Source organism: Acomys minous, assembly GCF_964271855.1.
Source record: "Acomys minous genome assembly, chromosome: 2".
NCBI lineage: Eukaryota > Metazoa > Chordata > Mammalia > Rodentia > Muridae > Acomys > Acomys minous.
This window is the reverse complement of record NC_140484.1, coordinates 84603895-84727894: the sequence shown is the minus strand read 5'-3', so window position 1 is coordinate 84727894 and position 124000 is coordinate 84603895. Positions and strand designations below refer to the sequence as shown.

At 54.2% G+C, this 124000-nt stretch overlaps 6 protein-coding genes across 14 annotated transcripts; 2 read left to right on the top strand and 4 right to left on the bottom strand.

The window, feature by feature from the left end:
• Positions 1-5: 5 nt before the first annotated feature.
• Positions 6-21141, top strand: MYBPC2 (myosin binding protein C2; the record flags this gene model as incomplete). Its single annotated transcript, XM_084747811.1, has 22 exons — positions 6-28; positions 3236-3432; positions 3751-3883; positions 4001-4125; positions 4223-4328; positions 5121-5293; positions 6352-6517; positions 7601-7707; positions 8049-8078; positions 8215-8354; positions 11927-12086; positions 12177-12281; positions 13313-13501; positions 14154-14288; positions 15474-15641; positions 15765-15853; positions 16266-16461; positions 17191-17330; positions 17512-17671; positions 17760-17896; positions 19316-19502; positions 20987-21141. Coding segments are annotated over 22 exons (2877 nt in total), but the record flags the coding sequence as incomplete, so codon positions are not given.
• A 1555-nt stretch (positions 21142-22696) lies between these two features.
• Positions 22697-27407, bottom strand: GARIN5A (golgi associated RAB2 interactor 5A). Of its 2 annotated transcripts, XM_084771109.1 has the most exons (5): positions 27164-27407; positions 26882-27000; positions 26234-26364; positions 23330-23609; positions 22697-22860 (listed from the first exon to the last, which is right to left on the bottom strand). In XM_084771109.1, exons 1-5 carry the CDS (start codon positions 27204-27206, stop codon positions 22804-22806), a joined length of 630 nt encoding a protein of 209 aa, XP_084627235.1. In that variant the 5' UTR covers positions 27207-27407; the 3' UTR covers positions 22697-22803. The 2 variants fall into 2 exon arrangements, with proteins under 2 accessions (XP_084627235.1, XP_084627234.1); XM_084771108.1 differs by lacking the exon at positions 27164-27407 and having other exon boundaries at positions 26882-27157.
• A 69-nt stretch (positions 27408-27476) lies between these two features.
• EMC10 (ER membrane protein complex subunit 10) lies at positions 27477-34363 on the top strand. 2 transcript variants are annotated; one of them, XM_084771087.1, is made up of 8 exons: positions 27477-27656; positions 29272-29344; positions 31097-31206; positions 31794-31898; positions 32102-32283; positions 32378-32471; positions 33169-33255; positions 33439-34363. In XM_084771087.1, exons 1-7 carry the CDS (start codon positions 27543-27545, stop codon positions 33253-33255), a joined length of 765 nt encoding a protein of 254 aa, XP_084627213.1. In that variant the 5' UTR covers positions 27477-27542; the 3' UTR covers positions 33439-34363. The 2 variants fall into 2 exon arrangements, with proteins under 2 accessions (XP_084627213.1, XP_084627212.1); XM_084771086.1 differs by lacking the exon at positions 33169-33255 and having other exon boundaries at positions 27478-27656.
• Positions 34364-54569: 20206 nt separating this feature from the next.
• Positions 54570-57958, bottom strand: JOSD2 (Josephin domain containing 2). Of its 4 annotated transcripts, none has more exons than XM_084773581.1 (5): positions 57736-57958; positions 56977-57136; positions 55606-55731; positions 54901-55095; positions 54570-54825 (listed from the first exon to the last, which is right to left on the bottom strand). In XM_084773581.1, the coding sequence occupies exons 2-5, from the start codon at positions 57120-57122 to the stop codon at positions 54726-54728; spliced, it is 567 nt and encodes a 188-aa protein (XP_084629707.1). In that variant the 5' UTR covers positions 57123-57136; positions 57736-57958; the 3' UTR covers positions 54570-54725. The 4 variants fall into 4 exon arrangements, with proteins under 4 accessions (XP_084629707.1, XP_084629706.1, XP_084629708.1 ...); XM_084773580.1 differs by having other exon boundaries at positions 56977-57139; positions 57736-57952; XM_084773582.1 differs by lacking the exon at positions 57736-57958 and adding an exon at positions 57516-57700 and having other exon boundaries at positions 56977-57139.
• A 232-nt stretch (positions 57959-58190) lies between these two features.
• On the bottom strand, positions 58191-60492 carry ASPDH (aspartate dehydrogenase domain containing). 3 transcript variants are annotated; one of them, XM_084773573.1, is made up of 7 exons: positions 60349-60491; positions 59666-59828; positions 59368-59452; positions 59110-59259; positions 58815-59035; positions 58592-58746; positions 58191-58309 (listed from the first exon to the last, which is right to left on the bottom strand). In XM_084773573.1, the coding sequence occupies exons 1-7, from the start codon at positions 60410-60412 to the stop codon at positions 58266-58268; spliced, it is 882 nt and encodes a 293-aa protein (XP_084629699.1). In that variant the 5' UTR covers positions 60413-60491; the 3' UTR covers positions 58191-58265. The 3 variants fall into 3 exon arrangements, with proteins under 3 accessions (XP_084629699.1, XP_084629700.1, XP_084629701.1); XM_084773574.1 differs by having other exon boundaries at positions 59666-59810; positions 60349-60490; XM_084773575.1 differs by lacking the exon at positions 59110-59259 and having other exon boundaries at positions 60349-60492.
• A 2128-nt stretch (positions 60493-62620) lies between these two features.
• LRRC4B (leucine rich repeat containing 4B) lies at positions 62621-103361 on the bottom strand. Of its 2 annotated transcripts, none has more exons than XM_084770937.1 (3): positions 103234-103361; positions 81794-82131; positions 62621-64943 (listed from the first exon to the last, which is right to left on the bottom strand). In XM_084770937.1, exons 2-3 carry the CDS (start codon positions 82094-82096, stop codon positions 63117-63119), a joined length of 2130 nt encoding a protein of 709 aa, XP_084627063.1. In that variant the 5' UTR covers positions 82097-82131; positions 103234-103361; the 3' UTR covers positions 62621-63116. The 2 variants fall into 2 exon arrangements, with proteins under 2 accessions (XP_084627063.1, XP_084627062.1); XM_084770936.1 differs by lacking the exon at positions 103234-103361 and adding an exon at positions 84354-84928.
• Between the last annotated feature and the right edge of the window lie 20639 nt (positions 103362-124000).

Sequence of the window (124000 nt, the reverse complement as noted above, 5' to 3'; positions counted from 1 at the left end):
TGGATTTCAGTGGCTTGCTGAAGAAGAGGTGAGTTGCCCCAGCTGGCAGAGGGGATGGGGGTGGGGATGGGGGTCACTGGGGAGGGACAGTATCCAAATGGCCAATACCTCTTTTCATTTCTTTTTATCAACCTCCCTGAATCTTCCCCTTTTCTTCCTCCCTTCCCTCCCTTCCCTCCCTCCCTTCCTTCCCTTCCTTTTTCTTTCCTTTCGTGTGTGGTGTGTGAGTGTGCATGTATGTGCAGGGGCAGATTTTTGGTGTTTTCTATCACTCCTCACTGTATGTATGTATGTATGTATGTATGTATGTATGTATGTATGTATATGTGTATGTGTGTATGTAATGTAATGTATATGTGAATGTATTATTTTTGAGACAATGTCTCACTGTATAGCTTTGGCTGGACTTGCCTGGAGCTTGCTATGTAGACAAGCCTGGCCTCAGACGCACAGAGCTCTGCCTGCCTTGGACGTTCAGGCGCTGGGATTACAGGCGTGTGCCACACCGTGCCGAGCCTTCCACTTTATTTTTTGATTTTTTTTTCCACTTTATTTTTTGAACTAGGGTCTCTTCCTGAGCTTGGAATTCAATAGGCTGGCTGAAGCAAGCTAACAAGGGCCCACTCCTCTTCACCCTCCCTCCCAGTATTTTATTTTTATTATGGCTGTGGGTTTGTGCACATGAGTGCCATGCCTGTGGAGGCCGGGAGAGGGTGTTGGATCCCCTAGAGCCAGAGTCACAGGAAGTTCGCGACTTACCTGACGTGGGTGCTGGGAACTGAGTCTGGGTCCTCTGGAAAAGCGGTGTGTGTACACGGCTGCCGACGCCCCTCCACGCACACCCGGCCTTTACATGTGCAGCAGCACTGCCCACCCACCGTCCCTCCTGCCTCCACCCAGTACCATCTCCTCCGTATCTCCGTTCCTTCCCACCAGCCACCCACCCCACCCCTGCCCATAACACCATCCAGTCAGCCATCTGCCCAGCAAGTCCTCCACCTATTTACCCTTAAAGCCACCAGCCACGCCCCGACCCTGCTCACCCTGCAGCACCTGCTTATTGGTCCAGCCATGTATTGCTCTAACCCACCACCTACCCATCCCCGGTCCCTGGCCACCAGTCCACCCACATAGCTGTCCACCTCTCATCTTCAAATCCATCCAACTGCTTTCCATGGCCGCTCTTCTCCCCACCAGCTTCCCAGAGCTCTATCCACCACTGCCGTTACGCTCAGATGTCTGTTAATCCACCCACCCACCCTCCACCAATGAACGAGGCACTGACCTGTCCGTAGATCCATCCACCTCCATGCCTGCTTATTAACCTGCACCTCTCCATGTCCCCCAACAGCACCCAACATCCTATCCAGGCACCCGTTCCCCCCACGCCCACCCACACAGCATTTTCCTGCCATTTCTTTACCCACTCACGGACACACCCCAACCCCTTAGAGCTTTCTGTTAAATTTATCAATGGAAGGTTGGTTTTCTGTCGGTAAAAGATAATTGGATTGGGGCCATGAAGACGGTTCAATCAGTAAAGAGCTCGGTGTGCAAGTGTGAGGATCTGAGTTCAAATCCCCAGAGCCCATGTACAGGGCCAGGTACGGAGCCGTGCTTCTGTCACCGCAGCCCTAGTGCAGTGGGGTAGATAGATCCCCATGGGCTTTGCCGGCAACTCAGTGTGCTCCAGGTTCAGTGAGAGACCAATGGTGACTCACAAAATAAGGTGGCTTCATGTCACCAAACCTAATGACCTGACTCAGTCCTTGACAGCCACGGGACAGGGAGAGAACTGACTTCTGAAAGTTGTTCTCTGACTTCTACACACACGCTCTAGCGTGAGAGTGCACATGCACGCGGATGCTCTCTCTCTCTCGCGCGCGCACACACAGAAACAGTTCAAGTAGAGAAGTGATTGAGGAAAGGCAGTTGATACCAATTCTGACTACACACACAGACACACATGTGCACTTGCACACACATGCATGCACATGCACACACACACAGAGCAGAGTGGACAGACTGTGACTACTTCCTTCAGGACACTGATTCTCTCTCATGTATCCAGCATATTATTGGCTGTGTCCTCCCTTCATGGCTCCGTTTCTCCCAGCGACAGCTCTGCTTACTGATTCATTCCTCTGGGGTAGCCAGCCACTGGCTTGGCCATCTTTCCTCAAGCATTTCTGACCCTCCTAGCCATGTGTGCATGAACTCTGCTGTTCTCCACCCACCCGTCCTCCTCTGCTTTCCAACCAATATGATATTTGTGTCCTACTCTCTGTCCCTTCTGTCTCCCTTCCTGAAGATCCCTGCGCCACTGAACAGCCTGTGAGTCCTTCTGCCCACTAGGCACTGGACTGAGATAGAGGCCCAGAGAAGCCCCGCCTGATCCTGGCCTGACTCCGTCAATGCATTGGGGGCCAAGACAGGTCCAAAGACAGGGACACACAGGAGGCAATTTGGTGCAGTTGGAGGAAGTGTCTGCAAGGATGTTCGACCTCAGGGCAAGAGCGGGTCAAGTGGCCTTGGAGGGCCATAGATACCTCAAAGAGAAGGAAGCATGGCACTAGGGTTTGTGGGATAGAAAAGAACACAAGAGGCTAGAGCCCGGGGAGGCAGAAAAGAGCTGGAGTGTTAAGGACGGGGCGTGGAGCTGGTTTGTGTGGCTCCGGTGGTGGTGGAAGGGTGGGTAGGTTGGTGATTGCCAGGGTGCAGAGAGGAGCTGGGGTTCCCTCCTGAAGGCAGTGGGGAGCCACATCAATGTTTAGAGCCGGGAAGAGGTGGTTTCTGATGTAGATGTGGAGAGATGGCTCAGAGCTTAAGAGCATTGACTGCTCTTCCGGAGGTCCTGAGTTCAATTGGCAGCATCCACATGGTGGCTCACAGCCATCTGTAATGAGATCTGCTGCCCTCTTCTGGCCTGCAGGTGTACATGCAGGCAGAGCACTGTATTCATAATAATAAATAACATCTTTAAAGAAAAGAAAAGAAAATGTTCTGTGGGGACCTTAGTTGGAAAACCTAGAAAGGAAGGTGGCTGAAAACATTTGCTGAATACATGGATGGATGGATGAGTGGAAAGGCGAAGGGATAAATGGATGGATGGATGCATGCATGCATGGGCAGTTGGGCAGAAAATGAAAAAGTACATGGCTGGACAGTCACACAGCCAAGTGCACTGTGGGGGCCCCCTGACCTCCTCACTCCTGGTGCCCCTGCCCCCCCCCAGGGAAGTAGTTGAGGAGGAGAAGAAGAAGAAGAAGGATGATGACGATCTGGGCATACCCCCCGAGATCTGGGAGCTCCTGAAAGGGGCCACCAAGAAGAGCGAGTATGAGAAGATTGCCTTCCAGTACGGCATCACCGACCTCCGCGGCATGCTCAAGCGGCTCAAGAAGGCCAAGGTGGAGGTCAAGAAGAGCGCAGGTCAGCATCGCCCCGAACGAGGTGGGGTTACCCGGAGTCCTCCGGCAGCGGGGACACGTACCCTGGACCCAGCTTGGCAGGTCCCAACCTGACCGATGATTGACCTCATCCTCAAGGGACTTTAAGCCCACAGGAGGCCTCCAGGCTTGACCTTAGAGGGAGTGAGGTCTGGAGGGAGGACCTGCCTCCTCTAGCGATGCTCAGAGCAATGAGGAAGTCGCCCCCCCACCCCCACCCCTTGGTCCCCTATCCTTGATGCTGGTCATCTCCGTATCCCTTGGTTCGCTTTCTATCCCATGGTCCTCTTTTCATCCCTAGCCTTCACTAAGAAGTTGGACCCAGCCTACCAAGTAGACAGGGGCAACAAGATCAAGCTGGTGGTGGAGATTAGCGACCCAGACCTCCCTCTCAAGTGGTTCAAGAACGGCCAGGAGATCAAGCCAAGCAGCAAGTACGTGCGGTGCAGCGGGCCGCACAGTGGGCGATGTGGAGCGAGTGGCCAGAGATAGGGACGGGTTCAAACTTTCCCTGGGCTTTGTGTCCTCTATAATGGGCGTTCTCGCGCTAGGTACGTGTTTGAGAACGTGGGGAAGAAACGGATTCTCACCATCAACAAGTGCACACTGGCGGACGATGCCGCATACGAGGTGGCAGTCCAGGATGAGAAATGTTTCACTGAACTCTTTGTCAAAGGTGGGGCTCACTGCAGCCTGGGGCCCTGGGGATGGAGGGAGGGGGCTGAGGAGGCGGGGGTCCTGAACCTGCTGCCTTCCTCCCTACCACCACGCAGAGCCCCCAGTCCTGATTGTCACCCCGCTGGAGGACCAGCAGGTGTTTGTGGGTGACCGGGTGGAAATGTCGGTGGAGGTGTCTGAAGAGGGTGCACAAGTTATGTGGTGAGTGGAGCTTCGGGTTTGGAGCTAAGCACGGGCGCCTTTAGGTTCCTCACTTTAGCCCTGGTCTGTGGCAGACCCGGGAGGCTCCGGTCCCCCCTCAGGAGGCTCCTGAGACCTCAGTTCACTTTTTTTTTAAATTCCCCCTTTGTTCTTGACCTCATTATTCTAGAACTGACCTCTGCTGTCCCATTCTCTTCAGGGTATTTTTTAAATAACCTGCTGTGTTGAATATTAACTCATCTGTCAGCCAGTCATTTGTCCTTGGATCCATCCATCCATCCATCCATCCCCCATCACATATCTGCCATCATCCTCACATCCTCCAGCCATCATCCCTCTATTCCTCCCCCCTTATTTCCATCCATCATCAATCTATTTATCTATTCATATTAAAAAAATTTTTTTTTCAAGACAGGGTTTCTCTGTGTAGCCCTGACTATCCTAGATTCACTTTGTGGACCAGGTTGGCCTCGAACTCACAGCGATCCGCCCGCCTCTGCCTCCTGAGTGCTGGGATTAAAGGCGTGCGCCACCACTGCCCGGCAACCTATTCATATCTTACTCTATTCATTTCTTCACCCACCTCCCTACCCAGCCTCCTTTCCATTGATTTACCCAGCCATTCACCGCTCACCTTCAATCCATCCTTATCCTTCTGTCATCCATCCGCCCACCCCTGACCCCTCCTCCGGTCAGATCCTAGCTAAGCCAACCGTGTGCTCACCAGTCTCTGGTCTATGCATGACCTACCCTTCCACCTTGAGGCCACTGGCACGCCTTGCCTCCACCCAGGATGAAAGATGGCGTGGAGCTGACACGGGAGGACTCCTATAAGGCGCGCTACCGCTTTAAGAAGGACGGGAAGCGGCACATCCTCATCTACTCTGATGTGGCCCAGGAGGATGGGGGCCGCTTTCAGGTCATAACCAATGGTGGCCAGTGCGAGGCTGAACTCATCGTGGAAGGTATGGCTTCCTCTCGGAGGGCTGGGGGAAAGTGCTGAGGCGCCTGCTCAGAGTATGCCCTCTCCTGCCCCGACATGGCCAGACCCTCCAGCTTGTGCTCAGCCTGGTCAGTCAGTCACATTCCCCACCCCCCACCCCCCACCACACGCAACACGGAATGAGGTCTGTATTCTGGTTGACGTGACGTAGACCCCGTGAAAGTCCCAAATGTCACCCCTGGGAGAATGTGGGCCAGAGGATTTTTTATGTCCTGTGAGTCTGCATTTCTACAAAAAAAAAAAGAAAATTAAACAAAACAAAAGTCTATGTTATTTATGGTCAAATAAGCAAGTTTTCCCGTATGTGGCTATTAAACAAAAGAAAGTGCACTGTGCACTGACTCCTAGGAACAGGCTCCCAAGGTCAGTTCTCAGAGGGGCCTGTTGTGCAGGGGAGAGCAGGGAGGGGGTGACAGACATAAAAACACATACACACATATACTATATATACTTACATAAATACATATCACATATATTCATCCAGCTCTCCTTACCCTGGTGTCAACACCTTCTGAGTAAGATATTGGGAAACTGCATTGCATCCTATCAGGGTGTGCTGCCACTGAGCTGTACCCCAGCTTTTCACTGAAGATCCCTAGGCGGTGGCTCTGAGCCTGCCCCCAGCCCACCTCAGAGCCTTTGCGTACACTCTTTTTTTTTGGTTTTTCAAGACAGGGCTTCTCTGTGTAGTCTTGGCTGTCCTGGACTCACTTTGTAGACCAGGTTGGCCTTGAACCCACAGAGATCCACCAGCTTCTGCCTCCCGAGTGCTGGGATTAAAGGCGTGCGCTGCCACGCCCGGCACATACACTCTTCCTAGGAGGTGCTCAGCACTCTCTGCGGCACTTCCCTGCCCTTCTCACTCCGGTTCGTGGAGTTTCCTCGCTTACTCTCTCCCTCTAGAAGGTGACCCTCCGTCATTAGACCCCCAGGACAGCAGTCGGCACACTGCGGGGCGCTCGCTAGTACTTGTGGCCTGATTGGAGCGGCCGGGGTCCCACCGTTCTCCTCCTTCTCCAGAAAAGCAGCTGGAGGTCCTGCAGGACATTGCCGACCTGACGGTGAAGGCCTCGGAACAGGCCGTGTTCAAGTGCGAAGTGTCGGACGAGAAGGTGACCGGCAAGTGGTACAAGAACGGGGTGGAGGTGCGACCCAGCAAGAGGATCACCATCTCCCATGTGGGCAGGTGAGGTGCGGGCGGCGGGGGCGGGGGGGGGGGAGGGCGGGCGCACTGTGTGGCCTGCGCGAGGGGGGGCATATGGTGAGGCGCAGGCGGCAGGGGGGTGCACTGTGTGGCCTGCCCGAGGGGGGGCATATGGTGAGGCGCGGGCGGCAGGGGGGGTGCACTGTGTGGCCTGCTCGAGGGGGGGCATATGGTGAGGCGCGGGCGGCAGGGGGGGTGCACTGTGTGGCCTGCTCGAGGGGGGGCATATGGTGAGGCACGGGCGGCAGGGGGGGTGCACTGTGTGGCCTGCTCGAGGGGGGGCATATGGTGAGGCGCGGGCGGCAGGGGGGGTGCACTGTGTGGCCTGCCCGAGGGGGGCATATGGTGAGGCGCACGCATGCTGGGAATTGAACCTCGGTCCTCTGCAGCTAGTGTTCTTAGTCATTATGACATCTCTCCAGCGTTTCTCCTCCATTTTGAGACAGGGCCTCTTACTGAGACCTGGGTCCTATCGATTAAGCTGTGCTGTCTGGCCAGCAAACTCCAGCCATCTTCTTGTCTCTGTCTCCTCAGTACTGGAGTAAGGGGCACACGCCACCACGTCCAGCTTTGTATATGGGTTCTGGGAATTGAACTCAAATCCTCACATTTGCACAGCCACTATCTTTATTATTTTGTGACATTCTGGCCTGAGCTTAAATCCCACTTCAGGCTGTGTGGGTTTGGGCACGCTACCAAGCCTCTCTGTGGTCCGGTTTCTTCACCCATAAACAGAGGCAATGACACTATCTCAGAGTTGCGGGACGTCTAGGCTGGGGCTGGTACTCACTCACACACACACACACACACACACACACACTGGCTCACAACCACTTGCAACTCCAGTTCGAGGAAACCCAGCGCCCTCTTCTGTCATGTATAGGTACTGCACACATGTGGTGCACATACAAGCATGAAGGCAAACATGCATACACATAAATCTTAAGGAAAAAATGTAGATAGTGCTTGAGGCATGACATGAGGCTGCACATGTTTCTCATGCTGGCATTCACAGAAGCACATGAGGTGATCTGGCCTGCACCCACCCACTTTTCTGCCTCCTAGATTCCACAAGCTGGTGATTGATGATGTCCGACCCGAGGATGAGGGAGACTACACGTTTGTGCCTGATGGCTATGCCCTGTCCCTCTCAGCCAAGCTCAACTTCCTGGGTAAAGGCTGCCTTCCTTTTCTATTAGGGATGGAGAACCCACCCTACCAGACCTCCAGGGTCCCAGAATGTTTCCCGCCAGGATTAAGATCCCTAGTTGTACAATGGAGGACATAGCAAGTGTCTGTGGGGCCCGTGGGTAGGGTCAGTTGAGATGCTCAGAGCACGGTACGTGCAGATGAGTGTCCATGGGGAGTGGGCGTGGCTTGGGCATCCTGCCCTCCCCTAGGACTCCAGACGTAGGTTTTCTTCCAGAGGTTTCTCCGTGTCTGGGTTATAAAGGAAAGATGAAGGAGGGACCTGAGAGTTCGCTCTAACCATCCTTTCTCCTTGTCTTTCCAGAAATCAAAGTGGAGTATGTACCCAAGCAAGGTAAGGGCCAGAGTGGCACCAGCGTAACTCATACCTGAGGGAGGAGGCTGGGGTCTGGTCTTGTAAAGTTGCTCCTCTGGAAACCCCGTGGCTGTATTGGGAATCCAGGTCTCCAGCGCCTTTTTTGTGCCTCCAGAGCCCCCAAAGATCCACCTGGACTGCTCAGGGAAGACCTCGGATAACTCGATTGTCGTGGTGGCTGGAAACAAGCTGCGACTGGATGTGGCTATCACGGGGGAGCCCCCTCCCACTGCCACCTGGCTGAAGGGTGAAGAGGTAGGCGTCTGCCCCTGGTCCCCCTCTCCCTCTCGCTCTGGTAAGTGGCTTCAGGCAGGGGCTTTCTCTCTCTCTGAGCTTCAGTGTCATCGTCTATGAAATGAGGGAAAGTCTTCCTTCTGTGAGGGGCTGTTCTGAAGATGGCGGGTTGGGTTGGTCTACACAAGCCATGGGCCCAGCATAGGGTGCATTCTCCCTCCTTTGATCTTTTCATCAAACAGCAGATTAGTCAAGATTGGCCAGTTCATCCACCTCCTCACTAACCCTTCCATCCACTACTTACCCACCTGTCAGCCCACTCAGCCCATCCACCACTCACCCATCCACACATCCACCCATCCATACACACATCCACCTGTCCATCCACATATTCATCCATCCATTCACTCATCTACAACTCACCCATTAATCTATTCATTTATATGCCCATCCCCCCACCTGTCTAGCTGCTCCTCCATCCACCACCACCCATCCGTTACCTGTAATCCATTTATCTCTACCCACTACCTCTTCACCCATCCATCCACCCGTCCACCACCTGCCAACCCATGTCATCCATCACCCATCCATTCCTCGGCAATCGATCCACTCATCCATCCATCACCCACTCAGCTATCTATCCGTGCTTCCATGCATCCACCCTCCAATCCCCCTAAAAGTCCAACTATCCATCCACCATCTATTTATTCACCCTTCCATCAAAACCTGCTTTGCTTTGACTATTCTGGCTCCCAGGAAAGTCAGATATTCACCTCTCCTTGTATTGGACAGTTTTCAATCAATGTAACCAATACCAGAGCTAGATTCTCTCTCCCTCTCCCTCCTTCCTTCCCTCCCTCCCCCTCTGTCATCTATTTATCTACCTACCTATCATCCATCCATCCATCCATCCATCCATCCTTCTGTTGGTTCTTGGTTTCAGCCCCTGGCCACTGCTCCTCTGCTTGCCTCTGTGTTCAGGCTGAACACTGTGGTGAGGAGCACATCGTGGATAAGATGCTCACCTCACAATGGCTGGGACACACTGAGAGGAAGGGGCTGGGTCCCAATAGGCTCTCCAGTAGCATCCCCCTACCAATGACCAGATGTCCTCTTGCTAGGCCCCATCATTTGTTTCTTGGTTTCCTGAGACAGGGGTTCTCAGTGTAGTCCCAGCTGCCCTGGGACTCTCTCTCTCTCTCTCTCTCTCTCTCTCTCTCTCTGTAGACCAGGCTGGCCCCAAACTCACAGAGATTCCCTCTGTCTCTGCTTCCTGCGTGCTAGGATTAAAGGCCTGGGCCCCGGCACCCTGCTTTAGATCCTATCACTTAAAGGCTCCACCTCCTCCTAGTGATGTGATGGAGTGGGACAGGCCTCCAGAACACGGTCTTTCATAACATTTGTCTGAACTGTAGCAGCACCGACTCTTCTCTGCTGAAACAGCACGGCTCCGTGTTTAGTCACTCTTACCCTCAGCTAGCCACCAAAGGTGCCACCTTCCTCAGATGCGGCTCTGGATACAAGCCCCCACAGCTGCTTGCCCAGACAGCTGAGACTGAGATATGGGGGGCAGGGGCGGGCAGAGAGCAGGAGCTATGGGAATGTGAGGTCACTTTTAGCTAGGAGCATCCAAACTTCTTCTGGAAGATGTATGTATGGCTTCCAGGTGGTCTTAAGGAAGAGCAAGGAAGCATGGGGCAGAGTGGTTGTGATTCTAGGCAAGGGCTCTACAGAGTCACGCCCTCTGCCCCTCACTGGGGGATTCTAGGCAGGGGCTCTACAGAGTCACGCCCTCTGCCCCTCACTGGGGGGGGGATTCTAGGCAGGGGCTCTACAGAGTCATGCCCTCTGCCCCTCACTGGAGGATTCTAGGCAGGGGCTCTACAGAGTCATGCCCTCTGCCCCTCACTGGGGGATTCTAGGCAGGGGCTCTACAGAGTCACGCCCTCTGCCCCTCACTGGGGGATTCTAGGCAGGGGCTCTACAGAGTCACGCCCTCTGCCTCTCACTGGGGGATTCTAGGCAGGGGCTCTACAGAGTCACGCCCTCTGCCCCTCACTGGGGGATTCTAGGCAGGGGCTCTACAGAGTCACGCCCTCTGCCCCTCACTGGGGGATTCTAGGCAGGGGCTCTACAGAGTCACGCCCTCTGCCCCTCACTGGGGGATTCTAGGCAGGGGCTCTACAGAGTCACGCCCTCTGCCCCTCACTGGGGGATTCTAGGCAAGGGCTCTACAGAGTCACGCCCTCTGCCCCTCACTGGGGGATTCTAGGCAGGGGCTCTACAGAGTCACGCCCTCTGCCCCTCACTGGGGGATTCTAGGCAGGGGCTCTACAGAGTCACGCCCTCTGCCCCTCACTGGGGGATTCTAGGCAGGGGCTCTACAGAGTCACGCCCTCTGCCCCTCACTGGAGGATTCTAGGCAGGGGCTCTACAGAGTCACGCCCTCTGCCCCTCACTGGGGGATTCTAGGCAGGGGCTCTACAGAGTCACGCCCTCTGCCTCTCACTGAGGGATTCTAGCCAAGGGCTCTACAGAGTCACGCCCTCTGCCTCTCACTGGGGGATTCTAGGCAGGGGCTCTACAGAGTCACGCCCTCTGCCCCTCACTGGGGGATTCTAGGCAGGGGCTCTACAGAGTCACGCCCTCTGCCCCTCACTGGGGGATTCTAGGCAGGGGCTCTACAGAGTCACGCCCTCTGCCCCTCACTGGGGGATTCTAGGCAGGGGCTCTACAGAGTCACGCCCTCTGCCCCTCACTGGGGGATTCTAGGCAGGGGCTCTACAGAGTCACGCCCTCTGCCCCTCACTGGGGGATTCTAGCCAAGGGCTCTACAGAGTCACGCCCTCTGCCCCTCACTGGGGGATTCTAGGCAGGGGCTCTACAGAGTCACGCCCTCTGCCCCTCACTGGGGGATTCTAGCCAAGAGCTCTACAGAGTCACGCCCTCTGCCCCTCACTGAGGGATTCTAGCCAAGGGCTCTACAGAGTCACGCCCTCTGCCTCTCACTGGGGGATTCTAGGCAGGGGCTCTACAGAGTCACGCCCTCTGCCCCTCACTGAGGGATTCTAGGCAGGGGCTCTACCACTAGATTTTATCCTCAGTACTGCACAGATCAAACATGGTGGTTCACACCTATCATCTCTGCAAATGGGAGGTGGAGGCAGAAGGAATCAAGATCATCTTTGACAACATAGGAAATTCAATACCAGTCTCAATGACGAGACCACGTCTTAGAAAGGAAAGAAACAAAGAAAGAAGAAAGAAAGAAAGAAAGAAAGAAAGAAAGAAAGAAAGAAAGAAAATAAGGAGTGCCAGGCCGTGTGTATATAAATAAATTGTGACTCTTGGAAACTTCACATATTTAGTGAAGGTGCATGTGTGGTGGACAGGAAGGACGGAGGGGAACATCAGGGTAAGAACTCTGAGTCCAGAACTCACGTCCATGGGGCCGTAGAGAAGTCATGCCCTCTGCCCCTCACTGGGGGATTCTAGGCAGGGGCTCTACAGAGTCACTGCGAGATTCTGAGGTGCTGAGGCAGGTGTGGTCTGGGCAAGTGATGCCAGCCTGGCTGTGGGGCGGCTGTGTCCAGGTGTTCACGCTCACAGAGGGCAGGACGCACATTGAGCAGAGGCCGGACTGCAGCAGCTTTGTGATCGAGAGTGCGGAGCGGGCAGACGAGGGCCGGTACACCATCAAGGTCACCAATCCTGTGGGCGAGGATGTGGCCTCTATTTTCCTGCGGGTTGTCGGTAAGCAGGGGACGAGGTGGACAATGCATGGGGTGGCTCACTGAGGCCTCCGAGGGTGCCCCTGACTCACTGTCCCTCTCCCCCACCCAGATGTTCCTGACCCTCCAGAGGCCGTCCGTGTCACCTCGGTTGGAGAAGATTGGGCCATTCTTGTCTGGGAACCACCCAAGTATGACGGAGGACAGCCAGTGACTGGTTAGCACTCTTGTTCCCGAGCCCCTCGCTTCCTTGTGGGTCCCGAGTTTCCCTGGGACTTTTCTTGATTTGTGTGTGCACGTGCATGTGGAGGCCAAGTCTGCACTGAGAGTGTCCTCCATCTCCCCCCCTTACTGAGATAGGGTCTCTCACTGAACTTTGACCTCACCTATTAGGCTAGACTGGCGAGTCTTTTCTGTCTCCAGTACTGAGATTCAAATGCATACTACTACACCCAGCTTTTATGTGGGCGCTGAGGGTCCAAAGTCAGGTGCTCATGCTGTGCAGCAAGCACTAATGACTGAGCCAAACCTGCAGAACTGTCCCCGCTCACCTCCGCTTTTTTTCCCCCTCTGAGGCAGGGTTTCTCTGTGTAGCTCTGGCTGTCCTGGAAATCACTCTGTAGACAAGGGATGGTCTTGAACTCACAGAGATCCGACTGCCTCTACCTCCCTAGTGCTGGGATTAAAGGCATGGGCCACCGCTGTCCAGCATCCCCCATGCCTTTTTGAGACAAGAGTCTTAACTGTGTAGTCCTGTCTGGCTGGGAATTTACTCTGTAGACCAGACTGACTCTGCATCACCGCTGCCATGCCCTGTCAGGTTTCCAACTTCATTTTTGTTTGTTTTATTTTTCAAGACAGGGTTTCTCTGTTGGCCCTGGCTGTCCTGGACTCACTATGTAGACCAGGCTGGTCTTGAACCTGGAGATGTGCCTGCCTCTGCCTCCCGAGTGCTGGGACTAAAAGCGCGTGCCACCACCACCCTGCCCTTTGTTACTTATTGATCCAATTAACCTTTCCCAGGATTCATTGTTCCCCAGTGGCCTGGAAATAAGTCTCATTTTGGCTCATAGCCTGGGGGTTTCTGTGACCCCCGGCTTCTTGATTCCCAGGTTACCATGAGTGGTATCCCTGGAAGGCACTGTGGTGCAGAATCAATCCGATAGGAGCTGTGTGATGCTATCTATGTGATGCTGCCCCAACTGTGACTCCAGACCTCACCACATCCTTCTGCTTGGGGAACCTCAGGGTACTTGATGGAGCGGAAGAAGAAAGGCTCCCAGCGCTGGATGAAGATCAACTTCGAGGTCTTCACTGAAACGACCTACGAGTCCACAAAGATGATCGAGGGCGTCCTCTACGAGATGCGGGTCTTTGCTGTCAACGCCATCGGGGTCTCACAGCCCAGCATGAACACCAAGCCCTTCATGCCCATTGGTAATAATGGCCTCTCGGTCCCCATCTGCTCCTCCCACCCACCCAGCCCCACATTCATCTCCAATCCCATGCCTGGCCTTTGACCCCCAGAGCTTGAAACTCGTGTGTGTGTGTGTGTGTGTGTGTGTGTGTGTGTGTGTGTGTTGCTGTAGATGGAACCCAGGACCTTGCACAGAACCCCAGCTCCTCACTGGTGGATTCTAGCAGTGCCCCCCAGGCCCCCCCAATTGAAACAGGGTTTCTCTGTGTAGCCCTGGCTGTCCTGGACTCAGTCTGTAGACCAGGCTGGCCTGGAACTCACAGAGATCTGCCTTCCTCTGCCTCCCGAGGCTTTTTTTTTCTTTCTTTCTTTCTTTCGGTCTTTTTGAAACAGGTCCTCTCTGTGTAGCCCTATCTGGTCTGGAATTTGATAAGTAGACCAGGCTAGCCTTGAACTCAGAGATCCATTTGCTTCTGCCTTTCCAGAACAAAGGTGTGCGCCACCAGACAGTTTGTTTGTTTGTTTTTTGGCTGTTATTTTAATGTCTTCATGCTTTTTCTTGCTCACTGACCTTTGGCCCACCACAGCGACACCATTTCAGCCTCTGACTCCTGCCCTCTCTTACGGACCTCTGGTCCTTCACTGGCCCCCTCTCTCTCTGGATCCCTGCAGCCCCCACGAGTGCACCCCAGCACCTCACAGTGGAGGATGTGACAGACACCACCACCACACTTAAATGGAGGCCTCCAGATCGGATTGGCGCCGGCGGCATTGACGGCTACCTGGTGGAGTACTGCCTGGAAGGCTGTAAGTGCCAGGCAGCCCTAGGGTGAGCCAGGGAGTGGACGGCACAGTGCCTGGGATAGGCTGGACCCCGCCCCCGGCCAGCGTGTCCTCCCTCCCGCTGTCCACCTCTAAGCAGCGATGGCTCCTTGTCTCTCTGTTCCTCCTTCTCTTGCATCTTCCTCTCCCTCCCTCCCTCCCTCCCTCCCTCCCTCCCTCCCTCCCTTACCCCCTCTTCTCTCTGGCTTTAACTTTCTTCCTTCCCCACTGCCTGTCTGCACACTTGTCACCCCCCATTGCCCCCCCCCCCCGTCTCTGCCTCTGCTGCACCACACACACAGTTGTAATCACACTCAAGGTGCTTGCATATTCGTGTGCATTATTCACACACGCATTCATGAAGCACATTGGCATGCACGCTCACACTAGTGCACACGGCTGCTTGAAGCCATGTACTCACACTCAATTATTCATTTGCCCACTCATGTACATGCATATGCACACTGGCGCGTGTGCGCGCGCACGCGCGCGCGCACATGCACACACACACACACACACACACACACACACACACACACACACAGAGCCTGCCATGGGGTTCACAGCCCTGGCTGTAGTGTCTTCCATGCACCAATTACCTGACAGTCAGGACATCACACTGACACTGTCTGTCCAGCCTTACTGATCAGTAATCAAGCAGCCCCAACTTGTCCTGCCTATGGCTGTGTGGTCTTGGCCTCTGCAATTCAGAACCCTAACTTTGACCTGTGTCTGTGACCCCCCACATCAGGTCACACAGGGAAGTGACAACGTTGTCCCCATTAGCATCTTGTCCCCATCTCTTCCCAGCATTCCGTTCTTCACTCCCCAGCTGGGCTACACCGCATCCTCCTACCCCTGCCTTTCTTGCACCATTTCATGCTTGAGCTGTATGGCTTCAATAGCTTCCTAACCTACCTGAGCCCCCAGTTCCCCATCCTTGCACTGGGGTCACAGTGTTGAGGCAGGCGTGCTGTCTTCGTGATGAGATGGGGGTGGCCCTCCATGCCACCCTCAGGAATGCTTGGCCAGTGCTGCTGCCACATAAGCTGGTGTTCACTGAGTCTTCACTGCGGTGGGGCTGTTAGCGAGGGGGGGGGGGGCACGGTCAGGAGAGCAGTGCAGAGGCCCCAAGGGAGGCCCAGGTCCACACGTGCCTTCTCTCTCCAGCTGAGGAATGGGTCCCGGCTAACAAGGAACCCGTGGAACGGTGTGGCTTCACTGTCAAGGATCTCCCAACTGGAGCCAGGATCCTCTTCCGGGTGGTTGGGGTCAACATTGCAGGGCGCAGTGAACCAGCCACCCTTCTGCAGCCGGTCACTATCAGAGAGATTGTAGGTGAGTGACACCAGTTCCTGACTCAGCCCTGCTGAGGCTCTGACTCAGTGTCCCTTCAATGAGTGTCCCTCAGATGATGTCACCCCCTCTAGTGGTCTCCATCCCTTCTGTTCACACCCTCAGAGCAACCTAAGATCCGCCTTCCCCGCCATCTGCGTCAGACCTATATTCGCAAAGTGGGCGAGGCCCTGAACCTTGTCATCCCCTTCCAGGTACAGTGTTGCGCTGGGGTTGGGGTCTGGACAGGGCCATGGTCAGAAATGGGGTTAGGGTTGGGGTTGGAGCTGGGATCAGGGTCAAGGCCAGGGTTGGGGCTATGGACAGGGTTGGAGTTGGGGTCAGGCTTAGGGGTAGGGGTGCGGCTGGGGTCAGGGTCAGTGCTGGAGCTGGGGGCGGGGCTGTGGACAGGTTCAGGGCCAGTAGTATTGTTTGTGCTAACATCAGAGCCAGGGTCAGGGTGGAGGTCAGAGATATGATTGGGGTCAAACAGAGCCTTGGCCAGAGTCTGGTGGGGATCAGAGCCTGAGTTAGGGTCAAGTACAAGTCCATAATGATATCAGGCTCAGGGACAGCTGGGTCCTCAGCCTGAAGAGTCCACTCACCTGACATCACCCCCTCCCCCAGGGCAAGCCCCGGCCTCAGGTGGTGTGGACAAAGGGCGGGGCTCCCCTGGACACCTCCCGTGTGAACGTGCGGACCAGCGACTTCGACACGGTGTTCTTCGTGCGCCAGGCGGCGCGCTCTGACTCTGGAGAGTATGAGCTCAGTGTGCAGATTGAAAATATGAAGGACACGGCCACCATTCGCATCCGGGTCGTGGGTGCGAGGCTGGGTCCTGCGGCTGGGGGAGGATGGACCAGGGTCAGGAGTGGGTGGAGGAGGCTAAGAGGAAGTAGGAGGGGAGGGATGTCAGGATAGGGTAGAGGCTGGGACGGGAGGATTGGAGGAACATGGCCAAAGGGGAGGAGGGGAGATTAGAAACAGGAAAGATGAAAGTGGGGCAGGGTTGGCACTGTGCTTGCCTAACATACATGAGACTAGCCGGGCCTGGTGGTGCACGCCTTTAATCCCAGCACTCGGGAGGCAGAGGCAGGTGGATCGATGTGAGTTCGAGGCCAGCCTGGTCTACAGAGTGAGTCCAGGACAGCCAAGGCTACACAGAGAAACCCTGTCTCAAAAAAACCAAAAAAAAAAAAAAAAAAAACCAAAAAAAAAAAAAAAAACCAAAAAAAAAACCCAACCCAAACCCAAAACCAAAAACAAACAAACAAACAAAGCAAAAAAATATACATGAGACCCTAGGACCCATGCCCACCCCTGGATAAACAAAGTGTGGTGTTGTACACCTATAATCTCAGGGGGTAGCAGGAGGAAGATCAGGCATTTAATGTAATCCTGGGATAATAATTAATAATAATTAAATCCTGGGTTTGTGATTGGCCTGGGCTACATGAGACTGTCAAAAAGAAAAAAAAAATCAGGTGAGAAAGGGAGGGACAGAGGTAGGCACATGGGCCTGTTGGTTGGTAACCCCCAGACCTCCTTCCAGAAAAGGCAGGACCGGCCGAGAACGTGATGGTGAAGGAGGTGTGGGGCACCAATGCGCTGGTGGAGTGGCAGCCGCCCAAGGATGACGGGAACAGTGAGATCACAGGCTACTTCGTCCAGAAGGCTGACAAAAAGACCATGGTGAGGGCACAGAGGGGCCTTGGGGGCCAGGGGCCATGCTAGTGGCCTTGACAGGCCAGAGCTGGGCTTTCTGTTTCACAGCCTAGGCTAGGAGACTGGGTGACTGAGAGTGAGTGCGAGCAGGCTCAGTGTGCAGGACGTGCTGTTTCTCCGACACTGCCCCTCATGTCCCCTGTCCCAGGAGTGGTTCAATGTCTACGAGCACAGTCGCCACACCAGCTGTACTGTGTCCGACCTCATCGTGGGGAATGAATACTACTTCCGGGTCTTCAGCGAGAACATCTGTGGCCTCAGTGACTCCCCTGGCGTCTCCAAGAACACAGCTCGCATCCTCAAGACAGGTGCAGGGCCCAGCTGTAACTCCTGGCTGTTGGCCCCTGTGTGGTGTTGGGGTGGGACTCACCTCATGGGTGTTTTTTCCTTCTCCAGGAATCACCTTAAAACCCCTGGAATACAAGGAGCACGATTTCCGAACGGCCCCCAAGTTCCTGACTCCGCTGATGGACCGCGTGGTGGTGGCAGGGTATACCGCAGCTCTCAACTGTGCCGTCAGAGGCCACCCCAAGGTGCCAGGCTGGAGTTCTGGGAAGCCTTCATCAGACCATGGTCCCCATGGACCCACACACCAGCAGCTCCTCCCTGTGGTCTCCTCAGGCAGAGGCCAAGGCTCAGACAATTCTGAACTTCCTGCCCTCTCTCTGCCTCATGACTGCCAGGCACAGCTCACCCACGAGCCCATTTTTCCTGTCCTGTTGAGGACCGTGTCACTTCCTAGAAAACCTTGGGAGGGCATCTACACCTGTATAGCTCTCTTGAGTTTTCCTGAGCCACCCAGTCATGAGTTCATTTTTTTTTCTTTAAAAATAGCTTAAAATTTTGTTTGTTCCTGCACCTTGTATGTGCAGTACTCCTGTAGGCCAGAAGAGGGCGTGAGAATCCCTGGAACTGGAATTCTAGGCAGTTGTGACTCTTCCTGACGTGGTACTGAGCACTGAACCCATACCCTGGGGGAAAGCAGCAGGCACTTTTAACCACTGAGCCGTTTCTCCAGGCCCCACCATTTCCGTTTTTTAGACAAGGGTTCATGTAGCCTAGGACAGCCTTGAACTCAGGAGCCTTCTGTGTCCACTTCTTTTTTTCTTTTTTGAGACAGGGTTTCTCTGTGTAGCCTTGGCTGTTCTGGACTCACTTTGTAGACCAGGCTGGCCTTGAACTCAGAGATCTGACTGCCTGTGCCTCCCGAGTGCTGGGATTAAAGGAAGGTGTGGGCCACTCACCCGGCTTCTTGAGTGCTGGGATTGTAGGTGTGCACCACCAGACCGGGGTTCGTTTGTTCATTCATTCATTCACATTCATTCATTCATCCATTCATAAATCTATCCGCCATCTTATTTAACCATGTGCTGCTGGTCTATTCATTTTTTTTCTCAGCTCATTCTTTCATTCCATTTGCTGAATTTTCCCGGACTTCTGTCTGTGCCTCACCAATGGGACAAGGAAGTCCCTTTGGGTTGCGGGGGTGGGGGCGGGGGAAATGACAGTGATCTAAAGTCTCAGCGATAATATAAAACTGTACGTGGCGATAAGGATGACAGAGAAATACAGGCAGTTCTGAGACAGTAGAAGAGGCGTTCTTGTTGGAGGCGACTGGCAAGCGAAGGGTCGGAGAAGGGCGTTCTAGAGCCTTGGGTGGGAAGCTCGTCTTCTGGTCTATCCCAGGAAGAGCAGTGCCTGGAGCGAGGGGAAAGGACCGTGGAGAGCGATGCATGAGGAGCTCTGGTGGCCACACTGGGGTCCCTGTGGTGTAATCCTTACTCTGAGAACAAGGAAGTCCTCTGTCCCCCTGTGCACGAGGCGGAGCTGTGTGCTTGTTTATCCAGAAGAAACTGGGGGTTAGGGAAGAGAGTGACTGGTTCGAGGCCATCCAGCCGGGTAGCGCCATGACTTCGGGACATCCCTCTAACTCAGCTGGCTTCCTTCCCCAGCCCAAGGTGGTGTGGATGAAGAACAAGATGGAAATCCACGAAGACCCCAAGTTCCTCATAACCAACTACCAGGGCATCCTGACGCTGAACATCCGCCGACCTTCGCCCTTTGACGCAGGGACCTATTCCTGCCGTGCCTTCAACGAGCTGGGGGAGGCCCTGGCTGAGTGCAAGCTGGATGTCAGAGGTGAGGAGGGAGCGTTCCCCCTGTGGCTGGCCCTTGGTTGACCTAGCCGGGTGCCGCAGGCAGGCAGGGGACCCAGGCCATGCAAAGACACTGGGCTAAGAGAGCAGCCGAGCTTGTGATTCTCCTTCTGCCTCTCAGATCCTCTGCGGAGCTTACCCCTGGGGTCAGAGTTGAGGTGACCTGCCACCTGTCTCTCCAGCCTGCAAGTCACTGTTCTGGACCCTCCTACTGTCATCCACATTGTGTTCCGGCCAGTCTGTGGCACTGGTGGAGCCACAGTGGGCACACTTCATCCTATGCTGAGCTGATCCACCCTCTGGGAAAACTTCCTAGTCTCCTCCGCTGGCTGCAGGCCACAGGCCACTGCTGAAGGAGGCAGATCAGGGCTCCAGGGGACACATTAGCATAGTCTGGCCCTGCTCAGCCTGGAGACAACTCTGGCCCTATGACAGCTTAGCAGACAGGGACTTCTGCCCCTCAAGGAGGGTTCCGGGGACCCGTCCTCCAGCCCAATGGCTGCATTCTGAATTCAGGCTGATACACCGTCATTCTGCAGTCTTCTTTGTGGGTATCTAAGTCAACTCAGAGGGATCCCCTCTGCAGACCCCCACAGGCTTCTGACAGCTGGTAGCTTCTTGGGACTCCCCCATTTGGGATTTAAAATGACATTAAACTGCCATGCCAGCACTTGAGAAGCCGGGGTGGGAGAGCTGTGAGTTTGAAGTCAACCTGTGCTGCCGAGTGACGTCTGAGTCAGCCTGAGTTACACAGTATGACCTTGTCAAAATATTATGAGGTAAAAAAAGAATGGCTGGAGAGATGGCTCAGGGTTAAGAGCACTGGCTACACTTCCGGAGGTCCTGAGTTCAGTTCCCAGCACTCACACGGCGGCTCACAACCATTGGTGGCGCCCTCTTCCAGCCGCTATAGTCTCCTGAATGCACAGGGTGCATATAAACTCATGTAGGCAAATGCGCATAAAATAAATGAATATATTTAAAAACAAAAGTACAAAATAAAAGGGCCAGGCATGGCAAAGGACAACCGCAGCCCTAGTTCTTAGGCGTGGAGGCAGGAGCATCCAGAGGTCGAGGCCAAACTCAACTACGTGGAAAGCTGGATGTCATGAGACCCTTTCTCAGAACAAAAAAAATAAAAAAGGATGTGGGGCTGGAAAAGTGGCTTATGGGTAGATTGTTTATCTAGCAAAAAGCCTGGCTTCTGTCCCCAGCACACTGTAAACCTGGCATAGTGGTGCGTGCCGGTCACCCCAGCACATGGGAGGTGGAACAGGAGAACTGGGAGTTCAAGGACATCCTCGGCCACTTACTTGAGTTCAAGCCCAGCTGGGGCTACATGCATGCCTGCTGAGGGGGAGAGACATGACCATGATGGCTGCACTGGTGTTCAGGGAACTCTCTTGCCCCCTCTGCGGGGGGCAGCCTGCCTCACTCTGCCTCACCCATCTCTCCTTTCTCCTGCAGTACCTCAGTGATGGCCCATCATGTTAGAAAAGTCAACAGAGCCCGGACACCAGTCCTGTAACCCATGGGATGAAGGTCCTCTTTCCAGAATGATCGCTGAGATAAAATACTGTTGCTCAAGTTATCATGTGTTTGTCCTTCCAGAATCTGTACTTCTTGTCCCCTTGTGGATGGGATTGGTCACTTTGGGGTTGGGGACGGCCAGCAGCGGTACTTGGGAGGCAGATGCAGGTGGATCACTGTGAATCGAGGCCAGTCTGGACTACAAAGCAAGTCCAGGACAGACAAGGCTACACAGAGAAACCCTATCTTGAAAAACCAAAGGGGGAAAAAAAGGATCAGATTCCATTAAGGTTGCCATCTTAGAAGATGGCGTCTGCTGAGGGACCAGCTTCGCCATGGCACTTACAAGAGTCAGAGGTGAAGCTCATGCCCTGGTGGCCTGAAGGCTCTTGAACATTCATTACCTACAGAGAGGAGGAGCCAGGCTCCTCACCAACCCACAAAGGATGGCACATCCAAGTTGACCACGGCGGGCCTGGGTACACCTGTCATTTTAGCTATGTAGAAGGCTGAGGCACCCTTACTAGATAAAAATGACACCGACATTAAAATAAAAGAATGCAGAGGATGAGGGGTGTGACTCAGTGGTAGGGCCCCTGCCTAGAACCCCATAGTGAGGGGATGGGGTGTGGCTCAGTGGTAGAGCCCCTGCCTAGAACCCCATAGTGAGGGGATGGGGTGTGACTCAGTGGTAGAGCCCCTGCCCAGAACCCCATAGTGAGGGGATGGGGTGTGACTCAGTGGTAGAGCCCCTGCCCAGAACCCCATAGTGAAGGGATGGGGTGTGACTCAGTGGTAGGGCCCCTGCCTAGAACCCCATAGTGAGGGGATGGGGTGTGGCTCAGTGGTAGAGCCCCTGCCCAGAACCCCATAGTGAGGGGATGGGGTGTGACTCAGTGGTAGAGCCCCTGCCCAGAACCCCATAGTGAAGGGATGGGGTGTGACTCAGTGGTAGAGCCCCTGCCCAGAACCCCATAGTGAGGGGATGGGGCGTGGCTCAGTGGTAGAGCCCCTGCCCAGAACCCCATAGTGAGGGGATGGGGTGTGACTCAGTGGTAGGGCCCCTGCCTAGAACCCCATAGTGAGGGGATGGGGTGGGACTCGGTGGTAGAGCCCCTGCCTAGAACCCCATAGTGAGGGGATGGGGTGTGGCTCAGTGGTAGAGCCCCTGCCTAGAACCCCATAGTGAGGGGATGGGGTGTGACTCAGTGGTAGAGCCCCTGCCTAGAACACAATAGTGAGGGGATGGGGTGTGGCTCAGTGGTAGAGCCCCTGCCTAGAACCCCATAGTGAGGGGATGGGGTGTGACTCAGTGGTAGAGCCCCTGCCTAGAACCCCATAGTGAAGGGATGGGGTGTGGCTCAGTGGTAGAGCCCCTGCCTAGAACCCCATAGTGAGGGGATGGGGTGTGGCTCAGTGGTAGAGCCCCTGCCCAGAACCCCATAGTGAGGGGATGGGGTGGGACTCGGTGGTAGAGGGCTTCCTTAGAATGTGGGAGGCTCTGAGTTTCATCTCCAGCAGAGGGAAAAGACGAGAAGGCAACTGGAAAGGCCGTGGGAAGAGTGGGAAGCAGGGCACAGAGGCACAGTCACCCAGGGGAGACCTGTTGCCTTGGCGATTGTGGCATAGAGAGGCTGGACTTGGGACTTGTTCTTAAGAGCAGATCTTTATTAACTTTAAAATTCCACCTCTGTCTCTGAGATGAGCTGGCTTGATCTTTGGTCCTTTGGCGATCTGGAAGGATCTTGTCTGAATCAGAGGCCCCAGAGCTCTGAGACCTGCGGGTCCAGTCTGGCCTCTGTGGCTTGAGGCTAAGGAGGAGAGCATAGGATAGGTGGGCCTGTGGATGTCTTGGGAAGAGCCCCCATCTTTCACAACTGTCCTCTCCAGTTCCGCTTTCAGGGAACTGGGCATGCATGGGCAGGTGTAGCCCATCCCTTCAGTGAGTAAGTTAGAACCCATGTAGTGGCAAGGGGAGGTCGGGGAGGGCTGTGTGCTCTCTCTTCAGAACCTACAGGCACGTGGGCTGGAATACCAGCCACACAGTCCTCACTCTGCAGCAGACCCTATAGCCTTCTCCTTAGAACCCCGAAGAAGCAGAAGGAATGGATCAGTTACCTCTCTCCAGGGATCCTGCCCTGGTCCTCCTCCCTCAGACCCAGGTGTCCGGGATCCAGCCCTCCCTCCCTCAGACCCACAAGTCCAGGCCCCAGCAGGCCTACCTGGTCCCTTTCCATCCTTCCTGGCCCAACATCCCTGGGCTCGCGGCCCCGCCCTCACCTCCTGGGGCCGAAATTGCCCTTCCTTGACCTCTTCCTCCTCCTCGTCCTCCTCCTCCTCGTCAGGGGAGGTGTCCTCATGAGTGAAGGGCACAGCACTGGCGGGTGAATGGAAGCGCAGCCGGTAGAGCAGCCGGACCCAGCGGCCGAACTCGCAGTCGCGGGTCTCAGGTGGGGCTCGCAGCTGCAGGTAGAAGGCACGGCCAGTGGGGAACTTGACCTTGAGCTGTTGCCGGCTTTCGCTGTGCACAAACAGCTGAACGAATTGCAATGGGAACAGCCTGACAGGGAAAGGGGACAGTTCAGTCAGGGCCTCTCTGTGTTTCTAGTCCTGTCGCGATCTCTTTGCGGACTCCCATTTCTGGTTGGGTTGTGGGAGGCCTCAGGGGGCCAGCCACCAGACCCCTACCTCGACCTCCTTCCTCTCTCGCATCCTGGTCCTGTCCTGCTGCCAACTCCTCACAGCTACACCTTCCAGCTATACCTGTAGCCCCACCTGAGCCCCACCAGGCCATGCTTATCATCTTAGCTTGGCCCAAGAAAGTCAAGGCTGGGTCCAAAGTGAGGGCTGTGGACCAGAGCATCTCACGCTACTGACTTCACTAGCGCCTACCATGTGAGCTCCTTGGGCTCTGACCTCTGGGCAGATTTTGCCGAGTCCTGTTTTCCCTGCTATGCTGAACTCCTAGAAAGATGCTTGTCGAAGATTTAAATGGCTCATGCTTTCAGCTAGATTCAAGGTCCAACAAAGGGAAGGGAGAGACAGTCCAGAGAGAGTAACCTGGCCCAGGCCACAGAGCAAGGAGTAGAAGCCAGGCCTGTGTTCCTAACTCTGGGGTCAGCTACAGCAGTGGCCTCCGCACCCCCGTCTGGCCTGGTCCCGTCGCCTGTAGGACCTGATGTGTTCAATCTCTTCACTCATGCACACAAACACATGCAACACACGCTCCCTGCTACGCGGTGACCTCAAGTCACCGGACAAAACCTGTGTACACTTAGATGTCCCCTAAGTGTGGTATTTACACACTGCTCATGCTGTGCGAGGTGCTTCATGAAACACAAATGGGAAGCACCCTCTTGTCCCCTGTTCCAGATGCTCTTATCTGACGCACAGGAAAGAGACAGCGAAGGCAGGGCTCGGTCCGAAGCTCTGAGGCGGCTGACCTGTACGCTGGCTCAGCCTGGACGCGGGAGCCTCCTGGAGCGGGGGTGGGCCTGGTCGGCAACAGAGCTTGTTTCGTTGACAAGGTCTCATTAGCCGAGGCTGGCCAGACCTGGTTGTGTCACTGAGCCTGGCCCTGAATTTCTGATCCTCCTGAGCGCTGGGATTCCAGTTTTGTATCACTTTGTTGGCTGCAGGCAGGTGAGGACAGGGTGAGAGGGACCCCAAGCTTGTATTGAGTATTTAATGCTGGTTGGAAACAGTGTAATTTACCAGGGCAGGGAACTGAGTAGTGTTCTCCACTTAGGTAAGAAGATACTTAAGTGAATTTAGGCATGTTTTTTTTTCTTGCTCCTTTCATTTTTTTTGAGACAGTCTCATATAGCCTGGCTGACTGGAACTTGTAGACCAGGCTGGCCCTAAACTCAGAGATTTGCCTGCCTCGGCCTCTCAAGTGCTGTGATTAAAGATGTGAATCATCATGCCCAGCTGAAAATGTACTCTTTCCTTCTTCCCTCCCTTCCTTGTGCATGGTAGGCAAATGAACTATACATCACACCCTCTTTAAAAATGCCTTATGTGGGGCTGGAGAGATGGCTCAGAGGTTAAGAGCACTGGCTGATCTTCCAAAGGTCTTGAGTTCAATTCCCAGCAACCGCATGGTGGCTCACAACCATCTACAGTGAGATCTGGCGCCCTCTTCTGGCCAGCATGCCTACATGCAGGCAGAGCACTGTATACATAATAAATAAATGTTTTTTAAAAATGCCTTATGTGTATATATGTTCTTGCATGTGGCGTTTTCTCTTGCAGGTAAATGTTAAGTGTTTTCCTTTATCATCCTCCCAGCTTATTTTTTGAGACAGACTTTCTCACTTGACCTGCAGCCAAATGATTAGAAAGACTGGCCGCCAGCAAGCTCCAAGCATTGGCCTGACTTTGTCTCTCCCAACACCGGGATTACTGTGGTCCCTGGTTTTTTGTTTTTTTCATGGGTGCCGGGAATTCTGACTCTAATCCTTGTCCTGCAAACACTTTTGAGTCACACTCTCCCAGTAGCTCCTTTTTACTTTTATCTTAAAGACTAAGCTGTCCAGGCTGCCCTGGAAGTCACTTTTACAGCTCAACTTGGCCTCAAACTTGTAATCCTCCTGCCTCAGCCTCCCAAGTTGCTGGGATGACAGGACTTTATTATTAGGCTTGGCCTTTTTCTATTTTTCTCCCTGTCTTTCATAACTGAGATAGGATGGGTAAGGATTCAGGACCCCAAAGAAATACGTGCACAGGCACATGTACTGTACAGTATGTACATGTTTCCTGCTTGTAGCTGAACTGGGTCAGGCACCGGGCTGGGAGAAGGGATGCTTTGGGACTGTGAGGTTTGTACTGATGGTATTGTTTCCACAGCAGAGGGGAGGAGGGGCCTTGAACCTGGGGAACTGTGCGATCTGGGTTGTGAGGCGTCTCGGGTTCTAGACCCACCTGTTGACCCACTCTCTGTGGGACCCTGGGCCAGGGGCCTGGTCTCTGAGCTTTATCTTTCTGGGACAGAGGTACACCTGGAAAGCCTTGTGTAAAACCAGTCACCGACCTGACCCTGACTTCTGCCCTCTGGGAACTGCCCTGTCATCTTTCTGAGTGGGGTGGCCTGGGAAGCACTGGTGGTGTTCTTGGTCCTGGAGCCTGGGTCGCAGAATGGTGGCGGGAATGGTTGGAGGGGTTGGGACCAGGAGGGGCAGTCACCCGAGGAGCTGCAGGCGTCCATTCTCCTTGTCCGGGCCGGCCAGCAGCAGCAGGTCTGGCAGTTCCAGGGCTGGACTAGAGGCTGCCACCCCCATGGTGACCTTGTTGGCGACTTCTCCAAATCGGGTCACCTGGGGCCAGAGGTTAAGGCGGGGTAGATGGAGAACAGGATTGAACAGGGATCTGATGGATGTCGATAATCTTGACAGGGTGAAAGGTCTGAACTAGGGGAGCTGAACAGCAGGTAAGGTGCTGGCAATGTGGCTAGGTATATAGCGCTTGCCTAGAGTCCCCCACTGCAAGGCTGGAAGTGTAGCTAAGGGGTAGAGCCCCTGCCTAACATGAGTGAGGCCCTGGGTACCAGTCCACAGCACCACTAAAAATGTTTTAGGATTAAAGGACAAGAACCATTAAGTGTGTGCAGTCAAGGAAACTGAGACAAAGGTTTCTGAAGTCACAAACAAGCCAAAGGATAGGTGATATGAGGTGACAGGGCTTGGAGGTCATGTGGAACACGGAGTTCAACAGGGCGATGCTGGATCTTGGGGGTGGGGGTGGGGGTGGTCAGCCACAGTTCCCGGAGCAGGGGCTCCATACATTAAAGGGCGGAGGTCCGGGGGGTGGGGGGTGGGGGCTCCACTTCCACACCTGCACGAAGTTGCTCTCAAAGATGGGGAAGTCGCGCAGCTGGTCGAACTCGCCGCTCAGGAGGTGGCGCTGGAGGCGCCCAGGGCGGCACGGGGCGTAGGCTGGGACCAGGCGGTGGTCTGCAGGAGTGAAGGGCTGGCATCCACCCCAGGAGGCCAGGTACAAGTCCCCGGACACGGGGCGCACGCGAGGCACCGGCCTTCGCATGGCCAGCCCCATGCCTTCCTGGTTTCCTCACCGGCCAACCGCTCTCACCTCCCATCCCATCAGAACCGGTCTCACCTGCACCGTCGTGGGCCCGGTTCGGATCACGCCTGCCCTTCATCGCCACGCCCCGGCCCTGGGTGGGAACGTAGGTAGGGTGGAGCCAAGACCAGAGTGCTAAGGGACGGGAGGGTGGGGAGGGGCTAACGTATGTGACGTCACAACAGGCGCCCGGCGTTAGGTGACGTCAAGACCGTCATGTCTCTCCTAGGCAGTGTCACCCGGAGGGTGAGCCCTAGAGATCCGGAGGGAGAAATGGCCGCCCTGCGGGAGGGAGCCGGCGGACGGGCGCTAGTGCGCAGGCGCGGTGTTCGGCGCATGCGCACGACGAGCCTTAGGATGCGCTCTGTGACTCCCGGCGTGCTTTACGGCGCCCGGCTCTTCTCAGCGCCTCGCTATGGTCGCTGCAGGTGCCGGGGTGACCCGGCTGCTAGTGCTTTTGCTGATGGCAGCCGCGGCTCCTAGCAGAGCCCGAGGCAGCGGCTGCCGGGTCGGGGCCGCGGCGCGCGGGGTGAGTGCTCGCGGGCGGGGCGGGGCGGCCTCCTCCTGCCGGCGCTAGATGGGCCGCGTCCTGAATATTCATGAGAGGATGTGGTTTGCTTGGAGCCTCAGCTGACGGAGGTCGAGGCTTGGGGTGGTGGTGCACGCCATCCATGGGACAGGATGAGGCCGGAGGACCAAGGAGTTTGAGGCCAGCTTAAGGCTGCATCAGATTGTCTCAAAACCACAAACGAGCCGAGCGCGGTGGCGCACGCCTGTAGTCCCAGCACTTGGGAGGCAGAAGCAGGCGGATCTCTGTGAGTTCGAGGCCAGCCTGGTCTATAAAAGCGAGTTCAGGACAGCCAGGGCTACACAGAGAAACCCTGTCTCGAAAAAAACAAAACAAAACAAAACTAAAACCCAAAAAAACCAAAAGAGTGGGTGTGGTGCTGCACGCTTTCAGTACCAGTGTTTGGGAGGCAGAGACGGGTGGATTTCTGAATTCGAGGCCAGCCTAGTATATACGGAGTTCTAGGGCCAGCCGGGGCTACGTTGTGAGACCCCCGAGTCAATAAATAAATAATAAAAAATATGGCAGAAAAGCAGTGCGGGAGCTGTAGGGGTGGAGTCGATCTCCTGAGTGTGCGTGAAGAAAGCAGGCCCTGCAGGATCCAGAGTGCTGTAGGATCCTCGTTAGGAGAAGCTTGAAACTAAGAGAAGAAAAGGCCTAGGCCTGGCTGTGGGGGTGCAGTCCTGAGGTCCTAGGAGTGCCAGGTTATCCAAGGCAAGATTGCCTGGGCTACCTAAAGCCCTGTTTCAGAAAACTCAAAAAACAGTGCTAGGGAAATGGGCGTTAAGAGCACTGGTTGCTCTTCTGCAGTACCTACCTGCATCTGAGTCCCAGCACCCACTTGGCAGCTCACAACTGTCTGGAAACTCCAGTTCCTAGGGGATTGGACACCCTCTTCTGGCCTACCAGGAACACACACGGGACACAGATGTACATGCAGCAAACACCCGTACACAAAATTTAAAAAGAAAAGAAAAGAAAAACCACAAAAAATTAAACTGGTGGTGATGGTACTTATCTGTAATTCCAGCACTCAGCAGGTTGAGGCAGGAGGATGGTCTTGAGTCGAGGGAAGCCTGGGCGTGCTTTAGTGAGACTCTTTGAGAACGTGGAGCAGAGGCGGAGGATGCAGGACACACTGGAGAGAGGTGGAATTCCTCACGGTGTGAATGGCCAGGTGTTCACAGATGTGCAGAGGAAGCCGGTGTCTTGTGAACTCACCGGTGGCGAGCTTGACAGGGACTTGGGGAGCAGAGTGGGGTGCTGCTTGCCTGTAAAACCAGCACCGGGAGGTGGAGGCAGAAGGATCCTGACCCAGAGAGGCTGCAGTGAGACTCGCAAAAAACAAAGGAAAGATAATGGTCTGGGTCTTGGACATGAGAGTAACGGTTAGGTTAAGCATATTTGTAGGGTTTTCTTCTGGGCTATGGAAATCTACCACGTGAATATTCATGAGGGCGCAGTCCTGGGGAAGCCAATGAGACTTGTTCAGTCTGCCGTTCTGTCCTGGGACCAGTGGGTTCTGCCTTGCCCAGGGCTTGAGTGGTCCTTACGCGGGGCCTTGTCTCTCCTGCAGGCTGGAGCTGATGGCCGTGACGGGGAGAGCTGTGGCACTGTGGCATTGCTGCTGGAGCATTCATTTGAGATTGGTGAGCTCATTTTGTCTTCAGCCTTACAGGTCTCCTGTGGGGGAGAGGGCCAAAAGGACAGACAGGTGAAGACAAGCTGCTTTTAGATGCCCCACACCTGACTTCAGGGGTTCAAGGTTGAATGCTTGCTGGGCATGCCCAGGGGCCTGGGGTGCATTTCTGTTAGTGGATATTATATATGTACACACATACCGCACACATAAACATACGTGTGTATGTGCGTGTGTGTGTACACGTGTGTGAGCTTACATGTACATGTGTATATGTACATGTCCATATAATAAATGTTCATGTATGATGGTAAAGGAAACTATTTTATGCCAGGATCCATGTAGGTACCTACTAGCCATTTGTCCTTGACTCTAGTGCCTGGAGGGTAAATTCCCAGGAACCTTGACTCAGTGACCCTACCCAAATATGTACAGCCGTGACCATCTGCGTATTATGATACGGCTAGTTGGGTTTTGTTTTTTGTTTGTTTGTTTGTTTTTGTTTTTTGGGCTTCTGTAACTTGCTTAAACAGATACCCAAAGGTTGTTTTGAGTTGCCTTAACCACTTAACTTGCCAGAAAACAGACCAGTTTTTGCTTGTTTGTGTAGATATTGCAGGTCTTTTTGTGGTTTTCACCTTTGAAGTTTTATTTTCTTTCACAGTTCCAGTTACTGTCCATCATAATGGGGTTGTCACATCAGGAGCTTCAAACGCTGGTTAGATCACATCCTTAGTCCAGAGCAGAGAGATGAATGCACACGCGCTCACCTGTGCTCAGCCCCTCTTTTCACTTAATGTAGTTCAAGGCCCAAGCCCAGGGAATGGCCCCACCCACAGTGGGTGGGCCTTCCTACCTCAGTGACTGATCAAGGCATTCACCCATACGCCAGCCTCACCTAGACAGGCTCTCACTGAGACCCTCTTCCCTGGTGGCTCTAGACTGTGTCAATTAAAACTAGCCATCAGTGCCCCTGATGCTGTTACTCATGTGGCTAGCTGTCGGTCTGGACAGGTTTTACCTCTGTCACCTGTCACCTGTACTATTGCTTTGTTCCAGTAAAGTTTCCTTTCACAGAAACTAAATACAACAGGCTAGCAGTACATATACACATCTGTGTACACACATATGCATGTCTAAGTATCCACGTGTGTGTATTTACCTGCATACGCACACGGAGGATACACACGCATCACTGTGTGTATATAACTACTTCCTTCTTGCCTCCAGACCTGTGGCAGCCACCCCACTCCCAGTCAGCTGAAGAAGGAAAGTAGGAGCAGACACCTCTGACCTCTGACCTGTGTTCTGCCTTTGCTCCCTCAGATGGCCCTAGTTAGTTTCGTGAGGCAGTCTGTGGGGGCACTGGCCCTTTTTGCTGCAGAGCAAAGAGGTCTGGGCTGCAGAGCAAAGAGGTCTGGGCAGCGGCACAGGGCCCCCTCTTTCAGGGAAGGCAGAGCTGGGCCAGCCCCAACATCTGCCTGACTAAAGGGGCTGTGAGCTTTGCTATGGGAGCTAGCTGTTAGCTTTGCCCACAGCTCCTTAAGTGGAGCCAGGCAGGCACTTGTGACAGCCAGGCCCTTGTTGGCCCACAGAGTTCCTCTAACCATCCCAGAGCCGTCTTGTAAGGCAGTGCAGGCCTTGGGAGACTCAGCCCGGGCTGCCCTCTGGGGCAGCAAACAGGTAGGTGAACAGGCCTCCTGTTGCTGAGATGGGGCAGGTCACTCTGTAGGCGATTGTAACTAAGCCCGGTTCCCCACAGGCGATGGAGCCAACTTCCAGAAGCGTGGCTCACTGCTCTGGAACCAGCAGGATGGCACCTTGTCAGCGACACAGCGGCAGCTCAGCGAGGAGGAGCGGGGTCGGCTCCGGGTGAGGCTCCTGGCAGCTGAATGGGCTTGGCGCCTAGCTCAGCCACCCCTCCCCATGGGGCACTTAACTGCCTTCCCAAGGGAAAGCCCAAAACAGCTGTCATTAGACAGGAGGTCTCGCCTTGTCCCGGGTGGGCTCTGTCCTTGCTCCCTCCAGAAGCTACCATGTTGCAATTTTACTTCTGCCCAGTGTGAGGGTGACGGGAAAACTTGCTGTGCTGCAGTGGCTGTCTGCCTTGGTGCCTGCGGTGCCGTGTCTCTCTCTCCTGGTCTCCTTGGGATTCTCTGTCTTCGCTTCCTCTGTGGGCAACCATTTGAAGCACCTGCCTTTAGGTGCCTTTGGGGTGGGGACCAGCTGTGCTGGGTCAGTCTCAGTGCTTGGTTGCACAGTTGCTAATGTGGCTTTTCCACCAGGGGTAGGGCAGCCCTGCTGTTGTAGCCTCACTTGGTAGCCAGGCCACCCGTGTGGGCAGACTCTTTGTGAGCCAAGGGTTGTGGGAGATGCTGTGAGGACCAGGTTCAGGGAGCATTCTCCCGATCAGCCTGGTGGGCTGGCACTCCAGGTCACCCGGCTTCGCATACCTGCAGGATGTGGCTGCTCTCAATGGCCTCTACAGGGTCCGGGTCCCAAGGAGGCCGGGAACACTTGATGGCTCAGAAGCTGGCGGCTACGTGTCTTCTTTTGTCCCAGCGGTAAGTCACTGATGAGGGCTGTCTACATTCCTGCCTGCCTCAGTGTCCCCCTAGCCTTTATGGAGCCCCTCACTGTGGGGCCCTGAGGAACAGTTCAGGTTGAACTCCTGCAGTTGGGACCTGGAGGTGGGGTGCAGGCTCATCTGTGGGGGAGTGTGGCAGAGCTGAGCGGCTCCCTGACCACCCCACCCCACCTCCCACAGTGCTCCCTGGTAGAGTCGCACCTCTCGGACCAGCTGACCTTGCATGTGGATGTGGCTGGCAACGTGGTGGGCCTGTCAGTGGTGGTGTACCCCGGGGGCTGCCGGGGCTCCGAGGTGGAGGATGAGGACCTGGAGCTGTTCAACACATCTGTGCAGCTGCGGCCTCCAGGCACCGCCCCAGGGTGAGAGCTGGAGGGGAGGCCAGGGCCGCTGGCTGCCTCAGGTGCCCAGGTACTGGGGCTCTACCCCTCACCTTGTCCCTTCCCTCGTGTTTAGCCCTGAGACTGCAGCCTTCATTGAGCGCTTAGAGATGGAACAAGCTCAGAAGGCCAAGAACCCTCAGGAGCAGAAGTCCTTCTTTGCCAAATACGTGAGTGTGGCTCCTTGACCCCGCCTGCAGGGGGCCTGTGTTTGTTCCTCTACTTGGGAGGCTGAGGGCTGTGGACCCCACCTGAGTTGTACCCGGCTGAAGTGGCTCCAAAAGCTCAACAGCCCTGGGCTAGGCTGGCGGTCTGCAGGCACAGGCATCCCAGGATGGGAACAGCAGTGTGTAAGGCATGGACAGGAAAGCTGTGGGCACACATGCAGGAGGGCCAGGTGGGAAGGGGCAGCCCAGTGTCCGGAGAAGTGAGGGAGCTTGAGGGGGTTGCAGCCATGGGAGGCCCAGGGCCTGGAGGCAGGTTGCCCTGGAGTAGATGCAGGCGGAGGTGCGGAGGGCAGCCTGCCAGCCTGAGGTGTCTGTAACGCCCGGGCTCCTGAATGGGCCTGGGGTGTGGAGGGGTTAGACCCTCCCGAGGAGCAGACTGCACGTAGTCAGCCACCCCTTGAGGCTGGAGACTTGTGCCAGCCCCAACAAGGTAAGCGCCCAGCAAGGCCAGTGTGGCTCCAGGGAGAGGTGGGAGGGTGCTGAGGCCAGTGACACTGAGCCAAGCTCCTTCCCCTGGGGCCTCAGAAGCCCCTGTTACAGGAACTGAGGCCTGGCAACCCTCAGCCCCGTGTCTCTGCATTTACTTGAGGGCTGGCCCTAACCATGGCCAGGCTGCTGACCTGCCTCCCTCCCTCCTCAGTGGCACCTCATCCTGGGGGGGGCCGTGTTGCTCACAGCCCTTCGTCCTGCTGCCCCAGGGCCTGCGCCAGCGCCAACGGAGGCCTGAGTGAGGACCCAGATCCCTGCCCACCTTACCTTCTGCCCACGCCCTCCTGTCCCTGCCCCTGCCTTGGCCCTGCCTGTAGTGTCTAGGGGACCCAGCCCCTCCCCTCTGTGGCCCCTGCCCTGGGCCAGCCTCATCACTTACCTCCCTTCCTCTCGTGTCTTTGTCCGTCTGTCTCACCTGCAGTGGATGTACATCATTCCGGTTGTGCTGTTCCTCATGATGTCGGGAGCACCAGACGCCGGGGGCCAGGGCGGCGGCGGGGGCGGGGGCAGCGGCCGGTGAGCAGCGGCATCTCCTAGAGCCCCCCCAGAGCCTCTTGTCCGTGGCCACCCTAGAGGACTGACTCCCTGCCCCTTCCGTCTCCCTATTGCATGAAAATGGAAGGCTGTCCCTTCCCACGAGCCCTCTGGCCTTCTCGTAGGTCCCTCATTCTGTCCCCGAGACTCTCTCTGTTCCTGTTGACTGAGAGCTGTCATGTACCTCCCTGTAGCCACCTCAGGCCCCCTGGCTTCCCTGGGCACCGTGCAACTGTCCCACCATGTGGTACTGTGTCCCTCTCTCCACTAAGCACCCACTGGCCCTGCCCGGCCCCACCCCACCATACAGTTTGGGAACATGCCAAGCTCTCTCCAGCCTCTGTGCCTTTGCCCCCCCAGGCTCCCATGCACCCCTCACGATCACACTCAGGCTCTCTGCCAAGGAGCAAAGTGGCCAGGAGGCCTCTGCCGCTAGTGGCTGGGTCTGCCTCCAGCCCACTCTCCATGCAGCGTGCTGTGCTCTTTGTGACCCCTCTGGTGCCCCAGAACACTGTTGGTGACTTCCACCACTATTTTTTCCGTGTCTGGATGTCCCACCTTGGATATATCACTAGGAGAGGGTTGTGGGCCTCCCTGCTAGTCTCTCTCTTTTGCGAGTGCACACTCTAGGGATTTGTGTGCACATTTTGAAAGCCAGTTTTGAACTGGCTGCTTGGCAGCTGCTGGCGTGGCCATGCTCTCACACATGCATGGCTGTGGGCCGTGGTGCCGTGGGCCGTGGCCGTGGGGTATGTCCGTGCGGCCCCAGCTGCGTTGTGTGGCTGTTGATTAAACCATTCCCCAAACAGCCACCATTCAGTTTGCTTCCTGCCTTCTGTGGTTATAAACAATCCCGGTGGCTGTTGTCACTTATCTGGTGTATATCTGAGTGGCTTTCTTAAGGACACGTCACAGAGGGGTGCCTGGGCAGATTAAAGTTTGTGTGAGCAAGGACACGTTCCAGAGTGGAGAAGGAGGCTGGCTCCCGACCCTCCGCGCTCATTTGCTCATTCCTACGCTTGCTGGCACAGCAGCTGCGCAGGCTCACGTGTGTGTCGTCGCCCCCCCCTCCCGTGCTCACACAAAGATCACTGTGGGACCTGGCCCTCACTGAGTGGCCTCCAGTGGCGGTGTATTCAGTGTCGGTTAGAATCCCAACATTCCAAGTGCTGCCTGAGCCACATAGTGACTTTAAGGCCAGCCTGAGCTACTTAGCAAGACCCTGTCTTAAAGACCCAATGGGCTTTCGTTGGTAGAGTGCTTGCCTCACATGCATGAAGTGGGACTACCACCCCCTGTCCCCACGCCAGTGCATAAGCTGGCTCTGTGTGGCGGCCCAAGCTCATTATCAACACTCTAGGGAGTGGAGGCAGGAGGACCACAAGTTCAAGGTATTTATTGCTTGACCGTTTAGCAAGTTTGAGGCCAACCTGGGCTATGTGAGACTCTTGCCTCAAAATAACAAAACCAAAACCAAGGCCGTTTGTTCTGCGCACTGTACGGCCAGTTTCCCCAGTCTGTCACTGCAAGTGAGACCTGGACTCTCAGGCCATCTGTGTTGTGGTGATGCTGTGCCTGAGAAGCAGCCAAGGGGCAAGGGCTGGTCAGGCTTCTCCGTGTGGAGTTGGCCTCACACAAGACAGACTGTGATGGAGGCCGCTCATGTCATGATAGTCAGGGGGCTGAGCCTTTAAAGGCCCACCCCTCCAGGTCTGCTCTCCCAGCTGAGACACAACACTTGGGGGATGTTTCACCTTGGCACCATGCTCTAGTCCCACGGATACCTCCCGCAGCCTCCCCATCAGGCCATCCCCACGTGTGGGCCCTGGCAATTTGGTGTCCAGGGAGAAGGCACAACGTTCAGCATCCAGGAACCTCAGGCGCGCCTGCCATCTGAGCATCAGCTCACATGACATGTGATGCCCTCAGCCTCTCCCTAGTGTCTCCATAGTGTGACAGTGGCCTTGGTCCCAGGGGTTTGGCTATTCATGAAAGTTGACCGTTCCTACATGGAATGGTGGCTGAACGCCTCGCCGACTTCTGCTGTGACAAGGAGGATGACAGCTCACCGATTTCCTGGTTGCTACTGAGGCCAGACTTGAGTTTTCTGGAAGGTTTGCTATGCACGTCTCAACCCTTTTCTAGTTTCAGGTGCTACCTTCTGGGTTGGGGTGTGGCTTGGTGGTTACATGCTTGCCTGGTGTGTGTCAGGAAGGTTCTGGGCTCTTTCCAGCACTGCCAAACAATCCAGAATATATAAAGAACTTAAAAAAAAAATCTAAGGAAAAACAGCTTAGTAGGTAAATGATCTCATGAAATGAACAGACGAACCTCAAGGCTTGAGACAGTGAAGATGAATGTCCGCAGGTTTTCAGGCAAGTGGCTGGGGTGTGGCTTAGGTGGGATACTTGCTCATTACCCAGGATGCCCTGGGTTCAAACAGCAAAAGCCTATGTTGAGATTCTGCCTCACCTCAGCCAGTTAGGACAAGTGCTGTCGAGGGTGTGTATGACATCGGACATTCAACGCACTGCTGGTGAGAATGCAAACTACCCCAGCCTCTGTGGAAGAGGTCCAGAAGATTCTCAAGAAGTTGGTGATAGGTCTTCCACAGCAGCTTGGTCTCACTGGCCTCTGCCACACTTGAGCATCTCCTGAAGTTCTGGCGGTTGGCATTCCATAGAGGAGCCCCCGCACCGAAGAACAGGCAGCCACCCTCTGTGTCCAATGACAGAAGTGGGTGAGGAAAACAAATATACACAATAGAGTTGCTTTCAGCCATAAACAAAACTGTTTACAGGAAAATGGATGCCCTGGAGGTAATCAAGGATGTGAATTAAGCCTGGCTGAGAAACATGGGACAAAGAATAACATGGTGGCGCACGCCTGTAATCCCAGCCCTCAGGGAGGCAGAGGCAGGGGGATAGCTGTGAGTTTGAGCCCAGCCCTGATCTACAAAGGGAGATGTGCATGTAATAGTTTAAAAATGTGTACATGTAGCAGCTGGGCACCGTGGTGCACACCTGTAATCCCAGCACCTAGGGAGGCAGAGGCAGGCAGATCTCTTGAGTTCAAAGCCAGCCTGGTCCACAAAGCGAGTCCAGAACAGCCAACGCGGTCAAGAGAAACCCTGTCTCAAAAAACAACAGAAACAAAAACCCAAGGCAGGAGGAAATGTGTACATGTACCAACACTTGGGAAACTCCCACGGATGCATCTTACTGCAGAGCCATCTCCACATTTTAATGGTGGAGCTGTTGTGTCTCTGTACCTGGGGGCTTTCCCTTCACTTCAGGTTGGTTCCAGCCGGTGCTTTTGTGTTCTAGCTGCTGAATCCAGGAGGCTCCCTGGGGCTTCTCCATCCCAGCTAAACTAGTTCTTGTTGGTACCCTGAGAGCTCACTGTCCGGGGATTTGGACACAGTGGCTCCACACGAAGCTTTCCACTCTTTCCCCGATCTCTCTGCTCCCCTGTGGGAGGTAACTGCAGTTTGCATGAACAGCAGCAGCAGCAGCCCCTGCAGGGTGGTCTCGCACAAGCCCAGAGCTTATTTTCTTTGCAGCCAGTTGTAGATCTGCTTGGCCCGTGCTGCAGGAGCCCTGCACATGTTCTCTTACCACATGTACCTGCAGGACATTTGGCCAGACAACTTGTTGGGTGAGATCCGAACTTGCGGCTGCACACACACTTGTGGCTGCTGCTGCCCCACTGCTACACTCCCACCAGCGGTCCTAACAGCCCCGAGGTCCCCTAGACTGCATCCTTATCTGCCACCCAGCTCTTTGCACCTCTGCTCTTGCACAGTGGTTCCTGGATTGTTCTAGAAATGCTGTCACTGGTCCAGCCTCAGGTCAGAGCCCCACCCTTCCTGCCCTTCCAGGCTGCCCAGTGGTAAGACCCCCCCACCCCCCACCTAGAGTGAACTCCATCCCTTCCTGGCCCTTCCATCCAGCCTTGTCCCTGGCCTTCCCGTCCATGGCATTCTCCAGCCACTGTCCACCCCATCCTGGGCTTCTAACACCAGAGCTGACCCCATTGCTGCCCTCTCAAGGCTTCTAGCACCCATAAGACAAAACTCCCAGCCCACCTGGTCTGGCATTTGATGCCCATAATTAGAGCATCAGACTAGGCTTCCGTGTGTGTGTGTGTGTGTGTGTGTGTGTGTGTGTGTGTGTGTGTGTGTCTGTGTGTGTGTGTCTGTGTGTCTGTGTGTGTCCCTGTGTAGTCCTGGTTGGCCTCCAACTCACAGAGATCCATCTGCCTCTGCCTCCCCAGTGTGGGATTACAGGCACGTGCCACCACACCCAGTTCAGGCCAGGCTTCTTAAAAGCTGCACCCTCCATCCCTCTGCCCCCTCCTGCCCAGCCCCTTTGTCCACTTACTTGGTCCCAGCTCAGTCCTTGTTCCTCTCCTGACCCCCCCCCCCCCAGCTCACTGGTCGAGGTCATAAGATGAAGGTGGCTCAGGGGGTGAGTTACTCCTCATCCTTTGCTCCATCCATGGATGCTCCTCTCTGGTCCCCAGGAAGGTTCCCCTCACTGGCTTCTAGCCTCAGGCTGGCACTTAACCTGTCCTTGGCTACTTTAAAATTGCTAGGTGAAACGGGTGAGGTGGTGCATGACTCAATCCCAACACTCAGGCAGAGGCAGGTGGATCTCTGTGAGTTCGAGGCCAGCCTGGTCTACAAAGTGAGTCCAGGACAGCCAGGGCTGCACAGAGAAACCTTGTCTGGGCAGGGTGTGGGGGGCAGGGGGAGACCCAGACCCCAAAAGTATAGCATGTGTCTCTGCTGCCCACTGTAGCTGTTGGAATTCTGGAGGCACTCTGACAAAAACAGGGGGCCATTCTTGGGCTTGTAGCTGCCCACCCCCTGCCCCCAGTCCTGGCTAGTTTTATGCCAACTTGAAACTAGTGAGAGTCATCTGAAAGTAGGGACCCTTGATTGAGAAAATGCCTCTGGCTTCCTTCCTTCCTTCCTTCCTTCCTTCCTTCCTTCCTTCCTTCCTTCCTTCCTTCCTTCCTCCTCCTCCTTTGAGACAGGGTTTCTCTGTGTATTCCTGGCTGTCCTGGACCTCTGTACACCAGCTGGCCTTGAACACAGAGATCCTCCTCCCTCTGCTTCAGGGATTAAAGGCATCACCACGGCCCAGCTGCATTTTCTTAATTAGTGATTGATGCTGGAGGGCCCAGCCCACTGTGGGTGTTGCTATTTCTAGGCTGGTGGTTCTGGGTTCTATAAGAAAGCAAGCAATGATGAGCAAGCCAGTGGGCAGCACCCTGCACGGCCTCTGCCTCAGCTCCTGCCTCCAGGTTCCTGCCCTGTTTGAGTTCCTGTCCTGACATCCTTCACTGATGGGGTGCAATGTTGAAGTGTGAGCCAGATAAACCCTTTCCTCCCCAACCTGCTTTCATTCATGGTGTTTCATCACAGCAATAGGAACTCCAACTGAGACACCCATCGTGGCCTGCACCCACATTCTACTTAGCAAGTAGATGGGTTGTTCACACACCTGCAGCAGGTTCTGTTTTATCCCCTTGTCCACGTGGGTCCACCCCCTGGAACACTCAGTATTGAGTGACTTAGCATGGATGAGACTCAGAGAGGTAAGACACCATAGTCAGAGTCTGAAGTCAGGAGAGATGGCCCAAACTTGTAATTCCAGCACTCAGGAAGTGGAAGCAGGGGTAGGCGTGGGGCACCAAGTTCAAGGTCATCCTTGGCTACATACAGTGTTCAAGGCCAACCTGGGTGGCATGAGACCCCGTCTCCAAGAAACAAGCAAACACTTTCTGTGATTATTTCTGTTAATAGTAAAAATGGCCATTTCTACACATTTCCCAAAGTTCCCCTTGCCCAACTGTTCATTATTGGGAACACTTTTCAGTGCTCTGTGCCAGCTGGTGAGTCCCATTAGCTCCTTTCCAAACACACACAGGTGGTTGGTGCTGGGCAGTGTTGGTCCTTTAGGCAGGTGAGTCCTAAGAAGCCTCTGTCCTAGCAGCTGCTGGCCGTCAGTGTCCTGCAGGTGGTGCACAGCTGTCTTCATCTGGAAAACTGAAGTCAGCTGAGGCCTTCCATTGCTGATGGCTGAAGAGGGTGGAGCCTGGCAGGGGACAGAACAGCCTTATCCCTCTTCACCAATCTCATACTTCGGAGTCCCAGAGCCCATCCCTGACCAACCCCGGATCCCATGCTGTTCTGGCGTGTCACTTACAGGATGCATGTGTGTGTGGGCAGCTCTCTTTCCTCTTTCCGACCTGATCCTTTGCTTCGTGCTTCCAGGCAGCGTCCAGCGACCAGGACACACAGAAAAGAAAGAAAGAGGTGTCACAAAGACCCAGCCCTACACCTGAACTCTGGTTTGGTTGCCATGCTCCTGGTGATCAGCCTCCAGCCACGACTCTGTATGGCCACTGGATCTCACCTCCCGCTCAGGGCCTGGGGACCTCCCAGCACCAGGGCAGGGGGCTGGGGACAGCAGGAGAGGTGCCCCTGGGGTTGAGAGCTGGGGGAGAAGGGGAGGGAGAGAGTGAGGGCAATGAAGAAACAGAATAGGAGGAGGATGAGAAGAGGAAGGAGACAGGGCAAAGGGAGAATGGGGAGACAGGGCTGCTGGTAAAGCATGTGTGCAAGCAGGAAGAGCCAAGTCTGAGTCCCAGCACCACATGACAGCCTGGCACAGTGGCATGTGCCTGTAACCCTGGTGCCAGGGAGGTGAGACACCAGTGGATTCCCAGGGCTTGTTGGCTGACCAAACCAGCAAGTTGGAACTTTTCTTCTTCTTCTTCTTTTCTTTTTCTTCTTTTCCTCCTCCTCCTCCTCCTCTTCCTCCTCCTCTTCCTACTCCTCCTCCTTTTTTAAAAATTTTTGGCTTTTTGAGACAAGGTTTCTCTGTGTAGCCTTGGCTGTCCTGGACTCACTTTGTAAACCAGGCTGGCCTAGAACTCACAGTGATCCACCTGCCTCTGTTTCCTGAGTGCTGGGAATAAAGGCAGAGGCAGGTGGATCTCTGTGAGTTTGAGGTCAGCCTGGTCTACAAAGTGAGTCCAGGACAGCCAAGGCTACAGAGAGAACCCTTGTCTCAAAGAAAAAAGCAAGGCAAAACAAACAAACAAACAAAACAAAACAAAAAGAAAGAGAGGAGGGGAAACCAAAGGAGGATCACAGGAGTGAGAGGACCGGAGGAGAGCACCATGAGGGACACCCAGAGAGAGAGGGTGTAGGCCAAGAGCAGGGAGGAATGACAGCACCACAGATATGAAGGGGGGGGGGGAGACTGAAGAGCAAAGATGAGAAAGAGGGTGTGAAATGGTCAAAGAAGACAAACAGCAGAGATGCTAAGGGAGATGGAGGCAGCTTACATGTTTACATGAGGAGGAAAGAAACACCGGGATGGGGGAGGGGTGGCGTTACAGTGCTGATGGGAGGGCCTGAGTTATAGAGGAAATGGAAGAAGAACAAGGGTGGCGATGAGGAACAGGCCAAAAGAAGATTCCAGAAAGAATAGTGAGGGCAAGGAGAGGAAAGAAACGACAGCCCTGGAGAGGAAGAATGGGAAGCTCAGAGAGGGGAAGGAGGTAGGAATCGAGGGAAGAGCAAAGAAGACATGGCAGGGAGTGGAGAGTGTACTGAGCACTCTTGATCACGTTCCTCATGGCCCTAGAATAGGACCCAGAAACAGGAGTCCTCACGGTTGGGGAGGGACCCAGGAGGACATAAAGCCCTGGGTATCCCGCTCTCATGTCCTCTGAGATGGATCTCGGCTAGGGACCCGAAGGTCCAAAGGGAAAGGGTGAAAGACTGAAAATAGGTGAGAAGGAAAGGTAGGCGTCAGGACAGTGCAGGAAGCGGGGGGGGGGGGGGCGGGACACAGGACTATCAACTGTGATGGAGAAACATTTGGCACAAGCCTTTAATCCCAGCACTCAGGAGGCAGGGGAAGGGGAGTCTGTGTTCCAGGACAGCTTGGTTTACAGAGTGAGTTTCAGGATAGTCGGGGCTATGCAGAGAACTCCTCTTGAAAAATCAAAAAATAAAAAATAAAAATTTTTAAAAAAAAGAAGGAGAGGAAGAGGAAGAAAAAGAAATGGAGAATTTAGAGTATGTGTAAGGTACAGAGAAAAGGGAAAAGGATAAAGAAAAGTGGAGCCGGGCAGTGGTGGCGCACGCCTTTAATCCCAGCCCTCGGGAGGCAGAGGCAGGTGGATCGCTGTGAGTTCGAGGCCAGCCTGGTCTACAAAACGAGTCCAGGACAGCCAAGGCTACACAGAGAAACCCAGTCTCGAAAAACCAAAAAACAAAACAAACAAAGTATGAAAGTGCCACAGGAAATGAGAGGGGAGAAAGAGAAGGAACAGGGGGTGAAGGAGAAGAAAGAGGAGGAAGAGAAAGTGAAGCAGGGGCTTAGAAGATAATGGCGGAGAAAGTTGTGGAATAGATTGAGTTGGGAGGAGGAGAAGGAGGAGAAGGGCGGAAGAGGAGATGGCAGGAAAGGAGAAAGATGACAAAAGGAGGCCCAGGAGAAGAGGACCAGGGACAGGATAGGACAGTTGTAAACAGAAGGAGAGAGGAAGTGAGGGAACACAAAGGATGTAAGGAGAAAGAGGAAGTGAGGAGGAAAATGGAGGAGAAAGAGAAGGAGAGAGTAGGGTAGGAAGGGAGGGGGGAGAGAAGAAAGGGAGATGGAAGGAAAAGGGTGGCGGTGGCGGAGGTCAGTGCAAAAGGAAGCTAAGAATAGGAAACAGGAGATGTTAGAAACAAAAGAGCAGGGAGGGAGAGGAGGGAGAACAGAAGAAAGGGGAAAGAAGAGCAGAGAATGAAGAGGAGGATAAAGTGAGAGGAGGAACAGGAAGGAGAAAGTAGGGGACCATAAGGAGGAGGAGGAGAAGGGAGGGTAGGAGGAGGGAGGAGGAGGAGACAGAGGAGGGGAGGCAGGGGAGGGGATGGAGGAGGGGAGGCAGGAAGAGAAAGGGATCAAGAAGATAAAGAAGGGAAAGGAAGCCGGGCGTGGTGGCGCACACCTTTAATCCCAGCACTCGGGAGGCAGAGGCAGGCGGATCTCTGTGTGCAGGAGACCAGCCTGGTCTACAGAGTGAGTCCAGGACAGCGAAGGCTACACAGAGAAACTGTGTTGAAAAACAAACAAACAAACAAAACAAAAAGGGGGGAGGATACAGGAGATGGAGGAGAGGAGGCAGAAGAAAGAATAGAGGAGGAGGAGACAGGAAAAAGATGGAGGTGGGGAAGATGGAGGAGAGGGCAACAGAGGAGATAGAGGAGGGAAAGGACGAAGAGGGGATAGATGAGATCAAGGAGAGAGGAAGTAGAGAATAGGATAGGGGAGGTGGGAAGAACAAGTGAAAAAGATGAACAGATGAAATAAAGGAGAGGAGGCTGGACGTGGTGGCGCACGCCTTTAATCCCAGCACTTGGGAGGCAGAGGCAGGTGGATCGCTGTGAGTTTGAGGTCAGCCTGGTCTACAAAGCGAGTCCAGGACAACCAAGGCTGCACAGAGAAACCCTGGCTCTAAAAAACAAAACAAACAAAAAACAAAACAAAAGAAAAAAGAATTAAAGGAGAGGAAAGAAGAGGATAGAGAAGATAAAGGGGGAAGCAGAAAAGGAAAACACTGAGATGTTGGAGGAGAGGAAGTAGAGGAGGAGATAGAGAAGGGACGAAGGAAGAGGAGGGGACAGCAGAGCTGGAGGAGGGGAAGATGATGGCCAGGAGGAAGAGCAGTTGGAGGAGGGAAACAAAAGAGGGGGACAGTTGAGATAAAGGAGAGGAAGGAAGAAGAGAAGGGACAGAGAAGACAGACGAGGAGGAGCAGAAGAGCAGGAACTAGAGGAGAGGAAGAAGGGGTCATAGAAGTGATGTAGACGGTGAAGGGGAAGAAGAAGAGGGAGGTAGAGGAGATGGAGGAGGGGGAAGAAAAGGGGGATAGAGTAGTTGAAGGAGTGGAGGAAGAAGAGGAGGGGGTAGGGGAGATGGAGGAGAAATAATTAGGAGAAGCAGAGGCGGGAATAATAGGAGATGGCAGAGAGAAGGAAGAACAGCAGGAGAGAGTGGATGAGACACTGTAAAGGGAACCAAAGGAGGAGGGAGGACAAGGAGGAGGAGGGAGGACAAGGAGGAGGAGGGAGGACAAGGAGGAGGAGGGAGGACAAGGAGGAGGAGGGAGGACAAGGAGGAGGAGGGAGGACAAGGAGGAGGAGGGAGGACAAGGAGGAGGAGGGAGAGGAGGAAAGGGGAAAGAGACGGCAGAGGTATGTGGAAGACCATAGGGATACACATAGAGGAATGGGAGGAAAAGAAAGGGCAGAAGAAGGGACTGGAGAGAAAGGGAGGAAGGTTTATAATATCAGAAATAATGAAGAGGGAGGAGCAGGAAGAAGGAGAAATTGAGGAGGTAAAGGAGGAAAAGAAGAGTTGAATTAATGTCAGAGAAGAAGAGGAAAAAGGAGAATAAAGGAAGAGAAAGCAGGCAGGAGAGGAAAAAGAGGGAAGGATAAAGGGTTGTGCAGAGGAGCTGCATAGGAGTGGAGGAGAAGGCAGATGGGAGAATGTTGAGGAGGGAAGACAGGGGTAGGAGGTGAGGGGAAGCAACAGCACAAGGAAAATGAGGAGGAGGAGAGGGGAGGACGAAGAGGGAGAGGTGGAAGAAAACGAAAGACTAGGGAGGGTGAAGACAACAATGACTGTAGAAGGAAGAGCAAGAGGAAGACCTGGAACTCACAGACGATGAGGAGGTTAAGGAGGAAGAGAGAAATAAGAGGAGAGGGAGGAGGAAGAGGAGGAAAAGCTTTCAGAGAAGGGAAGATTAGGAATAGGGGAATGAGCTAGAAAGGAGATGGGAGTTAAAGAGGAAAGGGGAAGAGGAAGTGGGGGAGAGTGACTAGGATGAGAAAGTAGTAGACAGGACAGGAAGCAGGAGAAGGATTAGTGAAGATTAAAAGAAGATGGAAGAAGAGCAGGAGAGAAAGAGGTGATTTAGTGAGAGGGCAAGATGGGGAGAAAGTGGAGGGGAGAAGACGAGAAGTAGGAAAAGGATGGCAAAATGCATCATAGGAAGGAAGGAGCCAAGGAAGAAGAAGGAAGAAGAGAATTTTAGGAAATGGCCAGAAGATGGGGAAGAAAAAGAGGAAACTGAAGAGGAAGAGGAGTGAGAAAAGAGGAATGAGAGGATGGATGGGAGGAGAAGGACAAAGGGAGAAGAGAGAAAGCAAAGCAGAGGAGAAGGAACTACAGGTGTAGAGTGAGGAAAAAGTTGGAAAAGGAGAAGGTGAAGGGAGGACAAGAGAGTGAAAAGAAGGAAGAGGAAGAATGAAGGGGAAATTGAGGGATCAGTAAGGGAAGGAGGAAGTGGTAGGACAGAAAGTGGAGGAGGAGGGATGAGGGAAGATGGAGGAAAAAGGATTGGAGCGGGGAGGATGAGCAATGAGGAGGTGGAGAAGAATTAATAAAGGAATAAGAGGAAGAGCATGGGTGGAAGGGATGGAGAAAGAGGAAGCAGGAGGAAGGGAAGGAGCAAGAGAAGGAGGAAGGGGAAGTTAATATGGAGGATAGGAGGAGAAAAGAAGGTGCAAGCAATGAGAGATTAATAAGGGGAAAGAGGAGAACAGAGAAGGAGGAGCAGGAAGAAGAGATGTTGTGGAATGAGGTATAGGAGTAAGTTGAGGAGGAAGCTGGGGGTGGGGGTGGGGGGTGCACGCCTTTGATCCCAGCACTGGGAAGGCAGAGGCAGGCTGTGAGTTTGCGGCCAACCTGGTCTACAAAGCGAGTCCAGGGCAGTCAAGACTACACAGAGAAACCCTGTCTCACAACAAAACAAAACAAAACAAAACAAAAACAAAAAACCAACCAACCAAACAAACAAAAAACTAACATCAACAACAACAACAAAGAAGTTGAAGAAGAAAAGAGTAGAAATTGAGGAGTAGCAAGGAAGAGGAGGAGGACACAGGAAAGACCAGAGATGAACAGAGGTTGGAAAAGAGGGAGGAAGAGGCTGGGCATGGTGGCGCACTCCTTTAATCCCAGCACTCGGGAGGCAGAGGCAGGTGGATCGCTGTGAGTTCGAGGCCAGCCTGGTCTACAAAGTGAGTCCAGGACAGCCAAGGCTACACAGAGAAACCCTGTCTCGAAACCCCCCCCCAAAAAAAAAGAAAAGAAAAGAAAAGAGGAAGGTAGGAGGATAGTAAATGAAAAAATGGTAGGAGAGAAGGGAAAGAGGAAGCAAAGAAGAGAAGTAGGAAGGACAGAAAGAAGACAAGATGAAGACGAGTGGGGAATGGAGGATCAAAGAGAGAAAAATGAAATGGAAAAGAAAGAAGAACAGATGGAGGAGGAGAAAGATGGAGGTAGAGGGAGATGTGAGGGAGATGGAAGCTGGATGGAGAAGGGGAAGGAGGTGGACATGTAGGGTGAGAATGAGAAAGAGGAGCAGAAAATAATGAGGAGGTAGAAAAAATGAGAGGAAAAACAGGAAGTGGAAGAAGCGAGGAGAAAGGAGATGAAGGAGTAGGAGGAGGATATGGAGGAGGAAAGGGAGGAGAACAGGGAAGAGATGTAGGGCAAAGAGCAGATACAAGAGGAAGATATGGAGGATTAGAATAGGAAGGAGAAAAATGGAGGAGGAAGAGATGGAAATGGAAGAGATGAAGGAGAAGTGGGGAGAATAGGAGATGGGGAAAATAGTAAGAGTTGAGGATGAGAAGAAAGACAGGATAGAGGAGAAGAGAGCAGCAGGAGGAGACAAAGAGTAGGAAAAAGAAGGAGATGAAGGAGGAAGAGAAGATAAAGAAGAAAAGGCAGACGATGAAGTAGAGGAATGGGCCATGAAGAGAGGAGGTGGAAAGGGAAGACAGAATGGAAGAAGGAAGTGAAGGAGGATAGTGGAAGGGAAGAAGGAGGAAGAATAGAAAGGTGAGACGAGTAAGTAGGGGGATAAGATAGAGTGGGAGACAGAAGAAGAGATAACGAAGAGTTGCAGGCAGAGGAGATAGAAGAGTAGGAAGATGAAGAGGAGTAGAAAAAGTAAGGTATAGAGGAGGATATTGAAAAAGATGGAGCTGAAAATGGAGAGAGAGAGAGAGAGAGAGAGAGAGAGAGAGAGAGAGAGAGAGAGAAGGAGGAGGAGGAGGAGGACAACAGGAGTGAGGAGATCATGGAGTTAGAGAAGAGGGAAGGGGTGGAAGGGAAGGAGAGGGATGAAAAGGAAAAAGGTTGAGTGAGAAAAAGGAGATTAGAAGGGCAAGAGAGACAGACATACAGGAGATGGAAACAGGAGCAGTAGGAGATGAAGACGAAAGAGGATACGGAAGAGGAGGAGATACAGGAAAGATAGAGGAGAGGGTAGGAGGAGACAGAGGAAGCTGGGGTGGAGAAGAAGGAGGGGACACAGGGGAAGAACAGGAGACAAATAAGGAGATGGAGGAAATGGAAATGGAAGAGGAGAAGGAAATGGGAGAGAAGACAAGACAGAGGAAAGGGAGCTGGAGAAAGAAGATGGAGCAGGAGGAAGATGAAGTGAGAGGAGGAGGGTATGGAGGAGGAAGAGAAAGGAAGAGATGGAGGAGGATGAAAGTGAGAAGGAGAGGAGAAAGGGATTGAGGAGGAGACAGAGGAGGAAATATATGGGTGAAGAGAAGAAAGATGAAGAGGAGATAGAGGAAGAGTAAAGGAAGGAAGAAGAAGTGGAAATGGAGGAAAAGAAAGTAGAGGAGTAGATGGAGAAATAAAGGGATGTGAAAGAGTAGAAGGAGACAGAGAAAGAGGAGGAGATGGGCTACAGGTGGGAGACTGAGGAGTAGGAGGAGGTAGACAGGAAGAAGGGACGTAGGAGACGGAAGAAGATAAAGGAGAAAGATATGAAGGATGAGGGAGACTCCTCTTAAAGGGGAGGATAAGATGAAGTAGGAGGACAGTGATGAGAAAACGGAAGAGAAAGAAGCGAAGGGGAAGAAAAGAAGATAGAGGAAAGGGAGATGGAAGAGGTGAAGGAAGACAATGAAAGGAGGAGAGGATAAGATGAGGATAAAGGTGGTAGAAAGATGGAGAAAGACAGAAGAGGAAGAGGAGTAGACGGGGTAGAGGAAGAGACGGGGAAGAGAAGATGGAGGAAGAAGAGCAGGTGAAAAAGAGGAGATGGACAAAGAGGAGGAGGAGGAAGATGAAGAAGGAAGAGATGGAGAGGGAGGAGTTAGGAGACGGAGAAGATTGAGGAAGACATGGGGGATAAGATGAAAAAGACAGAAGAGAAGCAGGAAGAGATAGGGAAGGAGAAGGAAGAAGAAGATGAGATGGAGCAGGAGGAAAAGGAAGAGGAGGGGAGGAAGGGGAGGAAGAGGAGGTAGAACAGGAGAAGACACAGGGCAGGAGGGGAAGGGGGGAGGAAGAGAAGGAAGGGGAGAAGATAGGAGATGGAGGAGAAAGAGGAGGAAGAGAAGATGAAGAAGAAAGAGATGAAGGCAGAAGAGAAAGAGGAGAGGAAAAAGTGATGGAGGAGGAAGAAAGGAGAAAAGAGATGAAGGAAGAGAAGAAGAAAGGATGAGGAAATGGAGAAGGAAAAGGATGAAAACATGGGGAGGGAGGGAGAGGAGGAGAAGAATGGTGGAAGAGAAGGAGGAAACTGAAAGACAATGTGAAGGAGAGAAAGGTGGACATGGGAGGAGAGCAGGGAAAGAATTAGGAGGAAAAGAAAGATGACATAGAAGGAGAAAATGAGAGTAAGAGGAGATGACGCAAGGTAAGTGTTGGGATTCAGACCTGGGACAATGGCTGTGGTGCCCATTTAACCATAGCGGACTTGGCCCCAGGTTCTCCCAGCATCCCTCAGTCCCTACCTGTCACAGGGCATGGCTGGCACAGCCTGAATTCTACCCTGCACTTTCTAGCCCAGGGGCTGAGATTTCCCTCCCGGAGAAGGTCTTCCCTATACAATTCAGACATTTTGCTTAGCCCTCACCTCTGCATTTCCTCTCTCCTTTCTCTCTGCCCCTGCTTTTTTGTCTCTGTCTGCATGGCAACTTCCTTGCTCCCATTCCTTGGGACCATTGAACCCTCCCGAGAGCTGCCTTCACTAAACTGACTTTATATACACTAATTTGGCTCCAGCTGGCTCAGTTTTGTTAGGGGAGTTAACCTACCAATAAGGAAGGAGGGGAGGGGAAGGAAGAGGAGAGGAAGGGGTGGGGGCGGGAAGAAGCGTAGAAGATGCAAGAGAAGTGGACAGAGAAAAGAGTAGATGGAAGAAGAGGAGAAAGGATTAGGAGGAGGTGATCGAGGGGAAAGAGGAAGAGATGAAGAAGTAGAAGAGGATTAAAGAGAAGAGAAGGAAGGGGGAAATATGAAGGAGGAAAGGAGAGGAAGAAAATGAAGATGCGGAGGAAGAAGAGGAGGAAGTGGAGAAAGAGGAGATGGAGAAGATGGAGGAAGAGAAAATGGAGAAGAAGGAGATGAGAAGGAAGGAGGATGAGAAGAAATAGGATATAAAGGAGGATGAGACAGAGAAAGAGAAGGAGGAGGAGGAAGAAAGTTAGAGGATAAATATGAGATGAGGAAGAGAAGGTGTTGGAGGAAGGGGAGCAGTGAGGGAGGAGATGGAAGAAGAAACAAGGAAGCGGAAATGATGGCGGAGGGAATGTGGAGTGGGGAAAGAGGGGTGGGAGGAGGAGTCAGAGGATTAAGAGATGTACTAGGAGCCGAGGGAGGTGGACGGTGAGGCAGAAGAAGAAGGGAGCAGAAGGAGGTGGAGGAGAAGGACGAGCTGGATAGTGGAGGAGAAAGGAGAAAAGGGAGGAGGCGCTGCAAAAAGAGGAGGAGAAAGCGAAGCAGTAGAAAGCGAAGGTGGAGGAGGAAGAGGATGAAGAAAAAGAGATGGAGGAGGAAGAAGAGGATCAGGAGAGATACGGAAGGAGGACAAGAAATATAAGGTGGCAATAGTGGAAGACAAAGAGAGGGAAGAGGAGGAGATGGAGGAGGAAGAAGAGATAGTGGGAGGAGACGGAAAAGAGGAAGACATAGAAGATTCATAGGATGAGTAGAAGGAAATGGGAAAGAAATCAGGGAAGATGTAGGAGGAGATGAAAGAATGAGGAAGAGGAGGAGACACTAGAAGAGAAACAAAGAAGAGGTGGAAAAGGAGGAAGTGAAGGAAACGGAGAAGATGCAGGAAGAGGAGGCGATGGAGGAGGAGGAGAGAACAAGCAGGCGGAGTAGAGAAAAGGTGTGCGGGACATCAGGAGGAGAGGAAAGAGGAGGAGACAGAAATGGGGAGAAATAGGAGGAAGAGCAGATGAAGGAGAGGAGGAGGAAGAGCGGAAGCAGGAAGAGATGGAGGAGAAGCATCGGGAGGAAGAAAGGAAGGGACAGAAGAAAACAGGGAAGGAGAAAGGAGGAGGGGAGAAGAGAAGATGGAAAATGAGGAGGAAGACAAGGAAGAGATGGAGGAGAAGATGCAGGAAGAGAAGATGGAGAAAAGGAGGAACAGGAGAATAGAAAGAGAGGAGGCAGAGAAAGAGGGAAGAAAGTTAGGGGGAGGAAAAGGAAATGAAAGGGAAAACGGAGGCAGAGGGGGTGGAGGAAGGAGAGGAGGTGGAAGTACAGGAGAAGGAAATGTAGAGGAAGAGGGGAAAGAGATGGGGAAGAGGAGGAATAGAGGAACCTGGAGGGAAACAAAGGGGAAAGGGAGAGGAAGTAGAGGAGGGAGCAGAGATGGCAGGCTGAGAGGAGCTGCGGTGATGACAGGAGTACCCAGGCATCAGGTACCGCACTGTATGTGAGGAGTTTGAACAGCATGTGTGTGTGCGAGAGAGAGAGTGATGAGGGCACAGAGTGAGACGCATGCTGGGTGGGGGTGGGCAAAGGGGACCACAGGGGACCCAGGCCAGCTGTAGGGGGCACACCCTCTTTCCATCAGCCTGTTTCCTTATCTGTTCCTGGAGGGGAGTGCTGGTCCCCGCCTTAGCACTGACGCACATAGGTTCACCCTTACCCTAGCTGTGCCCCCAAAGGGCACCTCACCCTGCTGCCTGAAATAGTCGCCGCTCCCTCTGCAGAGGAAGAGCTAGGCAGAGGCAAGAGAGGCTCAGGTGTGGATTGCTTGGCACACAGTCAGTGCTCAATTAGTGCCCCTTCCCGTTCCTGGGGACAGAGCCAATAGGAAGCAAAGACAGAAGGGAGGAAGGAGAAGGGAAAGGAATGTTTTAAAAAAAGCTTAGCACACAGCTGGTGCCCAATAAATGCCTATATTCCCCAGGCAGAGAACAGCAGGAAGCAGAGGCTGGCAGAGACCATGACAAGAAGGAGTGCATACCGGAACTGTGTTCAATAAATGTGTTCTTTGTCTTGGAAGAGAGTGGAGAAAACAGTGGCGGGGGGGGGGGGGGGGAAGGAAGAGATCAGGGGTGAGTGAAGGGCCTGGTATACAGTAGGGGCTCAAGGTATGTTCATTCCTTCTCCCAGGAGGGCAGAGAGAGGAGGAGACAAGTAAGAAACAGTGATGGGGGTGGTACAAGAAGAAAAGGAGCCCAGTGTCTGGGACCCCACACGCCGCAGGTGCTCACAAGATTCCTAGTGGGGAAAGGCCAGGCAAACCAGAAGGAGGACAGGCGAGGGGACAGCAGAGCTAGGACAGGAAGTGCAGAGGCATCGGGTAGAAGGGGTGGCCAAACACAGGGGTGACTAGAAAAATGCAATGACCCTGGGACTCAGGCAGGGATCCCTTGCTTGGGGAGCAACAGAAAGCCACTGGCCCCTCTCAAAGAGGCGGAGGCGGGAGCCCCCAGCTGTCAGGACAAGAGACAAGGGTGCATTGTCCGGGAGCTGGCACAGCCTGGCCCGAGGGGGGAGGGGAGCCTGCTCTGGTGGGTGTGGGGTGCTGCCTGGCCTCTGCATCCCATGACCTGCTGTCCCTCATCTGGGGTGACTTTCCTCCCTGACTCTCTGGTCCTGAGTGCCTCCCCTCCACCCCTCTGTCCTGTCGTGTGGGGCAGGGGGATGCCTCTGCTGCCGGTACTGAGCCCCTCATCCAGGATCAGGGCTGGGCGTGGGTGGGGGCAGAGGAGGAAGGAAAGACGGAGGCAGAGAAAGGGGGAGCCTGGACAGAACCAGCTTTATTCAGGAGAGAACGCAGGGCTCCAGCCCCAGCCGAGAGGGAGGAAGAAAGACCCAGAAACAGGAGGAGAACTAGCAGGCAGAGACACAGGGAGGGAGAACTGAAGGGAGAAAGAGAGAGGGAGAAAGACAGAGACAAGAGAGACAAAGATAGCTATAGAAAGAGAAATACAGAGAACAGGGGGGAAATCAGGAGAAGAGACAGACAGACACACGGAGGAAACACCAGCTAGAGAAGGAGAGAAGTTAGGCAGAGAAACGAAGGGGGTGAAAATTGGAGAGACAGATGGAGAGACAGAGGGGCAGAGAGAGAAACAGAAAAATGGTGGCGCACGCCTTTAATCCCAGCACTCGGGAGGCAGAGGCAGGCGGATCGCTGTGAGTTCGAGGCCAGCCTGGTCTACAAAAGTGAGTCCAGGACAGCCTAGGATACATAGAGAAACCCTGTCTCGAAAAACCAAAAAAAAAAAAAAAAAAAAAAAAAAAGAAAAATGAAAAGAAAGAGGGAGAGAGAGAGAGAGAGAGAGAGAGAGAGAGAGAGAGAGAGAGAGAGAGAGAAGGGAAGGAGGAAGGAAGGAGCCTCTGGAAGGTAGCAGGAGCCCAGTCAGGAGAGGTAAGCAGACAGGTGGAGAAATACTGGGCACCTTGTGGGCCGCAGCAGCGCAGCAGGACCCTCTCACCTGGCCTTGGTGTCTGCGCCCCCAACCCCAGCCCAAACCTTGCAATTTAAGGGGCACCATAGGGGCGGGTCTTGTCCCTATCCACACCTTATCTGGCCAGACCCTGGCCATGTAGCTAAATCGAGCCTCAGCTCAGCAACAGCTGCACAGGAAGCCGTGCGTGCCACCAACCCTCCCCTCCGACGGCCCGCACCCCCAGGCTCCCAGGGGTCAGCATGGAGCCACATATTCACATCAGTGAACCCCATGAGCTCCCAGCTTCCAGGTCAGACGTGTTAGGGCCAGGGGTGCTCTCCTCAGAAGTGGGGTGTCAGTGGGCGCACAATGAGCACTACGGGCACACAGGAGGCACTGAGTCAGTGCAGGCCCGGACCCTTCCCCCCACAGGCCCCTCATTTAGGACCTTATTTGGTCACAGTGGAGGGTGCACCTGGGGTGTCACAGGCGCCACCACTCAGGCCAAGAATAGAAACACGCAGGGAGTCCTGCCAGCTGTCCTCCACACCAGACTGCAGAGGCGACAGGTGGGGCAGGGGTGTGGGGGGTGGACAGGAAGGAGGGAGAGAGAGGCACAGAGAAGGTAAGAGGTGGGGAGCTGAGAGGGACTTCAGAGCCATGGAAAGAGATGGGTGGGTGGGTGGGGGGCGCTGGCACACATCTGGAATCGCAGCACTTGGATGGCTGAGGCCTGAGGACTGTGGCAAGTCTGAGATCAACCTGGGCTATACAGATACTGTGTCTCAAAAAGGGGGGAGGGGCCATGCGTGTGCATGTGTGCACACAAATGCATGCACACACACACACACACACACATACATGCACACAGGGGAGCGGTAGAGAATGCAAAGATTAATCTGGTCACACGTGGAGGACAGACAGGAGCAAGAGGATGCTGGGAGGAAGGAGCCTGGAGAAGGCCGGGGCCGGGAGGGCAGCTAAGGGTGCAGACTGGTGGGCTGGGTGTGCTGGCAGCCCTGGGTGTGCCCTTCACATGCTGCCTTGGTTTTTACTTTACAGCTTGCCCTCAGAAATTTTGGGGCCCAGATGGTAGCACCTTGAACCCCTTTTACTAGCGTGGTGCCAGGGTGTGGCCTGCATCCCTAGATGCATTAATTACCAGGGTAGATCCCAGCTGGGGTGGGGTGTTATACCCCCAAGCTGGGCCTCTCTCTCCCATAATCCCTGAGTCAGTCTCATGCTGTCCCATCGTGTGAGGTTCATCTCTTCCCTGGGGCTCTGGGTCAGATGCTGGCCATGTCCTCCCCCACTCTGTGACTCTGGTGCCATGACCCTCTTCTGTTTCTTCAGGGTGCTCCTATCGGGGGCCTCCTCCTGGCTCCTGTCCTCCTCCACTCTGTCCCAGATAGGCCTGTCTGTCAACACCTCCCCAAATAGCTGTGGTGATGACAGGGCGGCAGCACTTTGGACACATCAGCGACCTCCAAGTTTGGGGCTGCTCAAGTCTCACAGCCTCCTGAGCATGGCTGGCTTGGGCGGCTGTGATGGGGGCACTCCTCCTCTGCTCTAGGACAGTATTCCTCCGATAGCTCCGTGGTCTGTCTCTCACCTCCTTCAAGGCTGCGCTCAACTGGCCTTACTCAGGGGGCCCAGCATACCATGAGAAAATGGCAGCTACTGTGCCACTTTCCTGAGGTTACTGTGAGGAGCCCCCAAGCCCTGTCACAGCTTTGGATACTTCACTCTGGCTCTGTCCCTGTGGGGGTCAGAAATCCTGAATGGGCTCCCCTGGCTAGCCTTCTCCTGCTTTAAGGACCCTGTGACTTCACCCACCCACCCACCATGCCCAGTTGTTCCTGAAGGAAGCTGTTTATTGTTTTTTTGAGACAGGGTTTCAAAACTCTGTGCAGCCTTGGCTGTCCTGGACTCACTTTGTAGAACAGGCTGGCCTCGAACTCACAGAGATCCACCTGCCCCTGCCTCCCAAGTGCTGGGATTAAAGGCGTGCGCCACCACGGCCAGCTTGGGAAGCTGTTTATAACCAGGCCTATCTGATGTGGCTGGGAAGACAAGGCCATCTTAGGGGACTACCGTCCTGCCTGCCTCCTCACCGATGGTCTGACCCTGAAAGCAGATGACCCTGCTTCAGCTTACGTTATCCTAGTGATCTGGGGGAGGTGGCATGTCGGCTTCTGGTCTCTGTTTCCCTGCAGGCACTGGCCTGGGACCAAGAGCAGGCCCCAGGAGCTGAGCTCAGGCACAGATAGCAAAAGAGCGGATTTATTGAGGCAGCAGTGGTGGAGGGAGTGGGGACCCCAGGGCAGGATGCAGACCTCCAGGGGCCTGGAGCTGCAGGCCCTTTCCAGGCACTGGACACTCTGGAGTGCGGCAGCAGGTAGCCAGCCGTTAGCAGGCAGTGGTCAGCTTGTGTGCAGCCAGCAGCCGGTCTCTTCCACCTCCTTGGTCACCACCAATAATACCTCGCAGAGGCCTTGGGCCAGGGCAGCTGCCAGGAAGGCCCTGAAGGGAAATGCAGGGAGGTCCTCTTGCAGGGCAGTTCCAGGGTCGGCCCCTGCCACTTCCTGCACCACTCACCTGACACCATCCTCGCCCCCCAGGGCTTCAGGTGCCCGAAGCTTTGAGTCCAGGTTATAGTAGATGCCATCCACCTGACGCAGGGCCACCCAGTGGCGGCGGCGCAGTGGCAGGGACAGCAGACCCAGTGACACAGGAGAGGGCAGGTTCAGGATTAGGCCTAGCACCTGAGGCAAGGCCAGCTGGGACAGGGGCCTGGGGGGGAGGGGAAGGGGGAGGGGGAGGGGAAGGGGGAGGGGGAGGGGGAGGGGGGAGGAGGGATACAGCATGAGGCCCCAGAGTCACTGATGCCTGGGTTGTGGGCCCCCCTCCCCAGGCCCTTGAACCCTCCTTCCCCAGCATGAGCAGCGATACCCGCTGAGCCGTGACCCCCTTCCTGTCCTCTCCAGCTTTGCTTTGTTTAGGGTGGCTCTTAGGTGCTCCAGTTGGGCACCCCACTACAGCAGTTTATGGAGTGCTGGGGGTCGGATCTTGGCCTATGCACGCTACGTAAACCTTCTGCCAATGCAGCCCCAGCCCCTCAACTTTTTTTTTTTACGCTTGCCTTTTTGAGCCAGGGTCCCCATATGCAGCTCCAACCCACCGTTCAGCCAGGCCACATCTGTCACAGCCTCCCTGGCACAACCCTCCGCTATCTTCTTGAAAGCCACCCTCTTTGTCACCCCGCACACCCAGCACCGGTGCAGCCCACAGCCTGGCCCCTACCTCCTCCTGTCCCACCACACAGCGGCCAGGCCCAGGCCCTGCAGGGCAGCCATGATCACGTTGACGTCATAGTTGCCGGTGCCCAGGAGGCTGCGATGGGGGTTCAGTCGGGAATCCGGGGCTAGCCTGGGGTGAGGAGGCAGAGGCAAGGTTTGGAATCCTGGAAAGGCCTCTACTTCCCCACACAACAAGAGAGGCCCAGAGCCTGGTGTTTGACTCCTCTCTTCAGCGTCCACACAGCTTGTCAGGCCCCACGTCCTGTGTGCCCTCCCACCCTGACCCCTTCACCCTTGGCCTGGCTAAGGCTTTTGTCTTTTTCCACTCGGGAGCCTGTCTCAGTCTCTATCTTCCTCCGACCCCCAGAAGCCCTGAGCTGCCCTGTCCCTCTCCCATGAGTGCCAGTGGCCTGGACAAAGTCCCCACCCTTCCAGCCACCCCTGTCATCATGGCTTCCTGGGAGAGGAGCCTTCAGACGCACAGACTGGGCGCAGAGGTCCCTGGCTGACAATGCTACTCATGCCACTGTATTTGAACAGAGTGCCTCCTTTTCTTTTTCTTTCTTTCTTTCTTTTTTTTTGGGGGGGGGGATAATCCCCTATGCTACCCTGCTCACAGCCCTCCTTGGTGCTCCATCTCCCCCAGAGGCAAGCGGGCCTTGCACAGCCTCAGCACCAGCTCTTACCAGCCACCCATCCCCAGCTGGCCCTCTAGCTCTCCCAGCTCTGTGGCCCTGCTCCTCTGTAGAGCTGGCCCCTTGGAGAGCCGTGTCACTTTGCTCTGTTTCCCCAGCCGTCTCCTTTTCGTTACACCTGCCTCAGCTCTAGCCCGTCAGCACGGCCCTGGCACGAAAGAGCTGGTGGCAGGAGAGACGAGTATCTTCTAACGTGCCCTAAAGTTTGAGGGTACTGGGGTGAGCAGCAGTGACAGGAGGTAAAGGCTGCCCTGTGGTAACGGACTACAGGCTGGAGTGTCCGCGGAAGGACTGAAGGGTCCAGAGGTGGGAATGGGGAGAGAGAGTTTCTCAAGAAAGTAATGGCTGAAACTGTGAAGGGCACCCAGGTGACCAAGAAAAAAAGAATGCCTTGGGTAACACGGGAACAGCCTGTGGGAAAGCTCAGAGATACCAAGAAAAGCAGTGAAAGGGTGAAGCTGCAGAAAGGAAGGCCAGGACCAGGGCAGCTCTGGGGCTGGGTGTAGGAGGAGACAGACAGACAGCTGGAAGGCTGTGACAAAGGCTGAGATAAGCTGGGGCTGAGGCTGTGAGCAGACAACAGCTCCTGGATCTGAGGCCTGGGCCTGCTGGGACCCCAGGCCGGCTCCCGTGCCTCTCTGAGCCCCGCTCTTCCAGGGCCCAGGAACAACGGCAGTCACCTCTTGCAGATTTCATCTGCAGCCTCCTGGCTAAAGTGCTGCTTTTGGAGGACGTTGTTGAGAGCGTGGACGGCGCACAGCTCTAACCGCTGCCGCTCGTGATACACTGAGGGTGGGCTTGGCCGCGCTTCCGGTGCCTGAGACATGCCCTCCTCGGCTCCTGCTGGGGGTGGGACAGGGAGAAGTTGTTAGGTACCCAGGACTTGGGTCATCTGGGTCTCCAGATTCCTGTGTTCCTTCCTAGGCAAGGGCCATTGAGATGGGCGCTGGGGCCAGCTTAGGAGGATGTGTGGCCCCTGATCCTGTTCCCTAGGCTGTCTCCAGAGCACAGAGGCACCTTCAGGGCACAGTCCTAAGGGGTAAAAGGTTCTTTTCTGCTCACCTGGCAATAGAGACCCACCCCAACAAAAGGGTCCAGATCAACGTCACCTAGCAACGGACTGTCTACCCCGTCTGTCCCTAGGAAACAATACCTTTTTGGTTCCCAAGCAACAGAACACACCCCACCCCATTGGTAACCCGGTCCATTTTCTTTTCACCTAGCAATAGAGGACTCCTCTTTCCCCGTCTCCGGGTAACAGGGTCTCTTCTGGTCGCCTAGCAACGGAAGACTTCCCTTCAACAATAACCAGGGTTCTCTCCTTCCTTTACCTGGCAACAAGGCCCTCTCCCAGTCACTAAGCAACAGGAGCCCCTCCTGTCACCTGGCAACCAGGCACGCTCCCACCCGCCTTCGCAAGGCTCTCGCCCGGCCCTCACCCGGCCGGCCTCTCTGCTCTCTGGAACCGGCCGCTTTCACATTCCCTAGGCAGCAACCGGGTGGTACCACGCTGACTGGGCAGACGGGACGGACTACAGCTCCCGGCGACTCGAGCGCGCGGGACTGCGATTCCCGAAGACCTCCTCGGGGCGTCTAAATAGGAAGCGCAGTCCGGAAGTCCTTCAGGGCCGCTCGGCCGCGCGGGACTACAATTCCCGTCGGACTACGCAGTCAGTTCTCGTGTTCTCCCAGGGCACACTGCTGCCTAGAGGTTTCTGGGAAATGTAGTAACTAGTAATCTCGTGATAATTTCTGCGAGGTTAGTTTGCGTGTGTCCTCATGCGCTCGCTGCTATGGCGTCACGCAAGACGTGCGGCTGAAGCGTGACGTAATAGAGATGTGTGGCGGGGGGGGGGGGCGGGGGGATAGACAAGGAACCAAAGAGGCCAAAGAGAACGACGGACAAAACTCTGATGTTTACTGATCCACACAGTGGCTGAGCTGACAGGATAGTGGGGGAGGAGACTTGTCAGCAGAGGCGGATCCCGGGTCTGGAAGGGAGCTGGCAGCAGCCTGTGGGGAGAATGAAAGACTAGGATGACAACACAGACACACGCAGGCGGACGTGGGCTTTGAAAACGGTAGTGTGGCACAACCCAAAGAGGATACTCAGAAAGAGATGTGGGGTGTGCATGGTGGGACACAGGTGGCGAGAGGAAGCGGGGCAGGAAAGAGAGGCTCATAAAGCCTGGGGGTGTGAAGGAAGGCCGGGCAAAGATGGAAAACGGGTTAGACACCCAACACGTGAGCTCTGTAGAGCACGAACGCCGAGGGGTTGGAGGGGCCTGGACGCACCCAGTAGGCTGCGCCAGAAGGCTGTAACAGTAGCAGAGCCGGTGACAGCGCCGGGCTCGGCTGGGTTTTCTCTGTGCGTGTGCACGGCGAAGCGGCGGCCCGTGGGCCCTGGGGGGCCTGTCAGCTCCACGTCCACCACGTGCATGTCAGTGAGGCTGCAGAGAAGGGCAGTCAGTCCATCCGGCGTGTACACAGCCGGGTCACCTAACTCCCCTTTGCTCACCTAAGGTCAGCCACAAGCACCCCAATGACACGATCGAAGCCCAGACTGGGAGCAGCCAGGGCAGCGGCTGCCATGGTGTTAGAGTTTCGGGGGGCCAAGGGGCAGAGCCCACGCACAGGGCCCTCATAGAGCACTGTGCGGGGCCCACTGCTGTGTGCTGCGGCCAGAGGTCCCTCCAGCCGGAAGCCGTTCGGATGTGTGGCCATGGTGACTCGAAGGCTCTGGAAGCAATGGCAAGGTCAGGAGGCTGAGACTCTTTGAGGTTGCCTCTGGTGGCAGCCCAGACGGTCCTCACCTGGAGGCCCCCAGCTGCATCCAGTCTGCTGATGTCTTCAGCCCCCCACAGGGCCCCGCGGGCCACAAACACAGTGTGGCCCCAGCGGTTTGCAGCCTCCAGCAGGTGCTGCTCTGTGGTCTGGTCAGCCAGAGCTGAGGGAGATCCCACCTTGCGGGGTGGACGGGAGAGGGAGGCAAGGCCAAGACATGGATCACTGCTGTAGGGTGGGGTTCACCCAGCATGGAAAGAGAGTCACTGATGGGGGAGGGGGCTCACCAGGAGGTTAGCATGGCGCAGGATTTGCACCCCAGATTCCTGGATTATTTTGGGGTGGGCCACTTCTACCACAAGGTCAGGGTGCCTGGGAGAGGGAGACACAGAGGAAGAGGACCTTGGAAAAGAGCCATGTCTCCTGTCTCCCAGTTTCCTCAGGGTTTGGAGGGGCATCACAATGGCGGGCGGGCTTGTTCTAGTTTATCTTTGATGTGCACCGAGACCCAGAGAGGGTCAAAAGGGTTGTCTGCCTGACAGACAAGAAGCAGCTTTGGGAAGGCTCCTGCTGTGGGCCACTGACCTTTCCTCAAGAGTGGTGAGGTCTCGGAGCTGCAGGGCAGGGGGCACACTCCCTGCCATTCGTCCAGGGTCACGGTTCCACACAAAGACAAGTTCTAGGCCCAGTTCTGATCCCTGAGCCAGAAGGCGGGACACAAGGGATTGTCCTGCAGAGAGGGGAAGGGCTGGAGGTCCCGGGAGAGTTCTGAGAGTACACAGACACACAGACACACACACACACACACACACACACACACACACACACACAGACACACAGACACACACACAGACACACACATGGAGATGGGGCAGGGATGGGGAGTCCTCACACACACTGGGAGATGGGCGGGGGTGGGGTGGGGAGGACAGAGACCAAGACCCAGAGAGAGGGACAGAGACCCCAGAAAGAGAGGGACAAACAAAATACATGGCCAGAAAAATCCAGAGAGAAGGAGAGACAGAGACCCAGACCCACTCCTTCAAAACACGGTGGTGGTAGTGGTGGTCCTCTCTGTGTGTGTGTGTGTGTGTGTGTGTGTGTGTGTGTGTGTGTGAGAGAGAGAGAGGGGGGGGCAGAGGCCCAGTGAGTGGGCAGAAGGCAGGCTGGGCTGGCAGGCTGGGGTGAAAGGTGTGTGGGAGCAGAGCTGTTTCTGGGCCTTTAGGAACAGGGCCAAGGAAGGAGGCCCCAAGCTACTTCTTACTCACCCAGGCGTCCATAGCCCACTACTCCCACCTTCTGAGGGACTTGAGGGGCCATAGTGGTGGCCATGGCCTTTAGCACCGTGTCCTGTAGGGGATCTCCTGTGCTTGTTGGCCCCTGTACCAGGTCTGGACAGTGAATGAACTTTGGAGTTTGACCTTTGACCCTCTCTACTGGAGCCAGAGAGAGGGAGCAAAATAGATGGTGAGACACACACACACACACACACACACACACACACACACACAGAGAGAGAGAGGGAGAGAGAGAGAGAGAGAGAGAGAGAGAGAGAGAGAGACAGACAGACAGACAGACAGACAGACAGACAGACAGAGAGGGCGCTTTTTTGCAAGCCCTCTGCCCTCCTGTGCTGGCTGGCATGGTGGCTTGGGAGCTAGGCCTCTCGCGACCCCATGTGCCCCCTACCCCACGGGTGCAGCCCACATTCTCCCATCCCTGTTGAGGTAGAAACTTCCTTTTGTGGTCCCACGCCCCCCCATCAGGCTGGCCAGCAGGTTGCCATGGAAACCGCATTTTGCTTGGTATAGGGAAAGAAGGGGGTCAGGCGCAGGAACTTGGGTTTTCTACCAGGCCCCTCGCAGACCTCTTGATCGCCATTCCCCCCTGAGGTCTAAGTGGAAAGGTCTTGCTGGGATGTCATGTGGTCCGGTGTGCCCCACCTGTGTCCTGCCTTCCTCAGTCCTCCATGCTCCTCAGCCCTGGCTGTTGTCCCCCCTCTCACTCTAGTGTCTCACTGCCCTTGAGCTCACCTTAGCTGTCCACCACTCACTCCACCCTGAGGCCACAGTCCCTGCCTCCCATCCCACCCATGGACAAGGGACCTACATGGCTGGGGGAGTCTCTACGTGCCCTCAGGATGCGCCCAGGCAGTGCTTGGAAGGCCTGGCATGGGACATGGCAGGCTGCAGCAGGCCAGCTCCCTGCCCCCATTGCCACCTGGTACAGCCGCAGTGTTGCCATGGTAACCAGGATCCTAGCCGAGATGGTTGCGGAGAAAGCAGGAAAGATGGAGCGGGAAGCTAAAGTGCATGCGCAATAGCCTTGTCCCAGACTCCATCAGCACAGAGGAGCCTGATGAGGAGGGAGATAGGGCCAGACACAGATAAAGAATCCACTTAGCGCTGGGGTGGGCGAGAAGATGCAGTGTGTGTGTGTGTGTGTGTGCGCGCGCGCGTGCGCGTTAGAAACATGGGGAAGAGGTGGGGACGGGAAGAAGGGAGCAGGCACACAAGGTGCAAGGAGTTGAGGGGGGCTTCCTGCTCTCCCACCTCTGGTAGAGAGGCATGCACCCTGGGGCCTTTAGTGTCCATATAGGGTGCAGATCTGCTGTGTATGGATGTTAGGACAGGCCGCATTAGCTGCAATAGCCCACCCCAGGTATCTGAGAGCTGTGTGTCAAGCTCTGGCTACCCCTCTGCCTCCCTGGGCCGCTGCAGACTTCCTGGGGAGTCCTACAGGTGACTCTGCCCTCCATGTGCCCTGGTCCATTTACAACGTCCCTCCTGTGGTCCAGGCCTGTTTATTCTGTGGGCACCTCCCTTGTACAAACTTCCATCTCCTGAGTAGCCAGGGACGTGTGCTCAATAGTGCCACCCAGAAAGTTCTGGTCTGCCTTGACCTTCAGACCATCAGTGGTGGCCTTTCTGGACAGCCGTGTCTGCAGATGGTCAGGTTAGGGGGCTCTGCGGCAGCACAACCCTATAAAAAGCATGACAGTGCGCCTACTCAGGGGGAGGCACACTCTGGCCCCAGCAGCCGGGACCGAGCTTTGGACTGCTCAGCCAGCAGTGTGACCTTGGACTTCCAGCACTCAGAACCCCAACAGCCCACAGTTCTGTTGTTCCGTGCCACCCTGGAGCTTTGCAGTCCTAGGGTCCTTCTGGGTTGTATGCCGTGTGTGTGTGTGTGTGTGTGTGTGTGTGTGTGTGTGTGTGTGTGTGGTGGGGAGGCATCAGAAAGGAATGACAGGCAGAGATGAAGATGGAGACAGAGACAGAGACATGTGGGAGGAGGGCAAGCGACTGAGCCCCCAGCACAGTCCTGGAAGGGCGGCTGGGAAGATGGAACCATGCTGCTGTGGTCTGGGTGAGCCTACTTCTTCTGTAATTTTGGGGATGAAGAGACCCAGAACTACGTAACCTTGGGCTGCACCACTCTCTGCTCCTGCGAGGACACCATAGATGGCTGTCTATCCCCCCATGGTCCCACCCACAGTGGCTTTGTACTCTGTCTTCAATACTTTAATGATCAAAAAAAAAAAACTTTTTTTTTTTTTTTACTTTTTCCATGTTTTTTTTTTTAAAGTAATTACAGAGCAGGTAGTGATTGACGCAAACTTCCCTTCAGTATCAAAAGAGTCTGTGGGGCGGATAGGGCCGGCCAGGGCCGCGAGTGGAGCTCGCTGTTGGGGGACACCGTCGGAGTTGCCCCCTGGGCTCTGGTGAAGTTGTCTGTCTCTTGTGTTTTGAGGGTGGAGGAGTAGGAGGGAAGGACAGGCGTCAAACTGCAAAAAAAGAAAGAAAAAAGAAAGAGCCATAAAAGGAGGGTTGTTGGGATGAGAGGAAAGGGTGCCCCTCGAAGAAGCTCCTCTCCCCTGGAAGGTGGCGGGCAGGGCAGGTGGGCAGAGGACGCGGCAAGGCGGAGGGCGGGGCCACCTCTCCTGATCTCCAGGTCCTTTTCCATTGCAGGACGGCGGGCGGCGCCACCAGGACTGCGCGGCAAGCAGGCGTCCTGCGTCCCCGCACACCCAGGTTCAGATTTGTGTCTCTTGCACATTCTCCTTGGAGCCGCTCTTGAAGAGCAGAGGTTCGTGGATGGAGTTGAGGCCGGGGCCCTTGGCCCCGCACCCTCCTCCTGGGTTACCGCCATAGTGCGCCTTGAAGGCGGCCGCCACGTAATGGTGGTGGTTGAGGTGGTCTCGCTCCAGCGCTGGAAGGGCCAGGTGGCTGTCCCCGCCCACTCCCGCGCCTCCGGCCACAGCGGCGGCTGCGGCCACCGACACAGCAGAAGCAGCAGGCAGCTCGTCCTCCACGTTGATAATCTCCACGGTGCGCGTGGGCCCGTGGTGCTTGTGCAGCTGGTGCTGCTTGCGCAGCTTGTAGAAGGCCACCAGCATCACGGCGGCCATGAAGGTGATGGCCACGAAGCAGCCGATGATGATTTTGGTGGTCTTCATGACGTCGTCTAGGTCCTTAAGCGCGTTCTCTGTCACGTCCGTGATGGGCACCGTGAATGCTTTTTCCGTGGGCCGTGAGGAGCGCGGGGCTGGCGCCGTGGTAGACGCTGAGGCCGGGGCTGCAGCATCAGGCCGGCCACCACCCCACGCGCCGTCCGTCGTGGGCCCCGGGGGCTCCTTCTCAGTACCCCGGGGCTGCTGCGCCTCTTCTCCAGGCTGAGTCTCCAGCGTCTCCACAGTCACTGTGGTGAAGTAGGTGTAGCCGCCCGCGCCCCCTGCACCGCCCCCACCCCCGGGCCCCCCACTCCCGGGCCCTCCCGCAGCCACGGGGTCCACAGCCGACACGTTGAGTGTGGCCGAGGCAGTGGTGTTGCCGGCTGAGTTTGTCACCATGCATGTGTACTGGCCCGTGTCCTGCACGGTGACGTTGGTGAAATTGAGCGTGCCATCGTGCAGTACTGAGATGCGCACGCGGTAGGAACCGTGCGTCATGAGCGTGCCGTTAGGTGTCAGCCAGTTGACCGAGGTCATGGATGTGCCCGTGCGGCACTTGAGCTCCGCCGCCATGCCCTCGGTGACATTGAGGTCTGTGGGGGGCTCCACGATGACTGGGGCGTAGCAGGTGAAGTGCGACTGGTCTAACTCACCGATGTAGCGGCCCTTGAGGCCAGCTGGCGCGTGGCAGCGTGCACAGCATGTGGTATTGCTGGGCACTGTCTCCTTCAGCCACCAGCTAAGCCACAGCACGTCACAGTTGCAGTGCCAGGGGTTGTGGTTGAGGTGGACACGCTCCAGGCGGTGCAGGGGCGTGAAAAGGTCGTGCGGCAGCGACATCAGGTTGTTGTGGGACAGGTTCAGCTCCTCCAGCGACTTGAGGTCGTCGAAGGCATTTCGTTCGATGGTGGCCACTTGGGCATGCATCAGCCACAGCTTGCGCAGGCTGGTGAGGCCCTGGAAGGAGCCGGGGCGAATGAGGTCCAGCCGGTTCCCCGACAGCTCCAGCTCCTCCAAGCGCACCAGCGCTGTGAGGTTGGGGATGTCCTTTAGGTTGCACATGCCCAGGTTGAGGTAGCGCAGGTTCACCAGCCCCTCGAAGGCCGCCTCCGAGATATACTCCAGCCGTTTGAGCTCACCCAGGTCCAGGCGGCGCAGGGAGGGCACACGGTTGAAGGCATAGGATGGGATGCTTTCGATGGGGTTGTTGCGCAGCCACAGCTCCCGGAGCTTGGACAGGTACTCGAAGGCCTGCGTGGGCACTGTGGTCAGCCGGTTGTCGAAGAGTTCCAACGTGTTGAGACTGGGCAGCCCATTGAACGCGCCCACCTCGATCTTGCGCACCAGGTTCTTGCTCAGCTGCAGGATCTCCAGATGCCGGAGGTGCTTGAATGTGTCCGTTCGGATCACCTGTGGGGAGATGTGTGTCAGTGCACCTGACAAGCCTGGGGGCAGCAGGACCGCCCAGATCACAGCACGAGGATGAGGCTCAGTGATCAGTGCGTGGTGCTGAGGAAAAGACCCAGGGTCTCCAACGAGTGGGACAGGGTCTCCATGCCTCAGCCACATCCAGCCCCTCTCCGGAGGATTCCACATGGGTGATCTACACTGAGCCACATTCCAGCCCCTCTCCGGGGGATTCTAGACAGGTGCCCTCCCACTAGCCTTCACCCCAAGCTGTCTTTTTACTTTGTGTTTAGAGACAGGGTCTCAGTAAGCTCCCGGGACGAACCTCAAAACTTTTGATCCCTGCGCTTCAGGCTTCTGACTGCCTGGGATGACAAGCCTGAGCCTCCACGACTGGCTTCTTCCTGTTTGTTTGTTTGTTTTTCCTGGCCTATGATGCTTTCCACACACAAACCCATCACTCACCCTTCAACAGTCCTATAATCTCTCTGATTCAGAAATGAGCAGAAGAGGCTCACTGCATGGCTTGCTGGGTGAGCCCGCCCCGCCCCCGCCCCGCCCTGCCCTTCTCTCATTGGCTGGGCCCGCCCCTCTCTCATTGGCTGTTTTGATGGACAGATAAAGAAATCAAGGCTGCAGATGTAATGAGCAGCACAGTCTTTTCCCAGCCACGCCCCTCCCTCACCACTTTCTTATGGGACCTGTCACTTGACCAAGGTCAAGAGTCAAATCCCTCAAGAAGGGAGGGTGGCAGAAGGTACGTAGCTGACAAGAGACCACGAACATGCTCTTGGGCTGTTGGAGCCTCCTGAGTACTGGCGTCTTGTCACCAGTCAGGATCCTGACTGTTGCTCTCATGGGCTTGGAGGGCATGCCGCCCTAGGGATTAGAGCCTGCTAACCCAAAGCCTTCATTGCAACACCACACTATGGCAGGCAGCCCAAGGGCATCAGCCCTGGCACCCCGGCCCTCTCCATCCCTACCCCCACCTCCATCCCCCCTCATCCCCCACACCCTCCCTGCAAGGGTGTTTAGACCCACAGACCTGACACGTCACCACTCGCGGCTTGCCACAATAGTCTCCTACCCCATACAAGCCGCACACCTAGATGGCGGGGACAGCGGTGTCCCATACACACTTTATTGAGACAGGGTCTCATGTAACCCAGGCTGGCCTTGGATTCACATATAGCCGTGGATGACTTGAATTCCAAGTCCTCTTCTCTTCATCCACCTGCTGTTGAGGTTGCAGGCATCCACCAACCTGCGGTTTATACGGCAGCGCTGGGGCCGGCACCCTGTACTTTCTGCATGCTAGGCGGGCACTCTACCAACCGCTAACGAGCCCTGGGCCTGGGTCCTCCAGCCCATCACGTTCCTTCTTCCTCCTTGCGCTATCTTGAGTCCTACCAGGCTCTCAGAACTGCAGCCTCACTCCTGCCTCTCACGGTCAACTCTCCTCTCCTTTCCAAGGCCAGGTCAGGGTAGCTTGCTGTGGAGGATGTCTCGGCTGTACCCCCAGTGGGTGTGCGATGCCCATGTGGCTGTGTGTAGCCCACCAGAGCCTTGGTTCTGGGTTTATGAGAGCAGTGCTGCCCTCTTCAGCGGAACGAGCCTAAAATCAGCCCCTCACAGGACTCCCATCTGGGACACTCACTCTTTCTTGGTTCTGGGGAACCCAGGACCTGGAGGCTCTCAGATGCAACTGGTCACAGAGCCACACCCCCAGCCCCTCACTTGTGTTAGGCGGTGCTCTGCCACTGAGCCACAACCGCATTTCATGAGGACAGTGGCAGCCTCAGCACCTTGATGATTCATGGAGGTGCTGGGGCTTTAGGGCAAAGGGATGGAATGGGTGTGAAAGCAGAACATGGCGGTTCATGCACATAATTAACCCCAGAACTCAGGAGTCTGAGGCAGGACGATTATTGTGAGTTGGAGGCCACTCTGGACTGTGCAGTGAGACCAAGTCTCAACCTCACCCCCACCATAGCCCCGAAGAAGAAATCTCAGGAGCTCTCATTGTGGTAGGTTAAGTGAATGGAGCCTGGACTGGGATTTCAAGTGTGAGGCACAGAGGGAGGGGCTGTAGAGGGATACTAACTATCTGGTCCCACAAGCAGACTAAGCATTTAAAGGCCTTTCTTTCCTGTGCTTCTTTTTAGGAAAAAATAGCAAGGGAAGTCCAGAAAACACAAGAGTTCAGCCATGTCACCCATTTAACACACATCCATTCTCTTCTTTTTAGAAAAATATTTATTTTGTGTGTGCATTTGCCTGTATATGTCTATATCCACCATGTGTGTAGTACCCACAGAGGCCCGAAGAGGGCATCGGATCCCTTGGAACTAGATGCTGGGAACTGAACCGAGGTTCTCTGCAAGGGCAGCAAGTGCTCTTAACTGTCCAGGCATCTCTCCAGCCCTCAATCTCCTATATGTACAAAATTTTAGTTTAATAACTACAATAGCCGGACGTGGTGGCGCACGCCTGTAATCCCAGCACTCAGGAGGCAGAGGCAGGCAGATCACTGTGAGTTTGAGGCCAGCCTGGTCTACAAAGTGACTCTAGGACAGCCAAGGCTACACAGAGAGACCTTGTCTCAAAACAACAACAACAACAACAACAACAACAAACCCTACAATAAATAAAATAAATAAATAAAGTTTAATAACTTTTAACTTTTGAAACCATATTTTGAGACCAGGTTTTTCTTAGTAGCTCAGCCTGGAGCCAAGCCTCTTATTCTGGCCTCCTGAGTACCTGGGAATACAGGTATGTGCCAGAATCACCAGTCCCAACTGATGTTGATTCGATTCAGAAGTGCTGGGATATTAGAAAAGCCCACATCTGGGTGTGTCAGAGAGATCAGGTCCAGAGACCAAGAAATTATGAAGTGTGGACCTAATAATACGCGTTTAGTGCAGTGCGTGGCTGGGATGTGGCTCAGTGGTAGAGCCCCTGCCTAGCATGTGTGAGGCAGATGGTCAGGTAAATCGTGACTGCAACCCCACAGGAATACTTTGTTCTAGGTTTTCAACTCAACAGATCATGATCACTACCTGTCCTGTGTTTTGGCTTCTGCTTCTTCCTGAACATCGTCTCTTCCGATTAGTGGCCAGAGTCATCCGTGTGAAGTTCTGACCTCAGTGACTTCACTGTGCTAGTGCGTGCACATGCGCACACACAGACACCCACAAGCCGACACACACACAAAAACATGCAGACTCATACACAACCACTCCTCTGTTCCAGTCACACCAGGGACACACCCAGGTCCCCTTTCCTGGTCATACTCTGTCTGGGTTCTTGGCTCTCTCTTGAGATCCCAGGAAAGCCATCTTTGGTACCTGCTTGCTCACCCTACCCATGTGGTCTCACTCATCACACAGATCTTTACTAGCCCCATCGTTTTGGCTGCCACTGGTTTGACATGCCACATCCCTGTCTGGACTGTGAGCCTCGAGACCATGGCAATGAGGTCTGCACTCCCAGCATTCAGTGCAAGGCCTTGGTGACTGAATAGCTCAGGGAGAGTAAGGCCTTGCGATGCATAAATTATTCATTTAATGGGTTCTACAAGGTCTTTTCACCTAGGAGACAAGATTCTGGGCACACCTGTGATGGGGTTTCTAGATTGGATTCATGGAAGTGCAAGACCCACCCTGAATGTGGGTGGCACCATCCAATGGACTGGGGGGTTCTGGATTTAATGAAATTAAGCTGAGCACCTGTGGGCTGGATGCAATATGACCAGTTGCCTCACACTCCTGTCCCCTATGCCTTTACTGACACATTGGACAGTAGCCCCTGGTGAGTCAGAATAAACCCTTCTTTCCTCAAGTTGCTTTTCCAGCTGTGGTGGGTGACTGCCTGCTGATCTTTCGGCATGGGTGACAATTCCAGAGAGTGAAACCCTCAGTGACAGAATCAGGGTGCGCTGATGCCTACCATCCCAGCGCTCGGGAGGCTGAGGCAGCACGGTTGCCGTGAGTTCAAGAAGTCAGGATTGTGAGTTTCAGGCAAAGATCATCAAGCTTACTATGTACCCGAGGGAGACCCTGACCTCCTGGTCCTCTTGTCTCCACCTCGGACGTGCTGGGGCTATAAGAGAGTTGTCACCACACCTGCTTTACACAGGGCTGGGGATTGAACTCAGGGCTTCATGCATGCTAGGCAATCACTCTAGGAACTCAGCTCCAACCCCACCCTAAAGTCCCTGCCTTTTGGTAGAAAGTGTAGCTCATTTGCTTTTATTGTAGTAATGAACACACAGGAGCCACACTCCTACAATGTTCTCTGGTGTTGGCGGCTACCCTTTCCTTCCTCTCCTGTGGACTGGAGTTCTTGTGGTTCCATTCACCCTCTACTGCTTTGGAATTTATAGACTGCCTCTTCTCTCAAGCGGTGACCCTGAGAACGCCGTGGTGGTTTGAATGGGAATGGCCCCCATAGGCTCATATACTTGATTGCTTGGTCTTTAGGGAGTGGTGCTTCTCGAGGGAATAGGAGGCGTGGCCTTGTTAGAGGAAGTGTGTCACTGTGGGTGAGCTTCGGGGTTTCAAAGGCTCAGCCCAGGACCAATGCCTCTCTCTCTTCCCACTGCCTGATGATCAGGATGTAGAACTCTGAGCTGATTCTCCAGCGCTGTGTCTGCCCGAGCACTGCTTTGCCACCTTGCCATGGTGACAATGGACTAAACCTCTGGCCCTGTAAGCCAGCCCCAGTTAAACGCTTTCCTTTATAAGAGCTGCTGTGGTCATGGTGGCTCTTCACAGCAACAGAACACTGACTAAGACAAACACTTTTTTTTCTTTGTTTGTTTGTTTGTTTGTTTGTTTTGAGGAAGAGTTGCCTGTGGCCCTGGAGCCCCGGACAGGCACTGACCGCCACATTGGCTTTGAGGGATGTTTCCGAGAGTTTCTCTGACATTCTGAGCCCTTCCCTGGGAACAGACGTGGACGGACGGACACACTCCTGACCCCCACAGAGCCCATGTTATGATAACTGATCACCCATAATGGTGTAATTGTGGCACTCCCAGCCTGCTGGGGTGATGGGCCTCTGTACCCTAACACGATCTGAAACACTCTGGATGTCCTCTGAGGCTGGGGTCAGAGTCACAAGGCTACGGTGATGGCTATTCTTGGGTGTGAACCTGACTGCACCTGGAGTGAACTCAAGTGGCTGGGCACAACAGCGGGGGATTTAAAAAAAATTATTTGAAATGGTAAGACCCACTTCTACTGCGGATCTTTGAGGTGGGAAGATGCACCTTTGATCCAGAGCTTTTGAGGTGAGAAGATCCACCCCTAATCTGGGCCACACTTTCTGCCTGGGAGGACACCTGGTCTGGAGTGTTTCAGATGGTGTTGGGGTACGGAGGCCCAGCAGGCTGGCAGCACCACAGTTGCACCTTAATGAGTGACTAATTATCATACTATAGGCTCTTTGAAGTCAGGCTGTGTCTGTCCTGTTTACATCCGTCCCCAGGGGAAGCCCAGAATGACATAGTCTGTATAAAGGACATGGGCGAAGGAATCCTGCTCTCCCTGTCTGCTTGCTCTCACCGGCACAGCCATTCCTTCCCCCAGCGTTAGAGGTGCAGGGGTTCCAGTGTATAAGGAAACCAGAGTGCGGCCTGGCCCCGCCGGAGCACCGTGCCCTCCTGCTGCAGTGTGCAACCAGGACCAGAGTGGAGTGATTCACACTGTGTTCTGCTGGGGGCTTTTAAGAAAACAAACTGTCAGGAGATCCTTTATTAAAAATTTAACTGTGGTAGGAAAATGATTAAGTGGGCCGTTCACCCTAATGCTATTAAGACAGACTGTTTTCATACGTCCGACTGTAAGGAAGCAGGGGAGGTAGAGTTGAGCAAGCTTGTGAGCGTGATGCTTGTCTTAGTTTTTGTGTGTGACACAACTTTTTGTGTTTGAGTTTAGAGAGGTGGCCAAGTTGGTTAAGTGCTGGCCATGCAAGCTTGATGCCCCGATTTGATCTTCGGAACCCACATAAGAGTCTGGGTACACAGGTATACATTGCTAACCCCAAAACTGGGGAGGTGGAAGCATGCTGATCCCTGGGGTTGGATGGCGGCCGATCTAGCCAAATGAATGAGCTTCAGGTAAAAGGTGGAGAGGGACAGAGGAAGATACCTGATGCCAACTTCTGTGCTACACACACACACACACACACACACACACACACACACACACCACCATGCCCACCACACATGCATACTCAATACCATACACATGTTCTCAGCACACACACATATGCATACACAGACACATACACACACACCACACCACACACATACATATACACACCACACACATACATATACACACACCCATATCACACACACCCAAACTATACACACATATACCGCACCACACCCACCACACATGCATATACACATACCACACACATACACTCAGCACACACACAGACATGTACAATCAGACACACACACATGTACCACACCATATACACACACCACACCCAAATCACACACACCACACTTACACACACATACTCACCCACACAATCCAACCCCCTGCACACACACCCTGCCCCCGCCAGCTGTTTCAATGGCAGCCTCTTGTGTTTATCTCTTGTTGTGTTAATAAGCTGCCTTCCTCGTCCACACGGACTTCTTTGGTGGCCAGCACATGGCTGGGGCCACATGTCGGTACCAGATCGGCAACTTAGACCCCCAGGTTTGGACTGGCCTCCTTCCTCCCCTCTTGCCATGAACTAGGAAGCGTGAGAAGCTGTGTTGAAAAAGCCGAGTCCTAATGCCTGCTGATCATGGCTTCACTCCTCTGTGTCTCACTGGCCTGGCCTCAGTGTTCCCTGTCTGAGCTAAGTAAGGGCTCGCAGGGCTGCTGTGTCCCCTCCTCCCCTCCTCTCCTGGGCGGTGAGGAAAGATGACTCCCATCGCTGTGTCTCAAAGCCTGAGTCCATCCAAGTCAGGGTGGGCGGCCCTGAGGTGCAGAGGCTGTCAGGCGCACCGCAGCACACAGCAGTTTCAAGTGTTCACTGCGGCAGCTGCACATGGGGTGATGGGACGAACTGGAGGTCTGGGCAGATTCCATAATGTGCCGGAGGGAGGGTGTGAGTGGGCCCTATATGTCCCTGGACATGGAGTGCGTGGGAACTCATAGGTGGATGAGCTGTGGGAGGAAGAGTACCCCAGAAGGAGGAAGAGTACCCCAGAAGGAGGAAGAGTACCCCAGGAGGAGGAAGAGTACCCAGGAGGAGGAAGAGTACCCCAGGAGGAGGAAGAGTACCCCAGAAGGAGGAAGAGTACCCCAGGAGGAGGAAGAGTACCCAGGAGGAGGAAGAGTACCCCAGGAGGAGGAAGAGTACCCCAGGAGGAGGAAGAGTACCCAGGAGGAGGAAGAGTACCCCGGGAGGAGGAAGAGTACCCAGGAGGAGGAAGAGTACCCCAGGAGGAGGAAGAGTACTCAGGAGGAGGAAAAGTACCCCAGGAGGAGGAAGAGTACCCAGGAGGAGGAAGAGTACCCCAGGAGGAGGAAGAGTACTCAGGAGGAGGAAGAGTACCCAGGAGGAGGAAGAGTACCCCAGGAGGAGGAAGAGTACTCAGGAGGAGGAAGAGTACCCCAGGAGGAGGAAGAGTACCCCAGGAGGAGGAAGAGTACCCAGGAGGAGGAAGAGTACCCCGGGAGGAGGAAGAGTACCCAGGAGGAGGAAGAGTACCCCAGGAGGAGGAAGAGTACCCCAGGAGGAGGAAGAGTACCCCAGGAGGAGGAAGAGTACCCAGGAGGAGGAAGAGTACCCCAGGAGGAGGAAGAGTACCCAGGAGGAGGAAGAGTACCCCGGGAGGAGGAAGAGTACCCCGGGAGGAGGAAGAGTACCCCGGGAGGAGGAAGAGTACCCCGGGAGGAGGAAGGGTACCCCAGGAGGAAGAGAAAGAGTACCCCAGGAGGAGGAGGAAGAGTACCCCAGGAGGAGGAAGAGTACCCCAGGAGGAGGAAGAGTACTCAGGAGGAGGAAGAGTACCCAGGAGGAGGAAGAGTACCCCGGGAGGAGGAAGGGTACCCCAGGAGGAGGAGGAAGAGTACCCAGGAGGAGGAAGAGTACCCCAGGAGGAGGAAGAGTACCCCAGGAGGAGGAAGAGTACTCAGGAGGAGGAAGAGTACCCAGGAGGAGGAAGAGTACTCAGGAGGAGGAAGAGTACCCAGGAGGAGGAAGAGTACCCCGGGAGGAGGAAGGGTACCCCAGGAGGAGGAGGAAGAGTACCCCAGGAGGAGGAAGAGTACCCCAGGAGGAGGAAGAGTACCCCAGGAGGAGGAAGAGTACTCAGGAGGAGGAAGAGTACCCAGGAGGAGGAAGAGTACCCCGGGAGGAGGAAGAGTACCCCCAGGAGGAGGAAGAGTACTCAGGAGGAGGAAGAGTACTCAGGAGGAGGAAGAGTACCCCAGGAGGAGGAAGAGTACTCAGGAGGAGGAAGAGTACTCAGGAGGAGGAAGAGTGCCCCGGGAGGAGGAAGAGTACCCCAGGAGGAGGAAGAGTACTCAGGAGGAGGAAGAGTACTCAGGAGGAGGAAGAGTACTCAGGAGGAGGAAGAGTACTCAGGAGGAGGAAGAGTACCCCGGGAGGAGGAAGAGTACCCCAGGAGGAGGAAGAGTACTCAGGAGGAGGAAGAGTACTCAGGAGGAGGAAGAGTACCCCAGGAGGAGGAAGAGTACTCAGGAGGAGGAAGAGTACTCAGGAGGAGGAAGAGTGCCCCGGGAGGAGGAAGGTGGCTGTGTTTGAGAACCTCTTGGTTACAGTGTTTAAGGTCAGGGCATAGGATGGGTGGGGGTGGGACTGAGGTCAAAGGAAGGGCATATTATCCCATGGTTGCAGTCCCAGCATGCTGGAGGGTTATGGGAAGTTACAGGCCAGCCTGGGATAGAGAGTAGAACTGTTTCTCCCCCCATCCCCCTCACCCCATCCCTCCTACCCCACCCCACCCCCACCCCACCCCCACCCCACCCCACCCCACCCCCACCAACACTGTACAAGATTGAGGACCTAAGTTCAGACTCCCAGAAGCCACATAAGCTGGACAAAAGTACTCAGGCAACTGCACACTTAGTGGTTTACGACAGAGTGGACCAGAGGGCCAACTCCAAGTGTGTCCTCTGACCTCCACAGGTGCACTGCAGCCCTTGGGCACTTGTGGTCACATGCAGGAGCACACAGCCACACAAGATGGAACCTCCCCCATTATATATTTTCCAATTGTCAACAAAATGTTAGCATCCTCCCCACATGAACAAAGAAGATCACAAACGACCCAACCCCCATACACACGCCCCAAACCGAACCAAACCACACACACACACAAACCAGGCCCTGGGAGAGACATAGTTGGTAAGGAGCTTGCCCCCTTGGCAAGGCGGCTGGAGTTTGCTTCTCAGAACCCATATAGAAAAGAAAAGAAAAGAAAGACAAGAAAAGAAAAGAAAAAAGGAAAAAGGAAAAAGTGCCAGGTGTGGTGGCAGGTGTTTGTGGCTTCAGCCTGGGATCCTGGAGTTCACCATGCAGGGTAATGACCACCCTGACAGCTGAGCAGCAGGGTAGCGAGAGATATCCTCACAGGCCGAGCTTGCTACCCAAGAAATAGAACCTAAAGTTGTTCTCAGGCCTCCCCACACACATGAGGAACACACACACACACACATGCTCACATATACAGCATGCACACACACACACACACAGCACCACACACCACATGTACAGACACACACACATAAACACCACACACACACACACAGACATACACACACACACACATACACACCACACACCACATGCATATACACACAGCACACACACAAACACACACACACACACACACACACACACACACACACACACACACTCTGAAGAGTGTCAGGGGTGGGGCTATCTCTCAGTTGGTGAAGTGTTCAGGCAGAATGCACAAAACCTGGAGTCCATGCCCAGCACTACATAAAATAGGTGTGGTGGAACTTTTTTTTTTTTTTTTTTTTTTTGTCATCCCAGCCTTTGGGAAGTGGAGGCAGGAGGATGAGGATTTCAAGGCACAGTGAGCTCAGGGCCAGCGTGAGATGAACGGAACTTTACCTAAAAGAAGACAAAGAAGAGGGTGGGAAGAAAAGACCTCACCCAGTAAACGGTTCAGAGAAGAAGGCAGCCGTGTGGTCTTTCCCAGGCTCCTTCTGTCAGGTGTGCTTGCCTCCCTTACCTACAGCAGGGGCTCTGCCACTAAGCCACACCCAGCCCCTTACTGGGGGAGCCTGGGCAGGGCTGTACTGCTGACTACGTACACCCCAACTGCCTTTTTACATTTTACATGGAGAACTAGCTTTGCCAAGTCTCCCAGGCTGCCTCAACCTCCTGAGCACCCGGGAAGCCAGGCCTCTGCCCCACCGGGCTTCGCCCCTGCGACTTCCATCTACTTGTCCCAAGCAGAAAACATGCAAGGCTCTCGGTGAACAAATATTTAGAAGACAAAACATCATGGAGAAGTTAAATTCCCCACATAGAGCCACCTCGAGGGAGAAGCACAGGTAGTATTTTTGTATGTTCTCTGTGAAGTTTTTCTTTAAAAGATTTATTTATAGCCGAGTGTGGTGGTGCACACCTTTAATCCCAGCACTCCGGAGGCAGAGGCAGGCGGATCTCTGAGTTCGAGGCCAGTCTGGTCTACAAAGTGAGTTCTAGGACAGCCAGGGCTATACAGAGAAACCCTGTCTCCAAACAAAAAACAAACAAGAAGGACTTATTTATTACTAGGTGTATGGCATTCTGTCTGCATGCATGCATGTACATCACACAGGTCCAGTGCCCACAAACCCGGAAATGCAGTCAGATCCCCCAGAACTGGAGTTTCATGTGGTTGTCAGCCACTCTGTGGGTGGGTGCTGGGGCCTGAACCCAGGTCCTCTGCAAGAGCAGCAAGTGCTCCTAACAGCTCGGCCATGTCTCCCAAGCCCTTCTCTGGAAGCTTTAAATGCCAGGAGATCATTTGGAGTTCCTCCTTGTTTTTTTTTTTGATTGATCAATTGATTGAGATGGAGTTTCCCTGTGTAGCCTACCTTGGCTTTAAACTCCTGAAAATTCTCCTGCCTCAGCCTTCTGAGTGCTGGGATGTCAGTTGTGTAGCCCCACTCCTTGCTAACAGCTTGGTGTTATATATGGGGCTCTTCAAAGTGTCTTAGGACCTTCTGAGACTCCGTGCAGAACCCACAGGGAGCTGGGGGCGGATGAATACCTTCCTTAGCCATCACTGTGCTGAAGAGCATGGGGTAACCCACTCCCCAGGTTTTTGCAGTGTGGGATGGTGGTTGTTAGGAAGGGAGGGAAGTCTGTTTCCTTCCAGTGGTGCATGGGGGAAGGACGGCACCAGCGCCGCTGTAGAGGCAGCTGCACTTTAAGTTAAATGCACACATGGCCGGAAGACCAGCAATACCCGGCAGGAACCCATCTGTGGAGATCACGCTGCAGGGCACAAGGACTAAGTTCAGAGCCCAGCACTCACATAAAGAACTAGGTATACAGTTTACAGTCATGATCCCACACCAGCACAGAGAAATGGACATACACACACACACACACACACACACACACACACACAGAGAGAGAGAGAGAGAGAGAGAGAGAGAGAGAGAGAGAGAGAGAGAGAGAGAGAGAGAGAGAGCGAGCGCGTGCGGGAGCACAGGAATGTAGAGACCAAGCATGAGCATCAAAAGATGCTTGTGGGGGGTGGGAGGGAGATGGGGATGGGAGAAGGCCAGGTGGAACAGCTTCTGTGGAAAGAGCTTCCCACACCTCAACTTCTCCAGGGCTGGGCCTGTCACCTGGCCAGAGCAACCCTGAGGCTGCAGGTTCTGTTAGGTTGTGGAGTCCAGCCCATCTGGACAACTGGGGTCCACCGGGCAACTACTGGTTTAAGAAAAATAAAATATTCCGGGATCCACCCTCAGCTCCACAAACCGACCAATCAACCAACCTAAATAGAGTAAAGTCAAGTGAGAAGATCACCCTTCTAGCCTATGGGGCCCCCCACTGTCCCAGCCCTGTGCTAAACACTCTGCCTTCCACCTACACACATGACCATGGTGGCCACATTTGAGACAGGATCCCATCAATACCCTGAGAGTCCGTCCAGTGCCCCTGCCCCCTGTGTGGCACTCCCAGGCTAGGCTCTGTGGGAACAGGTGGTGGGAATCTGGGAGTCTTTCAGGCCTACAGGTGCTGGGGCAGGCTTGCAGGTGCTGGGGCAGGCTTGCAGGTGCTGGGGCAGGCTTGCAGGTGCTGGGGAGGCTTGCAGGTGCTGGGGAGGCTTGCAGGTACTGGGGAGGCTTGCAGGTGCTGGGGCAGGCTTGCAGGTGCTGGGGCAGGCTTGCAGGTGCTGGGGCAGGCTTGCAGGTGCTGGGGCAGGCTTGCAGGTACTGGGGAGGCTTGCAGGTGCTGGGGCAGGCTTGCAGGTGCTGGGGCAGGCTTGCAGGTGCTGGGGCAGGCTTGCAGGTGCTGGAGGAGGCTTGCAGGTGCTGGGGCAGGCCTGCAGGTGCTGGGGCAGGCTTGCAGGTGCTGGGGCAGGCTTGCAGGTGCTGGGGCAGGCTTGCAGGTGCTGGGGCAGGCTTGCAGGTGCTGGGGAGGCTTGCAGGTGCTGGGCAGGCTTGCAGGTGCTGGGGAGGCTTGCAGGTGCTGGGGCAGGCTTGTAGGTGCTGGGGCAGGCTTGCAGGTGCTGGGGGAGGCCTGCAGGTGCTGGGGGAGGCCTACAGGTGCTGGGGCAGGCCTGCAGGTGCTGGGGGAGGCCTACAGGTGCTGGGGCAGGCTTGCAGGTGCTGGGGGAGGCCTACAGGTGCTGGGGCAGGCTTGCAGGTGCTGGGGCAGGCTTGCAGGTGCTGGGGCAGGCTTGCAGGTGCTGGGGCAGGCTTGCAGGTGCTGGGGCAGGCTTGCAGGTGCTGGGGCAGGCTTGCAGGTGCTGGGGGAGGCTTGCAGGTGCTGGGGGAGGCTTGCAGGTGCTGGGGGAGGCTTGCAGGTGCTGGGGGAGGCTTGCAGGTGCTGGGGGAGGCTTGCAGGTGCTGGGGGTGGCTTGCAGGTGCTGGGGCAGGCTTGCAGGTGCTGGGGCAGGCTTGCAGGTGCTGGGGAGGCTTGCAGGTGCTGGGGAGGCTTGCAGGTGCTGGGGAGGCTTGCAGGTGCTGGGGCAGGCTTGCAGGTGCCTGGGCAGGCTTGCAGGTGCTGGGGGAGGCTTGCAGGTGCTGGGGGAGGCTTACAGGTGCTGGGGCAGGCTTGCAGGTGCTGGGGGAGGCTTACAGGTGCTGGGGCAGGCTTGCAGGTGCTGGGGGAGGCCTACAGGTGCTGGGGCAGGCTTGCAGGTGCTGGGGCAGGCTTGCAGGTGCTGGGGGAGGCTGGCAGGTGCTGGGGGAGGCTTACAGGTGCTGGGGCAGGCTTGCAGGTGCTGGGGGAGGCTTGCAGGTGCTGGGGCAGGCTTGCAGGTGCTGGGGGAGGCTTGCATCTGTGCTCAGGTGTCTGATCTTGAACTCTGACCCAGCAAGCCCAGTTCTAGGATTGAGGCTGGAGCGATGGGGGAGATGTGGCACAGCCATCTCCTCTTGCAACTGAGAACTGAGTAGTTTTTCTTTAGTGCTTACTGTCACCGTGCTGGGACCCAAAGGCAAGGTGAGTGCTTCAGATGGAGCCATACTGCCCACCTCCTCAACCCTTCTGCTGCTGTGGGTAAGGTAGTGTGCATAGCACCTCAGAGCGTGGCCATCCAGCCATGTAACTAGTCTCTTCTTGATGACAGAGACCCTATGATTTTATCAGGCCACACCGGAAGGCAGGCCTGCTGATGCATGCCTGTAGTCTCAGCACTCTGGAGATGGAATTCAACGCCAGCTTGAGACACATTGTGAGAATCTGTTTCAAAAACCCTAAAGCAAGCCAAATCTAGTGGCATAGGCCTGGCATCTCAGGTCCTCAAGTAGGTAGGAGGCAGGAGGATGACAAGCTCACAGTGTGCCTGCCTAGGCTATACAGTAGGTTCAAGGCCAGCCTGGGCAACTGACGGAAAAACCTGTCTTAAAATAAAAAGTGAAAAGAGGGCAGGGGCGTGGCCAAGTGGTAGAGCTTAGAATCCCCCAGTGAGGAGCAGGGGGCGTGGCTCAGAGGTAAAACCTCTGCCTAGAATCCCCCAGGGAGGGGATGGAGGCATGGCTCAGTGACAAGAGTCCCTGCCCAGCATGTTGCAGGCTCTAGGTTCCCTCCTCAGTACTGCAAAAACAAAGGCCCGGCACTGACAGCTCCAAGAAAGATGTTCCTGGGTGCATCACCAGGTGCCAAATCCCAACCCAACATTAACACTGTGATTCTTATTTCTGAAAAGAAAGCAGGCTGAGGCCATGGCTCAGCGGGAAAGTGCTTGACGCAGAAGCCGGAGGCCCAGAGTTTGCTCCTGCACCCATTGAAAAGCCAGGCGTGGCCGGGGCGTGGTGGCTGGTGTCCACGCCTTTAATTCCAGCACTTGGGAGGCAGAGGCAGGCGGATTGCTGGTCTACAAAGGAGGCCCAGGACAGCTAGGGCTACACAAAGAAACCCTGTCTTGGGGTGGAAAAGAAAGAAAGAAAGAAAAGGCAGGCATGGTGGTGGATAGCTGCAACCCCACCCCAGCACTGGGAGGGAAGACAGCACAACCCCTGAGGCTTGCTGGCCAGGTAGCCTAGTGATCCCTGCCCTCCAGTTCAGAGAGAGAGAGACTCCACTTCAAAAGAAAAGGTGAGGAGTAATTGTGGCTTTCACATGAGCATGCACATAAACACCACACACACACACACACACACACACACACACACGGCAGGAAGGGCCCTGAGGCTACACTGGGGACATTGGCTGAGGGACTCCAGACAAGGAGAGCTGTAGGGCTGCGAGAAGCTTCTGTCTCTTCGTGTTTATCTAGGTGTATTTTCTAGTTTTCCTAAATTAATTTGTATTCATTCTGTAATAAATAATTAAAAGACGCATTTACATAAGCCCAGAAAGGTATGAAACAAATGTAAATAGGAGTTATTTATATCTGGGTGGTGGGATGTGTTGATTTTTAAAAAATATGGATAATTAAAACCATTAATTTTTTTCTTTTGTTGTGTGTTGGTTTATTGGTTGGATTCGAAACACGGTCTCTCTGTGGCCCATAGAGAGGCCTGGAACTCACTACGTAGCGCAGGTGGCCTTCACCGTCACCCTCCTGAAATTATAAGCACACTGCTGTGCCGAGCCAGCATTTCCCGAGTTGCTCTCGAGGCAGCTGGTGGTCCCGTCATTTGGAAGGCAGGTCCTTGAGGGAGGCCAGGCCCACCTGGCTTTCTCTTCTGGATCTCAGCTTTTAGGAAGGTCAGTAGCCTCCACGGTGCGGGGTGTGTGACATATGACAGTGTTCTTGTTTCTATGGCTACTTTTCATCCTTTGATGATGCCCATTTTGGGGCAGAGGGTCTGTCCCTAGTGAGGGACATGGATAGCCCAGCTGAGGCTGCAGCTGGAAAGATGTGGGTGCAGACGCCAAGTGAACTGGCCAAGTGACCTAGAGCCTGTTGGAAGCGGGAGCTGGTGAGGTGGGCCTGTCAAAGACATGGCTAACCCCAGGGGCAGTGGTGGCACTGTGGCATTGTGTCTCACGCATCTCTGGTTCATCCATCCTGGCTTTCCAGACACTCAGAAAGGGCCTGTGCCCCTGAGGGCTTCGATTCTTTAGTGTCTGGCTCTCCAGTAGAGTTATGTGGGGCCACCGACCCCTCTGCTGAGGACTGGAGGTTTGGGACCTTCGGTGAGGGTCCCTCTTCTCTCCCCTCTATATAAAATGGGTACAAGGCAGTCTGCATGAGGACTTGGGAGTTGACTAGATGCCTTTAAAACGGTGGCCTTCAGCCAACTGTAGTGGTTTTATAACTGTAATCCCAGCACACAGGAGACTGAGCTAAGAGGGTCACTACAAGTTGGGGCCAACCTGGGCTTAAGGGCAGCCTGAGATATGGAAAAAGTTGCAAACCAGCCAGTGATGTGGAGTGAGATGCTGATTCTATGTCAGATAGATAGATAGATAGATAGATAGATAGATAGATAGATAGATAGACAGACAGACAGACAGACAGGCAGGCAGGCAGACAGACAGATAGCTAAATGGAAAAGCAAAACAAAACCCAAGAACCGATCAACCAGCAACAAAATCCTCACTTGGGTGAGCCCTCCTCCCCCATGTCTGATGACAGCGGCTGACAGTTAGACAGGAGGCCACTGAGCACTCAGGGCAGCTCCACCTCAGCCGCCCGCTGAAGAGACAGCTTTCCAGTTATTGTCGCCGCAGAGGTGGGAGGTGGCTCCTGACAGCCCTCTCTGCCACCAGCACAGTCCCTGGCCTCGCTGTGCACCAGCCAAAGACTAACTAAAGTCACGTGCAGCCCCCACTGGCCATTATGCTAGTGCAAACCTCAAACCCTCAACCCCTTGGTCCCCATCATCCATCCTTCTGGCTCCTCAGGACGGAAACAGCCCCCACTTTCCTAGAAGAAGGCTTTGAGGTTTTCTGGGAGATGTCACGGCAAGCCAACACCAGCGAGGATGAGATAGAAAAGCCTCTCCTGGCTACCTCAAGGCACCTTAGCCTGTGGTGTAGGGGCACAACAAGCACCCCAGGAAAATGCACACAGCCTGCATAAATACATCACAAAAGGTGGGCGGGGTGAGGACACAGAAACTGGTGTGCAGACACCAGAAAGCCCAGGGTGAGAGGGATGAGGAGCAGAGGCTTGCGCCCCTTGTGCCTTGACCAACCAGTGACAGAGGCGGGCTCACCTGGATGCTGTTCTCTTGCAGGTTCAGGTAGCGGGTGTTGACAGGGATGCTGGCGGGCACCTCGGCCAGCTCCCTCCGCGTGCAGATCACCCGGCTGGCCTGGTTGCTGCAGGAGCAGGCTGCTGGGCAAGAGGTGGCTGGCGGGGAGCCTCCTCCAGCGGCTGAGGTCACAGCCACACCGCCCCCACCGGCCCTCAGGGGTGGGGAGAAGAGCCACAGGAGCAGTAGAGCCCCGTGGGGCCAGGACATCCTACCAGGTGGCAGCAAGGGGCACCGGAAGCCGCGGATGTGGGCGTGCGCCATCCTCAATGTTCATACTCCGAGGGCACGCTGGGGGGCTGTGGGAGGAGAAAGTACGTTTGGTCAGTAAACATCATCATCGGGGACTCAGGTTGCTCAGGAGGACTCATCAGGCTCAGTTTCCCCAGAAGCCCCAACCCCTGCTCAGAGGGAAGGATGCTGGGCCCATCCTTCCCTGGGCCATTCTGCAGAAGGGATAACTGAGGCAAGAGAGAGGACATCTGTGCCCAAGGTCACTTGGTTAGTAAATGGCAAAGTCAGCTAGATTCAAACTTAGATGCTGCCAGGCCTGCGGGGTGCAGGGCTGTCTGTTCAGCTGCTCAGGATGTCAAGGCAGGAACATGGAAAGTTCCAGGCCAGCCTGGGCTGGAGAGTACACTGAAGGCCAGCCTGGGCAATGCAGTGAGACCTTGTTCAAAACTAAAAAGGCAACATGTGGCTGAGTGGTGGAGCACATTTCCGGTGTGTCCAAAGCCCTTGGTTCCCCCCCCCCAGTACTGTAAAATTTTTTTAAAAAAAATTATGCTTTTGCATTGATCTCAGACAGTAAATATGTAGAGATAGAGGGAAAGATGGCTGAGGTAAAGGCCCTGCCGGGGAGAAGCTCAAAGTCCCATCACACCCAGCCTCCCTTCCACCAGCCCCTCCTCCTGCAGGGCTGGCTCCCTCCAGGTGTGACAGCCCCAGCCACAGGGGCCCAGCTCTGTGGCCCCTCTTTCCCACCCCTCACTCTGCCCAAGCTCTGGAGGAGAGAGGAGGTGGTTGGGCTTCTGGGAGGAGGTGAGAGGCTGTTGGGAGGGGGGGTGACAGTCCTCGCCCTGCCCTGTGGTGGCACAGTTGGAGACTATAGCGGTGGCTCTGTGCTTCAAGACTGCAGGTGCTGTGAGGGAACACGGGCCTGTGGTGGGACCTGTGCCAGCGGCTGTCTGTCGCAGGATGGGGCTGAAGGAGCTGATGGAGAGGGAAGGGGCAGTCGGGACCCCATGTCTCTGCCTGGGGAAGTCAGTATCACCGTACCCTTCCAGCTTGTCCCCAGCTTTCCTGAGCCCCAGGGTGGGAGGGACTCGGGCTAACCAAATGGGGCTCGCAGGAAGGACAGTAACTGCAGCCAGCACAGCAGGCGCCGCCCCCAGCCTGTGGAGGGCCAGCGGAAGCTGCCGGACTGTGTGCCAGGCCATCTCAAGGCCCACTGGGTGGCACAAGGGGTTTGGCCTCAGGATTTACCCTCTGGCTTGCAATGGCCCCCTCCACACAGCGTCCCCAAGTGGACACACACACACAAGAGTCCCCACGAGACAGGGAGGGGGGACCCCATAGACATGATCACCCACCCACTCATACAATCAGCAGGGGCAGACACACCCTCACACACGGCCTCTCCAATCCATGGACACAAGGCTGCTCCCCCCCCCCACACACACACAGGTGCGCATGAGCGCGCGTGCGCGTGCACACACACACACACACACACACACACACACACACACACTTCTGCAGCCTCCAAGATTTTAACCCAGATAGAAATGTGTGTGCCGCTGTGTGTTGGAACAAGTGTGTGAAGGCAGGGCTGGAGAAGATAGGGGGTGATACAGGGAGAGACAGAGACAGACCAAGGAGCAGTGACAGCGATGGTGAGAGACATAGAGACAGAGATAGTGGGGGGGGGGGGGCGCGAGGGAAGGCAAAGACAAAAACCGGGACAGAGAAAGACAGAGGCCGAGAGACCTGAGACCGTGACAGAGAGGCAGAAACAGGGAGATAGACAAGAAAAGAGACACGGAAATGAAGAGATGGCCCCAGCAACCGAGACAGAGACATGAGACATGCGAGAAGCAGAGGATGAGAGTGAAACAGACAAAGACAGAGGGTCCCCTGCCTCAGGGCTGGCCACCAGACCCTGCCCTATACTGGCCCATTTCAGCAGGGGGTGTGGGGGGTCTTTGTTCCCACACATGTGGCCAGTGAGCTTTCTCATCAGCCCACCCTGGGTCCACTATTCCCACTTCCTGAGGCTCTGGCAACGGCCAGCTGGGGGACCCTCTAAGCCGAGGGTCTGGTGCGGTGGTGGTGCTCACTCGCCCGGCCCACCATCCCCCCAGGCCAGCGCCCGCCGCCGGGTCTCCTCCCCCACGAAGGCTGCCAGTGCACACCCCATCTAGGCTTCTGCAGCAGCTCCCCACCCTCCCCTCCCGCCTCTCCTGCCACCATCTCCTTGTCCTTGTCTCCCGCTCCCAGAGCATGCACACTGAGGGACACTCACCCTGGTGGCTTGGCTTCCGATGGCCTTCTCTCTGTGCCCCAGGCCCCCCCCTCCGCATGCCTGCAGTTGCCCCGGGGCCCTGCCACCCCGGCTTCCTATTGCTACCCGTTGAGCTTGTGCTGGGGGGGGGGGCGCAGGGGCTTCTTGGGTCTCCCTGCACCCCCCCCTTCTGTTGCCCTCCCCACCCTCTAGGGGAGCGTGGGCTTCTTCTCTTGGCCACCACACAAGCAAACCCTTGCCTCCTCTGGTCCTTTGCCCCCCACTTCTGCTCCCCCCACACCAGCTCCCTTTCTCTTCACTCAGACACAGCCTCTGCCCCTCTCCCCAGCTCCCCCCGACTCTGTCTTGCCTCCCTGAAGATCACTAGACCCCTAGTCTGTCCGTCCTTCTCCTCCACTGTCCCCTGTTACCCTGTCATTTCTGGGAGCCTGGCTCAGTCAGGTTCCCACTGTCCGTCTGTCTGTCTGTCTGTCCTGGGGCCTGCCTCGCCGTCCCTCTCCCAGCTCTGCCTTGCTCCCTTTCTCTGCGATTACAATTTCTAGTCACACGGCAGTGCAGAGCCCAGCTCGCTCCCTCCCCGCCCCCTCCCTCCTTCTTTCTCTCCTTCCAGCGGGGAGGGCGCTCCCTCCCTCCTTCCCTCCACCCTCACTCGACTTCCCCCTCCCAGCTAGCTCAGCCAGGGGGTGGCCTCCCCCTCCCCCGCTAATCAAAGGCTCCGTTATCTAATTAACCCGTTGGTTCTGGGCAGTCAGGGAAGGTCGGGGGAAGCGGGGGAGGAAGGTTGTCGGCTGTGCTGCCAGGGGAGAGGGGTTTGGACTGTGCCAAGCTAGAGCCTCATGGCACACACACACACACACACACACACACACACACACACACACACACACCAGCTTCAGCTGCAGAACCAGGCTCGGCCGCGTGGACTCCATGCCGCTGGACCAAGACATCCCCTCACGCATCCTCAGGGTCTATCCTGGCACCCCTGTGTCTGTTCTAGGGCCCCCTCCCCCCAACCGCTACCTCATGGACAACTGATTTAACCCCATTCTAATACCCGAGCAAACCTATGCCAGCCAACTTAGGCCCATGTCACCATCAACCTGTCCTTCGGCTGGGATCAGTACTCATTCTTGCCACAAAGAAAACTACCCCTGATGCCCCACCCCACCCTGCCTCAGCCACAGACTAATACCCGCCTCCTAGTGCCCTCTGCAGAATAGGCTGGGAAGCTACACTCTACTTATTCACCTAATGTCTCCCTTCAGCTATCCACTGCTCCTTCCATCTGTCTGTCCAAACATCCATTCATCTACATATCCACCCATCTATCCATTCCTCTGTCTGTCCATCCATCCATCCATCCATCTGTCCATCCACTCCCCTGTGTATCGCCCCCTACCCATTCACTCATCTATATAATCCATCCTTCCATCCGCCTGTCTATTTCCCCTCTTTGTCCATCCATCTCTTCTACTCATTCACCCATCCATCCATTCATAAATTCATTTATCTATATATCCATTCATCCTTCCCTTTAGCCATCTCTCCATTCTTTATCCATCCATCAACCATCCATTTCTCTGTTCATCCATCCATTTATGTCTCTATCTACCCCTTTATGTATGCATCCATCCATCCATTTGCCCATCCACCCATCCATCCACCCATCCATCCATCCATCTCCATCCATCCATCCACCCATCCATCCATCCATCCATCTCCATCCATCATCCACCCATCCATCCATCCATCCATCTCCATCCATCCATCCATCCATCCATCCATCTCCATCCATCTATCCATCCATCCATCCATCCATCCACCCATCCATCCATCTCCACTCACCCATCCATCCATCCATCCATCCATCTCCACCTATCCATCCATCCACCCATCCATCCATCCCACCACCCACTCCCAACACCACAAACCCACACCCCAAATCCCCACCAACCCAACCCAACCCTCCAACCCACAACCATCCAACCCTCCACCCATCCACCACCACCCCCACCCAAACCCCTCCTCCATCTCCACCATCCATCTCCATCCATCCCATCCATCTATCAATCCATCCCCATCCAACCTCCATCCCATCCATCCATCCATCCATCTCACATCCATCCATCCACCATCCATCTCCACCTATCCATCCATCCAACCATCCATCCATCCTCCTCCATCCACCCATCCATCCATCCATCCATCCCATCCACCACCATCCATCCATCCACTCCATCCATCCATCCATCCATCCATCCATCCATCCACCCATCCATCCATCTCCATCCATCCATCATCCATCCACCCATCCATCTCCATCCATCCCATCCATCTCCATCCATCCATCCACCCACCCATCCATCCACCCATCCATCCATCCATCCATCCATCCATCCATCCACCATCCATCTCCATCCATCCATCTCCATCCACCCATCCATCCATCCATCCATCCATCCATCTCCATCCATCCATCCACCCACCCATCCATCCACCCATCCATCCATCCATCCATCCATCCACCATCCATCTCCATCCATCCATCTCCATCCACCCATCCATCCATCCATCCATCCATCTCCATCCATCCATCCACCCACCCATCCATCCACCCATCCATCCATCCATCCATCCATCCATCCACCATCCATCTCCATCCATCCATCTCCACTCACCCATCCATCCATCCATCCACCCATCCATCCATCCATCCATCTCCATCCATCCATCCACCCACCCATCCATCCACCCATCCATCCATCCATCCATCCATCCATCCACCATCCATCTCCATCCATCCATCTCCATCCATCCATCCATCCATCCATCCATCCACCCATCCATCCATCTCCACTCACCCATCAATTCTTCTACCTCTTTGTCTCTGCCCACCTGTCATCCCTCCTCTTTCCTATTACTTTATCTAAAACCTGTGTATGAAGCCCCCACTATGTTCTAGACACCGAAGCAAATGCCAACCAGTGCTTACCCATGGAACAAGGCTCAGCATACCATGGGCTACAAATGGAGGTAGTGCCGGTTAGAGCTCTGGGAAAGGACTGAGTTGGACCCCCAGATCTGCCATAAGTCCTCAGTTTTGTGAGTTCTGGTGCCGTCCACCATGAGAGGGCTAATGCAGGTACTTGCCAGATGGCTGGAGGTGGAAGCATAGCATGTTGAACACAGGCTCTTCTGTCTCAGCACTAGAGTGCTGACAGGTCAACTCAGCTCATACTCAGCTAGCTCCTGAACTAGCCTCCACCTCACTGCTACCGGGTCTCTCTATGGCTGCCTCCCAGAGCATGTGTCTGGTCCCACAGGTGGCCAGGGGGACTCTGTCAACATGGCAACCAGATCCCACCCGTAGCTGCTCAGGGCCTACCCAGCAACTTCCGAATCACACCTTTATCTAAAGGTGAAGACCTCACTCCAAGGAGGGGAGAGAACCAGCCTGGGGGAGGGGGGTTCACTCCGCCTGCATCTCTCTGCCATGTCACTTTCTCTGTCAATGACACCTGGTGCATTTCCTTTCTCCAGCTGTTTTCTGCTACCTAACTTCTCAGACCATGTCTACTGGGATGCACATTCTCCAAGAGTGGGGTCTCATCTGCTTTGCTCTCTGTTTGGTTTTCTTTTTTTTCTTTTTAAAATCTATTTATTTATTATTATGTATACAATGCTCTGTCTACATATACATCCACAGGCCAGAAGAGGGCATCAGATCACATTATAGATGGTTGTGGGCCAACACGCGGTTGCTGGGAATTGAACTCAGGACCTTTGGAAGAACAATCAGTGCTCTTAACCACTGAGCCATCTCTCCAGCACCTCTGTTTGGTTTTAAAACTTGTGACACTCAGAGAATTCCAGGTGAAGAAAGAGGGGAACACACTGGTGTGGACGCTGGGCTGCACACCTTTCCTGTTAGGTTACGTCTCTGCCTCTTGTCGCAGACACACCTGTACCCAGTCCAGGCACACTCTAAGAGTTGCCCAAGTCAGACAGACTAGTCTGGGATATTCCTCCACCTGAGGTCTTCACCTGTCCCCAGGAGGTCACTGCTTTTGGTTGGACACCTGTGTCCCAACTCTCCCTCCCTCCTTCCGTGCCACACTGCCACCTGGCTGGCTAGATCCCAGTGCGTTTCTGTGTGCCCCTCTAAATAACCTGCCACTAGGGGAGGCTCATCTTTGCTTGGAGCCAGAACCTGCCCACGAACTCCACACTGGCCAAACTAGTGTGCACCTCAAGTGGCTGCAGGCACAGGCTGCACTAGAGCAGGCTCGCAGCACACAGCCGTGAACACACCAGCAGTGAGTGTGGATAGCACACCCTCCTGCAGTGTTTCTTGAGGAACACCCCTTTCTGTGGGCAATAGCCCTCTAAGAACTGCTGGCATCCCCATTTCACAAACAGACACCTCTAGACACTGGTTCAAGGTCAACTACAGAGTTAAGAAAGAGGCTGGGCATGGAGGCACAGGCTTGTTATGCTTGCTATGCAGAGGGCAGTGGAAGAATCCAAGTTCAAGGCCAGCCTGGGCAACGTAATGAAATTCTGTCTCTAAAGAAGAAGAAAAAAAGAGGGCTGGGGGCGTGGCTCAGCATCAGAGCATCTGCCTAGAATCCCCCAGTGAGGGGCTGGGGGTGGTAGAGCTCCTACCAAGTCTGCATAAAGGCCAAGGTTCCATTCCAAGTACTGCCAATGCATCAATACACATGTTACACACACACACACACACGCACACGCACACGCACACGCACACGCACACGCACACGCACACACACCTGAGATGATAGCTCCATGAGTAAAGTGCTTGGTGAGTTCAGTCACCACAAGCAATGTAAACAAGACTTGGGAGTGTATTTGTAACCCAGTACTGAGGAGGAAGAAACGGGACCCATGGGCTTGCTGCTTAGACAGTCTAGCCAAATGGGTGAGCCCTGGGCCAGAGAGATGCCCTGTTTAAAAACAGTGTGTATGAGGTTGATGAGACGGCTTAGTCGGTAAAGCTGCCCACAGCCAAACCTGAGTGTGATGGAGGGAGAGAACAGACTCCTGCAAGCTGTCCTCTGACCACATAAAATGATAAATGTTAAAAAGAAAGAAAGAAGGAAAACCAAGAACCAAAACAAAACTAAACCCAAAATCCACAGTGCAGATCTGAGGGACACTGAGGCTGACCTCTGGCCTTCACAGGTGTGAGCCACACCACACACACACACACACACACACACACACACACACACACACACACACGCACACTCGCTGTCTCCAGAAGTCATGAGACTCCAGGGACTACAGAGGTCGCTGTGGTGTAGGCTGGTCAAGTAGTCTCCTTCCTAGCCACAGGGCACCCAACACAGAACACTCCTCTAGCCCCTGGGGCGCTGACTCTTGGTCCCACTCAGGTTGGGATGCTGACTCTCAGGAGTCACACACACACTGGCGACATTGCTGCTCGCTCAGCTCCAGCTCAGGGATATGTCTTGGGCTGAGTGCCTGAGAGGATTCAGGCAGATGGCAGATCGGAAACTCGGGGGCCCAGGGGAGGGACGGTGAGGAGAAAAGGGAGGCAGGAAGCATTTGTGTCAGCCACACTCCTGTGCCCGAGAGTAAGTTCATCAGGTGAGGACAAGGGAGGAAACTGTCTGCTGTATGGTAGCAAAGAGGGCCGGAGCTAAGAGAGGGCTTCCCCGACTTTGTGTGGAGGAGAGGCTCCAAAGCCTGGACAGCTGAAGACTTCCTTCTTCCTGGACAGCAGTCATAAGCAAGGCTGAGGAGGCGGGGGACGGCAGGTGGTGTAGGCTCAGGGTGGAAGCAAATAAGCTCAGACCTGTCCCTCTCAGCCAGTGCTTGTCCCCAGGGCTTTCACAATAAGAGCTAACACAACCCTGAACATTGATGTCCTCTCAGCTGGGAGAAAAAGATCCCTGAGGAAAGGGCAGATCAGAGGTCTGGCTGCCCAGGGCCACTCAGGTGTTCCCCCCAAGCACAGGCAGTGTCCACAGCGCACAGTGGTGGCTTGTCAGGAGCAGGAGTTGTCTCTTTCCTCCAGACATTCATGGTGGTGGGCCTGGCTTTGCTGCACCTTCCCAACCCAGTCTGTACATCTCCCCTAACTCTGGTCTCTGTTATGGTGACATGCCACCGAGCCTCTCTGTGTAGCAACTTCCTGGTCTCTCAGCTGTCTGGTTCCCACTAGAAGGTGACAGGGACCAGATGCCTGAATGCAGGCTCACAGTCCCTCTCTTCTCATGCTGGCAGCACCACTGAGAGACAGCAGGGCAAAGGACACAGGGTACCTAAGCCAGGGTAGGGTGAAGAGTGTGCAAGAGGGGTGTGCAAGAATGTGCAAGAGAAGTGTGCAAGAGGGGTCTTCTCTAACAAGCAGGCTACTGGAAAAAGTTACAGGGAGGGACAGGGAGATTGAGTGCTAGGAGGCAAAAATCCATCTCCTCTACCTAAAGTGAAGGAGCCAGAAATCAGAGCTGAGGCAGGAGCAAGCGGGGCCGGGGCTGGAGCCGAGGTGAAAGAAGGGGGAAGAATGAAAAGACTGCAAACTGGCAAAACCATCAGAACCAAGAGGCAGAAGAAGAGGGGAGGCAGAAGAGGTGAAGCAGAAGAAGAGGTAAGACAGAAGAAGAGGTGAGGCAGAAGAGGTGAGGCAGAAGAAGAGGTGAGGCAGAAGAGGTGAGGCAGAAGAGGTGAGGCAGAAGAAGAGGTGAGGCAGAAGAAGAGGTGAGGCAGAAGAGGTGAAGCAGAAGAAGAGGTGAGGCAGAAGAGGAGGTGAGACAGAAGAAGAGGTGAGGCAGAAGAAGAGGTGAGACAGAAGAAGAGGTGAGGCAGAAGAAGAGGTGAGGCAGAAGAAGAGGTGAGGCAGAAGAGGTGAGGCAGAAGAGGTGAAGCAGAAGAAGAGGTGAGGCAGAAGAGGAGGTGAGGCAGAAGAGGAGGTGAGGCAGAAGAGGTGAGACAGAAGAAGAGGTGAGACAGAAGAAGAGGTGAGGCAGAGGAAGAGGTGAGGCAGAAGAGGTGATGCAGAAGAAAAGGTGAGGCAGAAGAGGTGAAGCAGAAGAAGAGGTGAGGCAGAAGAAGAGGTGAGGCAGAAGAAGAGGTGAGGCAGAAGAGGTGAAGCAGAAGAAGAGGTGAGGCAGAAGAAGAGGTGAGGCAGAAGAAGAGGTGAGGCAGAAGAGGTGAAGCAGAAGAAGAGGTGAGGCAGAAGAAGAGGTGAGGCAGAAGAAGAGGTGAGGCAGAAGAGGTGAAGCAGAAGAAGAGGTGAGGCAGAAGAAGAGGTGAGGCAGAAGAGGAGGTGAGACAGAAGAGGTGAGGCAGAAGAAGAGGTGAGACAGAAGAAGAGGTGAGGCAGAAGAAGAGGTGAGGCAGAAGAGGTGATGCAGAAGAAAAGGTGAGGCAGAAGAGGTGAAGCAGAAGAAGAGGTGAGGCAGAAGAAGAGGTGAAGCAGAAGAAGAGGTGAGGCAGAAGAAGAGGTGAGGCAGAAGAGGAGGTGAGGCAGAAGAGGTGAGGCAGAAGAAGAGGTGAGACAGAAGAAGAGGTGAGGCAGAAGAAGAGGTGAGGCAGAAGAGGTGATGCAGAAGAAAAGGTGAGGCAGAAGAGGTGAAGCAGAAGAAGAGGTGAGGCAGAAGAAGAGGTGAGGCAGAAGAAGAGGTGAGGCAGAAGAAGAGGTGAGGCAGAAGAGGTGAAGCAGAAGAAGAGGTGAGGCAGAAGAAGAGGTGAGGCAGAAGAAGAGGTGAGGCAGAAGAAGAGGTGAGGCAGAAGAAGAGGTGAGGCAGAAGAAGAGGTGAGGCAGAAGAAGAGGTGAGACAGAAGAAGAGGTGAGGCAGAAGAGGTGAAGCAGAAGAAAAGGTGAGGCAGAAGAGGTGAAGCAGAAGAAGAGGTGAGGCAGAAGAAGAGGTGAGGCAGAAGAAGAGGTGAGGCAGAAGAAGAGGTGAGGCAGAAGAAGAGGTGAGGCAGAAGAAGAGGTGAGGCAGAAGAGGTGAAGCAGAAGAAGAGGTGAGGCAGAAGAAGAGGTGAGACAGAAGAGGTGAAGCAGAAGAAGAGGTGAGGCAGAAGAGGAGGTGAGGCAGAAGAAGAGGTGAGGCAGAAGAGGAGGTGAGACAGAAGAAGAGGTGAGGCAGAAGAAGAGGTGAGGCAGAAGAAGAGGTGAGACAGAAGAGGTGAAGCAGAAGAAGAGGTGAGGCAGAAGAGGAGGTGAGGCAGAAGAAGAGGTGAGGCAGAGGAAGAGGTGAGGCAGAAGAGGAGGTGAGACAGAAGAAGAGGTGAGGCAGAAGAAGAGGTGAGGCAGAAGAAGAGGTGAGGCAGAAGAGGTGAAGCAGAAGAAGAGGTGAGGCAGAAGAAGAGGTGAGGCAGAAGAAGAGGTGAGGCAGAAGAAGAGGTGAGGCAGAAGAAGAGGTGAGGCAGAAGAAGAGGGGAGGCAGAAGAAGAGGGGAGGCAGAAGAAGAGGTGAGGCAGAGGAAGAGGTGAGGCAGAAGAAGAGGTGAGGCAGAAGAGGAGGTGAGGCAGAAGAAGAGGTGAGGCAGAAGAGGAGGTGAGACAGTAGAAGAGGGGAGGCAGAAGAAGAGGGGAGGCAGAAGAAGAGGGGAGGCAGAAGAAGAGGTGAGGCAGAAGAAGAGGTGAGGCAGAAGAGGAGGTGAGACAGAAGAAGAGGTGAGGCAGAAGAAGAGGTGAGGCAGAAGAAGAGGTGAGGCAGAAGAGGTGAAGCAGAAGAAGAGGTGAGGCAGAAGAAGAGGTGAGGCAGAAGAGGTGAAGCAGAAGAAGAGGTGAGGCAGAAGAGGAGGTGAGGCAGAAGAAGAGGGGAGGCAGAAGAAGAGGGGAGGCAGAAGAAGAGGTGAGGCAGAGGAAGAGGTGAGGCAGAAGAAGAGGTGAGGCAGAAGAAGAGGTGAGGCAGAAGAAGAGGTGAGGCAGAAGAGGAGGTGAGGCAGAAGAAGAGGTGAGGCAGAAGAGAAGGTGAGGCAGAAGAAGAGGTGAGGCAGAAGAGGAGGTGAGACAGTAGAAGAGGGGAGGCAGAAGAAGAGGGGAGGCAGAAGAAGAGGTGAGGCAGAAGAGGAGGTGAGGCAGAAGAAGAGGTGAGGCAGAAGAGGAGGTGAGACAGTAGAAGAGGGGAGGCAGAAGAAGAGGGGAGGCAGAAGAAGAGGTGAGGCAGAAGAGGAGGTGAGGCAGAAGAAGAGGTGAGGCAGAAGAGGAGGTGAGACAGAAGAAGAGGTGAGGCAGAAGAAGAGGTGAGGCAGAAGAAGAGGTGAGGCAGAAGAAGAGGTGAGGCAGAAGAAGAGGTGAGACAGAAGAAGAGGTGAGGCAGAAGAAGAGGTGAGGCAGAAGAAGAGGTGAGGCAGAAGAAGAGGTGAGACAGAAGAAGAGGTGAGGCAGAAGAAGAGGTGAGGCAGAAGAAGAGGTGAGACAGAAGAAGAGGTGAGGCAGAAGAAGAGGTGAGGCAGAAGAAGAGGTGAGGCAGAAGAGGAGGTGAGACAGAAGAAGAGGGGAGGCAGAAGAAGAGGTGAGGCAGAAGAAGAGGTGAGGCAGAAGAAGAGGTGAGGCAGAAGAAGAGGTGAGACAGAAGAAGAGGTGAGGCAGAAGAAGAGGTGAGGCAGAAGAAGAGGTGAGGCAGAAGAGGTGAGCAGAAGAAGAGGTGAGGCAGAAGAAGAGGTGAGGCAGAAGAAGAGGTGAGGCAGAAGAAGAGGTGAGGCAGAAGAGGTGAAGCAGAAGAAGAGGTGAGGCAGAAGAGGAGGTGAGGCAGAAGAAGAGGGGAGGCAGAAGAAGAGGGGAGGCAGAAGAAGAGGTGAGGCAGAGGAAGAGGTGAGGCAGAAGAAGAGGTGAGGCAGAAGAAGAGGTGAGGCAGAAGAAGAGGTGAGGCAGAAGAGGAGGTGAGGCAGAAGAAGAGGTGAGGCAGAAGAGGAGGTGAGGCAGAAGAAGAGGTGAGGCAGAAGAGGAGGTGAGACAGTAGAAGAGGTGAGGCAGAAGAAGAGGGGAGGCAGAAGAAGAGGTGAGGCAGAAGAAGAGGGGAGGCAGAAGAGGAGGGGAGACAGAAGAAGAGGGGAGGCAGAAGAAGAGGTGAGGCAGAAGAGGAGGTGAGACAGAAGAAGAGGGGAGGCAGAAGAAGAGGGGAGGCAGAAGAAGAGGGGAGACAGTAGAAGAGGGGAGGCAGAAGAGGAGGGGAGACAGAAGAAGAGGGGAGGCAGAAGAAGAGGGGAGGCAGAAGAGGAGGTGAGACAGTAGAAGAGGGGAGGCAGAAGAAGAGGGGAGACAGAAGAAGAGGGGAGGCAGAAGAAGAGGGGAGACAGAAGAAGAGGGGAGGCAGAAGAAGAGGGGAGGCAGAAGAAGAGGGGAGGCAGAAGAGGAGGTGAGACAGAAGAAGAGGGGAGGCAGAAGAAGAGGGGAGACAGAAGAAGAGGGGAGGCAGAAGAAGAGGGGAGACAGAAGAAGAGGGGAGGCAGAAGAAGAGGGGAGGCAGAAGAAGAGGGGAGGCAGAAGAAGAGGTGAGGCAGAAGAGGAGGTGAGACAGTAGAAGAGGGGAGGCAGAAGAAGAGGGGAGACAGAAGAAGAGGGGAGACAGAAGAAGAGGGGAGGCAGAAGAAGAGGGGAGACAGAAGAAGAGGGGAGGCAGAAGAAGAGGTGAGGCAGAAGAGGAGGTGAGACAGTAGAAGAGGGGAGGCAGAAGAGGAGGTGAGACAGAAGAAGAGGGGAGGCAGAAGAAGAGGGGAGACAGAAGAAGAGGGGAGGCAGAAGAAGAGGGGAGGCAGAAGAGGAGGGGAGACAGAAGAAGAGGGGAGGCAGAAGAAGAGGGGAGGCAGAAGAGGAGGTGAGACAGTAGAAGAGGGGAGGCAGAAGAAGAGGGGAGACAGAAGAAGAGGGGAGGCAGAAGAAGAGGGGAGACAGAAGAAGAGGGGAGGCAGAAGAAGAGGGGAGGCAGAAGAAGAGGGGAGGCAGAAGAGGAGGTGAGACAGAAGAAGAGGGGAGGCAGAAGAAGAGGGGAGACAGAAGAAGAGGGGAGGCAGAAGAAGAGGGGAGACAGAAGAAGAGGGGAGGCAGAAGAAGAGGGGAGGCAGAAGAAGAGGGGAGGCAGAAGAAGAGGTGAGGCAGAAGAGGAGGTGAGACAGTAGAAGAGGGGAGGCAGAAGAAGAGGGGAGACAGAAGAAGAGGGGAGACAGAAGAAGAGGGGAGGCAGAAGAAGAGGGGAGACAGAAGAAGAGGGGAGGCAGAAGAAGAGGTGAGGCAGAAGAGGAGGTGAGACAGTAGAAGAGGGGAGGCAGAAGAGGAGGTGAGACAGAAGAAGAGGGGAGGCAGAAGAAGAGGGGAGACAGAAGAAGAGGGGAGGCAGAAGAAGAGGGGAGGCAGAAGAGGAGGTGAGGCAGAAAAGGCCTTGCTCCTTCGTTGGCCTGACATCCATGTAGGGAGATGCCCTGAGCAAGCAGCTGGGCACAGACAGGCCCCTAGTAGATATCCCATAGGCCTCTGCTGCCATTCAGGTGTTGTGAGTGCACACACACCCCAGCAGAGGGCAGGAGACTCAGAAAAGTAAGATGCAGCCTGAGTCTGGTGCTTCAAATCTGTGACTTTGGCACTCAGGAGGTGGAGACAGGACAGTTGCTCTGAGTTCCAGGCCAATCTGGGTTGTATAGCAGGAGCCTGTCTCAGCCTCCTCTAAATAAGAAACAAAGAAACACACAGGCTGGGAGTGTGGCTCATCCAACCCTCACCAGGCTCTCTGTCCTGTTGCTAGCACCACGTAAGCCAGGCATGGTAGCACTAACTCTCATCCCAGCAAGTGACCAGGAGTTCCAGGTCACTCTCAGCCACACAGGGAGTGTAAAGCCATCTGGGTTACACGAGACCCTGTCTGAAAAGAATATCAATAAGAAAAAAAAATGTGACAAGACTCTTGTCCTGTGCTGCTGTCAACCTGCCCTTGCGGTCACTCCTCTGCTGTGTCTACTGAGCACTGGGCAGCGTGAGCAGTGTTAGGTAACAGAGAGATGGAGGTGAGGACCCACCAGCTACAGAAATGTCTAAGCCACATGACGGAGCTCGGTGGCTACCAACCACAGCTGGCCACCGAGCACTCCCCAGCTGACAACTGCGACGACAGGCTGAGCTTCAACTTAAAACTCTCCTGCCTCCGCCTTCCGTGTGCCGTGCTGATGGCTGGAGACCACCACACACACACACACAGCCTGAGTGTGTCACTCCCTTGAGAAGGATTTGAATGTCAGTGACCATGTGTGGTGCCCGGAAATGTGGCTTGGTGTGGCCGACCCCAGCCCTGGGTGGAGCCGCCTCTGTTTCAGTTCCCATAGCAATGGTGGGACGTGGTCTCCTCTATAGAGTTTTGGAGAGAAGACCTGGTTCTACCAGAAGCCCTTGTGGTGTAGCCATGACAGCCCATTTCACAGAAGAGTATTCCGAGGCTTGGTGTAGTCAACGTGGTCATGATGGACACCAGTACTCAGGTGGGCTCCGTGGTAGACCTCTATTCCTTGTGCCTACACCTCGAACCTGGCGGCAGTGGGCATGGAAACTGTGTTTACTGCTGAGGCTTGGGCAAGTGGACCCCCTGGACACATCTGAGAAGGCTACTGGGCCTGTTTCTGTTTCTGAGTTAATGCATTTACATTTTCTGTGAAACAAAGGGTGCACGTAGTAGCCAAGTGTGGTGTGTCACACCCGTCACCTCAGCAATTGTTAGACAGAGGCAAGAAGACTGTTGTGAGTTTGAGGCAAACTTGTGCTACAAAAATTTTGAAATCCTGTCTCAAAGAAAAGGGAAAACCAAAGGCAATAGTGAAAGCCATGAAAACACAACAGGCTTTCCCAGACAAACATGAGTGTCCAAGCTGCCTGGGGCTCCTCCATGCGCAGGAGCTGAGGGTGCAGGTTCTGTGTTTCCCAAAGTGGAAGGCGGAGGCTCTCACTGCTCTGTGTCCCCCACTGTCCGTGCCCATGCTAGGAAGGAAGAAGCCCTTCATGCCACCTCATCCAGGGCAGCAGAGGGCTGGGGCTCAGTGTAGGCTTTGTTTGAGCTTAACCTGCCACCATGACCAAGCCTTGGGAAGTGATGGGCCTTGCCTGTTCCTAGGGGACATCCCATTTCTTCAATGGGCTCCTGATAAAACCTTTTTGTAAGAAAATACCCTCCTCGGGCTGGAGAGATGGCTCAGAGGCTAAGAGCACTGACCATTCTGCTGTTCTTCCTGAGGTCCTGAGTTCAATTCCCAGCAACCACATGGTGCCTCGCAACCATCTATAATGTGATCTACTGCCCTCTTCTGGCCTGCAGGTGTACATGCAGGCAGAGCACTGTATACATAATAAATAAATATTTAAAAAAAAAAAAAAAGAAAATACCCTCCTCCCTCTCTTAGACTGCATCCTAGGAGGAAGGGTGGGGAAGGGGAGGGCATGGAAGCCAGGTGGAGCCCAGACAGTGATCTCCTGCACCCCTGCACAGTCTATAAAGATGTCACACACAAACACATAAATGACAGGCACAGTACAGGACCCTACATTGTCTCTACATTCAAATAGATGTCTACTCACATCTATTTCTTTAGGCTTTTAAAGTTTTGTTTTGTTTTGCTTTTTTGAGACATGGTGGCCCAGGCTGACCTCAAACTCACGACAACCTTCTTGCCTCAGACTCTTGGGAAAAGCAACAATTTATTCTCACTGGGGCGAAAGCACCACCTGTCCCCGATTCCGTGACACAGCCTCTGCCCCATATGGAACCCCATTGTTCCCTACTGGGCCAGAGCTGTTCATATGTGGGACAGTGGGTCCTCTAAGTCCACCGTCCAGGTCTCCTTCCCACAGACACACCCACTGTCAAAGCCTGAGTCGGCCAGGAGCACCCTGTCCTCTCTGCGGTTACAGGAGGACCAAGCCTGAGAGACAGACAGCCTCAAGTTATGAAACTTTTTCTTGTTGCTTTAAGTGCTGAGAACTGGGGCTGGTGAGGTGAGGTGGCTGCCAAACCCGAGGAACTGAGGAACCCTGCAACTCAAGTGGTAGAAGGAGAGAAAATACACATGCCAGTTACCTTCTGACCTTCATGATGTGCATGTCATGAGTACACACCGCCAATAACCAAATACATGGAATAATTAGAAAAATTGTATAGTACTAAGGCGAGGGGCTGGAGAAATGGGTTCAGTGGTTAAGAGTACTTGCTGTTCTTGTAGTGGACCCAGGTTTGGTTCCCAGCACCCACATGGCAGCTCCCGACCACCTGTAATTCAGTTCCAGACAGCTAATGCTCTTTTCTGACTCCTCAGGACCAGGTAGGCATGTGCTATAGTTACATTCATGCGGGCAAAACATACACACATGAGTCTTTAAAAAAAAAAAAAGTACTAAGGATTGAACTCAGGGCTTCTTGCCTATGGGCAAGCATTTTACCACTAAGCCACACCCTCAGCCTCACTTGCTGGGAGATTCTAGACAGGAATTCCAACCTGGAGATTCTAGGCAGAAGCACTACCTCTGAGCCACACCCCTAGTCCCTTATTGGAGGATTTCAGACAGGGGCTCTACCACTGAGCCACATCCCAGCCCCTCACTGGGGGATTCTAGGCAGGGGCTCTACCCCTGAGCCACATCCCAGCCCCTCACTGGGGGATTCTAGGCAGGGGCTCTATCCCTGAGCCACACCCCAGGCCCCTCTAGGCACTTGCTTTACCTCTGACCCATGACGCAGTGCTCTTAAAATTGTTTTCTTTTAGATTTATTTTTACTATTTTACTTGTGTGGGTGTTTTGCTCACATGTATGTCTGTGCATAGTTAGTTTGATTTTGCTTTTATTTTTGAGACAGGGTTCCTCTTGTATAGCCAGGTCATCGATGCCCAAACCAGTCTTTTTTTTTTTTTTTTTAAATCTTAAGGCAGGGTCTTGCTGGGTGGTCTAGTGGTCTAGACTAGTTTTGAACTTGTCATCCTCCTCCCTTAGCCTCCCAAGTGGCTGAGATGACAGGCCTGTGTCACCAGGCCAGGATCGGATTTTTAACAACTTTTTAGAAGTTCAAATGTCCACCAGTGTCTAACATCCTAGTCTCGGTCCTGCTGTGCAAAGCAATGGTTCCAGACACACGTGGCAGTGTGCAGAGTGGCCGAGGGTGGCCTCTTCTGGAGATCTTTGACCTTGGAGAGGGCACTTCATACCTATGGGCCACAGTCTCCTGTCAGACTTGATAAGGTGACAGTGCCTCCCCACAAGGAATGGAATAAACCCTGTGCAGTCTTGGCTCAGAGGCACCCCGGAAATACTGCTGAGACTGAACCAGGCTCTCGTCCCAGGGTTTTCTAGGCAAGATCAGAGCTTTCCTCTGCACCATGGAGCTCCCCACTTTCCTCACAGAGTCAAAACGCAGGCACCTGCCACTGCCCTCACCTCCTTCCCTCTGCCCTCATTAGCTCTTACTCAGCTCAACTGGCCCAAACCCTACAGAAACCCACAGACACACTCGCAGTGCACTCTGGGATGGGCTCCAGCCAGCCCTAAAGCATCCACCCTCTGCCATCTCTAGGTCTTTGCAGACCCCCCCCCCCATCCAGCATTACCATGACAACAGCCCAGCATGAGTTTCCAGGCAACAAGGGGGCATCTTGCTACCCTCTATTTGGTAAAACCGTTCTACTCTCAGGACCAGGAAGAGAGGCTTCTTCTGTCAGGAAGCAGGAACCCTGAAACTTAGACACAAGCTTGTCTCCCTACAGGGCTCTGGGGAGAACATGGGTGAACTCCTCATGGCTGCTGGTCATGGTCAACCCCATCAAGGAGCCAGCATCTGCCCCCTGACATGGAGGTGAGACCACATCCTCATTTTTCTGTGTCTGGGGGGGGGGCTCCTGTTCTCCATTCCTACCCAAAGGTACAGTTGCCCTCTAAGCCCCCAGGGAAACTCAGTGTGCCATTGACTGTGAGCTGACACAGCAGAGAGTGAGACTGTTGGGCGTGCAGCTGGTGCCCCAGTGGCGGCCAGTGGAGGAAGACAGGCCATGCGTGACGTGGTGGCTGCTTGCAGGGCCACCTGCAAGGTAGCCGTCAACCCTGGGAACCTGCATGTGGGCTCCTCTCCAGCTAAGGGACTCTCCCAGCTGTTGGCACAGGTGGCCGCAGGAGGTGGCTGTGCTCCCCCCTCCCCCCCCTCCGTGGCTTCTCTTCCTGCCCCACCAAGTCTCTTTCTTACTCTGTGGACACCTGTTGTTTGGGGACAGATTCTCACGATATAGCCCTGCCTGGGTTGTCATAGGCCATTGAGTGGTGGGGTCACAGGGGACCACAGGCCTCAGGGACAAGTCAGGGATATGGGAGACGCAAGGCTGATGCAGAAGGCTGACAGGAAGTCCCAGATTGAGGATGGTGGATCAGCCCCCTGCCCTGGGCGGATGGGGGGGGTGTGGGAGGCTAAGAGGGGGGTTAGGCAGATAGATAGAGAGATAGATAGATACAAGGTATCACCTAGCAGAGAAGATGGGTTGGGCATAGGAACGGATGCTGGGGAGGGAGCACTGGCAGGAAAGCGGAGTCCTTGCAAGAGGCAAAGCTGAGCATCTTCTGCTGCAGAGTAGCTTTTACGGTGTGGTGTGCTAGCGCTCTGCCAGCCGTCAGGGGCCCTCTGAGCCTCAGTTCGGCCTGAGATGACAGATCTTGGTGAAGCTACCTCCTGGCTCCTAGGGGTGTGAGGGGCAACTGCAGTTGCCCAGGGGCTCCCCAGATCCTGGCATCTGTCTGGCACACTCTCTTCCACCATAGCCCACTGCAATGTTGTGGACAGTGGGGTTACTCATTTGTACAGTTGCAGGCGGGGCCAGCTGCAGGGCCTCGCTTGCTTTAGGCTTTCTGTCCCTGAGAGGAGCATGTGCGCAGGAAAGCCTCGGCCTTTGTCCTACCCTCCAAGTCACCGTGAGCACAGGATTCCAGATGTGGAGACTTCCTCCACGGTGTGTGCGTGCATGTGCGTGGAGTGTGAGTGTGTGCTGCTTGCACACTCCTCTCTGCTTCTGGGTGGCAGAATATTCTCTAGCTCTGGGAGAGTGGTTCGTGGGTCCCAGGCTCCCTGAGTCTGTGGCTCTGGGTCTCTGTCCGCTCAGTGGGAATGTGTGTCCTTCCTACCTCCCGACTGACTTCCCTTAAAGGAAAGTCTATCTGTGTCTGTCTCCTCTGTCTCTCTCCCTTTGTCTGTCTGCCTGTCTTCCCTGCAGTAAACCCGTGTGTGTGTGTGTGTGTGTGTGTGTGTGTGTGTGTGTGTGTGTGTGTGGCCATTCCTCCCTCTGGCTCCCCATCTCTGTGTGCTCCCTTTTGAGTGTCTCCCAACAGCCTCTCTTTGGCTTCCGTTTTTCTTCTGTGTGTATTTGAATAATCAGGTGGCGGAGGACCAGAAGGACTCCGAGAAGGCCCAGGAAGGAGGAGGCAGGTGGGAAGGGGACGGGGAAGCCTCGAAGTGCAGCAGTCATCAGGCAGAAGATGCTCCAAAGGAAGTGGCTGAGCCTGGTCAGGGGTCTGGGGTAGGAGCAGTGGGGAAGGGAGCTGCCCCGACCAAGAGGGAAAGCCTCCTCGGCTCGGCTCGGCTAGGCTACTACAGCTGCACTGGAACCCAGAGTTCCTGTCTGGCGCTGCTCGGCTGGACTCGGGATGTGAGGTGCATAGCGATGGGTGATGCGGAGGGAGGCGCGACTGCAGCTCCCAGCTGGGGAGGGGGCGAGGAGGGGCACCCCAGGCTCCTCCACTGCCCAGCTGGGGTGCTCCCCGGGAGGATTCCCCAGCCAGTGGAAAGGCACCCGAGGCTGCAGGGCAAGGAAGGGCCAGAGGTGGGAGTGCCCAGAGAGGAAATGGTGCTCAAGAACACTGGGGAGGCTCAGAACCTAGGGGAGAGATTGGTCCCCCAGCCCTAGAGGTGGAGTCCGGAGAAACTGACAGTGGAGACCTGGGACGGACCGACCCTGAGCTTTTGGCCTGGGATTGACAGCTAGGAGAAAGGAGACTGGGAGAGGGTTCTGGAGAGGGTCTGAGATTTAGGGGTGGGCAGGATACAAGTACCCTAGGTGAGAAGACGGGAAGACAGATCTTTGAAGGAAGAAGGGTCAACGACTGGGGCCTCCAAAAGATCTGGGTTGAGGAGAAAGGGGGTGCCAGCAAGCAAGGTTCCGGGCTCAAGGCAAGAAGAATGAGGCCTAGAGGAACGCAGACCGAAGCTGGGTGGGTCTCCTGGAAGGAGGGTGGAAGGATAGGGTGCTCTAGGGAGAGGGTCAGCGATGGGCCGATAAGCGGAAGCGCAGTTATAAGGCCGTGGAAGAACAGGTGTGAGGGAGGCCCGTAGTGACTGGGGAGGTCCCCTCGAGAAGAGCCCCGGTGAGCTAGGGTCCTAAGGAGACACGCGAGGACCGCAGCCCTGAGGCCTGATGCGGGTCAAGGAAAGGGGGTCCTGGGAGGAGGGAGGGGCGGGACGCGCAGTCAAAGGGACGGGGGGGGGTCGGTGCTGGGGAGTGGGATCTGAGGCTGCCTCCCTCTCCAGTCACCCCCTCTTGGCTTTCCCATGTTCACTTCCCAAACTCCCCGGCTCTCCCCGGTTGCCACGGCAACCGCTCCTGCCAGGCGCGGTCACCAAGGAAACCCCGTGCCCGCCTCTCCCCCTCCCCATCGCCCGCACGCCCCCCGGCGGCGGGGAGGAGGGCGTGGGGGAGCCGACTCCCGCCCCGGGCCGCAGCCGGTCCGACAGCTGCGGTCGCCCCGCCGGGGGCGCCTGTCCAGGATCCCAGCCCGCATCCCGGTTCTGCGTCTCCCTTCAGTCCGCCCAATCCTCGATCCGCGTCCCCATCTAGCCCCGCACCAGCCCGGTCCTGCCCCGTCCCCGCGCGCCGCGCGCTCCGACTCACCGCGGGCTCCGGGCTCCCGGCGAGGGGCGGCATGCCCCGAGGGGTCCGCTCGGGGCGCGGGGCCTGGGCCGGGGGCGTCCTCGGGGTCGCGGCTCCGCCCCCGCCCGGCCCGCCGCCCGCCCGCGCACCGCGCTCGCCGCCTGCCAGCCTGGCCGCCGCCCGCCTCCGCCGCGGCCCTGCCGCTCCCCCCACCCACCCCCCCAGGCCCCGGCCCGGCCCGGCCCCCGCTCGGACGGTGCGGCAGCCGCCGAGAGCAGCCGAGAGTCCCGCGGACGCGAGCGGAATACTGATGCTGGTGGGGAGCGGGAGGAGGAGGAGGAGGAGGGAGGAGGAGGAGGAGGAGGGAGGGAGGGAGGGCGCTGAGGGGAGAGTGGCCGGGGAAGCTGGGGAGGGAGGGCAGGAGAGGCGGCGAGGAAGGGGGAGGGGGCACAGGGAGGGAGACGGGAAAGGGAGGATGGAGGGAAGGGGAGCCAGAGCCAAGGGGGAAGGGAGCAAAGGAGGGAAGGGAGGGAGAAGGAGAGGGAAGGAGGAGGGAGATGGGAGAGAAAGGGGAGTGGAGGAGAGAAAGGGTTTTAGGAGAAGAGGAAGAGTAAGCGGCGTTGGGAGGGAGGGAGGAGGGGGGTGGGGTTCGAACTTAGAGAACTCTGAGACCTCTGTAGACTGGGTGGGATGGAGGAGACCTGATGGGCATTGCGGGGAAAGTGGGGAAGAGGGAGGTGGGAAAGCGGGAGAGCAGTGGGGGCGGGGGGGGGGCGGGGACGCCGGGAAGGAATGGGGTGAGGGGAGGGGAAGAGAAGGAAAGCCAAAGAAGTATAGGGAGGGGGCCAGAGGAAGTAGGAAGCACGAGGGTTAATGCTGCTAATTCCAGAAGGAAGTGGCAGGACCAGACAGTGGGTCGTGTAGAGAGGCCCGGGGAGGCAGTAGAGCTCGGCAGGTATTGGGAGGCCAGGACAAGGAGTTGTTCTCGAACTTCTCATCAGATGAGAAGATGGAGTCTCTCTCCATTCCAGGAAGGAAGGGCTTTGGAGGGAGTGTCACGTGGAGAGTGGAGCCTGTCTTGGGCCTGTCAGGGGTGCTGGCTCGGAGCCCCCACCCGAGACCTGTCAGGCAAGGCCCAGCCTCCTCTATGCTCTCACCTTCCCAGGTGCAAGAGGAGGGTGCTGGGACACGCTGAGAGGTGCGAAGCTCTCTGTTGCCAGCCTAGGGGAGAGGGGGTGGGGCAGGATGCCTGGGAGAGGTCACAAGGGTGCCACTCTTCTCCACTTAGCTGTGGATGTTCTCACCTGCTCACTGACCCCCCCTCCCCCTCCCTCCCCCTCCCTCCCCCACCTCCCGCAAAGGCTGGGCACTGAGGAAGGGTCCTTGGACAAGAACCTAGGAGGGCTGAGAGGAGGCAGGGTTCATTCCAGCCTGGCACCACGAATTCTTACAGTATTAAAGACATGCGCCCCCTCCCCCAAGGCCTGGCCACTAACTTAGGAGAGGGAAGAAGGGAAGAGATTAAGGCCCCTTCTCTAAGGGCCAGGGGCCTTGTCCTTAAAACCCTCCGACAGCTTGAGATCAGGTGGGCAGCCCAGGGAGCTGGAAGGAAAAGAGCCACACCCCTTGGGAGTGACCTAGAGTTCACAGAGTGGTGAGGTCATGGGTGGGTGCCTTAGAAACAGCTGGAATGGGTACTGGGGGACACACAGATCTGAAAGCCACGGAGGACAACCAAAGAGAGGAGGGCCCAGCCAGGACCAGAGCCTACGAGGTGGCCAGCAGTGCTGAAATCTGGTGACGAGCCACAATGAGAGACTTGGTAAAGATCTAGGGTCCCTGGTGGCACCCCAGGTCTTGCCTGTCTGCTGGGGAGCAGGATTCTTGGTTTTAGGGTAAGCTGCTAGGACTGTGGGTGTGTGGAGGCTGAAGGCCTGCAGGCCCCTGCTCATCCACCCAGTGGTCACAAGAGAGTCCATCGGGGGTGGCAGGAGGGAAGCTTCTGGTTGTCTTGGACTCAGGCTTGCCTGTCTGGGTAGAGGAAGGGGTGGACGGGCAAGCCCCTGACCCTGGCCAGCTCACAGTCTTAGGGACAGGGTAACTCAAGGGTCTGTTGCAGGGGTGCACAGACCATAAAGAGAATAAGAGAACAGGAAGGAGCTAGAGGCTGGTAGGGGGGTGGGGCTGAGAGACCCACAGGCCTGGGGGAGGTGGCCTTGCATCCAGGCCTGGATACTAAGGAAGAAGTAGGAGCAGGCAAGGTGGGGCCGTCAGATGATAGCAGTGGAGGGGGGGGCTCTTCTGAGAGGAGCAGAGACACAGAGAGGCAGGAAGAGGCAGAGACTTCAGCAGATGCAAGGCCAACATCCGCGCCACCTAGTTCTGTGCAGCCCAGTCCCACCTCAGTTCTGCCCTGACGCCCTAACCTTCAGCCAAGGCTGGCCCTGGATTAGCAGCAACCTCCAGACAGGGTCTCAAGGAACGCAGGCTAGCCTCGAACTCACAACGTAAAGGAGGATGGCCTTGAACTTCTGATGCTTCTGTGTGTCACATGACTTGTGCTAAACATGGAACCTACCGGTGCTAGCATTGGAGGCACATGCTCTACCTACTGTGTCATAGCCTTGTCCCTTCACCGGTGTTTTCGGCGTGGCTTTGCACACACTGGAACTTCCGTTCGGTGGGTCTTACGGTTTGGGCTTGAGAAGCCTCCTGCAGATTCATGCACTGAGCATTGGGGTCACCAGCTGGTGGCACCATTTTGATGTCTAGCAGAAGTGGGCCATTGGGGTTGGCCTTTGAAGGTCTAGATCTCTACTCCTGGGCCCTTGCCATGTGAATAGCTTCAGCCTCCTACCTCGGTGACAGGTGTCTTCTTAGGAAACAGGAAGACCCCAGGAACAGCAATCCATGATGCACTGACCTCCAACATCAGCCCCCAGAACATAGTGAACCCCCAACACCAAGCTTCCCCAGTACACACTGAGACCCCCACACACCAAGCTTCCACAGGACACACTGAGACACCCCCATAGGACACACTGAGACCCCCACACACCAAGCTTCCACAGGACACACTGAGACACCCCCATAGGACACACTGAGACCCCCACACACCAAGCTCCCCCAGGACACACTGAAATCACCAACATCAGCCCCCAGAACACATTGGCCCCCACATTAGGCTTCTTCTCCAGGACACACCGAGATCCCCAACACCAGCTGCCCCTAGAACGCAGTGAAACTTCTCAGAAACTGTGAGCAAAAGTCCTCCCTACGCCCCCCCCCCCCCGAAACTGTCTGTGTGGTATTTTTGTTCCCAAACCATCAGAATAGCTGTAGAGCAGGAGGAGACAGGCAGTGATCCTTCAAGCCACAAAGGCTTGAAGATGCACATGATCTCGAGACACCAGGCTAGAGGCTTCCAGCGTCCGTGGAGAGGCCATTGTGACAGTGGTGTGCACCAGCATTCTAGCACCAAGCAGGAGGAGAAACGTCCTCAGGGTGGCTGGGCAGCCGAGGCAGGCTCAGCAAGAGACCCCGGCTCACAGGAGGTGAAGGGGCGGGAGAGACAGCTCCGCAGTTAAGAGCCCTGGCTGCTCTCCCAGGGACCCCATTCCCAGCACCCACATGGCAGGTCACAGTCATCTCCAGCGTCAGCCTCGGTGCACCCAGGGCTCTCTTCTGGCCTCTGAGGGCACCAGGCACTCGTGTGATGCATGTGCATACATGAAGGCAAAATACTCATACACATAAAATTTAAAAAAAAACAAAAGCAAAGAGCAACTGAGAAATACATTTGACAATGACTTCAAAATAAAAAAAAAAAAACATAAAAGCAAAGAGCAACTGAGAAAGACATTTGACAATGACTTCTGCTTTCTTCACGTACATATACACAACTACATACACAAGCCTGCACACACATATACATATATGCATATAGACATATCTACACATAAAGGAACAAATAGACATGTACTTCTGCACATACATGCACACATGCACATGTACACCATACATGTACCTCTACATATACATGGCTGCACATACATGTGCACATACACACACCACACATGTGTGCACTACATATGTGCACATAAACACACCTGCATACTCTCATGCACACACAGCATGTATGTGTACGCACACATACATGGATCATGCACACAAAACCAAAACCAGGTTAAGCAGCTCATAATAACCACCACTCGTGAGGTTGAGGCAGAAGGATAGAGTCTGAATCCAGTCTGAGCTATGTATTAAGACCCTGTCTCCAAACACAACATCAAAACAGTGGAGGGGGTGGGGTGGGGATGAGGCTTCGATGGGTAAGGGCTCTTGTCATCAAGCCTGCTGGCCTGAGTTGATTACTGGAGCCTACATGGGGAAGATAGAGAGCTGACTTAGGGCTGACTAGAAATAATGTGACCTTCCGGCCAGCGGCTTGCGACTTTTCCATGGTGACACCAGGAAGGGGCTGCAGCTTCTGCGTCACTTGCTGGGCTGTTGTGCCTTGGGTCTATGCGGGTTTCTGAGCTGATAGACTTCTCAAGGCTGCCCGGGTAGGGAGGAAGCTGCCCCTTCCACAGAGAGGCGCCCAGTCTTCAGCCCTCCCTTCAGAAATCAAGGGCCAGAACTTCCTAGCCAAGCCCTTCCCTGGTTCCCGACTTTCAGGAAGCTTAAGACCGAGAATGAGGTGGTTTTGCTGTTTGAAGCCACTAAGAGCATCGGGGTGATTTGTTATGCAGCAATGGGTTACTACGACAACGAGGAACACAAACCACTCCCATTTTATCTTGGCCAATGTGAGGCCACCCTCAGGGAGTGGGAAATGTGACTAGAATGGGCACGTGTGCCACCTTGAGCTTGGTTTCAATGTGTGATTTCCCACAAGCCTTGGGGGAAATGGCTGCTTCCGTCCCTAGCAATGGGAAATACTTAGTAACCTAGACAGAGCTTCTGTACCCGGAAGCCAGCTGTAAATAGGCGCCACAGGAGCCCTCTGGACTGAGTCCCACTCACAAATACAGAGATTCAAAAAGAATGGAAGGTACTGTGTTTTTGTGTGATGCACATGTATGCGTGTGTTTATGCATATACACATTATTACAGCTAGCATCAGTATGGCAGTGCCCTCGTGGTGGAAAGAGTGATGGATCATAACTGATATCTTCTGCTTGTTTTTTGAGGCAGGGTTCTCAAGTAGCCCAGGCTAGCCTCAAATTCCCTAGGTAACTGAGGATAACCGTGAACTCCTGATTGTCTTGCCTAAGCCTATGAGGACCAGGATGATGGGCCTTGAAGTTTAGCACAATCGGCTTCTAGTTCTCTCTGTTGCCTTCTCTGCCAAGATCTGAAGGGCTACAGCCATGTGGGTGAGCTGCCTTGTGCCTCGCAACCACAGCCATGAAACTTAGCCACCTCCATGTCGGCCATGATGAACTGGACCCTTCAAACTGTGAGCCAAGTAAATCCTCCCACTCTCCAGCAGCTTCTTATTAGAGCCAGGAGCACGCTAGACACTGAAGGATCAGCTAGCAGATCCAGAGTATGAGGCACTCTTGAGGACAACCAACATACCAGTCTGTTCAGAAAGACTGTGCTTGGTGTCACAGGCCTATCATCCCAGCTGCTTGAGAGGCTTAGACAGGAAGATCATGAACTCAAGGCCACTCTGGTCTGCAGAACGAGTTCAAGGACAGACTGAGCAATTTAGGAAAACTTTGCCTCAAAATAAGTAAAAAGAGTTCTGGGGTGTGGTTCAGAGGTAGAGCCTCTGTCCAGAATCCCCCAGTGAGGGGCTGAGGCATGGCTCAGTGGTAGAGGCCCTGCCTAGAATTCCCCAGTGAGGGGCTGAGCGTGGCTCAGTGGTGGAGCCCCTGCCTAGAATCCCCCAGTGAGGGGCTGGAGTGTGGCTCAGTGGTAGAGCCCCTGCCTAGAATCCCCCAGTGAGGGGCTGAGCATGGCTCAGTGGTGGAGCCTCTGTCCAGAATCCCCCAGTTAGGGGCTGGGGTGTGGTGCAGTGGTATAGCACTTGCAGTCCTAGGTTCAATCTTTAGTTCCTTAAAAAACAACAATAACAACAAACAAAAAAGCAAAAAACAGTGGATAGCCTGCTCTGGTCTGAGAGTAGAGATCACGCGGGTACAGTGTGTGGCTCCTGCTGCCATCCTAGTTTAAAGACTCTTTGTATTAAAATTTTTAATTAGTTTACTTTTCATGTATGTGTATGGTGTTTTACCCGGATGTATGTTTGTGCACCATGTGTGTGCAGTGCCCATGAAAGCCAGAAGAAGGTGCCAGATCCTTTGGAATTGTAGTGAGCTGGCACGTGGATGCTGGTCATTGAACTCAGGTCCTCTGTAAAAGCATCCAGCCCCAGAAGCATCTCGTTAAAGGCCCAGGGGATAGTTTTCGAATGACTGGGATGGTGTGAACTTGGACTTCCTTAGAAGCATCATGGAGCTGGTGCTACTGTCAATTAGATGGACTGGGAGATGACACTGCAGTCACAGGACAGGCTGTGGACCTCTCTGGAGGGCCACACAAAAACACGCATGTCTGATGGACAAGTTCACGATGATGAAAGTAAACTGTGGGTACTGCGGCCAGGTCTGAAGGCTTGGTCCCAAGCTGGTAGGAAGTTGTAAAGCCTTCAGGAAGTGAGGGTCTAGCTGGAGGAAGTGGGTCACAAGGGGGAGGGGCTTAAAGCTTCACATCCTTGCCCCGCTTCCTGCCCCATCTCTGCTTTCTCAAGTATCAAGACTTCAGAGTCCAGGCTCCTGCTCCCTCTACCATGGAGCCACCTGCTGCTGTGTCTTCCTTCTGGAAACCGCAGTACAGCCTTTTTCAAGCTTTTTTTTTTTTTTTTGCCAGGTGTTTGGTCAGAGTGAGAAAGGTCCCTGACAGTGGATTATGCACACTTACCTCAGTTTTTCCAGTTGTCGTGCGTATTGTCACCCACGGCAAGCCCCTCACCCGACCCCCCTCTAGCGCAGCACTCCACCTCTGCACGGCGGTTAAGAGTGCTGGGTATCACCCGCCTTGAGTCATTACCATGCTACGCCCCAGTACAGCTCCCGTCCTGTGGAGACCATATTCTTGTTCATTTCCATGAAGCCCCAAAGGCACTGCTCTCAGGCCTCCATCACCTGACGCACCAGCATGGAGGGGTTTCTTACTCTGTCTCTACTTCCTGGCCCCTAACCCTGGACACAGAGCTCAGGGTCCAGGCTCTCTTTCCAGTTCCCTCTCTCCCACATGGTCCCACATGCAGTGCCTTTCACAGGCACTCAGTCAGTGCCCCCCTCCCAGGGTGCCCAGGCTCCCCCCCCATATGCAGACACATAGATGCCTGACAAGCCTTCCCTATCTGGTGGGCCACGCAGAGCTCGCACAGCCGTGCTACCAGCCCACACACTGGCTCCACGCCAGCCATCCTCACCGTGAAGCACATCAGCTCAGCTGACGAGAGAACGGAGGAAATCGCTTTTCTCTTGCCCGGGTCCAATCCATTATCCATTCCCACAGCACTACGTACAAAATGTATTCATTTCCAAAAGCCCCGCGCTTCCATCACTTCTGCTACCTCAGTGTCAAAAGTCACCCTCTTTCCTAAGGCCGACTGAAGGTTTCCTCACTGGCTTGACCATGGCCACTGTCACATCCCTCCAGACCAGCCTCCGCAGGGTAGCTGGAGTGAACTCAGGGACAAGCATTTGCCGTCACGCTATCTCGGAAAGCAGCGCACTGTGCTCACCATATCTAATGGTCCAAGTCCCCACCCTGGCCTGGTCCTGATGCTGCTCAGCTCCATCACCCTTCACCCAGACTCTGGCTTCTCCTGCTCCTGCGAGCTGACGCACCCCAGCACCTCTTCGCACAGTGCCCTCTGTGGACTGTCTCTCATGGTCTGGTCTCAGTCTGACCACCCTCCTCTCACCCCTGGCCACACTCTCATTGACGATAAAGTCTCCTGTTCACTTCCTTGCTACTCAGCGAGCTTCCTTCCCCAGAAGTAAACCTGAGAACAAAAACCTGTCTCATCTCATTGGCTGTTCCCTTCCTTGAGTCCAGGAAACATCAGGCAAACTGAATGTCCGTTAAATTTGCTGTGCGTAACAGTGCACATGCTATGAAGTCCTGTGTGCCCTTTAAATGCCTCCTTGTAGACAAAGGTCATCTCACAGGGACTAAGGATGATGACCCAGAAGAATATCATCATAAACACAAGTGTATGAATGAGTTGGATTCCTAGCACCCAAGCCAACAATAGATAGATAGATAGATAGATAAGCCAGTCATGGTGGCCTACACTAGTAATCTCAGTACTGGAGAGGTGGGAAAGGGTGGTCCCTGGGGCATCGCTGACCAGTCAGTTTACTTTCTTGGTGAGATTCAGGCCAGTGAGAGGCCCTGTCTCAAGAAACAAGGCAGTTGGTGCCTGAGGAATGACAGCCCAGAATGTCCTCTGCTTTCCACACTGGTGCACACACATAAACCCACACAGACCACCTCCCAGCTTAACACCATATTAGGTCTTTTTTTTCTTTAAAGATTTATTTATTTATTATATATACAGCAGTCTGCCTGCAGGTCAGAAGAGAGGCCCAGATCTCATTATAGATGGTTGTGAGGCACCATGTGGTTGCCGGGAATTGAACTCATCACCTTTGGAAGATCAGTCAGTGCTCTTAACCTCTGAGCTATCTCTCCATCCCCACTAGGTGCTTTTCTTGAATGTTCTGGGTATGCTGAAAGTGCCTGTGTATTTCTCAGCCACTGGTGGCCCTGTGAGGTAGATATGAGGGCGCCTGGTGTGAGGGCCACACAAGACACCTGGTGAGGAAGTCCTGTAGCCCATGCATACTCTGCAGGTCTCCTAGGCACATGCTCCCTCCACTTGGCAATGCTGTTTGTACTGACACAAATTGTATTTTCTTCATTATAGATATCATATGTGGGGGAAGTCCTGTTCCTGTAGATGAGTGAGACAGTACATTAACTTCCTCTTATAGACAACAAACCTCAGATAGCACAGCCCGTGACGTGACTATGTGCAAGAACCCAGCACTGCACACAGCCCATGAGGTGACTGTGTGCAAGAACCCAGCACTGCACACAGCCCATGAGGTGACTGTGTGCAAGAACCCAACACTGCACACAGCCCATGAGGTGACTGTGTGCAAGAACCCAACACTGCACACAGCCCATGAGGTGACTGTGTGCAAGAACCCAGCACTGCACACAGCCCATGAGGTGACTGTGTGCAAGAACCCAACACTGCACACAGCCCATGAGGTGACTGTGTGCAAGAACCCAACACTGCACACAGCCCATGAGGTGACTGTGTGCAAGAACCCAGCACTGCACACAGCCCATGAGGTGACTGTGTGCAAGAACCCAGCACTGCACACAGCCCATGAGGTGACTGTGTGCAAGAACCCAGCACTGCACACAGCCCATGAGGTGACTGTGTGCAAGAACCCAGCACTGCACACAGCCCATGAGGTGACTGTGTGCAAGAACCCAGCACTGCACACAGCCCATGAGGTGACTGTGTGCAAGAACCCAGCACTGCACACAGCCCATGAGGTGACTGTGTGCAAGAACCCAGCACTGCACACAGCCCATGAGGTGACTGTGTGCAAGAACCCAACACTGCACACAGCCCATGAGGTGACTGTGTGCAAGAACCCAGCACTGCACACAGCCCATGAGGTGACTGTGTGCAGGCACCCATCATACAGAAGAGGAGTGATTTTTTTTCCGAGACAGGATTTCTCTGTGTAACCTTGGCTATCGTAGACCAGATTGGCCTGAAACTCACAGAGATCCATCTGCCTCTACCTCCCAGAGTGCTGGGATTACAGGCATACACTGCCACGCCCAGCAGACTGATTCTAATAGGATGGCGACAGGAGGTGATCCTTTCTTCCCTGAACTTATGAAAACCCAGATTACCATTCATGTTCATAATAGCAACTGTGTGTGGAGCCTCCTCCCATGAGCCCAGACAGAGGAAGGCCATCTGGAAGGTTCTGAAAGGGATGGGACTTGCAGTGTGGAGAGGAACTACAGCGTGCAGGTACCAGCACACAGTGCAGGGATGCAGGCTCAGACTTGTGGTCAAGGTCTTGGATGTATGTGTCTAGGGCAGGGCTCCAGGAAGCCCCCAAAGTGAGCAGCTGCTTTGGGAGAGTGGCAAAGAGAAATGAGAGGTGCTTGGCACCTGGTCCAGAGGCCCTGGCATGGCCAGAGCGGAAGGGGCCTGTTGAGACCCAGGTGTGCTGACAACTCGGGGGGGGGGGGGGCTTATGGGCAACAACACCTTGGAAGAAGAGGCTGCCACAGCAGTGAGTCAAAGTCGAGCCTGACAGTGCCGACAGTGTCTTCTAGAACACCCTCAACCCTCTGAGAGGAAGACAGTGCCAGGCAGGGTGTCATACCATTTGTGTCTACAGTGCTGGGCAGTCAGATAACAGCAAACACAGTAAGACAGGAGCATGTGGCCGCCCACCATGCAAACCAGCCCGCTGTCAGCAGAGACAGACCCTGGATGACCCGACGATGACGGGAGAGAGGGAAACAAGCTTTTTTGCCTATGTTGAGAGTGTTTATGGGCCTACAGGGTGGGGCAGCAGTGGGTGCCAGGGGGAAATCTCAGCACACAACAAGAGGAAAGTCCTGGTCTCTCACACATGCTTTTGGAAATTAGCTAAGAAAGAAACCTTTCCAAAACCATCTCACAGGGCAGCAGAGTCAAACCCCAGAACCTGACATCACAAGAAAAAGGAAATTATAGACTGAGATCCCTCATGGGCACAGGTGGAAAACAATCCTTAATAAAATTCTGGAGATCAAAACGGTAATATGTGAAAAGGTTAAGACATTGTGGGTGAGGGATTAGGGTACCAGCAGTGTGTGTTTAACATTCAGAAAGCTATGGGTGCGAGTCAGTGTGGAGCGCAGCGCAGGGGAGGCCCTGCCAGGCAACGTCTCAAAGACGCAGAGAAACTCAGAGAGCCTGGAGCCATCTGCAAAGCCAGATTCTACAACAAACATATAGGTGAAAGGTCAACGGGGCGTTTTAAATTATATTCAACGGAATTAATTATACCAGATGAAGACGAAAGAAATTAAGTCCTGCTAAAATAGCACCAAACATAAAGAGTGCATAGAAACAGCTTAACGAAGGACGCCATGTTCACCGAGTGCCACGTTGCCTCGGGAGGAAGAAGGGCCAGGATGCTTGCAGGGTGGAAGGCTTGGCACTCCCACCTGTGGGCTGGGCACTGCACCCAGCAGAGCCCAGTGTGCTTCTTACGGAACACACAGGTTCAGTCTGACAGGTCCTTGGAAACCCAGAGGATCTTAAGGAGCTAGAACATGCCAGACAGTGGTGGTGCACGCCTTTAGTCTCAGCACTCGGGAGACAGAGACATGTGTATCTCGGTGAGTTCAAGGCCAGCCTGGTCTACAACCTGAGTCTAGGACAGCCAGGGCTACACAGAGAAACCTTGTCTTGAAAAACCAAAAAAATAAAAATAAATAAATAAATAAATAAATAAATTTAAAAAAAGAAAAAAGGAGAGAGCCAGGACAACTCGTAAAACAAAACCTGATTATTTGATTTCAAACTTAGGCAAAAATCTCTGAGAGCTTGGGGAGTGTGGGCTTGCTGTGACAACAGATAATTCAGGGCAGAATAAAGAACCATAATTTTAATCAGTGGTTTGCTGTTAAAAAAAAAAAGAGCCAAAGCAGGGCCAGTAAGACGGCTTGGTGAGCGAGGGTGCCTGCCAACAACCTAACAGCTGTGGACATAACAACAGCCTTGCCCCTAAAATGGTTGTCGAACAGACCTGTGTGGCAAGAACGGTGGCTCATAGCGAAAGAGAAATTGCAGGCACTTGAACAACTGCTCCAAGAGCCACTCGAGGCTCAACATACAGACGAGTCTGAGCGCCCACGGGATCACCCCGAGGAACCACTTCTAAGCAGGTCCACAAACCTCCATTTCCTATTAACCTTTCTCTTCTCCTGCCTCTGGTTGGTGGGTTAGAAGGAAGGTAGAAGATTTAAGAACCCCAAATAAAGTAGGGTTTGAAATATCTAAGCCTACAGATGACCTATTAGATTCCAGGGCCCACAAAACGGAAGACAAAAGCTGTTGTCTGTGATCTCCAAATGGAATCCAACATCCTCTTTTGGCCTCTAAGGGCACCAGACAGGCACATAGTAAACACACGTATATGGAGACAACACACTCCTACACATAAAATGAAAGTTAAAAATAAATTTTAAAAAATTTAAATAGTCAAAAATGATCCGTGGCAGGGCAGCCTGGGGCAGGAGAAACCTGTATGGCTCACACTTAACTTTAAGTCCTACTGCCTACGTGAGAATTCACTCAAGGAGTCACGTGTGAAGCCCAAGCCATCAAGCTCAGAAAGTGAGCACGGAAATTCTACAGTGTGAGAGAACAGACAGGGCGTGGAGGCCATGCCCACATAAAGGAGTCACTGTAGATGAAAATCAGAGACCCAGGCCTGATGTCACGTCCTCAACACACATTGTAGGACGTTGTGCATGCAGATCATAAAACAAACCTTGCTTAGTGGCAGCATGTGGCAATCCTGTAAGTACAAACTAGGACCACAACTCTGGGGAGGCATTTTCCAAAGAAATTGTAAGTGCAACAGGCATGTGAATGTGGAGGATGGGCTCAGCCCGGCTGCTCTGTTGGGAATGGATCAAGGTAAACCATGCCAGGCCGGGAAAGGGGCATGGAGGAAGCTCAGTGCAGGTCTGTGCATGGTCCATCCCGACACAGTGACAGCCTTCATCAGGAGGATGGGCTGAAAACTGTGGCACACGGGTACAGGGGGGACACAAGCCGTAGTGTCATAGCGGAGAGGACAAAAGGACGAGCTGTGGACTGTAGAGAGAAGTGAAGCCAACACTATGAAGAGCTCCTACAGACCGACAACTGAAGACAAGTGGTCTGCCTGAAAACAGACAAGACACCTAAGCAGACGTTTTACAGAGAATGCGTGTGAGGGGTTGATGGATACATTGAAGGGTGCATGTGCTGAGGACCAAGGGCCAGCATGCTCCCCTCCCCTCCCATGCCTATGACCCCAGTTTGTTCCTAACACCAAAAGAAAAAAAACAAAAAACAATGCATAAAAAGAAGTTTTTAAAGGTTGTTGCAGTTTTATTTCGGATTGGTATGCCTTAATAGCCTGAAAAAGCAATGTAAGGGAGAAAGGGTCTATTCATCCCCCAATTCCAGGCTACAGCCCATCACTTAAGAGAAGTCAAGGCAAGAACTAGTTCTCATGTACATAAAACCAAGATCCCCCTGCCCAGGGAATGGTGCCGCCCACAATGGCTATGCTTTCCACCGTCAATTAACATAACCAGGACAATCCCCACGGGCATACACACAGGTCAGCATGATCTAGACAGTCCCCTGTGTGTCTCCTTTCTCAGATGGTTCTGGGTTGCATCAGGATGACGAACGTCACCATCCCAAAGGTGTTCAACATCACAGATCCTAAGAAAACAGACTGAACCACAGTGAGAAAACTACTCTCCAAGTTGGATGGACCAATGAGGAAGACAACGTCGTCGTGGGCGTGGGAGGGACTGGAATGTTTACACACTGCTATGGGAGTGTACAAAGGGGTGCGGTGGAGAGCCCCTGGAAAAGCTAAACACACGTATGTGAAATTTCCAGGACAATGGATGGACCTAGTACAAAATTAAGTAAGGGGATCCAAAAGAAAGAAAAGAAGGAAGAAAGGAAGGAAGCCCACATTGCCCCATGTTTGGGGATCCTAGCCATAGCGAAAGCAGGTGTGAGTGTGGGTACAGCCTAATACTTAGAAAGGACACCCACAGAGTGGTATCGGATGGTGAGGGAGGATGAAACGCAGGCAGCAGACAAATGAGTCACAAAAGCTAACTTTTTTCTAGTGGCTGATTTGTGTAGGCTCAATTTTCTTTAACCAATATATTTTATTAACAACTTAGTGACCGAGCATACATTACTCATAACCCAACTAACCAAAACGATAAGAAATGAGGATTAATGGACACAATAACAAAACGTTAAGGATATCAGTTCTGAGGAACGATTCTCCTGGCACAATCTGCAGGATTTCTTCTGCTGGAACCTAGAGTAACCAGAACCCAGAACCTCAACAGAAGCTGGAGCCCTGAAGCCTTCCCTCGAGCGGTTCTGTCCGGGAGCGGCTAGAAGTGCAGCGATGAACAACCAAAACTATCCCAAGTCTCCAGAAAGCCCCACCTCCAGTCCTGGGCTCATTTATACATCTCCTCGCAGAGTCTGTTCACGGGATCTTTTCAGCTGGCAACAATTAAGCTCCTGCATGAGGTGGTTGCTCTTCTAGTGGATTAACCTCACTTGTTCTCTCATGAGACCGTTCAAATCCCGCACTTGGGAATCCTAAAAAAACAGGTTTATCTCTCCTTCAGATTTGGGGTTTGTTTGGTTTACGTGGTAGACCCGTGGATTCAGTTTTCCGTGCATCAAAGCAGCAAGGACAATGTCTGCATCTGAAAAGATGCAGCTTGTGCCCTTCCTCCGAGGCCATTGTGGTGGTTTGAATAGATTCATGTGTTCGAACACTTAGCCATGGGGAGTGACCTTATTAGGAGGTGTGGCCTTGTCAGAGGAAGTGTGTCACTGTGGGGGCGGGGCTTTGAGGTCTTCACTTATGCTCAAGCGCTGCCCAGTGTGGAGCGCGGTCCCCATCTGCTGCCTGTGGATGAAGATGCAGAGCTCTGGGCTCCTCCAGCACTGTGTCTGCCTGCACGCTGCCATGCTTCCCACAGCGATGAGAATGGGCTGAACCTCTGACACTGTAAGCCAGACCCAGCTAAATGTTTTCCTTAAGAGTTGCCTTGGTCATGGTGTCCCTTTGCAGCAAAAAAACCCCTAAGACAGAAGTAGGTACCAGGGCCTGGGGTAAGGCCATGATAGGCCTGATTGTACTTTTGTTTGGAGGGATATGGATTTTGGGGACTTTGGGTTAGGACAGCAGTGGAATGCTTTATGTGTGGCTTACTGGGTCATCCTAGTAGGAGTATAGAGGGCAATGGTGCTGAGGAAGATTTGAACTTTGAAAGCCTGGCTCAACAAGAGTCAGAGAAGAAGAATTTTAGTATGTAGCCTAGAGACTATTCTTGTAATGTTTTGGTGGTGAAAAATGTGGCTGCTTTTTGTCCTTGTCTGAAGGGTCTACCCGAGGCTAAAGTGAAGAGATGTAGATTAATTGCACTGACAAAGGAAATCTCAAAACAGCCTAGCCTAGACTCTGTCCTGTGGTTCACTCCCCCCACCCCCAGACAGGGTTTCTTGAACTCCCTTTGTAGACCAGGCTGGCCTCAAACTCACAGCGATCCACCTGCCTCTGCCTCCCGAGTGCTGGGATTAAAGGCGTGCGCCACCACACCCGGCCTGTTGTTCACTCTTATGACAAACATTTTGACCAAATGTAGCAAGCTCATAGAGCAAAAATTTAAAATATATGCTTCAGGGGTTGAAGGGGCACCAAAAGAGTGAAGTGGAGCCAAATCCTGTGTTCAAGGAGATGAACAGATTAAAGATGTTAAGTGAAATTAAAGGAATGGTGACCTCAGAGCAAGATCCCGCCCAGCTAAGTTTCCAGCTTGTGAAAAGGATGTTGAAACAGGAGCATTGCCAACTATTCTAAATTTAATATGCATGAGGGATAGTTATACCATGTTAGGCATTACTATGACCCGGGTATTGTTTTCACTTAGGCACAAGGAGACATGGTTGTGTGAAGTTGACAAGGCGTGGATTGTGATGGCTGTTCTTGGTTGTCAGCCTGACTCTGTCTGGAATGGACCACAATCCAGAAATGGCGGGCACGCCTGCTATGGACCTTGAGGCGGTAAGACAACACGCCTTCGATCCAGATCTTGAGGTGGGATGACATTGGCTTTTGTTCTAGATCAACACACATCTTTAATCCAGATCTTGAGGCATCGTGGCCGTACTTATAAAGATCTATAATAAAAAGAAAACGTAAAAAGCTTAGGTCCAGGAATGGTGGTACAGGACAAGGAGCCTTTAATCCTAGCATTCAGGAGACAGAAGCATGCAGATTTTTTTTGAGTTCAAGGTCAGCCCGGTCTGCAGAGCATGTTCCATGACAGCTAAACTTATGCAGTGAAGGAAACCATCAAAACAGGAAGCCTGTGAAGATGTGCTCAAACAAGAGGGCCATGCTCCAGCCCCAGTAGGCAGCAGAACTTGGCAGCTTCCACCATGTGGTTCTGGCTCTAGATGCAAGCACAGAGGAAAAGGGTTATGGAATCTTCCTCCATGATGCAGGAATGTTGCTGAGGCCAGATGTGGGTCAGGGCTGTCCCTGCATGGAAGCCTAGAAAGGCCACTGTGTGAGGCGGCCAAGGTTGTACCTTGTGCTGGCCGCCAGACGTGGTAATGTGTAAGGGTCGTCCGTGTGGTACTGGTTTCGAAGGCATGAGGTGCCAGTACCTTGGGATGACCACCAAGAACAGCAGCAGCAGCAGCTGTGTAGGTGAAGCCTGGGTTGCCTTGGAGACCCCAAGATGTTGGAGTTGTCAGAACCATGGGATACCTAAGGAAAGCTGCTAAGAGGAAGTAGAACCAGCCCAAGAGAAAGAAGTGTGTTACAGTCAACAGAGCGAGATGGAGTTGGTGATGCAGAGTTTGGAGTTTGCCCAGCTGGTTTCCGGTCTTGCTTTGGCTCAGTATTTCCTCACTGTGCTCCCTTTCCTACGTTTTAAAGTGGAAATGTATATCCTGTGACATTATATGTTGGAAGTATGTGATTTTTTGAAATTTTGGTTTTTTAAGGGATTACAATTAAGAGATTGCATGGATCTCAGAAGAGTCTTTGAACTTTGGGCTTTTAAACATTGATGAGACTGTGATAGACTACGGGGACTTTTGAAGTTGGGCTAAATGAATTTTGCATTATGTCATGGCTACAAGCCTACAAGGGCCAGAGAGTGGAATGTGGTGGTTTGAATTGGTTTAGCCCCCATAGACTCATGTGTTTGAATCCTTGGCCATAGCAAGTGGCACCATTAGGAGGTGTGGCCTTGTGAAAGGAAGTATGTCACTGAGGGGGTGGGGCTTTGAGGTCACATTAGGAGGTGTGGCCTTGTGAAAGGAAGTATGTCACTGAGGGGGTGGGGCTTTGAGGTCACATATAAGCTCAGGCTCCACCCAGAGTGCAGCACAGTTCCAATGAAATGTTTTCCATCTTCAGAGTTGCCTTGGTCAAGCCAGGCATGGTGGCACATGCCTGTAATCCCCAGAACTCAGGAGGCAGAGGAAGGTGGAGGGCTGTGAGTTCAAGGCCAGCCTGGTCTACAAGGTGAGTACCAGGACAGCCAAGGCAGTTATACAGAGAAACTCTGTCCCAAAAAACCAAACCAAAACAAACCAAAGCAAACCAAAACGAAAAAGGGTTACCTTAGTCATGGTGTCTGTTCACAGCAATAAAACCCTTCCTGGACAGCCATGGCTGTGTCCATTGGGCTTCCTCTTTAGTTGCACTGGCCGTTGGTGCAACAAAGTTAGCTGTGACCAGTTCCTAAGCGCCACCGTCTCATTAACACACTTAGAAAAGATGAGGTGCTCTTATTATATTTGTCTTGGGGGGGATGGAGTTTTGTAACCTGAAAATGTTTCCTTTTTTTCTTTTATTTAAAGCAATAAAAAAATCCTCTGGTTATAGTATTATTTACTATGTAAGCTATATTGCCACATATAAAATAAGGCACCTAAAAAATTCTTCGCCCAGATGATATATCCCGATCTCAGTCTCCAGTTAAAGTACAGTTTTAAAAATATTTTTTAATGAAAAGGTTTACTGTTTTTTGTTGTTCTTGTTGTTGTTGTTATGGGTGGGGATAAACACCTGTTTATGAGATGCGGGAGGATCAGGAATGTGAGACTAGCCTGGGCTACATGAGACCTGTTTCAAAAAAACAAAGAAAGGTGGGAGTATGTCCTGCAGAGCTGACTAAGCCACCAAGAGCTTAATCCCTGAGGACCTGGTTCAGCAGCCCTGTCAGACAGCTTACAACCTTCAGTATGTCCAGGTCCAGGGGATCCAACGCCCTCTTCTGGCCTTCGTGAGAACTGCACCCATGTGTGCTGGGCGAGGCAGTGCATGCCTTTAATCCCAGCCAGCACTTTCCTCAGTGGCTTGCCATCTTGATTTTGAGCCAGGGTCTCTCACTGAACGGGCAGTGAAGCCCTGTCTCAGAAACAAACAAAATGGACAAAGCAAAAACAAACAAAACAACAAACCAAAGCCAAAATGGATAAAAACAATGAAATCAGATCCGGGAGTCAGAAACTGGTCCTCCCTGCCCTTCTTGGGAGGCCTCTAGGGAGGGGCGGGCCACCAGCCTCCTCCGGCCAGGGCACTGGCCTGTCTATGCTCCTCGGTGCTAGGTTAAAGATGCACACTGGCCACAGCCCATGTCTCCATGGTTGTTAGGGATCTGAATGTGGGTCCTCATGGTGTTGAGGTGAGGCAAGCATATTGCCCACTGAACCATGTCCCCAGCCCCACTTAACCTTAAGGACCACTGTGCTCACACTTGTTATAAAGCATGGTCTCTGCCCGTGCCCTGGGGCCATACCCATGCTGATATATCCTTCAAACGTTCACTTTAATCACATGCAATATACTCTGCCATGTGACTACAGTGGTCCAGATAATTTATTTGTCCCTTCTAGTTGGCAACACCAGCCATTTCATTTTTGTAAGACCGTTCCAAACACTATCACATTGGATGTCTTTGTGTTTAGGCTTCTGACTTGCATGGAGATTCCCAGGAATGGGATTTGGTGCGTTTAAGGATGTGGGCATTTTTCCTTTGTGTGACATGGACTGCCATATTGCTTTCTGAAAGGGTGGCAACCTCCCCGGTGCTGGGATTACATTGTCCCTCACTGCACCTGGTGAATGTGTGTGCCTCTCGCAGGCGCTAAAGCCATCTGTTTGGCCCCCACTTTAGCTTTCACAGAGAATTTCTGTTGATGACCTGGTAACGCAATCTATAGGAAACTACATGAAGGAAATAACCAGAGAGGCAGACAAAAAATAGCCACAGAGCAGAGGCAGGCAGATCTCTGGGGATCTGAGGCCAAGCTGGTCTACATAGCGATTTCTAGGCCAGCCTGGGACAGGTAGTGAATGAAGCCCTGTCTCAGAAACAAACAAAATGACCAAAACAAAAACAAACAAACCAACAAACCAAAGCCAAAACTGATTAAAAAAAAACAACAACAACCAATGAAATCAGATCCGGGAGTCAGAAACTGAACCTCCCTGCCCTTCCAAGGCCAGCTCTTAGGCTTCTAGGGAGGGGCGGGCCACCAGCATCTTTGCGGCAGTGATGCCTACATCTACATTTGTGTCTACACACACCTACCTGCCTCTGCTCTTGCACAAGGCTTCTTCTCTGGTGATTTCACCCCACCCTCACCCCGTTATCCTTCCCCCCACCCCGATGGGTTATGGCTGAGGAAGTGTGTGTGCAAGGCCCAGGCCTAGGACTGATTCTCTGAGCCCTTTCTGGTTACCAGGGGAAAGGTGTTGCTTTGGTCCAGGGGTTGCTATGCGGGAAGAAGGTAAGCCGGAGATGGGAGTGGCCATCTTGCTGTCCTCGTGGCATCTACTCACACTCCATCAAGTTGTGGGCACCTTCAGGCCATATTCCTCTTGTCAAACCTCAGTCCACTAGCAGAATGAGAGGATGTGCTCTTGGATTTACCTGTTTGAGTTAGAGGCGTTTGTACGCTGTAAACCTCAGGGTACACACACCTTTGTTTATTGTGATTTGTCTGTAAGTCGGCTGACTTTCTGGGCTGAGTACAAGGAACACAATGTGTGTGTGTGTGTGTGTGTGTGTGTGTGTGTGTGTGTGTGTGTGTTACTAGGGATGGAACCCAGGGCCTCTCCAGTCTAGGGAGGCTTTCTACTACTAAGTTACCCCCAGCCCTTCACTGGGAAAGTCTAGGCGGAGACTCTACCACGGAGGCAAACCCAAACTCCTCACTGGAGGAGCAGGTACTCTTAAAGCTGAGCCATCTCTCACCCCAGACCTTGAACTCCGAAGTCTTCTCCCTGAGCTTTAGTCACTGGGATGGCAGACCTGTGGCACCTGGTGAGAGACACATTCGGTAATCACAGCATTCAGCTGCTTGCCTGAGGCAGCCTTTTTTTTTTTTGGCAGCCACTCTTGAAGCTGCCCTAGTCATAGTCTAGAGATATTTAGTTACTTGAACTGAGAAATATGTGCTCTCCCTGACTACAGCAGTGAGCACTGGGTTCTGCTGTTCACAGTGTCAGAGAAGGGGCTACTGTTATGGAACGTGTACGCGCACTGTGTGCACACATACGCACGAGAGCACACACGTACATGCACTCTCACAAGCGCGCGCACATCCGTACACACACCCATGCTGCCCACTGCCCTCTTGTTCCCCCTGTCTGGGTGTTGGCTGGCACCGAACCCCACAGTGAAAGGGCTGTGACAGCCGCGCCTCGCGTTCCCACGGAGACTAATGTACATGATTCTGCCTTCTTGGAGCAGGCAGAAAGCATTTAGTTACTTATTTACTTAAGGTGACTTAGTGACAGGGTATCTGTATGTGGTCTAGACTGTGTAGACTGGCCTCTAATTCATCAGTCTCCTGCCTCTGCCTCCCCAGGGC

Coding starts and splice junctions, on each gene's coding strand:
- GARIN5A (XM_084771108.1), bottom strand. CDS start 27,100: ATGGGGCTGGCCATGCGAAGGCCGGTGCCTCGCGTGCGCCCCGTGTCC. Junction 26,365..26,881: donor TTGAGAGCAACTTCGTGCAG/GTGTGGAAGTGG, acceptor CTCTGGCCCCAG/GTGACCCGATTTGGAGAAGT. Junction 22,861..23,329: donor GGCAATTTCGGCCCCAGGAG/GTGAGGGCGGGG, acceptor TCTCCTCCTTAG/CCTCAAGCCACAGAGGCCAG.
- EMC10 (XM_084771086.1), top strand. CDS start 27,543: ATGGTCGCTGCAGGTGCCGGGGTGACCCGGCTGCTAGTGCTTTTGCTG. Junction 29,345..31,096: donor GGAGCATTCATTTGAGATTG/GTGAGCTCATTT, acceptor GGTTCCCCACAG/GCGATGGAGCCAACTTCCAG. Junction 32,284..32,377: donor CCTCCAGGCACCGCCCCAGG/GTGAGAGCTGGA, acceptor CCTCGTGTTTAG/CCCTGAGACTGCAGCCTTCA.
- JOSD2 (XM_084773581.1), bottom strand. CDS start 57,122: ATGTCTCAGGCACCGGAAGCGCGGCCAAGCCCACCCTCAGTGTATCAC. Junction 55,732..56,976: donor GCAGATGAAATCTGCAAGAG/GTGACTGCCGTT, acceptor TCCTCACCCCAG/GCTAGCCCCGGATTCCCGAC. Junction 54,826..54,900: donor GGGGGCGAGGATGGTGTCAG/GTGAGTGGTGCA, acceptor ATTTCCCTTCAG/GGCCTTCCTGGCAGCTGCCC.
- ASPDH (XM_084773573.1), bottom strand. CDS start 60,412: ATGGCCACCACTATGGCCCCTCAAGTCCCTCAGAAGGTGGGAGTAGTG. Junction 59,260..59,367: donor TGCGCCATGCTAACCTCCTG/GTGAGCCCCCTC, acceptor CCACCCCGCAAG/GTGGGATCTCCCTCAGCTCT. Junction 59,036..59,109: donor ATGCAGCTGGGGGCCTCCAG/GTGAGGACCGTC, acceptor CATTGCTTCCAG/AGCCTTCGAGTCACCATGGC.
- LRRC4B (XM_084770937.1), bottom strand. CDS start 82,096: ATGGCGCACGCCCACATCCGCGGCTTCCGGTGCCCCTTGCTGCCACCT. Junction 64,944..81,793: donor TGCAAGAGAACAGCATCCAG/GTGAGCCCGCCT, acceptor ATCTCCCCACAG/GTGATCCGAACGGACACATT.